The sequence below is a fragment of the Xiphophorus hellerii genome, chromosome 2 (genome assembly GCF_003331165.1).
Source record: "Xiphophorus hellerii strain 12219 chromosome 2, Xiphophorus_hellerii-4.1, whole genome shotgun sequence".
Lineage (NCBI taxonomy): Eukaryota > Metazoa > Chordata > Actinopteri > Cyprinodontiformes > Poeciliidae > Xiphophorus > Xiphophorus hellerii.
In genome coordinates, this window is record NC_045673.1 from 28,590,910 (window position 1) to 28,735,088 (window position 144,179).

Here is a 144,179-nt window from a genome sequence, read left to right on the forward strand (position 1 = left end):
CTGAGAATCGATTTATGGTAAAAAAAAAAAATATATATATATATATATATATAATAAAACAGTTATGCCTTGTGCATGAATTTAAATCTGTGCACAATCTTGACTCCATAATCGATACACTCCTTGTGAAGCTTTCCGATCCTCTTGAATGAATTTTGCTCAACTTTCCTCTCAAGGCTGTGGTTATCCCTGTTGCTGCTGCACATTTCTCCATTACACTTCTTCCTTCCACTCAACTTTCTTGCTCAGTAAACCTTTGCAGGTGTTTTGAGTTAACCTGCTGATTAGGATGCGATATCATGAGTTTTCAATATTTAACTTTTTGACAATTCGCAAATTTTCCGAGACTGAATTTTGGGCTGTCATAACTTGCAGGTCATAATCATCAAAATTACAAGAAATAAAGGGTTGAAGTAAATTTTTATATATGTGAAGTGTATAATGAGTTTGGAACAGACCATTATACACTTGTAGATGGAAAAAAAAAGTACATTTCTGCCAAAAATGTATCTTTAAAAAAAAAAAAATTATATTTCTGAGTTTTCTTTGTTGTGTTTTTTTTTTTTGCAAACTTTCACTTTTCCAACCCAGAAATGGACATATTTTAATCTTATTTTTTTCCAGCAAATTTTTGACTTTGCAAATTTTTTATGCAATGGTCCTGATACGCCGTCATAGATAACATTGTATATTGTATTCTTACAGCTTCACATAGCTAAAGTTAAACTCAACTAAATTATGGACAATAATCATGGTTATCTTGCTAAGAGAGTGGGGCTCTCTAACCTCGATTTAGACAGTATTTCTGTGTACGTAGAACAAGTCTTAGATCTACCTATCCCCAATGGGGGCAAAAGTAAAAGTGGTGGTTTATGATTTTCTTGACTAGTTTTTATGTTTATAGTGACAGCTCTGAAACTTGTAATTACTGTCTGAAACCTCAAAAACCACCGAAAACTGGTGCATGTAAAGTTCACTGAGCTGGGGTAACGAACCAACTGTACACTTTCTGCTTTACTGATCCATGACCCAAAAACCGTCGTTTTGCTCATCACTGATGTCTTTGCTCTGAATTCCCTCAGGTTGAAGTATTTTTGAAACAATATTAGATCGGTTACAGTCAGGATTAGGACTGCGGAGGAGGCTAAGTGGGTTAACGTAAACGCTAAGATTAGGCACTCAAGCTAAAGGTGAGGTTTAGTCACCGGATAATAGAGCTTTACACAAACTATGTATCAAGGTTTTAAAACTAATCTTTGAAACTTAAAAAAAAAACATTTCTGATTTCTGTCTCGTATTCATTCACCGATCCTTATGGAAATTCATACAGCAAATTGTGATATAAGAATAGTCAGCTTTCAACTGTCTCTAGAGTTCATTTTTGACGAAAAAGATTCAGATTGTGATTCTACTCATAAAGGCCGAAATACCAAACTTAGGAGATGCAGCATGTGACAGTAGGAGAGAACTTAAGGACAAGCCACATGTTGCTCCCTCTCTATTCGTTTTCTACGGAACTTGCACGATGAGGCAACAATCATTTCCAATCAATTTGTGAATTTTCAATCTCGTACACGTAGACGTACACACGAACGCCGGCGATGCGCCACAAGAAAGCAGAAAAGTGTTAAACTTTCTTGTGGCGTTGCTGCCGTTGCCATCACATCTCGGGTGTTGGTGAAGGAGACTTTAACTCACCGCTGTCACTCGTCACTCGTCACGCTTCTCCTATGACATTTCAAAAATGTTGGCGCATACAGAGTAAGGCATATTTAACCATTCTTCTTCTCTCTCAAGCTCATCCGGTGGGTGAAGTCTTTTTCTCTCTTCTTTTTAACTTGTCTCACAAGTTTTTTGTAGCATTTCGATCAGAAGATTGATCTAAAGGCTGAAGGTTGATTTCTGGAGAACCTTGCCTGCACTGATTTGACAATATGTTAAAACACAAAATGACAGTTTATTGCTGGAGTCCGCCATATTTGTATTTAAATGAACATATTTGTATTTAAATTACTCAATATTTGAAAGAATCCTTGATGCCGCTTTAACAAGGTTTGGAAGAGGAACCGCGGCATCATAGATCCTCCACTATGCTTAGCCGTTAGCCTTTTCATGCATTCATCCTTTGTGAGACCTTCCTTACTTCAACCTTTACGTCTTCAAAAGGGCTGCCGAAGATTGTTCATCCGTACTATTGGAAGGAGAATAAACTGCTATTAAAATAGGAACAGGGTCTTATCACCTCAAAGCTCAACATGAAGAACTTCCAGTTCAAACGTGGGCGTCGCATCTGCTGGGAAGGTGGATGTTTTTAACACGTTTTTACACAGTTTTCAAGAAACACCTTGATGACGTTCTGTTTCTTGAAGCTCGACGCCAGCTGATGATTGGCTGCTTCCTCTCTTGCAAGGTTTGTTTACCAATTATGTGACCTAGGCTGGATCTATGGTTCAGACAGGTGTCGTCACCAGGAAGTTATTCCTGACAGAATCTGTTTCCATGAGGATCACTCGGCAGGAAGTCCTGCACATTTTCACTCCAGATGGCTTATTTAAAGCCTAAATGTTTTTATTTAAGGACATAACATTATCTTTGAATACAATATCAAAAATTGATGCATTCATCTCTGTGCTACATCAGCAGCATTTTATCTAACCAGTAGGAAAATATATACAGTACGTTTTAAAATTTATGAGAAATATGACGCATAATGTTGTCAACACAACGTCTAGATATATCTACGGGCTGATAGCAGTCAACCCAAACAAACATGTGGTGCAGATAGCGTGGACAATTGTTTTTATCGCATTCCCGAGATTTATCACAATCTGTGAACCGGAAGCAGCAACAAACACAAAACCTAGAGCGCTGAAAACAGCCGCTGCTGCCTGTTCGACACCAGCAGTTGCCGCGACACAGGGAGTGAAACGAGGTCACACACTTTGGGTGCCATATTTAAAAGCCAGGTGACCCGGGCGGGGGTGTGTGTGCCAAGTCTGACAGTCTGGACCGATCTAGGAACAGGGTCGTTTGCAGGGAATAAAAATGAAAGCTTGTTTTGCACAAATCTAACGGGATTACCGAATGCTTACGCGGATTAAGCCGTATCGGCATATGCGAGTGTTCATTAAGAGAAGAGGCTCGCCCGGTCACAATGTTCTGAGCGCGAGGTATTAGAGAAAGTCTGTCAGAGCATTACCTGCCAGGGTTTTATCATCCCTTGGGAACGTGACTTATTCTAGATGCCAGTCAGTCTGAGCTCAAAGTCTTGGATTTTCTTTCCTGTAAGGAAAAAAAAGAAAGGTAAAAATAATATGATTTGTCTGTAAAAAGCAAAAGAAAGTTTGAAAATAAGTATCAAAGAAAGATTATGCAGAAAATTTGTTGGTTATTCTGTGAAAGTATTACAAGTTTTCAACTCTTTTTTTTTTCTTTTAATTTCCTTTAATAATTTGAATGACCTGCTATTGTAAATTGCCTCCCCAACAGGAGAGTGCATTAGAAAGTTTTTCTTAAAAGGGCAGTTTTATGCACTTTACAGAAACATTGGGCCATTTTATAACATAATCAAGTAACTAAGTTCACTTCAATTTTTAAAGAAAATGCTATATTACTTCATAATTTACCACTTTGAAACTGGGCCTCTGTGTCTTTAGCTCTTTCTGAAACTTCGCCTTAAGAAAGTCATGACAACATGGCTCCTCTATTAACCCTTTAACAACATTTTTACTCGTGTTGCACTGAGTAGCTCGAATAATGAGCTCGGCAGATGAACAGTTCCACCAGGTGTTTGCTAATTGCTGCTGGCTAGTCGGAAGGAGTTGAAGGAGAGGTCTGCTCAGTGAGGCGAAAGCTTGGAAACCCGGAAACTGCAGTTCGGAGGAGGAGCTCCATACTGAAGGCGGGGCTAGGCTCAGCCAGGCGTTTCACACAGCTGAATGGTTCCCACAGGAGATTCAATGATTTTTCAAACTTGCGTTAAGAGTCAAGGCAAACTCCGAGTATGTTTTTGATGAGAGAGTAACATTATAACAAGACGTAAATCTCAAAAAAGTTGATTCTACATAATACTGCAACTTTAAACCCTTTAGCAAATCAAGAGAAGCAGTCGAATTTAATTGACCCAACAATCAGAAGGAAAAGACAAAATAAAAGTTGTTTAGTTTCCCTCTGGTTACTTTCTGCAGCTTTACTCCAAAGTACGACGCAATTAGCTAATCCATGGAGTCTGAAGAGCTAAAATCCATCATTTATTTGTTTTATTTGGATCACTCTGATGCTGGAGTCACAAAACAGACAAAACAAAAAACAAAAAAATTCAGACAAAATTTGTCACTTAAAATCTCCACTCATTTAAGAACACAGTGATGAGACTTTACTTGTATTTCCTCTGTGATATATGAAAAACGTTTAAATATTTTAAGATTATTCAACTAAAACTTAGCAAAAAATAAATAAATAAAAAAATCCAAAAGGCAACACGTGTTTAAAACTTCTTGAAACTCTGCTGGATCGCTGTGAATTTAGCTGGAAAGAAACAGCTGCTGGTGTAATTAGTTCCAATTCAGTTCAATAATAATTAATGAACTTAATTAAGTTACTAATTTAAGTTAATTAAGTAATTAAGTATTAAGGTCAGGAACTTGGCCTTTTAGACAGCAGCTCAACTCCATGTTTTTTTTTTTTTTAAAGGAGTTTATTTAGACAGCACCAATTCACAATGTTGTTTGTTCTGCACTATTCAGAAACTATTCCTGAATAGTTTATGTTGTGTTTAGACTGGCAAAGATGTGCTGAGTTTATAAACTGTTCCTGTTCATCCTCATTGCTTTCATTTACTCTATTCAGGTTTGTTGTTCATTTCCTCGTTTAGTAAGTGTTAGGTTTTTCTTAGTGTTACGCTTCTTGTGTATTTGCACGTGTTTTCTTAGATTGTCGTCAGTCCCGCTTCTCCTTTTGGTTTGGAGGAACAAACGGGATCTGGGTGTTTAGGTGGAGCTGGTGGTCAGACAGGTGGAAGGCGGCTAAGAGTCCTAGAACTGTAGACTGTGGAAGGCGGTTCTAGAACTACTTGAGCAGGTGGGGGGAGAAACCCTAGGAGAAGGCAGGAGGAAAATGTTAGCAAAGGTTTTAAAGCACACGGAAAAACCATAGGAGACGTAGAGAAAACTTGAGGTTCCTGTTCTCTGCTTTTATCATTATCGGTGGATGGCTGATCATTTGCAGGTGTGTGGGAGCACACCACTCAGCCCCACCCTTGGAAAAAACCTGAAGTTCCACAAACATGATCTCTGACAGAAGGAATCTAAATTTAATAGCTTGTTTCCGGAATCTGGTTCTTTCCACCATGATCATATCTTATTGAACTATCAAAGGTGACGGACAGAATGTAGACAGTCGAGTAAATTAAGAGCTGGACTTTTTCTTAACAACAGACTGCTGGAGAACCAGCATTAATGCAGAAAGCTCCTAAACCATGTTTAGGGCAACATATACTCTGTTTCTTTTTTTTTTTTCACTTGTTAATGAAGAAAAAAAAAAACATAATCAACAGTATCATATTAGAATGTATTTACCTAAGAAGTTTGAGTAGCTGTTTTTTTTTCTCCTCAGTGAAAAAAGAGTGACTGATAGCACTGTAGCTAATATCTATTATTAGCCAAAATTGCTCTGCTCTTGGTTTTGTTTGACATAAGTTTTTATGTTTTGTTTGTTATGTCAAACAAAACAAAGAAAAGCAAAAAAATGGAGGATTTTTGTGAAAATGTTGAGTTAAGTCCAATAACAAAAGGAAGCAGATCAAACTGGATTAGCCTCAAAGTACAGTAACACTCTTAATCCTCAAAAATTGGAGATGGGATTAGCAACGGACTAGTAGAAACAACAAATAGTTATATAATAGCTTAACTTAAATTATAGTTTAAGTTAAGCTGCACTAAAAGTAAATATTTATTTGATTTAAAGGGACACAATTACAATTTGTTCTGCATAATTGGAGTTTTTTTCTTTTCTTTTGCAAATAAAAGACAACGGCTAATCCACAACACTACTTGGAAGGAATGCTGCCTAATGATATTTTTTTAGTACAAGGTATCCTCAGACACTTTTTTTTATTTCTTTGTCTCGTGTATTCTTCCGTTAGATGAGGTGCATTTCCAGTTAAAATGTGTTTTGTCTGTACAAAGAACAAATGTATGTAGTTTGATATGTAGTATCGGCTCCAGGTGATATCAAACGCTCTGAGCCACTGCCAGAGGGCTGTCAGTGAAGGAATGAGGAATATGCTTTTTCCTTAAGATTAGATTACAAACTGCCTTGATGGCATGTCGAGTTTCTAATCAACACAACTGGATTGAACTGCTACCTGAATCCAATGAAAGAAAAGCATTCTAATGTAACCAGTTGTTGTGTAACCTTATAAGTACAACTGTTGCTGCCCTTTAGCAAGGCCTTTTAACAAAATGCATTTTTATTTAAGTAAGTTTAGTTTGTCGAATCGGAAGCTGGAGTCGGAGGCCAACTTCAGCTCGGGGTTATAGAGTACGTTTGTGCTTGATGTCATAATGGATTACAGTAAAGTCTGTCAAGAAACACACCTACGAGACGACAGATATGACACGCCAACTATTTTTCTTGATAGTGTTTTCTGTAAAGAAACTGTGACCAGTTTAGGTATGCTAGTTAGCCTGTGCAAGGCTTATGCTAACCTATCCAATGTTAATAACAGCCTTTCTGTGCAAATGAACAGCAGACGAAGTAATCTAGTGGGTGTTTAGCCTGGGCATGCTAGTTAGCCAATCCAAGGCTAACACCAGCCTCTCTGCAAGTGAGTACTCTGCTTCTCATTTTTCAGCACCTGCTCCTCAGTTAGCAGTAGCACCTTATCATTAATCACAACAGTATCTGGTTTTGGAATGGATAAAATCTCCTTCGGTGCTCGTGGGAATTAGCCCTGGAGCTGAAACTGCACACTATAACTCCATTCCTGAAGAGCTGCAATCATATAACTAACGCATCCTTGCCACCAAGTTTGGCAAAGGCCTGGTAATGAACCATTTTTTTGATACAGGTGTGTTGAAGCTGGGATGCGTCTAAAAGCTGCAGGACAGCAGCTCATGAGGACCCTTAAAACTACAAGAGGCTTTTCGCAAAGTAAATGGTCAAAGATCCATCTCTAGGTTCAGTCAAAGCTGTTTTGTTGGAAAAGGGAGATGAACAAAGTATCAACACCAGGAATAATATCTGTTTCACAGTTCTTAAAAAATATTTCTAATTGTGCAGTTTTATTTCCACGCTAAAACAAAAAGAGTAAAACAAATGATATGAACGGAATGAAATATTTGATACTGTAAGGATTTGGTTTTCTCTGTGTTGATTTAAGTTTTTCTGTGTGTTTATTTTGGGTTTCTGGGACTTTTGAGACTGTGTAGTCCTTGATTGTTCCCAGGTGTGTCTCGTTCCCTGATTACCCTCTGATCCTTGTCGTACCAGTCTGTCTATTCTGTCTGTTGTCTTCAAGTCGAGTCCAGTTACTACCAGTGTGAGTCGTTGCCTCTGCTCATCTCTGCTGTCTGGATTATTGAGACTTTCATCATTGCCTTCACTCCAACCTGGGTTCATCGCTTTTTTCCTCACCATCTTCACCCCACTTCACGACAGATACCAACAATGCTCAGCCATGTCTGTCATCATCTCCTCTCAGCAGCCTATTTCCCTTTCAGGCTCAAGTGCGTGGAAAAAAAACAAACACTTTTGTCATCTTCATGTATTTTGTGACAGCAGAGCCTGTTTGTGATGGCGCCGGCGCAGCTGGCTGCCGGCAGACGCAGCTCCCGTCGTGTGTGTTTGTCTGTGTATATTTGCTGTAACCGATTAAGGATCCGTGCTTGAAGAACCCATGGATCATCAGTTGGGCTTTCCACAATGGCTGGATGTGGTTCTGCCGATGTTCTCCGCGTTCTTCTGCTACTTTTTATACTCTTGGTTGCAGAGAACCTCGCCGAGCGGAGTAGCGGCATTGTTTGCTCGCGTGAACGGCTGATTGCGCTGTGTGGGCCTCTGCTGCTGCCCAGAGACGGGCCTGTGGTCCCGGAGGAGTTACGGAGGAGACGACGGGGCTGCGGGTCTGGAGTTAAACGGAGGTAGAAGAGGAGACGGTGCAAACCAGCGGTACTGGCGATTATTGTGGGGAACGTGAGGTCTTTGGGAAATAGGACAGACGAACTCACGGCGCTGGTTAGGACCCAGAAGGAGTACTGGGAGTGCAGTATCTTCTGCTTCACGGAAACCTGGCTGCACTCGCTTGTTCCGGAATACAGCGTGGAGCTTCCTGGATTTTCCTTGGTGCGGGGGGCGGGGACTTTTCCAAGAGTCGGAAGAAGAGGGGCAGCGGGATTGCACTTTATGTGAGTGAGAGGTGGTGTAATCCCGGTCATGTTAACGTGAAGGAACAGATTTGTAGCCCGGACATTGAACTTCTGGCTGTGGGAATGCGGCCGTGTTATTTACCGAGGGAGTTTATGTCCGCCATTTTGATCGCTGTTTACATTCCCCCATCAGCTGATGCAGCGGTGGCCTGTGACGTCATCAGCTCTACAGCAGCCAAACTCCAGACTCAACACCCGGACGTTGTTATTGTGTCTTGTCTCTATGCTGTAACTGCGAAGTAATTTCCCTGCTGGGATGAATAAAGTACTTCTATGCTATTCTATTATGTCTGACTCGCCAAGCGAGGTGGTTCCAGCCCCGGATCAGCTGACTTGTACAAAGCCAGGCTGACTTTGCAGATCAAAGAAATTATGCAGTGATGATCAGTTTGTGCAGCCAACCAGTTGTGATGTAAATGTAAACGCCACTCAGCAGTCACTTTCAAGGAGAACATTCAAAAAGGTACGAGTACAAAATGATCTTGCCTGTTTTGTCTGTATGTTGGACCTTTCACAGTAGTTTTATTGAAATTGCTTTTCAGGTGAAATGAAACTGTGCAAGCTGACATTTTGAAAATAAATTAGCTAAATGGAAACATGACAATTTTGAGAAAAAAGGATGGAAAACGCTTGTTTGCCAGTAAAACGGGGGGTTTTTTTTGTTTGCATTTGCATTGACTTATCATGCAAAACTGCAATGGAAACCCTCATTTTGCAACCGGATGTTGCCACTTGCGCAAACCTCTATGAAGAATATGACAGGAAGTAGTTGGAGGACGACGGCGCAGCCTGATTTCTGCTTACTTACTTACAGCATGAAAAACCGTATTCACATGTGGTTTTAATTGCGTTTTTTTTTGTCATGGAAACGATGCAATTGCATTTCATCGAAGGAACATTGAGAAAGTTTTGTGTACATTTGTAATGCAAACCCAGCTATTAATGTTTAACTCAGTAACAGTCACCCTAAAATGCTTTCTGTTGTGTCATCATGACAGTTCATGGGTTAAATAAATTTAAATAAAATAGTTTGTTAATCTTGTCACTTAAAACTGAACTTTAAATAACTTTCCAATTGCAGAAAAGCGTTTGAGATTTAAGGTCCAGGCCTGATGCTGGGGGGGTTTTTTTGTTTTTGTTTTTCATATTTGTGATGCTGTGGAGAAAAGTTATGCTTGGGGAAGTTTCTTGTTTTCCTTTTGTGTCTGGACATGTTCGTGTCATTTCCTGCAGTTCAGCTTTTACTGCAAGGTAAAACTAAAAGTTCTTATCTCTGTAAACTGCTTTTGATAGTCTAGTGACACGCAGGTTGTGACAATAAAAAATATGTGCTGCAATAAATCACCTTTATCCTGTCAAAATCAAAAACCGACCACAACCATACAGGTTTGGACTGAATGAGGTCCTCATTCTTGGATTACATTTGATCAACTTTTTTAAAAAAATATTTCTGAGTGGAGTGTTACTTTAACCCAACAGGAAACATTCTTTACCTTTCAGTGAACTTGCGATATTGTTACAGAATGTGTGAACTGACCTGCCAAAAAATGATATGGTTTAAAAAAAGAAAAAACCCTAAAGGTACTTTTGTTTTTTTTTTCTTCTTCTTCCTCTTGGCAGAGTGACAAAGGGCAAAGAATTTCTGTTGGTGTAAATCTGCAGAACTACTTTGCATGTCTGTAATGAATTTGCCACTCAGTTGTGGTGAGACGTTTTCAATATCTGAAAATTCTGGATTATTGAATATTAAATATATGTATTATCTTAAACATTTTATTTAATCTGTCTACTTTTAATTTGTTTTTTTTTTTCTTATGTTTTAACTTTTTTGTACAAGCACTTTGAATTGTCTCTGACTGAAAGGTGCTACATAAATAAAGTTGCCTTAAATGTGCTTCATTTATTTAGCAAATATGGTCTTTCCCTCTCGTAGCTTCAGATTTGTCTTGCTACCTCTTAACTTTGCCACTGGATCCAGCAAACATCTATTAACTTCTGAACCGAAGCTACAGATTGGAGGGGGGTAGCTCTCTTGTTGATTCTCAACATTAACTGGTAAATGGCTTATTCTTATACAGCATTTGATCAAGTCCATAGGTCCCCGAATTGCTTCACACTACATTCAGTCGTTCACCCACAGTGTGTTCAGAACCAGTAACCCACTGATTGTGAGGTTAACTCCTGCCACCATCAGTTCAGTGTAACATACAAAACACTTTTTCCTTTGTGAAAAGACGAGTCTGATGACTAAAGCCTTTCCTTGGCCTCCATCCCCCAGAATGCCATGCGGTTCTGGATCAAAGTTCAGTTAATCAGTGGATCGACATTCCATCGATTCGCTGATAGAATGTCGATCCACTACATATATAATAGTGTATATAGAATATATACAGAATATAGTAGCAACAGCTTTAGCTATTGATATTGTTTTATCGCCCAGCTCTAGGATGCATTCAGCCTGATCTGCGGTGCAACACACACTGAATCCAGGTCAAAAGTTCAGCATACGTGACCACCTTGTTTCACGTAACATAGAGGACGTAGCTTTAGGATTAGCACTTCTTTTCTCATAACTTCTCCACAAACACCAGATTGGGTGTCATGGCTGCAATGAACACCCAATGACAAAGATTTGTCTAAGATTTCAAGACAGAGAAGGACTATCTGTGTCTGTCGGTCGTCACATTTTCCACGTGGTGTTGAAAAATGTGTGTCAAACGTGTGCGCAACAGTGCTAACAAGTACTTCATCACTACTTGAATGTCTGATAAAAAGGAGCAAGAAATCGGTTGCACACATTATGAATAGGGCCAGTTTGATAAAGCGCAGAAATGGAAGAACTGTTAGAAGAACACATGACTGGCTAAAAACAGATTCAGTTGGTAAACCACACACAAAAAAGAAAGTGAAAAACAGTTCTGTTCTGACAAACAAAAATGAATCTTTTCTCTCCTACACATCAAAAAGTAAGACTTATTTTTATGGCTCAATGCTAATCTTTTACTTTGATGTTGTAGGGAACTTTGGGAGACGGTTCAGTAACAGTTCATTACATTCAATCAGGCCGTCTCACCAGTTTGCTCACTGCCTCCTTTGGTTCATTTAATAGGCACCAAGTTGGATCAAAAACATTTTTAATGTGGCAGCTGCTGCGAGCCGTCACAAACCCTGAATGTGTGTCTTCCAAGAAAAGGACACTGTTCATCCTCATCAACCTGTCATCTGATAGCGTTTTGGTTTTCTGCTCACTGATTTGAATACTAGTTTCTGGCATGTGGTATAATGTGAGATAAAAATTTAAAAAAAAAGCTATGAGATTGTTTCAAAGAACCCATAATCTGCTGTCATTCTATCTGCAATTTGATCAACTATAAAAATGTGCAAATTGAAATAACAAAAATTTACTTGCCTTAATGGAAACACTGCAGTTTCGAAAACACACATTGTTCGAAAAAAAAAAAGAAAAAGGTTTTGCAGCGGATTTGCGACTACATTTTCACAACACACAAGATCAACAGCCGGATGTTACTACTGGTGAAAACGACAAAGAACACGACAGGTAGTGATAGGAGGATGATGGTTTGTTTTTGTCCAGCTGGCTCCACCAGAGCTCTCACAGCATCGGACGGTTCATAAAAAGTTGCATCATTCTAACGTGTTGAATTCTTAGCTCTTCTGTAAAATCATCGACTACAATTTCCACAGAACGCTGCATACGTAGCTCCCATGTAGGCGGGGCCTGTTGCTCCAACATCTGACGAAGACGCCGACGTCTCCTCTGATTGGCTGATAGAGCTCGTTCCACGGCTGAGTTATGAATACATCTCCATGTAAGTGTTTGCATGCATGGTTGCCGTTATTTTTTAATGGCTTGTTGCGTGAACAAGCTCATTCACGTGCGATTTTCATTTTATTTCTTATTTGTCGGAGAAATCGCAACCGTGCAACTGTGCAACTGTGCTTTTTCTCGACATCGTCAGAAAACAGGAAAATATTTGCACACATTTGCAGTGGAGATGCAGTTACTGTCCATGGAGAAAATATGTGGGATAAATTGTGTGCAAATTAAGATTTTCGTTTATACAGGCCCAGAAATTCATGCCACACCACTTGAGGTGGATGGAGAAAACCTCTGAAAGTCTCTCTCTCTGTGAGCTTTAAGGTGTGAGCTGATGTTGTGGCTGTCTGTCTCTGCGTTGGCCGCGAACCATCCAGGTTGTACCCTTCAAGACCACTGCATGACTTTCTAGTACTTTATAAGAGAAATGAAGCATAAAGAATCACTAATTACCAAAGTAGCTTAAATCTGTGTCGTTTTGTCATCTTTGCACTGCTTGTCTCGAAGCAGACAGTAAATAATGTGGCTAATTGCAAAGGCACCCAAAGCAAGAATAATTACTTACGAGCATTTTCCTGGAACAGGACCCATGTCTGATATCTTGCAGCCTGTCTGCCGATGCACAAGCATGTGATTCAGAGGAAAATTGCAGGTAAACCGAAGGCATTCAAGGCATTTTAGTTTACTGGAGTCAGGAGTGATTAGATAAATCAACTTGTAAATATCTGCCAGGGAACACTTTATTAGGCCTGTAAAATAGGAATTAGATTATACTGATTAATGGACTTTCAATATGTCCTTTCCAAAACAAGCCACTGGTCTACTGGTGTAGACGCATTATATAAGCTGTTTTAGTTATCCCTGCACAATTTGTCTGTCCCTGAAAGCGCGTTGACATTCAAATTTACAGATTAACAGCAACCTGTGAATGGACACAAATGCTCTTTTCCACAATAAAAAGAACATGAAACATTTTTCACACTTTCTTTCAACCAGGACTTGTATTCAGCACCATTGAGTCAAAGGTTTCAGTGAAAGTACAGCTGCAAACATTATGGGGTTAGTCTACACCATCTTCCCTGTGTTTGGTGAAGAAAAGCGTCCCCACTACCATGTTTAGAGCGATATGCAGTATTGTTTTGCTGCCACACACGGGATACTGCATGTAGACCAGAAATGACTTCAATCACCTTTCTTCCCCGTTCTGATGCTCGGTTTGAACTGCAGCAGATCATCTTGGCCACGCCTACATGCCTAAATGCATTGAGTTGCTGCCATGCGATTGGCTGATTCGACATTTGTGTTGATGAGCAGTTGGACAGGTGTGCCAAATAAAGTGGCCAGTGAGTGTATATTTATATATCTACATACATAGCCCTTTGTTTGGTCATGGAAAATTCCATAGTTTGACAGAACTTATTAGTCCAGCATTTTGGAGTTAAAAATCTTCTGAAGGGTCTCCATAGACTCAACCACTAATAAATGGTAATATTTAGTATTTTTTTTCTTAGTCCATGGACAATCCTGGTACAAAAAAAAAAAAAAAAATCACTTAAAATTAGCTGTCACGCAAATTCACTTTACTGTGTTTTAACATGCACTGACTGTGGTTATTCTCTCATGACGACATGGAAATGCTCTGTTAATAAGACTTTCTACCCAATAGATGGTTTTGTGGAAATAGAACAGTTAAAGCTGCACTTAATTTTTTAAATGATCAAAAAGAAAGTTCTTATTATTATTATTGATTTATGTGTTTATTATTATTCTAGTCATCTAGTCATCTGCATGTGTTTTATTAGGACATTTATCATACAGTGGCAGAAGACATAAAATTAGAAAGTCATCAATTGTGTTTAAAGTCTGGCTTTGTTCTCTTTGGCTGCATCACTTGAAGAAAGTGCTTCCAGCCTGGATTACCTACTTGAGACAATTTTATCGCTTCAAGAAAAACAGCTTACTCACATGTGACAGCCGTACAGCTGATTCATCAGAACTCAGTTACACTTTTTATTTATTTATTTAATTTAGCAAATATGTCAGATTACCATATTGCTATAAACAAGACAAATCCAAGATGACAGGCTTAAAATGGTTAAGATCCCAACAACTGAATAAACAGCGAGAATAGCCAGCGATGTGTGTTTCTCCCACTCGGTGATCCGTCTGATCAGCAACCGGTCAAGGATCAAGTACTGAGATAGGCAGCTTGGAGCCGATGATCCCCTTCTGGAACCTGCCCAGCTCTAGTGCACTGAGTTCGTTACTCATGGAAAATAGAAAGTGATCTAATCCCGGCGTCTGCCTCTTCACTAATGGCAGCTTCAGTAAATCACACACACACCAAAAGATGGCAAACGCCGCTCCTGTGTTATAAAAACCAGACATGTCATTAAAAGGAATTTAAATATTACAGAGCCCCCTAGGGGACATGGAGGACTTTTTTTTTTTCTTTTTCGTTACCTCGCAAACGTATTGCGTACAGTCGCAATAGGGTTGAATACTTTAAGCCTTTCTTATAGTGGCCATCGTACTCTCGGCTGTTATATAAGATTTTCGTAAGGTTTTTCTATGTATGTTAATAACTTGTTTCTGAAACTCCTCATCCAGTAAGTCATTGCAACATGGCTCCTCTATTAACCTTTTAATGTTTTCACCAGTATTTCACTGAGAACTAGCTCATATAAGGAGCTCAGCAAATATACGGTCCCACCAGGTGTTTGCTAATTGCTGCTGGCTAGTCTGAAGGAGCTGAATGGGGGAATAACCAGGGAGGGCTTCTCTGTAGGGTGGAAGCTTAAAAGCTTGGAATCTTGGAAGCTGCAGTCTTCAGGAGGAGCTGCGCCTCGAAGGCGGAGCTAGGTCCACCCAGGCATTTTTCACAGCTCAAGGGTTGCCACTGGAGACTAAAAGATTTCTCAAACATGCATGATCGAATCAAAGCAACACTCCAGGTGTGATTTTGATGAGGGAATAACATAGTAATGTGATGTAAACTCCAAATACTGCCCCTTTAAGCCAGCTTTTCCTAACTGTCACCCTGTGTTGACCTCAGATAGACGCTTGGGCTTAAAGCCAGTGAAGGAAAATACACTTCTGAATCAGATTTCTATACAAAATTGGGCACAGACTATTAATAATTGTTTGGACCATTGCAAGCTGGAGCAATTAGATCAATTCTGAAAAGCATTGATCAAGTGAATACCATTTCCACTCCACTTGTAAAGTTTTAGTTGAATAAAGTTTGATATCCGTGTTGAAGTTTTGGTTTTTGACGGTTAAAAATCAAGTAGTTAAACATTTGTTTTCATGCTTTTATTTTGAAGAGGGTGAAGATTGTTTACAAAGCAGTTTTATTTCCTCTCCTCACGTTCTCTCTCTCAGGAACAAAAGGAAACGCAGACAATGGAGAACAAGATATAAACACCGTATTTAAGGTGATAGTAGAATATGTAAATTATCATCTCAAAATTAAAGTGGTGCTCAAGTGTTGGATTCTTTCAAGGGTGGATATAATTTAACTTGAAGTTGGCTTGAACTTCATCACGATGCTGGTGTTGTGCTTTAGCGTTAGCATGACTGTTTATGATTAGCATTTTAGGGTTTGCACAACAAACCTCTTAGCTAGCAGTGAATATCCAATTAGTTTTTTTTCTGGCAAAGAATAAGGGATTTAATTACAGGAAAACACCAAAAACCTTATTTGACTAATGAAACAAAAGCTATCGACAAGTAATTCAACTCATTGGAAAAAGTCAGGACACCTATCCACGTATAGTTAGTTAAACAATCTTGGCTAAAACAACTTGAGACACTGAGACACATCTTCTAGTGATTGACCAATGTCTGACCCCTGTCTAAGGAAAACTTGGCCCACTCCCCACTTTCAGTTGTGAGATGTTTGAAGTCTTTCTTTTATGTACAGCCTGTCTCAGCTCACCGCACAGCGCCTTATCGTGAACAATGGATTTAACTTGGGAAAGGACTTTTCATTTTTTCTTATTTTTGTATAAGATTTCTGTGACTCTGTGTAGTAAAGAGACCTTGGGAATTGATTCCCATCTTTGGGAAGCTGTCGCTCCAGGATATCTCTGTCAGCAATAAAATCTGTTACGTGACCTCTCACTCCGACTTTAATTGCTCAATATGTGGAGGCTTTGCCAACACGGACTGAAAGGCTTTGTCCGCTTCCTCTGCTGCCAACCCAAAGTAGAACATCATTCTACAAATACCATTCTTCTGTGGTAAACTTTGAACTAGTGCTGTCTTTTTCTCTTTTTTTTAAGAGAACTACAGTTTCCGTCTTGCACGAACCATTTGAAAGCTACGTTTGTGCAGTCCCTTGCCGATTGTGCAAATAATCTCTTTCAGATCTCCAGTAGCAGCAGACTGCTGTAGATATGACGATTACATTTGAGGGTTGGAGACTTCTTTCACAATAATCTGTAAGCTGCAACAACTTACTTTGGTCTCACGCCATGCTGTTCAAGCTGCGCAAACTCTGTGACTGCGCATGCTGTCCACGGAGTCAAGCGTACTGATTGCGCGCATTTCTGGTGACAAATTACTTTATTTCCCCTTCTTCCGAATGGATACTAGCAAGTATGATGAGCTAATTAGGAACCTAAAACTGTTTCTGCTCCGCCAGGGCAGCCACCCAACACCAGGTAGTAGCTGCTGCACGTCGTCCCTGCAGTTCTCAACCTTATCAGCTCTGTGTCGCATACAAAACAGATGGATGTGAGCACCGTTTCCCACCAACCAGGTTACTGTGAGACACAAGGAAGCGGTCATAAAAATGTACCTTTGCGCGGATGTTTCCGGTGGACGTCCACATTGAGTTCACCTCGAGTGAAGAGCACCATAGTATGTGGGTGACAGACGTTTTTTACAGTGGATTCATCTTTCAGTTGTAAGCACCTGATGTATTATGTCTCTTTGTAACTTTAGCCATTTTAACTGGAACTAAGTATGGGAGCATCCTGATTTATTGCTCACCGGAGCAATAAATAAAGGTCTTTCTGTTGGGTTTTTATTGTTCAGTTATATGGACTGAATGTTGAAAACATTCAGTCATCAGGTCTTTACATGATGACTGTACTTCATCATGTAAAGACTTCATCCAGCCTGTACTGTATGAAAGAATGTGGCCAGTGGTTCTAGTCTGTGTTCACCATAATGCCCCAGCCCTTCTGACGTCCACCTCTGGTGCTGTTGATTGATTTTTTGTTCTTTTTAGTCTCTGCACACACAGTAGCTCAGCTTGTCTCTGCCCACTTCCACCTTCGATCTAAACACTAAGACGTCTTTTAACCTCTTTCAGCATTTTGGGCTTGTCGTTCGCTTTCATGGAAATGACTTTGAAATCAGTAGCGTCCTTTATGAATTTGGAAAATGGACCAGGTTACTCAGTCTGTTTGCTCCTTGAGATTGCTAGTGTCATCATTTATGACAAAGTCCCTTCAAACATTGCACTTCTTTCTTGTTTAAAGCAGTTTCCAGGAGCTGAAGCAACGCCGGCTGCCCACCAGATGGCTGTTCTTGCTTTCTGGTTTTACTTCCTGACATTTTTCAACGCAGCAAACACACTGGTGTGCTCTGAATGGCCAGGGTTGGGGGCAGTAAATGGCCTGGTGTTCCTCACTGATGCTGTAGGAAACATTCTCCGGATAATCGTCTAAACTTTGGGACAGTCAGCTGTGGAGGACTGACCTCAGGCTGACATGGGATCCAGTAAAGATTAGTTCTCTGTTAGGACATCAATGTGTTAAATCGCAAAGTCAAATTTATTTGATGTCATATTTGATAGAGCAACTGAAGGTAACATAATTACTTGACTGTGCTGTAAAAAGATACCATGTGGCTGGAAAATACATAATACTGTCCCTTTAACACCTGCTACAGTTAGGTAAAACTGTTCCAGACCCAATACTTTCACTGCTTTGCCCTGAGAGAAATGGTGTACTTTTATAAGCTACTTTGCCACATGAGTAATATTTCATTGTTGTTTTAGTAAATACTGAAAACAGGTTAATTTGAACATGTTACAGTTCAATGCAATCGCAAAGAAATCCAAGGTTTGTTGCGTAAAAAAGTGTAAAAGTGGAAATTGATGTTGGTGCTTTAACTAGGCTACGATATTCAGCCATTATCCAGGTGTTCAGCTTTAATGTTCTGCTGAAAGCCTTCCTGATGTTGCGTTAAAGTATGCATGTAAATGCGCTTGTAAAAAAGGAAACATCTGGTGGAGTTTATTGAACAGAAAAGTTGTTCAAGAGACGGTGTTCTTTTGCTGCTGCAACATTTATGTCACTTTTAAAGTTACTTTTTGCTGATGATGCAGCTGTGTCCGACTGCCCGGTTATTGGAAACCCGTCAGCTCTCTCAAGGTCCACCAAGAGAGCAGTGAAGTGTTGGATTTCTGACATGATGTCATTTGATCAATGGCGTTGGAGATGATACATTCCTGTGTTTCTCCAGGACCTTCAAGTTGTTTGAAAATGATCCTGGTAGTTTCACTGCAATAGTGAGGTGAGGGGTTTTTTTTCTTTCTTTTTTTCTATTTATTTTTTTTATTAAAAAGACTTTCTACAGGTCAACTAATAACTTCCTAAAACCTCAGCTCAAAGAAACAAAAAAATATGCATATGTAAAGTATAAATTCCCTACAGCTACAGTTCTGTACGGTGGCTCATTAGGGCCATAACAAATAGAAGAAAAAGGAGTAAATTTTCACCAAAGAATTCAGAAATGTTCTGGGAAAAAAACAAGGAAATGTCTGAGCTCCAATAGTCAAAAATTAGCTTGGAAAAAAAAACTCTGAAATTTTGAGATTCATTTCAGAAAAATTCTAGAAAAAAAAAAAAGAGGAAATTTCTGAGGTTTATGTCAAACATTTGCTAGAAAAAAAAAAATCTCATTTGGATCTCAGGAATTTTCTAGAAAAAAACATGTACATTGTACAAATAATAAAAAAAACAACTTCTGAAGCTCAGGCATTTGCATGATTTCTTTCAGCAAATTCTGGAAATTAGCCCCAAAATTTCAGTTTTTTTTGCTGGAAATTTACTTTTACTTTTTCTTTCTATCTACAATGGCCCTAATACACCTCCCTAGATATGATGGATATACTGTATATACCTGTGCATACCTGTACCTGTACTGTATATACTGTATATATATACTATATATATACTGTATATACAGTATATATGTAATGTTGAAACCTGGCAGAAGAATCATTTTCAGATCTGTGTCAGCGTTTATGCACCTTGGCCAGCATACAGGAGCTGCTGTTAGTTGTGCCTTTTAATCCTCACTGAGGTGTTTTTGCAACCAAGGCTTTACAAATGAAAATAGGCAACATCTGTGCACTATGAGTTGGGCATGAGGATAGACAATAGACAAATTGGCATCTATTCATCATGCTTTTAGATGAACAGAAAAGCTGTCAGTATATCAGCAGGTAGGATATGGATGTTTATTTTCTATTCACCTGAGCTTTGGCCTTGAGGTGAAAGTTTGAGTAAAATTTCTCTGTTTGAGAGCAGAACTTCCGCAAAACAACATGAGAAAAACTTCTCAGTGATCAAATTCAATCATCATGCTGGTCTGCGAACATCTCTATCAGCCAGACATCTGTGGGACAGGTCGAAGGTCGAAGATTTAGGATTTTGTCAAATTTGTATTTCGCTCTAATCACATCCTTGCAGTCACATAAATTGGTAGGCACGCAGGAAAGTGCAGGGTCCAAATCTGGCATGTGATCTGCTTTTCAATGTTATCTATCAGATCAGTTAATAATGAGATAATGCACTCTAAACATTCCTTCTCCACAATTTTCCACTCCTTTATTTGGGGCAGCATGTGAGCACTTTCCTCAGCGCCTGAGCCAAAGAGGACAGTGTCCTCAGTGGAAGGGAGATACTCTCCTTACTGATTCTTTGCCTTTCAAAAAAATTTTTAAAAATCCAGATGAGTTAAAACCTTCTTAAATGTTGCAGTGGTTGTACTTGTGCTGCACCAAAATGCAGCAAAATTTGGCAGCGCAGCACATTGTGAGGATTTTTTAAGAGCCACGCAAGCAACCGAGCAAAGAGGAGCAAAAATAATCCAGTGACTTTTAATCAAAAACAGACTTGGGTGCGTCCTGCCATTCATTTTGGCTAAATATGTCAAATGCTTTTTGAAAAAAAAAAGAGTTAACCATAGCTGGGTTTTGTTGCTGAAAAGTACAACGGCATATTAAGGTAGATGAGTGAATTTTCTAGAAAAATAAATTGGGGAAATTTCAGGAGTTTAGAAAGTCGATCATTTCCGACTTTTGAAAATCTTCGGAGTTTCAATCTATAATTTCTACAAATGTGCATTGACGCAGTTGTAGAAAAACAATATCCAGATCCCCCCTACTGTTTGGTGTGTTTTCTTAAAATATTAGATTTTTAGTTTTTTTTTATGCTGACAAGAAAAAGCAATAATTTCACAATAAACCTTTTTTGTGGCTTTTATTATATATATATATATATATATATTTTTTTTTTTTTTTTTTTTGAAAATACTTTTACTCACAAAAAGATCCTGAAAGCCAGAAAATCCCTCAGATCACTCTTCATTTAGGCCCTTTTTTTGAAACAGTTGCCAAGCTAAGATCTGGTTAACTGTTTTGAGTTCAGTAAGCACACATGCTCGGGTGGTTCAGTCAAAGTCCAGAGCTAAACCTAATGGAGAACCTGTAGCAACAGCTGAAGATCTCTCTTCCCAGTCTCTTTCCACTGAGCATAAAAATTCTTAGGTTTTTATTTTATTTCATTTGAGAAAGATTGGATAACCTAGCATCCCTTTCTTTCCACTTCATAAATCTGCCCTACTTTTTGCTGGCCTGTCACGAGAAAATTCATCAAAGATTGTTGCTCTGTGACAAAATGGGAAATGTTCTGAGGGGTATAAATTTTTTTGGAAGCCACTGTAAAAGCAAGTCCCAGCTGAAGCTGTTGAAAACGTTGAGCTGGGAATGCCTGAGGTCCGTTTAACGGATTTCACAGTCCTGAGGAAAGAGAACATCTTTCTAATTTAAACAAAACAAAAAAATAAGAAGGAGGCTAAGACACACTGAACACACAAGTTGACTGAAAACGTAAGATTTTTTTGTTGTTGTTATTATTACTACTAATCTCAGTATTTTTACTGCCTTGTCAAAATGATGTGAGCATCGTAAAGTGCAAAATCTGGATAGAGAGGACGTTTGATTTAGCAAAACGTTCCATGTGTTTTCCGTGAGAACAGAACCATTGAGACCATAAAGTCTCAAATGGAAATAAAAAAAAGATATTTCATTCATTTTTTTATTGATAGGAAAAACGTTCCTAAACATGATGGGGTGTTCCACCAAATGTACGGGATCCTTCACTTCCAAATGTATTTCTGGCTGCGAACCAAAGCAAATCAACTCACTGTTACGAGACACTTGGAGGTTTTGATGTTTAAAATACATCAGTGTCTGTTTCTTTTAAATTATTTGATCAGTATTTCAGCATCAGCAAAATTTACATGGGCTAAAATGTTGCACACCGACACAAACTGAGTTGTACTGGATCGCTTTAACTCGACTGGATTTATTTTTCTCTCTTTTGTTGGAATTTTCTAACTCCACACAAATTAACTTTGTCCTGCATTAACTCTGCCTGTTCTTATGGAGGAGGATAAAATTAGCTAATTTTCTTAGTTAATTACTCAGCATAGGGCTTCAGATAAACTGTTTTAATGATTCTTTTTCTTTTTTCCTGAAATTGCATAAAAGTAAATTAAGCAGTTTTGAAAGTGTCAGTGTTTGGCCAAGTTCTGCTTAATATTCTGTTAGTTTTCTTTCTAGTTTTGTACATTTACAAAAGCTTTAAATACTATCTGATGGGGAGTTTATGGCTCCTAGTCTGCAGGAAGTCTGTGTGTGTCTAAATGTTTCATCAGATTTACTGGCCCGCCAGGTTCTGCCAAGACCCTCCACAGATGTTCGCATGTGGTTCAGATTGTTGGGACCCTGACTGTGTGCTGACAGCACCGATAAAATTCCCATTGACTGAGATGATAAGTAGAAAAAGTAAAGTAAAAAAACACCACGGATGAAACTTTTTTTTTTTTTTAAATGGCTAGTCGGGAGATCTGTAATTATCAAGATTTTGATCATTTATTTCAGTCTGTAGAGACTCACAGAGAAAAAGCGGCAGAAAGTTTTATTGGCCCAAAGTTCTTTGGCGATCAGACGCCAGCAGAAGATGTGTGTGCTGAGAATCGCTGAGAGCTTGAATGATTGGCTCGGAGCGAAGCTCAGGGTAGTCTTCTCCCAGGCCCGGACACTGGTGGTGGAGCAGAGCCTGGAAGGAGCCTGGGAGGATGAGGGTGGAGACGGGGAGGAGGTGGGTCGAAGCGCAGCTGCAAAGCAGGTGGATCTGTGGTTGGTTGGCCTGTTGAAGGAGCTCTTGCGTGGTGATTGGCTGAGGCGAAGCAACGATTCGGTGCTGGTTGGCTGAGGCGGAGGAATGGTAATTGGATGATGCTGATAGGCTGAAGAGAGTCTCACAGCTTGAATTCACAGCTTTGTGCTTCATTTGTCAAAAGCTGTGGGGGCCGAAAACTGCATTTATTCTGCTGGGAAATTACTTTTGTTTTTTATTAAGGCTGATTATTTCTTGTCTTAGTAGATATTGACAAACCACAACAATAATGTAGTTACTAGTTACAATTACTCAGTTACAGTTACTTGTGTAATTTTTTTTTGGGGGGGGAAACAAAATCAGTCTTTGGAGTAGTTTTAGCTCACCACACTTTTAACTTTTTCTTGAGTAATATTGTTTCTAGATACTCTACACTGCAAAAAACTTCAGGGAAATATAAACATATTTATTAAAAAAAAGCTTGAGAAACAGACCCACACCTACATGTTCAAGTAGCAGTATTATGTGTTTTCCAGGCACATAGTGCTATCTCATAGAACAATCAAGTAACTGATAAATTAACTTGTTATAAAAATGCCATATAGATCAAATATGACTTAAAAACAAAGTTGACTTTGTAATGTAACGCCTTGAAATTGGGCCTCTGTCTCTTTTAAAAGTTCCTGCTCTTTATGAAATTCCTCATCCAGGAAGTCATCGCAACATGGCTCCTCTGTTAACCCTTTAACATTTTTACCAGCGTTGTACTGAGAAGCGGCTCCTAATGAGATCAGCTGATGCTCAGTCCCACCAGGTGTTTGTCGATTGCTGCTGGCTAGAATCAAGTCAACACTGCAGGTTTGTTTTATTTGATGAGGAAATAATGTCACACTGTGAGGTAAAACTCAAAAATGTTGGTTTTAGGTAATTTTGCCCATTTAAGCGAGTATAAGTTTTGGTATAATTTTACCTGTGTGTTTAGAACCTAGCTGTAAGCTAACTTCCTTGATGTCATTTCTGTAGCAGCTGCTGAGGGGAGCGGCCTTGAGGCTTCACCTGAGCAGTACAATACGGTGCACTTTGCTCTGTATGTTATCTGATTTACTTTGGCAGAGACACAGAGGTGTTACAACAATAATAGAAGCTAACTCGGATATTGTTTAACTCTCTCATCCATGACAAAAGCAAACTGTCTGAGAGACTTTTTTGTTTGTTTTTGTTACTGTGGCACGCAGAGGGAGTTCATATTTATTTCTTACTTGGGGGAAGTCATTGAATTTCTTTCTTGGTCAAAAAATGTTTTTGCTGCCCCAGTTTTAAACTGAGGGGAGACAATATGGTGACTGTTCTCTTAGCAGACCAAATGTCTTTTTTTGTGTGTGTGTGTATTTTAAGGAAGGAATTGATGTCAACTTTTAAAATTTCACATGATAAGCATTTGAATTTAATCCATCCATTTATTTTCTGTACACCTTTGTCTCTAGTGGGGTCAGGAGGTGCTGGTGTCCATCTCCAGTGAATGTTTCGGGCGAGAGGCGGGGTCACCCCTGACAGGTCGCCAGTCTGTCACAGGCTTTAATTTAATAAAATACCACATTTGTAATACGCTAAATATTCTTTTGATTGGCCAAACCAAGTATTGGTGCACAGAAATAGACATTTCCCCTCACAAAACCCTTTTATGTAATACTGTAATGTAATAGTCACATTCTTAAGCTGAAAATTAAATGACCTTAAGGCTGGAAATATTTCACTCTCTCTGTTATGAATCTAAACTGTCATAAGTTGGAAAAAGTAGTGAACTCATGATAGTTGTGATATTTTGAGCTTTATTTTTGTTGTGTCCTCTTCTGACCTTTTCATGTCAGAGTTTCAGTTGTTTTGAACTTTTTAATCCTCGCTCCTGCTGCGAGTATTGACATGCTTCTGCAGTTAGCTATTTTCCTGCATCTACTTCCTCGTTGATAAAGATCAACAAACGATTATCTTGCTTGAGTGAGAAGTTATTTTGTAACAGAAGAGAGAGCGACAGAGATCTGATGTCGCGTCCTGAGTTGTAAAAAGCTCCTAAACAACTAAAGATGAAAAATATAGATATGTATCTGATATATGTATCTGCCTCAAATCTGGGACAAACTTCCAGAAAACTGCAAAACAGCCAAAACACAGAGCTCCTAAAAAAAATCAAGATTTGAAACCCTACTTGTTTAGAGTTGCTTTTGAGCCATAATAAATGAAACACTGAACAACATATTTGATGTGTATTGATGATTCTGGCATTTTGATTTTGATGACTCATCAAAACGTAACGTTTGTGACTAGATTTCTCAATTGGTGGTTTTCTTTTTATAATTTTGCATTGTTGTGTTTTTATGACGTAAATCACTTTAAACTGCATTGTTTCTTAAATGTGACATACTAGCAAAGTTGATTGATTGACTGATTGATTGATTGATTGATTGACTGATTGATTGATTGATTCTACACGTGAACTGAGGAAACCAGGGATCGAACTATAAACGTAATTCATGGTGAAGTATTCACCGTGTTCAGCTGGATCTACGGTTCCAGTGATTTCTGTTTTTAATACTTTATGTGTTCATATTACCAATAACTCGGGTCCAGGGCTGTGTGATGTAGGCGGAGCTTTAAGCTGCACGAGACCCAACGCTAACAAATTGACTTTTAAGTCGAAGCTAAATGCATTACAGCATGGACGTTGTTATTCACAGCAGACAAAAGCAATCTGTTAGTTTGCAATCCCAGCTCAGCCTTTAAACCCATAAAATCTGTACAAAGGGGTTGAACTTAACCCTTTTGACCTCTGCATTAAAACGGATCTAAACTGAAAGGTTCATGAACTCCTGGTTCGTGACCTTAAACATGTTGGTCCAAGTGGTCGAAGAACTCCTTGTCGTACCTCCAGCAACAGTTAGTTTAGAGATAATCTCTCTGTTGAGCTCGTCTGAAAGGTTGGAAGGCAACTCTAGGCACTTTGAAGAGCGGCTGGATGAGCTGTGCCACTTATTCATCTACAGGTTAGTATTATTTTCAGAGAAGGAGCCCCAGTGTGAAAAAAACCTCCCAGCAAAATGTACTGGGACTGCGACAGAAACATTTAATACATTTAAATATGCGCTCTGATAAAAAAATATGTTGGCATCTACAAAATGTTCAGCACAGAAACTCAAAAACATATTGAACATTTCCACATTTTATGTTTTTAAATATAATTATTAGTCAAATATTGTTTAGTTTTAGATTAGCTTTTATTAGTTATTGGATGGAGTGATCAGTTTTAGTTTTTTCATACTTTTGTTCATTTGTAGGGGCAGAATAATCCATAACTGTCGTCATCCATAATCACAATAGTATTGTGTAGTGATTACATCAATTGGGTAATAATTATCCAACTGAAGTACTTGTTTTGGTACTAAAAGTGGGTAAAACAGAGACGAATCTGTGAACACTTCAGCACATTTTGTATGTATTTGTATTTTACTGCCATTATCTTAAATTTGGCTTTTCCATTAGATCTTATTTTACTATTATTTTCAAAAATGTCTCTCTCTTTTTGAAGTTGATGTTGATTCTTAAAAGCTTAGCCAGAGATTTTCATTGCGAATTATCTCGTGACCTCAGCGGTCATGTACAAAACCGCGGTTGCTTTATGCTTTATTTCTAAATGCAACATTGTTTTCAACCTTGTCTCTAGCCAGATAACCTCTAAATCAATTCATAAATAAAGGAAACCAGTGAAAGCATGCCGGGATGTAAACCAAAGCCCGGGGTTCTGGCAGTTGATGAGTTGCATGCACGTTTTGCTCCTAAAAAGGTGAGCTTGATTTATCCGCCTGCAGCATCCACAGCACTAATAATAGTTTAGAACAATCTGTTTATGTTTGCTGTAGCTTCATAATAAATTGACCACAAAGAGCCCTGTGTGTGATCATTATGGGCCATTTCAGAACAGAATAAATGGAAACGTTGATATTCTCTGCTAAGCCGGCTGCATTATTCCAAAAATGTTACCAGCTTTTCAAAGTAAATCTTCTTTATAGATTTAGAACAGGCTTTCCTAAAAATCTTCAAACTCCTCCAGCTCAGACTAAGGTAAAGATATCATATATTATGTAGGTGAGGTGTGGATAATAAAACATATCAAATGTGTTTTTACAAAGACATATTCATTCAGGGACTTTAAAAAATACTACCAGGTGTCTTGTTAAAGCTTATATATATTTCTTTGGGGTGCATTTTATGCTTTGTCAAGTTTCCAAATATATTAAACCACATGAGTCTGGCCCACTGCAGACTCCAAATTACATTTACATTTTCCTCCAGTTTTTCACAAATTTGCAAAATTCACACAAAATCAACAGATCCCCACAAATTTTTTTTTTCTGATTTTACTGACATTTTTTTCTCAAAATTGGCCCAAAGCCTTGGGTTTAAGTGACTGCTGCCTTCGCCTTACCTGATGTCAAGTTATAGTCTGTGACCGATACGTCGATTAATTAAGTTACATTTAACGTCACACATTAGCGCAAATATTCTAGAAATTCCTTACAAATATTTCTAAATTAGCACCACAGAATCTGTGATTTTGATTGCAAAAAAAAAAAAAAGCAACACAAAAACAATCACAAATTGGAGTGATTGGATGGAGTGATCAGTGTGAAAAGTACATTTTTTTAATCAGTTATTTATTTATTTATTTAATTTAAGAAACACTTATTGACACTTATACCTCAGGCTGTGGCTGGACAGTAAACTGGATTGGTCAAAACACACTAGCCACCTGTATGGGAAAGTGCAGAGCAGGATGTACTTCCTGAGGAGACTGCGGTCCTTTAACATCTGCAGCAAACTGCTCTGGATGTTCTACCAGTCTGTGATTGCCAGTGTCCTCTTCTACATCGTGGTGTGCTGGGGAGGCAGCATATCCAAGAAGGACACGTCCAGACTGGACAAACTGACCAGGCGTGCCGGCTCTGTGGTCGGCATGAAGCTGGACTCTCTGGTGACGGTGGCAGAGGCGAGGACACTGAACAAACTGCTGGACATCATGAACGATAGCAGCCACCCTCTACACGTCGTCATCAGCAGCCAGAGGAGCCGGTTCAGTAACAGACTGCTGCTTCCCAAGTGCCGGACCAATAGATTTAAGAACTCTTTTGTCCCCCATGCCTTCAGACTGTACAATTCCTCATTGGGGGGGGGGGGGAGGTGACACAGGACAGAGGGTGGAAGGAGTAGTGACCCCTTGTATTTTTCTCCATACTTATCAGGTCAAACCACATAGTGCAATACGATATTACTGGTCAATCTATCCGCCAAATTCTTATATTTTTTTTGTGTTGTATTTATATTTACTTATATTCTTATATTCTATATTCTTATTCCTTGTTTCTTGCATAATTTAAGGTTTTTCTTGCATAATTTAAGGTTTTGGTTACTCACATTTGGTGTGTACCTTAGTATTTAATTTGTATTTTTGTATTCTTTTGCACTTTTGCTTACTGTGTGTTATCTTTGTTTTTTGCCTGGGAGCTGCTGGTAACTTCAATTTCCTGAGGGAGTCTTCCCAAAGGATCAATAAAGTACAAGTCTAAGTCTAAGTCTGAATATGTTAGCAATTTAATGGGTTTTATCAATATGTTTTGACACAACCGGCCCTTTAAGAAGATTCGGATATCTGATCCGGCCCAAAATGAAAATGAGTTTGACGGGGCAGTTAGGAGACACAGCCAATCAGCACCAAGGAAAATGAATGGGATTGGCTGCTTTGCAAACATCTACTATTGCCATGCCATAATCAAGTTTTTACTTGATTATGCTATGAAGTGCTATTGTGGCACTAAAGTAGTCTGGAAGCGCATAGCACTGCCCCTTTAAATTATGAGGTCTGATCATTTTTTAACAGGTTTCAACTTTTAAAACTTGGTGTTCCACAGCAAGAAACTAAACAAAAGATTTGAAGTGATTGTACTATGTGTTAAAAATGAATATTACTGCGTGGGAAAAGTTAATCACGGTGCATACGTTGTGTCCCATGATGCAGTGCTGGTCAGAAATAGCCTCAGACAGTGTTGGATACTTTGGGCTCCAGGGGAAGTTATTAGGAAATCTTGAACAAATGTTGTTTTTTTGTGTGCAATCATCTCTACAGAGACTGCGGGTCTTGAAGGAGGAATATTTGTGCATTTATTTCTTTATTAAATTTCTTTCTTTTTTTTGTAGTTAAAAAATATTGTGTTAGCAGAAAATCAATCTCCAAATCCATTGTGAAGCCCATAAGAAAGGGTGTCAGTTTCTTTTTTTAGATCCAGTCCTCTGGATCAGTTTTCAACTACATATAGAAGTTTGGATGTTGCACATGAGGCAACACTTTAGTGTAATAAGTGGAGTCCATCTTTTCTGTGGTATCTGCAGCCCTTGTAGTGATTTCTGCCTTATTTTTGATCGTCGTCTTTTGATTTTCATCATTATTTCATTAATGCAAAGATTAACCGTTGAGATTGGATTTGTTTATGGTGGGCATCTCAAGGGCCTGCTACATGAATTTTTTTAAATTATTTTTTAGTAGCTTCAAAAAGAAGAAAATCATCGTGTGATGTTACGCTGCACTTTGAGACAAGACAGAGGCTAAATATTGGATCATTCTTTAAATTTGTTTGCCTCAAAAAAAGGTGAAATTCAACCTGTATGCATGTTTGACCCAATGCTGTTCTTTCCAAAGAGAAAACAAAACAAGAAAAGGAGCTTTGGGATGAAGTATTTGAACTTTAAAAAACTGAAAAGACATAAAATATCCAAGAAATCGGAACGCCAGTAAGCCAAGTTCAAACTCTAATTATTCTGCTAAAAGCAAAGATTCTAAAAGTGTTTGGGAAGGCAAAAATAAAAAAAAATCAAACGTGCTTCATCATGCACCTAGCTGAAGAATGGGCTGCATGGTTGAGTTGCCACAAAGGAACCGTTTTATAATACGCCGAACAGTTCAGAGGAGACGAACATCAACAGCTCTGAACAGTGGTGAACTTCATGAATAACTCCATCAAATGCCGTGATGAAAACTAATTCAACTGTGAAATATGAAGTTGGATCATTAACATTTTGCTGATTTGTGAGTTAGATGGGCCAAGATGAACGTAATCAGATAACAGTGGTGGAGAATCAGGAGAACCAGCCTGGCTCTGATACCATTTGGGTTTAAAAAAGAGCAAACACAATTGTTTGATAGAGAGTAATATAGGACACCTTCTGTCAAATTTTAATCGGAGTTTGATTGATGAGTGATTAATGACCCGTGACTAATTGATTTTAATTTCCGGTCACATGATGCCCCTCCCCCTATCCGGTCACATGATTCCCCTCCCCCCATCCGGTCACATGACCCCCCATCCGGTCTCATGACCTCAGCATGCTTAACACGTGTTACACTATATTCCCGCTAATTTCAATTCAACCAATAGGAACAGAGACAGGCTCCGAGTTTTATGAGTAATACAATTAAAGTATAAAAGAACAATAAGTGTTAAATAATCAAGAATAATATACGATATAATATATTTAAATAGAATGTTGTAATTAACTCCGGTTTTGCTCACCAACCCGTCCGTGTTTGTGCGTGTGTCCGGGCTGAATACTGGACAGAGATGTCCCTCAGGATGTCTCAACGCCATACATTGTTTAAGGTGAACTCCTTCTGGCCTCTATGAGTTTGAATTAGCCAATAGAAGCAGAGACAAGAGGGTTCAGTGTTAGAAAACCAATAGTAACATACAATATAGTATATTCAAATAGATTTGGCTGTTGTAACTACCTCCGTTTTTTTTTTAAACGGAAGGTCTTTCTGATATACTGCCTGAAGCGGGACAGGCCCCAGCCATCAGGAAGACCCTCATGACCTCAGGTCATCATGCGTGACACGTGTGGCTCTCTATATTTCCGATCATCTCAATTGGGTCTCTATCGGGGGGGTTGATTGATATGGTGTAAAGGCCTGCACAGGATTCATTCTCGTGACTGTTTGGGTGGGGGAGGCCCTACAATATAGTATATTGAAATAGATTTGGGTGTTGTAATCACCTCCGGTTTTTTAAACAGAAGGTCTTTCTGATATACTGCCTGAAGCGGGACAGGCCCCAGCCATCAGGAAGACCCTCATGACTTCCGGTCATCATGCGTGACACGTGTGGCTCTCTATATTTCCGATCATCTCAATTGGGTCTCTATCGGAGGCTGATTGATATGGTGTAAACGCCAGCACAGGATTCATTCTCGTGACTTTTTGGTGGGTGGGGGGTGGGAGGCCCCATGACAGTGCTGCTCACCAAGCCATTCGAGTGTGTGTGTGTGTGTGCGTGTGTGGGTGTGTGTGTGTGTGTGTGTGTAGGACATAAGGACTGAGGGTCAGCAGTGACCCCCTCCCCTGCCCTCTTACTCAGGATGCATACGTGTGTATATGTGTGTGTGTTTGTGTCCATTCATCTGCTTGGACAGAAACCTCTTTAAAAGGAGTCGGCATCTCAAAGAAGAATCACAGCTCTCCAGAACGTCAAGTGACTTCCGGTATACAACAGAATTTCTAGACCTGTAAACTTGTTAATTTTCTTTAAAGAAGTATCATTTTGAATCATGTCTGACTTTACAGGAAGATCTGCAAGTACAAGTTCCCAGGTTCTGTCAGGGTTGTTTGATCGTAAGTAAATTCAATTCTTAAATTCTCTTTCTCTAATCATATACTGCACATTTATACATATATATACAGAAATGCATCATGCTTAATAATGATTTTCTTATTTTTAGGTGCAGTCTCAGAAGATCCTAACATCATCTTAGAATCGGAATTTATAAGCGGTAAGTTTGTGTTCACCATACCTTTTTTTTTCTTTTTAATCAGAGTTGTAAAATAATTTTAAATATTATTTGCTTACAGATCTTGCAAATACTCAGGAGACACACCAGGATCCTACGAACGGTAATTTAGTATCTCTGTAACCGGAGTTCTAAAAGCGAGAAATAAATAAATACTAATAACCATTTACTATGTATCTATCTTCTTACAGATGTCCAGGACAGCCGCAGAAAAAGCCGCTTGTCGCTGAATAAGAAAAGAAATGACTCTGAACCTATCAGAACATCATCTCACTCGGTGAATGCAGCTGTGACACAATCCGGTTCTGCTAATACAGGAATACAGAGTAAGTTTTTTTTCTTTTAAATAATAGCCTATTTGAACCAATCAGGAAACTGATTTTTTTTTTTTCGTTTTCATTTACGTATTTATTTTTTCATTCCATAGGTAATGAGGACGCTGTAATTGTCATTTCATCCGAGGAAGAGGGTGAGTTTATTAGTGACTTGCCTTCCCGCCAGACACCTAACTTCTACCCAGTTTCCAGTATTACCCCAAAAGTTGAACCAGAATCGGAACCAGAATGGGAACCAGAACCACTATACGAAAGGCCTCACGTGGGTAAGTCTTATTGTAGATAATAAAGACATATAGAAACAAATGTTTCCTATTTTTCAATTAAAAGAAACACACATATCATGACCCTAATAAAGTTTTTTTTTGTTTCTTTATAACACCTCAGAATAGGAAATATGGGTGTCAATAGTTTTGTTTGAAAACTTTAGTTCAGGCCAGAGACACAAAGAGAAATAGAGACAGCAGAGAGAGAGAGAGAGAGGAGGGGTCATCACGGTGTGTGGGTGTGTGTATGTGTGTGTGTGTTTGTGTGTGTGTGTGTGTATAAAGACATATAGAAACAAATGTTTCCTATTTTTCAATTAAAAGAAACACACATATCATGACCCTAATAAAGTTTTTTTTGTTTCTTTATAACACCTCAGAATAGGAAATATGGGTGTCAATAGTTTTGTTTGAAAACTTTAGTTCAGGCCAGAGACACATAGAGAAATAGAGACAGCAGAGAGAGAGAGAGAGAGAGGAGGGGTCATCACGGTGTGTGGGTGTGTGTAGGGGTGTGTGCGTGTGGGGGTGTGTGTGTGTGTGTGTGTGTGATTTCTCCATACTGTAGTATAACTCGAAATCAGTTTGTTCTTTTTTAAATGCTTTTTCAGTAAAGTATTGTTTAGAATTAAAGCAGCCTTACCTAACTGATTGTAATCACATTAAATATATTTCACAGCTTTCAACGCTCGTGAAATAAGAAAGAGGCTCACTGCAGAAAATCTACAAGCGAGAGTTGTTTTGCTGGACGGATTGATTGCAGGTACATTATTTGAATTTATCTAGCAAAATCACATCTCATAACTGTTAGAAGTTTATTCTCAATTATTTATTCCCAATTATTTATTACAGAATCTTTTCTACTTCTGGAGAGACGTCCATCACGAAGACCGCGACAAGCTCTGGCTCGCAACCAAGAAAAAGTTAAAATCCTGCTACAAGCCATCAGAACAGTGCTGCAAAATGTTTCCTCCGATGCAAAGGTGATTGTGAAATAATTCATGTATGATTTGTCTCTTATAACTCAGTAAAGAATGGAAGACCAACAAGCTAGAGTTGAATTATCTCAATCAGATTATTCTCAACAAATAGCTAACAATATCCAAACTCTGCAAACACTTGCATTAGCATTGAATACTGGGGGAAATGACTTTTCACAGAGTCCTGCTCTTAGCCCTGCTAGATCATCAATCTCGGATACTTTAAATGCATCTGAACTCTCAGACTATTTCAGACAAATTAATGATGCAGTCCGCGGTTTAAATGATTACATATCTCCGCAAAACTCACCGGCTGCCTCATCTGCGTTAGATGAAACTTTTCAAAATACAGAATCTCAATCAGATTATTCACAACAAATTATTAATTCCATCCAGATTCTACAAACAATCGCTACAGCTTTGAATACTGGGGAAAATAACTTCACGCAGAGCCCTGCTCTTAGCCCTGCTAGATCACCAATCTCGGATACTTTAAACGCATCTGAAGTCTCAGACTATTTCAGACAAATTAACGATGCCGTCCGCGGTTTAAATAACTGTATATCTCCACAAAACTCAGCTGTTAACTCACCCGCTGCCTCATCTGTGATGAATGAAAGTTTTCAAAATACAGAAACTGAGTTACCATCTGAAGCAGTTTCTGAATCAGATGATGATAATGATAAAGGACAACAACATGGAGGTAATATAAATCCAGATCAGAGGGTTGAACGCTATCGTTTCAATACCATTGAATTAAGAAGATCGTTATCAATCCCGCCTCCAACTCATGCCGTGCCCGATATTGCAGAATTCTACACAGCAGTTATGAATGTTTTAATTGATTTGGCTGATACAGCAAGTTCTTTAGCTGTGCGTAATGATGTCCTGCAATTAGAATTTGTGGGGGGTGATATTTCCCGTCATATAACAGTTTCTGTTAATGATAATGATGCAATCCTGCCTGCATTTGAGGAATTTTTAGATGAACTGGTTCAATCTAACGCAGAGCTGCCTTCAGAAAGTAACTTAGAGCTGGTTCTGCAGATAGTCAAGAATCCCACAGGAGGTTCAAAACGCAAGGCTGAAAGAACATTGGAATGTGAAATAATTAATAAGAAGAGGCGTCACCTGTATATTGTACAAAATACCGGTAACCAACTGTGTTTTGGAATCAGTCTGGCACACGTCGCTCATCCTGAATTTACAGATAAACAAGCTTTTGAACAGGGGAGAAAGTGGCAGCATCAAGCAGGTCTATCTGATCAGACACCAGTTACATTCAGCGACATTGCTAAGTTTGAAAACATTCTACAAAGAAAAATTGTAGTGTTTCATCGAACCTCAAAAGATAGGTCTTTCTCTAAATTTGAAACAGATTTCCAAAATCGATCAAATCCTTGCTTTCTCCTCCTCCATAATAATCACTTCTATGGCATTAAGAATCTTGCAGGTTTTACCGGATCGAAATATATTTGCAAATTCTGTTACAGCGGTCATAATAATTCTAACACCCATCATTGCCAAGGCTACTGTGGTGTCTGCTGTAGTTATAGCTGCACAAATCTTCAATATATTCCAGTACAATGCAATGATTGTAACAGAATCTGTCGAAACTCTACATGTTTTGATAGACACAGAGAACCTCGCAACAGACCTCGTGCTGAAATGCTTGTGAGTGATTGTGACATGATCAAATTTTGTTCTACGTGTAAAAGGTTGTATCACGTTCCCATGACCAAGGAGAAAACTTTACACATATGTGAATCAAAATGTATAATCTGTGGTGAAAAAAATCTACCTCCTGGTACAGATGTAACTCTTAACGATCATCAATGCTACATTCAAACCAGTGCTACTGATGACAAACTTCATGATAATCTTGTGTTTTACGATTTTGAATCCTTTTTTGATCAGAGCGGTGCACATAAACCCTTTCTAGTCTGTTCAAAAACCGTGAAAGGTGTTGAATGGCATGCTTATGGTCTGGATTGTGTACAGCAATTTCTTCTGCATTTTAGAAGACCTTTCTATAGAAAGTACGTTTTTATCGCTCACAACTCACGCGGGTATGATAGTTATCTAATCCTTAATGCTATGGTGCAATTAGGAATAAAACCTCATCTAATCATGCAGGGCGGGAAAGTTCTCTGTTTTATAGATCCTGATTACAAGTTGAAATTTATCGATAGCCTGTCATTTCTGACTATGAAACTGAGTGCCATTCCGAAAGCCTTAGGAGTCGCTGATTCTTCAAAGGGATATTTTCCACACAATTTTTCTGCTGAAGACCATCTCAAATATGTGGGTGTGTTTCCTCCTTTAGATTCTTACGGCGTTAAACTTATGAATCCTGATGAGCGGCAGAAAATTACTGATTGGTACAGAGAAGCATCCAAAGGCATTTTCGACTTTGAGAAAGAATCCCTGCATTATTGCAAAAATGATGTGGACATTCTTCTTCAAGGCTGTGTTAAATTCAGAGAGGAGTTCTTTAAGGAGACAAATGTGGATCCCTTTAAGAGCATCACAATTGCTTCTGCCTGCATGCAGGTTTTTGTGACCAATTTTCTTCCGGAGAAATCCTTGGCGATCCCATCCGCTGTAGATTACAGGCGTGGGTCCAAAACTTTCTCCAATGCTTCAATTCAGTGGCTAGAGTGGAAGATGGACAGTGAGAACATACAGATTGAACACGCGTTGAACTCTGGCGAACGCAAAATCGGACCCTATTTTGTCGATGGATTCGCAGTAATTTCAGGTTTAGCCACCGTATTCTCTTTCAACGGGTGTCTTTACCATGGCTGCCCTCGGTGTTTCAAGCAGACCGAAACGTGTCCTTTGAGAAAAGTACCGTTTGAACAAATTTATGCAGCTACGGTTGAAAGATCTAAGATTCTGCAAGCCGTTTATAGTGTTCGAGTCGAGACTGTGTGGGAACATGAGTGGGATGAAATGAAAAAGTCTGATCCAGGGGTAATCAGATTCCTGGAAAAATTTGATGCACCAGAACCTTTGACCCCTCGGAACGCTCTGTACGGAGGTCGAACTTGTGCTCTGAAGCTCAGGTACACAGCAAGGCCGGGTGAGTCTGTGCATTATGTGGATTTCACATCTCTCTACCCATATGTAAATGCTACGTATGCATACCCGCTAGGTCACCCCACCCTCATTTACAAAGATTTTGATGAGTCCAAGAACTATTTTGGTTTCATCAGAGCCACAGTTTATCCCCCACGGGGTCTGTTTTTTCCAGTTCTGCCCTACAAGACATCTCGGGGTAAGCTAGTTTTCACTCTTTGCCGCACATGTGCAGAGATTAACAATCAAGCAGAGATCTGCACCCATGAGGATGAGGCTCGATCTCTGACAGGTGTTTGGGTGAGTGTGGAGTTTCAAAAAGCATTGCAATGTGGTTATCGTCTTGGAAAAATCACTGAGGTCTGGCATTTTGAGAGAAGCAGTAGCTCGATTTTTAAAGGCTACATACATACCTTTTTGAAGGGAAAACAGGAAGCCAGCGGTTATCCCCCTGAAGCGGTAGATCATGAGAGCAGGTTGAAATATGTGAGAGATTACGAACTCAATCAAGGCATTCAACTGGATGCAAGGAAAATTGAGGTGAACCCTGCTAAAAGACAAGTAGCTAAACTGTGTCTCAATAGCTTCTGGGGAAAGTTTGCGCAGAGAAATGATCTCTCTCAGACCACCTTTGTGAGTGATCCTGATGAGTATTTCAAATTTTTTTTCTCGGGTAAATACGTGGTGAAGTACTTTCACTTTCTCAGTCCTGAAACCTGTATGATCCAGTGGAATTACAGCAAGCATTGCGTCATTCGTCCTAACAAGGTAAATAATATTTTCATCGCCGCATTTACCACAGCTTATGCTCGTTTAAAACTTTTCAGCTGTCTGGAGCGAGTGCAGGATAAGATTCTCTACATAGACACAGACAGCCTGATCTATGTGGTAAAAGATGGTGAGAGTCCTCTAGAACTGGGAAATTATCTCGGGGATTTAACCGATGAATTAGGAGGTGACACCATTCAGGAATTTGTAGCAGCGGGGCCTAAAAGCTATGCTTACCAAACAAAAAATCAAAAGAAAGTGGTGATCCGTGTGAAAGGTATCACTCAAACGCATGAGTGCTGTGAGAGAGTCAATTTTGATAGCATCAGAGAGCTGGTGGGAGGGTACTTAGAGGGGTCCCGACACGGCGTTATAGAGGCACCTCAGCGCACCATAAAACGTGATAAAAAGGGGTTCGTTTTAAGAAACGTGACATTTCTTAAAAGGTTTCAGGTTGTGTATGACAAACGCAGGCTTTTTCCTGATGGTTCAACTCTACCTTTTGGTTATTAGAGTTTAAGAGACAAGAAAAAAAAATGTCTTATTCCAACGATGTTCAAGAGGTATACTTTGACCCTAGATTCAAAACACCTTTCTCATGTATGATTGTGGGTGCAAGTGGATGTGGAAAATCATACTTTGTAGGGAAAATGTTGCAGAAGCTTGAGCATGTCATGAATGTTGTACCGGACAATATTATTTGGATTTTTACTTCTTTTCAACCATTGTATGCTGAATTGCAAAAACTGAATAAAAATATTAAATTTGTGGAAGGACTGCCTGATTCTTTTGATGATGAAGATTTATTTCCTATGAATCAAAGTCACTTGGTCATTTTGGATGATGTCATTTTCCAGGCTTCTAACCACCCTGAAGTAGCCAAATTGTTCACCCAATATCGACATCATAGAAATATGTCTGTTCTATATCTTACTCAGAATGTATTTCAGCAGGGGAAATACAGCCGTACAATTAGTCTCAACAGTAATTATATGGTGCTCTTTAAGAACCCTAGAGATAAATTACAGGTGGACATACTAGCGCGTCAAGTCTTCCCATCAGCAAAGGCAAGTTTCCTGGAGAGTTTTGAAGATGCAACCAAAGAAGCTCACGGATATTTAATCGTAGATCTTACTCCTAGCTGCCCAGAACGTTACAGGTTAAGGACGGGGATATTACCTGGCGATTGGCCGGTGGTGTATGTACCTAAATCAAAGTAAGTCAGAATGTCTGCACGCATAAAAAGGAATGCTCCGATGCTCAGGGCTCTTTACCAGGCCACTCCTCAGAAGCGTAAAGATATTTTAGCTCATTGCTCACCGGATTTCCTTAAAACTTTATGTGAGATTGCTCTGAACATTCTAAAAGGAAATATTAAACTAACACCTTCTCAACACCAGAAATTGAAAAAGCAGCGAAAAATTATCAGACTGTTGGCCGATAAAAGAACCGGATTAAAGCGTAAACAGCTGGCTCTTAAAAGTCAAGGAGGAGGGTTTATCCTCCCCATCCTAGCTGCTCTTACTCCCCTAATTGGGAACTTAGTGGGCGGAATCCTCAGCAGATAGAACAAAAGCAATGGCTCTTAAAACATCTCAAAAGATGTTTCTCATCTCACCTCATCAGTTTAAACATTTTAACCCCTCAAAGACTTCAATCAGAGAAGCGGCGGAGGAGGATCTGGATTCTCAGATGAGAGCCATTTTGAATGAATCAGGGCTCACTGCATACGAGAAAATTAAGAAATATGATGCTTTGCTACAAAGATATCTATCTTTAATCAAGCAAGGTCAACTAGAAGATCCTCAGTTATCTGTGACTGTGCAGCATACCAAGGATGATCCTGAACCTAGAAGCCGTGAAGATGATTCTATTCATAAACCGACTGAATTAGACGAAACTGCAAATGAAGTTGTGAAAGCGCTTCCTGAAAGAGATCGTAAAAATGCTGAAAACATTTTGAAAAAGCTGTCCAAAAGTAACAGCGGTTGGACATCTAGAGCAGAATTTGTTTATAAAGGAAATGTCGCGAAAGGTTCTCATTTGGTTGATTTACTCAAAAACCTTCTGCTTCCGTTTAAAAGAAAATCCCAAAGCCTCCTGCCTGCAGGATGGACCGATTTCCTTTCCACACTAGATGAATTAAATTTCCCAGTATCTTCTGTAAATAATCCACAAGCTCGTGAACAATATCTGCGTGTCAAGACAGACGGTGTGAAAATCCCTTCCAGAAGAGAAAAAAAGAAGATTATCCTATCCCCTAAATTTGATTTTGGGGATGAGGTCACGGATGTAAAAAGTATGCGTAAAAAGAAATTTATCTTATCCCCTAAATTTGATCTACAGAATAAGATCAAAAACAGACAAAGTACGCGTAAAAGAACAAAACCATCACGTTGGATTGCTTTTACTCCATAAACTCTCTGACTACAATTTTTTTCAATAAAATATTTTATTAAAGAATTTTTCAGGTGTACAGTCTCTTGTTTTAATACAACAATAATATTACAAAATCACGTTAACAATTTGTGACAATCTTTAAACATTTGCATAGAACATGTTCCGTGGTGAAAAGAACAAAACTTTTGGTTTTTTACACAGCGTTGATATTTTTTCACAAAATCTGAAACCATGACATCGTTTTTTTTCACATCCCCGGGGTATGAATCAAGCACTTGTTGCATTGATAAACCACATGCTCTATTACATAAGTAATAAACACAATGATGACCGCAGACAACAGAGAGAGTATCTTGAAGTTGATTATTATGATATATTATTTTTGAAGACCTGTCTTTCAAAAATTTTACGATGCTTGTTGGATAGAAATCAAAGTCTGGCCGAAAGCCATAGGAGTCGAAAAACGTGGCAATCCCGTTCCCTTCCAAAGTAAGAGCTAGCCAGTGTTCTCCGGGCATGTGAGCAGGATGCGTGTTCACAATAAAATATGCGGGTCCTGCGTACTCGTGTGAGAGCAAAGACAGTTCATCGCATGCCCAGACTCCGCAAAATACTTTCCCCAACAGCTGGTGTAGCAGACTCTCAAGTTGATGATTATTCATGATTAATAATAATCCACCAAAACCTCTCTTTTAGAATTGATCTCCAGAATGGAATCGTAGCAAGTATACACAATCAGCGTAGTGGTATGCGGTAATGGGACTCTGAAGCGGATCTCTAACCTCAAGTTTCCGTTAGAAACCGGAGATAAAGCATCTGCGTCCTCTCCCGGGTTGAGATTAAAGACAAACAGTGAGTATCCCTGGTTAAAATCACTTCGGTCTATGCTCAGCGGAAGGTCTTTAAGATGACGGCCTGATGCAGAGAATATGTTGTAAAATTCTCTGACCGATATTCCTTGGTTGAATTGGGGCTGGAAAGCTTTGCCCGGGATCTGTCTGCCCTCCTGACACAGAGCCAAGTACTCAACGTCCATATGTTTAAAATGAAAAGGTGACAGGTCCCTTCTTCCTGTGAAGGCCTCGTGATGAACCATTCCCAGAACTATATACTTTGGTATAGCCCCCAAAAATAGGTTCTCCTGAGTACATATTCTTGAGTTTTCAGGGATAGAATATGTTTTAACATTAACTCTGGAAAGTGGGTACAGCGCATTTCCCCGCATTAAAGCAGAAGCGTGTCCTAAACGGACCGCGGGAGAAACCGATACTTTTTTCACAAAAAGAGAAGCCCCCAAAATTTTCAATCGAAAAGTTGAGTCACGGGCTCCCATCAGACAAAATGCATCGCTGGCTCTTGTTAATTTAATCCTTAAATCCACAGCATTAAGCAGCACCCTCTCACAGAAAAATATATCAGCATGGAGTGCCCCCAACAGGTGTACTTCTCTGGATTCAGCGGTGAAGGAGGCCCTTTTATTTAAACCCTGGTTTGGACCATTATTTACAACTATAGAGTCTATGGCTCCCGCCGTATCTTTGTAAAAAAGACCTGCGCTAAATTGGCTTCTCAGCGTATCTTGAGAGAAATTAAGTAAAGTTTCAATCACTGCCCTGTAAGGGTGGGTGGAACTCGACTGAGATATCAGCCGGTCTCCCAACGTGACGTCGCATTGGGAAAATATTGTGTTAAGAGGATAATTAATTAATCCCACAGCAGCGTCATTAGCCAGGTTGCTACCATCGGCGTTGGTAATCTTGATGCGTAGATGAAGCAGGGTGTCGTTTAAGTCCAGATATTTCTCTCCTCCCGGGATCATAAATTCGATAGGACCGTTGTCCGTAAGAGCCGACAGCGGCAAAATTTCAGTGTAGACCTTATCTTCTATAGATAGCTGGGTCATAGGGGCTGAAAATAAGTCTAACTCGGCTAAAGTGCATTCCGGTGATTTGTGATGCAAAAGAGCCATGTTTTATTGAAATATATCTTTGCTAGGAACAGAGTTCCTCGCTTTAGCCTTCCTTCTCCCGTTTGATTTCTTTCGCTTCAGTGCTCTACGTATTTGTAAGTTACGCGCACGCTCTCCCGGTGGGCGCGTCCTTGCTCTTCTTGACAGAACCATAATTCCTGACCCTTCTTGACCCTCTTTAGAACCAGATATTTTATTCATAGCTTTGCCTAGAACATCCGTGGCAATATTGGCGGCTGCTCTTTTTAAGTGAGGTTTAGCCAGGGCGAAACCTGATTTGACTAGGGGCGACACGAATCTGAATAATCTTGAGAATACCGCCCCTATACCTCTGCCGTACATCACCGGCGCCCCATAGAAACCAGGTAACGCGCCCCCTACCTGGTTATGGTAATAATGTACAAACCGGTGAGGATCATCTCTCAGATTTATCTGACTCATGTTACCCCCGGATTTATACAGTTCTTCTGTTAAGGTAAATACTCTCTTTCACACTGCGAGGGTGAGCCCGTATGAATGATGACCTTATCATCAGCCGTATTTTATACGAATGTTTCTCATCGAAGTTCATACAGTTATTATCTCAGGCTTCCTCGTGACCTCACAGGTCGAAAATGCAATTTCACGATTGCCTTTCCATAGGTGAAATCTATTGGAACGTTCTGGTCTGATTTCAGTTCTATTTGAATAGATTCGATATGTTTCCGTGCCACAGGAAGATAATCGGGGGGATTAAAGGTTTGAGTGATTATATCACCGAATTTACCGTCCACTTTAACCGTACGTAGCAAAGGAGCATAACTATCCCCCACTATTTGCTGTTCGACCACGTCGCTGTAACAATAAATCATGTAAAATCCTGCTTGCATGTCCATTGGTCGAGAAGCTTTTCTATCAAAAGTTAACCATTTTCCAGGTTCCATACCGAGCATGTAAGCAATCGGAGCATGAAAACGTATTTGATATTGTCCTCCTACTTGAAAGAATACTTTATTTACAAACGTGTAAATCGGTTCAAAGTAAATGTCAGATTTTATTGCTCTAAGGACAGTTTCGATTTCTCCAACCAGGTGTGTCGCGTTTTTGTAGTGTCCGTGAGTAATACTTTCCCGAAACACCTTTTTCACTTTTCTATCCCTCCATTCAAAGTAAGCTAATTCTTCCGGGACATTATACCAGGTGTGAGGATAAGAAATCTCTGTCAAGGCAACTTGCCAGGAACCTTCTAAATTAATATGCTGTGCTAAATTCACACGAAAACTTGAAATGGTATTATCCTTAAAAACATTTAAACCCGCGTTTGAGGGTAAAGTAACGTAGAACCCTTCATCCTCTACCGAACGCTCCATGTTGTTGTGTCAGGTGTAAGATTTAATGCAGATGTCTTTTATACATCTTGAAGGTCAGCCAGTCTGATCCAACTGTTAAATTTCTGAGGCCAATTTTTCCACTGCACAAAAACCTGTTTAACCCCCCTTACGGTGCGTCGGCTTAATATCTTTTCCACTTGGTACATTTTATCTTTACACAGTCTCACTTTCTGAAGCTCCTCCTCGTAAAAAGAACCTTGAATAGGTTCGTTATCAAGATCTTTGAGTTTATACACAGGAGGAGATCGAAGTATGGTATCAGTCACTGTAAATACTTCATCCGTAAAACTCTGCTCATATTTTTTATCAAAAACGCCGCGTAATTTAGATAATCGAACCAGATCCCCGGGTTTAAGCTTAGGTTTGGCATTCTTGCGACGTGTGCTCGAGGACGTACCATACAGGTTCTGAAAGATTTGAAAGGCATTTTTTGAATTCACTTCCATAGGGGTAGTTTTAATACTTGCATGGTAGCTGTGGTTGTAGCTTTTCACCAAGTCTTGCACAACATCGACGTAACGACGGGTATTAATAGCGGTGAAATATCTCCACATTCTTGTTTTTAACGTACGATTAAACCTTTCAATCACTGAGGCTTTTGTTTCGCTTGCTGTGGCAAAATGCTCAATGCCGTGCTTTTTCATTAAAGCTTTAAATTTTTTGTTAAAAAATTCTTTACCCGCATCTGTTTGCAATTTTTTAGGAGTCTGACTATCTTTGAAAATGGATGCAAAGGCTTTTACCACTTCATCCGCAGTCTTCCTCTTTAAAATTCGTACGTATGCTCTTTTAGAAAATATGTCAATGACTGTTAATAAGTAATTATAACCATCATTTTCCTCAGCCAAAGCTTGCATGTCGCAAAGGTCTGCTTGAAACTGTTTTAAAGGCCTTGTGACAAAAACTCTGTTTCTTGGGAAATTTATGCGTGCAGGTTTATGCAAAGTATAAGTGTCTTGTTCCGATAAAAAACCTTGTACTTTTTCCACCTTAACCTTCTTTCCAGTTTCATCCTCCAGACCTCTTTTCAGTCTCTCTATTCCTCCTAAACTACCGGGATGTGACGGAGTGTAATATACCGTCTTCATTAACCTTTTCTCAGCCATCCTTCTGTCAGCTGTTTTGGTGAGCGGTTGTTAAATAATGAGAAAACAAGATCATGGTACAAAGGATTTATTCTTCCTTTAATAGTAAGAAATCACAAACAGTACAATTACTTACTAGACATTACAATTAAATGTTTTAACAATAATACGTGTATAAAGATATATTTAATGCTAGTCAATCAGTCATAAAACACAAGTAAAGGATAATGAATAAAATAGTTAAACATGCTAAATAAGATGAAAAAAAGGATAATACTTAAACTAAATCTATAGAACTAGAAAAATACAAGTCAGAACAGAAGAGAGATTACTTTTCATTCTGAGTGTAACACTCTGAAACAGAACGAAGCTGGTTGAGTTTTTCATCAGTGGACATGCTTTGATACATGTCGTTAATTGCAGTCTGGATTCCGAATGCCGATTTCAGTTCGTGTAAAACTGTTTCTGCAATCATCTTCACTTTTGCATCCTCAACCTGTATGTGGCGCTGCTTCAGCAGTTTCTGGACAGCCGGAATGAATCGTGGAGTCAGGAGTCGCTGTGTGATGCGATGAAAGTGGAGTTGGTAATATTCTTCCTCCGGTATTTCCAGGCACTGATGCTGTCGTTGGCTTGGGTGATCTGTTTTGCACCCGTAGCAGGTTTCCTTGACATACTTGGCACAAATTAAACTGAATAGATGCAGTAAGGCTGTTTTTACACCACCAATCAGCGTGCTCGGTATCCATCCATCAATTTCATCTTCTTGTTGAATTGGAGAAGGTGGAGGTTCAGAGTAGCCGGTTGCAGGCTCTCCAGAATCCTCTGCTGTCGGTGCTGGAGGTTGGGGGTAGCTGGTAGCAGGTTCCTCAGAGTCCTCTGTTGCTGCTGCTGTCGGAGGGATACCCTCTTCAGCTAGAGTACTCGGTATCAGAAATTCTGTAGGAGAGAGTGCCGGAGATGATGCTGATGAGGAAGAGTATAAAACAGGAGAAGGCGGATAATATGGACCCATGTTGTAGCTTCCAGGAGACGGAGGAGTGAAGAGGCTCTCTGTAGAATAACTGGGCTCACCCCAGTTTGATCCCCATAGTCCATAGCTCCTTACTTCTTCCATTCTAAAGGTCTGGTGTCAGAAGTCCCCGCAGCGCTCTCATTATATAGGACAGAGGGGCGGGTCCTCAGAAGAGGGTCGGGCCAGAAGAGGATGGCAGGACAGGAAATGTCAGAGTTTTCTTCACTGCTAAAATATCGAGCCAGCAGCGAGATTGTCGGAACAGTTCTGAAATCCGATCCTCGACTTCTGTCATTTTCTCAGACCAGGCCTCAAATGGGAGAGCCAGCATGGTTCTGAATACACCACAGTCCACATTGAAAGCCTCCAACACAAACAGATCTGGGGAATTCGGGCTCTCGCCCCTCCGTCTGCTCGCCCTTAAGGACCAGCGCCCAGATTCAGTAGTTTTCGTTTTCCACACTGCGCTGAAAAGAATTTGTCCCTTTCCAATTTCAGTATCGGTCGGGAAACACTGTCTTCTGGTTTTCTTTGCAGATCGAGGGTCAGCCTCATCTTCTCTTGTATTTAGCTCTAAGGCCAATTCCATATCTTCATTGGCGCGAGGAATTGCGAGCCTTAGCACTGCCCAGTCGTTATAGGTGAGGCTGCATGTATTTGATATCGGTGAAAGCTCCTCATCCTTATCCAGCTGGTACAGGTAAAGCTCTCCGATCTCATAACGGAAAACATAACCCCATGACCCCCATAGACCATGAGGTTTTAAAGACCAGTCTGCCTTGAGGGATCCAAGTACCGGGCTCTGCACACGACACAGATAAAATGTCGATTTCTTTGGGGCATCCGCTCTAAGCCTGGAGTTGTCATAGATAGATATTGGGGTCTCGCATAGAAGAGACGTTCCGCCTGTCGCTATTTCTCTTTTATCCACAGTTTCTGAGGCAGATGCATCAGGCGATGAAGGTGGGCTTGCAGGTTTATCCAGCACTGGGCCCAAATCCGGTTTCACTGCTATTGGGATCTCATATACGATATCAGGTTCTTCTTCTTGTTCAGCAAGCAAGTATTTGCTCGTTAACGGTGTTGACTTCATCATCTTAGCGAATGTCTCCGGGCTAGGTAACTTCGAATCCGTATCAGCTGATGCAGAGGAGGTAGGTCCATTTTTCTCAGCAGCAGGATGAACTCGTTTAGTTCCATTCATTGTAAAGTTCTTGAACAACTCTTACAAGTAGAGTGCTTGATTTTTCCAGCATTACTTATAGCAGAAACACTAAAGGCCGAACCCCCCTGTCTCTGCTTCTATTGGCTAATTCAAACTCATAGAGGCCAGAAGGAGTTCACCTTAAACAATGTATGGCATTGAGACATCCTGAGGGACATGTGCGTCCAGTATTCTGCCCGGACACACGCACAAACACGGACGGGTTGGTGAGCAAAACCGGAGTTAATTACAACATTCTATTTAAATATATTATATCGTATATTATTCTTGATTATTTAAGACTTATTGTTCTTTTATACTTTAATTGTATTACTCATAAAACTCGGTATATTGTATGTTACTATTGGTTTTCTAACACTGAACCCTCTTGTCTCTGCTTCTATTGGCTAATTCAAACTCATAGAGGCCAGAAGGAGTTCACCTTAAACAATGTATGGCGTTGAGACATCCTGAGGGACATCTCTGTCCAGTATTCAGCCCGGACACACGCACAAACACGGACGGGTTGGTGAGCAAAACCGGAGTTAATTACAACATTCTATTTAAATATATTATATCGTATATTATTCTTGATTATTTAACACTTATTGTTCTTTTATACTTTAATTGTATTACTCATAAAACTCGGAGCCTGTCTCTGTTCCTATTGGTTGAATTGAAATTAGCGGGAATATAGTGTAACACGTGTTAAGCATGCTGAGGTCATGAGACCGGATGGGGGGTCATGTGACCGGATGGGGGGAGGGGAATCATGTGACCGGATAGGGGGAGGGGCATCATGTGACCGGAAATTAAAATCAATTAGTCACGGGTCATTAATCACTCATCAATCAAACTCCGATTAAAATTTGACAGAAGGTGTCCTATATTACTCTCTTTTGATTATAAATGGCTGCAGCTAACTTCTAACTGTGACAAGAAAAAACGAACAAAACATGTTGTTCATATTCTCTAAAAAATGTAAAATCAACCATCTGAAATTCTGTCACATTAGAAAAACTTTTGATCGCAACTGTAAGCCTAACTAGGTGATTTACTCAAAAGGCTTATTTTGTATTTAACATGAGTTCACACATACATCATTTGCATACATTTTTTGAGTAACTGAACATAGGTTGTGTATTTTGCAATCAGGAACTCAAAATGCCACATTTTCACATCCTTTTCATGTTACTACTACAGACTATGTTGTGTTTAATTGAGGTTTTATGTGTTTGACTAGCAAAGTAGAAAATTATATGTAGGTTTCAGAAATGTTTGCAGATAAATAATGATGAAAAGAAATGTGGTGTGCATTTGTATTCACGCCCAACCCGCACAAAATGAATACTTTATAGATTGTAAAGCGCATACTTTTAGATATAGCCTCATATTACTGCTAGCAAACAGCATTACGCTGGAACCATCATGTTTACAGAGAGAGGCTGTGTGTGAGGATAAGGGGAGGTCTAAGGTTTTGTTACACATAGAACGAGGCTTGGAGGCCAAAAAATGTCGTTAACATTGCAAGCTGAGAATGATATTATGTCCAGCTTCCCTCAACAATTCTTTTTTTCTTTTCAATCTTCCATGAAGGTCATATTAGTTAACCAATGATAGATTCCCTGCTGCAGCTCCTCCAGAGTCAGCCTGGGCCTTTTGCGTTTCTGTTTACAGCTATAGGCTAAATGGTTGCAATGGGTTTTATTTGCATTAAAAACAATTAAGATAATGAATCATTTTTTTCTACTTCATACTTATCTTACCTATGATGTATTCTCCATAATTACACTTTGTATAGCACCACCAAAATGCCTAGGAAAAAGAATGGAAAAAGTCCAATAAAAGCTCCCATGTTTTTTTCAGCCACCATTCTTTTTTTTCTTTTTTTTATACATGGCAAAATACAACCACAACACAAAAAATGAGAGGAAATAATAGTAATAATAAAATAAAATTTAAAAAAAAATCACAACAACTACAATGACCAGCCTACAGAACTGAAAGGTCACCAGGGGAGGGGGACAGCAATACAACACACACAAAATACAAAAAAATTACAGACAGATTTCAGGTGAACAGGTTACAATGTATGTAGAGATCCATGAAGAGTCAAACAGGAGAGAGTTTCTTTACATAGTTACCAAGTCCTGCAAAACTGTACAGCGCCAAACCTCAATTACCACCCCGAATAATTCATTAATGATACTCAACTTGCTTTAGCATTCCTATAAGTTAACCATTTCGACCAATATTTTTGAATTTTCTTTTCCTGGAGTCTTATGGAGAAGGTAAGCATTTCCATTTCACGTATTTCTTCTACAGTGGCTGAGCAGTCACACAATGTCGGTGGGCTTCCACTAAGCCACTTTCTTGTGATTGATTTCTTTCCTGCTATCAGTAGTATTTTCAGAAGGTACTTATCTTGAGTGTTGAGTTCAGTTGGTAAATTACTTAAATATATAATTTTAAAATTGTGCTCTATTTCAAAACCAAGAATTACTCTCATCTCTTTGGCTACCTTTAGCCAATAGGAATAAATCAATGGGCAGTCCCAGAAAATATGAAAGTGGTCAGCCATCATATTGTTACATCGTCTCCAACAAAACCCAGATTCAGCTCTGCCGGTCTGAGAAAATGTTCTGTTGGGGGTTATAAAAAACCTAACAATATTCTTCCATGAAAATTCCCTCCAGTGTCCTGAGCTGGTGGTGGTGGAGATCGTTTGGCAAATGTTGAGCCACTCATCCTCCGTCAGCGTTATTTTAGCCTCCTTTTCCCATGTATTTTTAATATATAATGTAGATGTTTTTTTTATTATTTTCTAAGCACTCATATAGTCTGGACAGCCTCTTCTTATAAGATTTACCTTTATAAGCATCAATAAAGATATTAATGAGGTCCTGATCATTTTTTTCCAATATTTTAATGTTTTTATTAAAGTGGTGCCTGAGCTGCAGGTATCTGAAAAAGTCTTGTTTGTCAAGGTCAAATTTTTCCTGCAGTTGTTGGAAACTTTCCAGATCAGTTCCAGAAGAAATCACGCAGTATGATGTCATGCCTTTTCTGGTTAGTTGATTGAATTTTGAGTCAAATTGTGCTGGAACAAAATCCCTATCATGTTCAATCCATCTTAATAATCTAGTTTTCCTCTCTAAAAGTGGGTTTCGGAACTCTCTAAACCAGATGTTGAGAGGGACTTTTGTGGAAACACTCAACTCATCTGCATATATAGTCTTGAGGTGTTTATCCCCCAGCAGAGCTTGCAGGGGGATGTCAATTTGACTTAATTCTAGTTCTTTTCATTTTGCTCCATAACCCTCTTCACACCAGTAAACCGCGAATTGCAGTTGTGCTGCTCTGTAATAATTTTCCAAACATGGGAGCGACATTCCTCCTTTATCTCTTGGTAATTGTAACGTTTCATAGCGTACCCTTGGTTTCTTATGCTACGTGACCGGGCCACCGTCAAAAAACACTCGGAGCTTCGCTGGCTGCGGGGTTTGGAAACGGAGACCTTTTTCTTTCAGAAGTTTTCTGATAGGGGCGTAAGCTTTCCTCTTCTTTTGGGTCTTGTCCTGGCCGAAATAAACCCGCTGCTGGTTGAGGTGTACCTCTCTTTTCTTCCACGCGGCGCGAAGCACCAAATCCCTGGTTCTCAATGCCAGGAAGGCGATCACCACCACGGAGCAGGGGCCTCGCGTTCTGCGGCGGTTTGGGACCCAGAGCCCGGTGGCAGCGTTGTATAGCTAGATCCGTATCCTGGACTGACAGCTCAGCCTTAATGAAACCGTCCATAAACTCCAACAAATTGTCTCCCTCTGTGTCCTCCAGAATCCCGTACACACGGATGTTGTTTCTACGCAAGCGTGCTTCTAAATCAGTCAGTTTGGCTTGAATTTTATCTTGGTTGCTTATAGTTTGAGACAGCACCTCTTGCCACCATTCATTTTGTATTACTTTCTGTTTGGGGTTCACACCTCAGTGCCATATATCTCATCATGTCTGTTAGCAAACAAGTTTTTTGTTTTTTAATCCTCTGTGTTTTCCTCGGTCAGTGCTGAAACCATGTCTCAATGTTTGGGTTTTTGCCCAACCGGCCGTTTATCACTGTTGTCCTTTCGGTTGGCAATAAATGATTAGAGATTTAATCCGTCTGTATGAGGTTCTTCTGTGCTAGTTTTGGGTTCTAACACTATTGTTAAGATGGGGATCTCAAAAGTTCACAAACCCCTGTTTAAATACCAACGGTGTAGAGACCATTGTCAATAACTTTAAAATGTTTTACACAAATAAGTCTGTGTTAAATAAGGGGCAGTATTGTGTGTTTTTCAGGCACATGGTGCCATTTTATTGCATATTAACTTAATTTGTTCTAAAAATTCTATATATATCAAAATATGACTTAGAATAAATTTGACTTCATAATTTAACGCCTTACAATTGGACCTCTGTTTCTTTAAAAACTCCTGCTCTTTCTGAAACTCCACCTTCAGAAAGTCATTACAACATGGCTCCTCTATTAACCCTTCAACATTTTTGCCAGCCTTGGACCGAGAGGTGGCTCCTATAATGAGTTCAGCAGGTTTTCAGTTCCACCAGGTGTTTGCTAATTGCTATTGGCTAGTCTGAAGGATCTGAGTGGGGGAATCGAAGGGGAGGAGCGTGGAGGAGCTGCACCTTGAAGGTACCCACAGGCATTTTGCAAAGCTCAGTGGTTGCCACGGGAGACTAAAGGATTTCTCAAATATCCATGAACGTTTAAGGTTCCATCACTCTCTTATTGATGAGGGAATAACATTATAACATGACTTACAGATGTAAAAAGTCGATTTTACATAACACCCCCCCTTTTAATGATTTAACCCATAAAACAAACTTATGATGTCAACTGGAATATTTTTTCTAAATCATGTCTCGGTACCATTTTAGCAGTCAGTCTTCACTGGTTGGAGTCTGTCTGTGTCCTACAGGATCATTTTACAATGTTTGCTAACATTGCCTTGCAAGAAAACAAAAAAAATCTCAAAATCTTACAGAATGTGAGGGCATCACTTGTTTGCATCCTTCTTTGTGTGACCCAAAATAATGTCTGTTAAATTTATATTCATCTTATGTTTGGGTGATTTCAAAACTTCTATTTCTGCATTCTGAGATTGCTCTTGAACTCCAGGTTCCAAGCAGACACCTACTGGTTTAGAGCCAACATTAAGCAGTAGTTGGAACTGTTTAAGATTTAATCTACTTTGATGAAAAAGTGGAGTTGTTGTTACAAACACACTAGTTTGGACCAAACGTGGATCAAAAGTCCCAGTTTGCTTTTGTCAGATTATAAGATTATAAGTCTCAATTTTCTTTTTGCAAATTTTAGCAAGAGCTGGAGGTTTTCTTTGGAATCCTACTTCTGAAACCAGTCACAAATGGAAAGCAGGAGATTGTTGTTACATGCAAGACACAACCAGAAGTTCGCTGTGGAATAGTTTTAGTTTTCTTGCCCTGACTGATACCTTTGTATAATGAGATCTTTGAAGCCACTGTAATCCCTCTGAAGGCTTTCAGTTTAGCTAAAGGATGCAAATAAGCAAATGTCAAGAACACCCTGCTAGGATGGGTTAATCAGATTTACTTTACTTTCGGGTTAATCAGATTCATTAGCACCTACAGCAGGTGTGAACTCAAGAAGACTGAATGCTGAAACTGAATAAAGAAGTGTAGCTTTCAACACTGTAATCATTTTGTGGTGATTGTAAATGACACCAGGTTCCTGAAAGGTTTTAGTTTATTTTTCATCCAATGCACTTGAATTTTATAGGAGACATGTCACAGTAAATTGTGTGGAACTATTTATAAAAAATTAAATGATCTGTGATGTGATTTGAGGGCTCACTGTATGTGGGGCACACCTAGACAGAATTTTTCACAGTTCCAAGCTAGAAGAAAATCATTTCATGTGATGCAGCATGATTATTTATATTGCACTTTAGCTTGAAGGGTGGGAAATTTACAGCGTACAACTGACAACATAATCCTGTTGCTCTGTTGTCCATAATCCAGTTTTGAAGAAAATTGAAACGTTTAAAAAAAAAATTCAATTGGCCTTAACTGAATATTATTGTTAATTTCTGAAGCACCAGTATACAGTTCTTTACTTCAGACTGTGACCTGGACTCAAGAAACGTAAAGTGGACGACAAAGACAGCAACAGGACTCATCACATAGATATCTTGTCACTAATGTCACTTTTATAGAGAAGTCAGAATCAGAAAGAACTTTGCTTGCATGATACGTTAACATTAACTTTTTTAAAAAAAGGTTTTATTGGCTCTAGTGGCCTTTATTTGATAGTGAATTGACAGGAAGGTGGGTAATGAGAGAAGGGGAAGACGTGGCAAAAGTAACCAGGCCGGGAATCGATCCTGCGACAGCCGCGTCGAGGACTAAGGCCGCCATATGTGGGCTGTGATTAACCCCACCATAGCACCCCCATTAACATTAACTTTTAGCAGCTATCATTTTCCACCCGGACCACAGATCTCCACAACCTCAAAAACTTTGTCCGCCATCTGGGACAATCTGGCAAAAACCAACGTCTGCACAGATGCTCTGGTCTCATTTTCCTGTAATTTTATGTCACCTAACTCCATTCCTTCCCTCTGGTCCTTTCACGATCCCCACTTTCTTATTCCGTCATCACAGTACATAACATGTAAATCTGCCCAATCTCCATCTACTTCTCCAGACCTCACAGCCAATCACAAATCAACACTAGCTCTGCTCAGCATTCGCTCACTTTACAACCTCATTCTCAGCTTTATTCAGGACAGAACATTACAACAACTTTCATTTCCATTCCTGACATTCCTTCATTTGAAAACATTGATTTTAAATTCTCTGGTCCCACTCCTCTTGTCAATGCTGTTCTCCACACTCACTCATGGACACACCCTGGATCTTGTATGCTTCTCCGGCCTCAGCTTCAATATCTCAGACCACCTTGCAATCAATGTGGATATCAACATTCCCAAAGATAAACTAACTTTCAGAAACCTCAGATCCATCTCCCCCTCTGTTTTTAAGGCCTATCTCGCCTCCAAAATGCCCCCTTGCTTTCCACTCTCACCTAATAACCCATGTGACCTTGTGACCTATTATAACCACATAATCTCTTCTAGTCTTGATCAGCTGGCTCCCATCAAAACCAAAAACAGTCACTTTTAGGCACCCTGCTCCCTGGTACACCCCTGATCTCCATCAGATGAAGTCTATGGAATGACTTTGAAAGAAAACTGATTCAACTGTCCATCACCAATACAAAGATGCTCTTAACTCAGATCAGTCCACCCACTACTCAAACCTCATACAGGCTCTTTTCTCCACAACAAATAAACTCCATCTAAAAACACCTCCAACTCCGTTACAGTTAATAAGTGCTGTGCCTTTCTGACATTTTTCCAAAACAAAATAGGCACCATTTCCAGTTATGTGACTACCTCCACCATCCTCTTCCAATTGTTTCCTCTCCTTGCAGGACTCAGCCCCTATCTCAGTTCTCTCCTGTGTCCACCTGTTCTCTGGATCCTATCCGACTATGTAAAGTACTCTCTCCCAGCCATTTTCCCACTCATCATTGATGCTACCAGCTCTTTCAGCTCTGGCTCAGTCCCTTAAACTCTCAAACTGGCTTCTGTCACCCCCATCCTCAAACAACCTGAAGGCATCCCCCGGGGGTTTGGTGCTTGGTTCTCTACCCTTCATCCTCCACTGCTATGCTGACGATGTCCAGCTCTACATTTTCACCAAAACCCATCACCACTGAAACTCACTCTATAAAATTATCAATAAACTCAAACTTCTTCAAACTCAACTGTGAAAGATCAGACATTATTATCATTGATCCCAAATCCCTCACCAGTACCACATGGGACTTCAGTCTCACCTTTGACAACACACATCCACAACCTCAGAGTTATCTTTGACAGCACCCTTTCCTTCAAAAACCTCGGCAACTGCATCGCAAGAACTGCCTTCTTCCACATTAAAACGTGTTACTTGGGGTGCTGTGGTGGTGCAGGGGCAAAGCACAACCCACTTATGGAGGCCTTAGTCCTTGTGGCAGTAATTGCAGGTTTGATTCCCAGCCTGGCAACATTTGCCGCATGTCTTCCCCCTCTCTCATTACCCTATTTCCTGTCAAACTACTTTTAAGTAATGGCCACTAGAGCCAATAAAACTTTTTTTTTTAAGGTGTTGCTTATCTCCACACTTCACTCCCTTTCACACTCGCTAAAATGTTCTTTCATACCTAAATCCCCACAAAACTTGATAACTGTAGCCACATTCTTTATTGTTCATCATCCAAAGTCCTCAATAAACTCTGAAGCCCGCCTGCTCACCCACACCAAATCCCATGACAATTCGCTAGACGCTCCATTGGCTCACTGTCCCACAAAACCTTCCATAACCAGGCCTTTTTCTGCCTCACTCCTCTGATGCCAGCCTCTTGTCTCCATCACTTGGAACCATTCACCGGACCTAAGTATGGAGCCTTCTCCATTCCTATTCCCACCTTCTGGAACTCTCTCCTCAAATACATCCTTGAGTGTACATACCTATTGGCATTCAAATCACATCTCAAAACACGCCTTCTTGCAACTTCCTTCAATAGCGTCATTTCCACTAACCATAAAATTGCACAAATTGAAATTAGAAAATTAAATTTGCTTAATGGAAGCACACCATTTTCAAAAAGACGCAAGTTTTTTGATAAGTTTTTATTCTGGGACAAGGTGGTTTTTCAGCTGTATCAAAATAACTGTATTTCTCAAAGCTGCAATGGAAACACTTTTTTTCGCATAACATGAGTCACGTGATCAACAGTTGGATCTTACTACTGGTGAAAACCACACAGAAGACGATAGGAAGTGGTAGGAGGATGATGGGTTTTTCATTTTTTAATTTTCAGACAATGACCAGCTGGCTCCACCAGAGCTCTCGCAGCGAGACCGAGTTCAGAAAAAGCTGCGTTTCATTCCAACGTGTCGAATCCACAGCTCTTCTGTAAAATCACCAACGTACAATTTCCGCAAAACGGAAAACGTAACCACTCCCAAATAGACGGGGCTTGTTACTCTGATGCCTGAATAAGATGCCTACGTCTCCTCTGATTGGCTGACAGACGATGAGCGCTAGATCCATGGCTGAATTATGAATGTAAATGTTTACATCCATCCCTGCTATCATTTTTAAGGACTCATCACTTCAATAAGCTTATTCACGTGATTTTGACTTAATTTCTTATTTAATGGAAGCACAGCAATTTTGACATTAACAGAAAACTGACAAAAATGCAGCTAATGTGTGATTAATGTCCTGGTTTATTCTTATCCTGTGTTTTTTTTTAAAGTGTCATATACGTATGTAAGTGTTCTACTTTTAAAATCTTGTTTAATATTCTGATTTAGACAATTTTGTTGGATTAATGTAGAGTTTTTTGGAAAGCACTATGCAAATGAAAATGAAATTTATTACTGTCATTTTGATTATTACCTAGTTATGGATTTGAACAGGTCCTACAAGTATGTCTGGCCTCTGCAACTTTCTTTGAGGAAATCTTTCAACTAGAAAATGCTCAGAGTGTCCCAGCCAACTATTTCATCAGTTTTTCTTGTCTCTCTTCATTCTTTGTGTGTTATACTCCTTGTGACAGCTACTCTGGCTTCATGCCTTCAGTTGCCAATAAACAATTTCCGTCACAGCAGTGACCGTTGTTGCTTCAACGTGAACCTTTTTTACACCAGGCAGGCCAGATCAGGTTGAATTTGGGGAGCTGACGTTCTCCAAGAGTTTCTAGATCTCAGAAACACAGACGGCGAGTTGAACCTCCTGCCATTCTGAGCGCTGCGTGGTTTATTTTTGTTAAGTTAATCCTGCTGCTCCTCTGCCATTGGCCGCAAGAGTGGTTACTGTAAACTTCCTGTTGACAAGAGAAAGTAGGTTACAGTCTGCACAATTATAGGCATTTAATTGCGAGGCATCTGTCTGTATGTTGTTTAACCTTACTGCCAGTCATAATTTCAACAAAGACATAAGATATGTCAGCGACGGCATCTTTCCCTCATCCATTTCTGAGGATACATATTCAGATCCTTTGAACTTTGTCACTTTTCGTCACATTACAGCCGCAAAACTTAAAATTAGGAAAACTAGAGAACGGTGGTGGGGATCAGTGCAGTCGGAGAAGGACAGCCGAAGGATCCAGGGGTCAGAGGTGACCATCTGTAGTCTTCAGCAGCATGTTGTGCAAATGTTTCCACTCCAGCACAGGTGATTCCACTGCCTAAATTACAGCCTCGTCCTTTCACTTCACTACGTTTTATGGACTGCAATTTAAAATCCCAGGAAAAGTCATTAAAGCTTGTAACTAAAACGTCATAAAATGTAGGAAAAGTTCAAGGAGAACGAATCCTTCTGCTCACCCCAGTACGAATAATACACAGTTCCTTAATGTGCTGGAAAACACATGACCATGCATACAGTAGAGGTAAACAAATACTAGATTTTCTTTGTTGACTGATGTTTAAAAACGAGGAAAACTGCCAATATTCTGAGCTGATTTCTTATTTATTTATTTTATGAACCCCATGGTTTCTTTAATCTATCTAACTTTTAGTCTGGGAACCTAAGGGACTTTCTGCAGGAATTCAAATCTGTCTTTTTTCTGACACAAGCTGGCGTCCGTTTATCTTTCTGGGGAAACATTTCAGGTGAAGCCTGTTTAACTGCCCCGCCTCCCGTCCAGCTTCCAAAGAAGAGTTTCCTCAGTACACATGGTGACTCATTTGAAGAATCTCTGCCAGATTGTTCACTACGGCTAATTCAAGGCCCGCCAATAATCCTGCAGCACACCAAAGCTGGCTGTCCATCCACTGGGGCCAGCCTGCAGCAGATCCCAATGGATGCCAGTTTGATGGTGTTAGTATTTTTACAATTTACGCACACCAATACAGTACTGCTATCATCTGAATATGCTCTAAGTAGCAACATGGTCAGTGTTTAAACAGGATAAATATTATGCAGTTTAAGTTGTGCATTCATAGCAGAATCTTTGTATATGTTTTTAAGTTTGAGCAAGAAACGACGAAAGCTGTTCGTATCCTAGCAACCCAAAAGAACAAAAGACAAACTAGCAACAAAAGACAGAAACAAGTCATGCTCTCCTTATATATTACCTTTACCTTTAAGTGTAAAGGTAAAGGTAGAAATGCTGCAACCGTCTGCAGATGAAGAGTGTGATGAAGTCTAAGTCACAAAAGCTTTTTTTTTAAACCATAGATAAGATAAGATTAGATATAGTTTATTGGAAATTCTTTGAGAGCAGAGGTGCAGCGCCTGCAAGATACAGACGTAATCAGATAAAGACACAAACGTTCAGTTGAAATCACAGAAATACAGTTCAGTCTGTTTCCAACAATTTAAAACGGCAGTAGATAAACAATTGAGTTAATATACAAGATGAAACAACTTGAAGTGAAAACGTCTCTGACAGAAGTAATCCAGTCGCTACACAGAATATGGGACAGGCAAATCAAGATATTTTTTCTTTGAATGTTTAATTACCACAACGTCACAGACAGACAGACCACAAGGGAAGAGGTTGAGAACTCAACCTGATTATTTTCGTCAAGGTTTTCATAATCGGGTTTGGATCCTCAACCTCTTCCATTGTGGTCCGTCTACGACGTCACGGTAATAAAACAGGCAAAGAAAAAAGATCTTGATGGACCCGTCCCATATTCTGTTTGGTGGCGATGATTTACTACCGTCAGGAAAATGATACAGAGTAATTTGTGACATATTTCCAGTTACATGTTGAGTATAATTTACATGACTACTATTATTTATAACATGATTTTGCTTAAATCTAGTAAGGAATTCAGGATTACAGAGCTTGGAGCGTGCATTAAAATGATATGGGCCGACTGCTCTCTTACCTAATGATAGTGTAATCATAAACAGTAGATGAATTCTGATATGATTAGATTCATGTCCGGTCTGTCTTCCTTCTGTTCACTAAGCTAAACAAACAGTGGAGATATTAGTGAAACTAACAATCCCCACAATAAGGACATCATTAATAGGAATTCATTGTAACAACAAATCAGAATGGTCACCATAAGAAATTTATCACAATAAATGATAAATAATAAATGATAAATGATAAGCGATATTATAAATGCCCACTCTTAAGACTTTATCTATGGCACTTGGTTCCAGGTGGGATTATTTGCATGCGGGTCACCAGCTAACGCATTCTCCATCATTGAGAGAAAAACTGTAATGAAAATGCAGCATTTGGTGTAAAATTCATGTTGGTGAAACAGGAAATGACAATGCCAGTTTGTATTTTGAAGCTCTCCAAACCAAACGAGGCTCCTGATGATGGGAAAGGAGGCTGCAGCACATATTTGGAATGGCCAAGTTGTGGCAACAAAGAGGCTTCCCTAGCAACCTGTGAAAACCAATGCCAAGTGGTTAATGTAGTGAATGAATTTGTTTATTCAGCTCTTTTAGGGCATATTAATGAGACGAGCCTTTCTGCTTGGCCTCAGTGGAAGGAAGAGAGACTAGTATGACAACCATTACTAACCAAGAATGACAAAAATCTATCCAGGAAGTAGTTATATAATGGAGCATTTGGCTGAACATGTGCTTATACTTTGCTGAGTAAGAAACAAATAAGTTTGTCATTACATGGGAGTCAAGCTGAGCGTTCATTACTGTGTCTCTAGAAAAGTCATCCAGAAAAAGAAACCAACATTTATGAACAGAAGAAAAAAAAGTAACCACACTTGTATTTATAGGGAGATTCCTTTGTCCTTATCATTTAGATCAATTATCTCCTAGGAACCACAAGGAAACAAAACACCATTAAAAGAGAGAGTTACCTTCGTTCATTCTTTTCTTCCTCTTCTCTTGACCACAGTACAATGAGGCTGTCGTGAAAACTGTACACTTTTGAGTGGATTCAGCTGAGCCAAAAGCAGCATGAATGTTAGTGCCTAAATGTCCAAGTAGTTAGCATTCGGGGACACAGAGAGGGACTTTTAGACCTTTATTGTTAGGATCTATGTGAGTGTTTGTGTGTTTCGCATGCGAGTGTGTGATCTCTCCTGAGCAGGATCGCTGTTTGGCGGTCCTTCCCACCCGGTGCACCTTTCACACCTGACTGCAACTAAGGCAGTTGTTTGGCGTAGCTTCTTAAGGAGCTGTCAGACAACCATTTAGCACCTGATGCTTAACCGTCACTGGTGGAGTTTAACCGCCTCCAGCGCTTCCTCTAAGTGATTTTCTGTTTTGATGCTCTTCTCGTACCACGGCTCGCCTCATGTTCTGGGTTGGATTCCCAGTGGTTCCTCGTCCGTTTCTGGTTCCAGTTCTCCTCAAGATTCACCTACCTCTGGATCCCTGCTAGATACCCAGAGCTCCGCAGTCATCTTCCTCTGCCCCCCCCGTTCTCCAAGTGTAGCCTGCAGAGGGAAGAAGGGAAGAAAGGAAACATATACTGCCCAATCCTCACATAGGACGTATCTGCCCCTCCATGAGGGAAAATTCTCTCCAACCTGTAAGATCAATCTTTACAATTGATTCCACTGCACTGTCTTCATCATTGTTCATCCACTATTCTCCATGCATATACTGCAAACTTTACCAATAGCGCTGGTCAACTATCCAGGCAGAATTATTCCAGATGTTGTGTATTTTCCAGGGATATAATGCATTCTTATCGCATAATCAAGTAACCTTCAGTTGTAATAAAAAATTTAGCATATATCAAATTTATCTTAAAAAAATTTTGACTTTGTAATGTAATGCCTTGAAATTGGGCCTCTGTCTCTTTAAGAAACTCCTGCTCTTTATGAAACTCTGCTTTCAGGAAGTCATCACAACATGGCTCCTCTATTAACCCTTTAACAACGTTTTTACCAGCGTTTCAGTGAGCAGTAGCTAAGTCAGCAGATTAGCAGTTCCTAGAGGTGTTTGCTAACTGCTGCTGGCTAGTCTGAAGGAGCTGAGTGGGGGCTGCTCTGTGAGTCAGAAGCTTGGCAACTGCAGCTTCGTCCTCAAAGGCGGAGCTAGGTCCACCAAGGAGTTCTGCACCTCTGAATGGTTGCCACAAGTGATTGAAGGATTTTTCAAACATGCATGAAAGAATCAAATCAACACTCCGGGTACATTGTTGATGAGGGAATAACATTATAACATGATGTAAAACTCAAAAAAGTCGATTTAACGTTATACCGCCTCTTTAAATGCATAATTATGGTACAACTTGCAAAGTGAAATTTCACCAAATTTTATTAATATTCAAATAAACCACTGAATGGCCCAGTTTCCCGCAATATCAACCCGTATGTTGAGTGTAACCCTGTGGATGGAGCTGTAGTAGCAGAAACTGGGATGCTGTTTACGGTTTTCCAAAAGGTTTCCAGTGAAACATTTTGAGAAGTTTTCTTTCTTGGCCAAAGTCCTGGAAAAGGTAGTCTGCACCCAACTTAGATCATTTTTGCAGGTAAATGACATTTATGACACTTTTCAATCTGGGTATCGTGAGTTTCACTCCGCTGAAACAGCCCTGTTGAAGGTGTTTAGTGATATTATGATGGCAGCTGACACCGGTAAATGTTCTGTGCTGGTTTTGTTGGATCTGTCATCGGCGTTTGATACAGTGGACCATGGCATCCTGATAAACAGGCTCCAACATTTGGTTGGAATGTCGGGTTGCGTTTTGAAATGGTTCACCTCTTACCTGGTTGGCAGAACTTTTAGTGTGTCAGTGGGAAATGCAGTGTCTGATTCTGCAGAGCTTTTGTGGGGTGTGCCGCAGGGATCGGTCTTGGGACCTGTTCTGTTCCTGCTGTACCTACTTCCTCTGAGCAGGGTCATCCAGAAGTTCAGTGATGTGTCCTATCATCTGTACGCCGATGATCTGCAACTGTACTGCTCTTTCAAGCCAAGTGAGCCACATAAACTTTGCACTCTCACTAGTTGTTTGGCCGAAGTGACAAAATGGCTCACTGAAAACAGCCTGTTATTGAACTCCAACAAGACCGAGACCTTGATTGTTGCTCCTGACAGTGCTGTGCCTGGAATTAAGCAGCACCTCGGAAACTTGAGCTGCACAGTTAAAAGCAACCTGCGTAACCTGGGTGTTTTCATGGATGGAGCGATGTCTATGGAGCGGCACATAAATCAGCTTGTTAGGAACTGCTTTTTCCAAATTCGGAACATTTCTAAACTTCGTAAGATGGTGACTTATGGTGAGCTTGAGATGATTGTTCATGCTTTTGTCTCATCGAGATTGGATTATTGTAACAGTCTGTTCACATGTCTTAACAAGAGGGAGTTTGCGCGTCTGCAGGTTGTACAAAACTCTGCTGCACGCCTGCTCACTCGCACCCACAGGAGGGAACATATTACACCCATCCTCAAAAGTTTGCACTGGCTGCCTGTATCTTACAGGATGCACTACAAAATCCTGGTACTGACTTTTAGAGCTCTTCATGGACAGGCGCCAGACTATATTAAGAACCTCATCCAGCCTTATGTTTCGACTAGGAGCCTCAGGTCGTCCAATCTGAACTTGCTGACGGTTCCTCGGACCCTTTTTAAGACTCGAGGAGACAGATCTTTTAAAGCTGTGGCGCCTCGCCTCTGGAATGAGCTACCTTGTACCATTCGATCTCTGGATTGTATAGACACTTTTAGGAAACAACTTAAGACCCACTTTTTTAAACTTGCTTTTTAGCTTAATACTGTGTTTTATTGTTTTGTATGTTGCTTTTAATTTATTTTATTTTTTACACTTTGTGCAGCACTTTGTGACCCTGGTCTGTGAAAAGCGCTATAGAAATAAAGTTTACTTACTTACTTACTTAAGAACCGTTGTGTGTTTAGGTTATAGGTGGAGTGAGCCACTTTAACCTGACTCGGCAAACTTCAAGCACTCACAATGACATAATTCTGAAGAACATTTACAGAGTTATCAGCAGCTTCTTCCAATAGGGAGCAGAGATAGCTATCTTTGCAATAACAGTATATTGACAAAACTGATTATTGTCAATAGAGGTGCTGACGCTGAAGTAGTAGTTTGTTGAAACCAGACGTTTTGGGTCGCCAGCGTCTAACCCACCATTAGTGGTTTTGCACTTTAAGGCACTTCCACTTTGGCTTCGCTTTTCAAACGGGAAGTTTAAATGCAGGTCTTGCTTTATGGCAACTCTTTAGCAAAACAGGGCCTGCACTTTTGGGTTTCTTGCTTCTGTGGTTTTAATTGCCTGTTTTGACTCGCTTCTGAGAGTTCAAAAAGTCACAAAAACAAGTCTGTTTTAGTCCAAAAAAGAAAATGCTCTGTTTGCACAAACATTTTATGTTGGGTAAATTTAATTCAGGAATTCTTAATGGATGTTAGGAAAGACTATGAACCAAAAAGCAAAATATAAATAGATTTTTAGTGGGGTAATTTTTCATTTTTAATGTATTCTCTAGAGAATACATTTTTAATGTATTCTCTGAGAATAGATCTTCCCTCTATTCTCAGGGAAGATCAGTTGAAGTCTAAAGAAGCGGTTACATGTTTTACAGTCATCTGAAGTCAATTGAAATGGCTCAACTTTGAGCTTCATCAATAAAGTATTAAGCAAAGACTGCCAACATTTGTGTCAATGTGATTTATGTATTTGTGTATACATAATTTAGTAAAATGCTAAAAACAAAATTCCACACTGTGGTAATGTGGTATTTGTGTGTGGAATTTTGAGGAAAGAAACTGATTTAGTACAATTTTTAGTAAGGCAAATAACATAACAAAATGTGGAAAGAGTGAAGCTCTGTGAATACTTTCCGGACGCACTATAACTGTTTTTTTATTTTTGTGTTTTTTATGTGAAACATCTGTGCACTGATGTTTGACAAACCTAAGGAGAGTTTAGCAGCTGAGTGGTCGCTGTATGGTATTTCCTCTATGAGTAAATCAAGGGGACGCCATACCAAAAAGGAAATAAATTATTGTCTTAAAATAAGAGAGTCATTTTTGTACTTCAGATATGTCTCCTTTTTAATCAACATTATGTCCGCTTCATGTCATTTATTGATTTTACGTGCAGTTAAAGATGGTTAGTGGTATCTCTCCGATGGACAGAATATTTGTGCCATTATGTGTTTTACAGCATAGTCCTGATTTCCTGAGTCGGTGTTGCTGCAGGATTGTCTGAATGTGACTTCTGACTGTAATTGTTATTGTATTTGTATTTTTGTATTGAATTCATTGCAGTTCATGTAATTGGCATAAATTCGGCAAAAACCAAGATAATATTCATAGCACAAAAAGATAATGTGAACTATTGTTTCCTGTGTGTATTTAAATCCACTGGTTGTTTGGTTGTTTTTGTTTTTTTTTTTGACATTTTCAAAGTGTCTGCTTAAGAATACTAATAGCTAAATAGTTATCATACATTTTAATGTAGCGATGGTTGCACAAAATTGGTTACCCAGGGCTCCAGAATGGCTAAAATCACTGAGCAATGTCAACATAATAAAAAAAGTAATATGACATGTCCAACAAAATTATTTTACTTAAGGTTTTGTGTCCTGGTTCTACCTAAAATGGTTTCAATTTGCAAAATAATATTTTTTATTGTCATTTTTAGTCATGCCTCAGTGGCATAAGGACTAAGTCAATGATTTATTTCAAATGTATTATTGTCATTGAGTTTGGAATGATTTTCTCTATGTACCACGATGCAACCACTGTCTTAAAAAACCCTGATATTCTGCCTGGTCGGGTCTGAGGTGAATGTGATTTGAGGTGAATATAGTTCAGAACAAGAAATATACCTCTGAGGAACCTCCGTTCCTCAAAGCTGCACCGTACGGAGTCAACGTGAATTCAAAACCGCTCCCTTCTGCTCGCTTTTGTGTGTAAATTGCCAAGTAGTGGATTTGTTTTTGTTCTGGTATTTGGATGTGAAATGAAGGGGAGATAAAATGAAACAAAGTGGTTTCAGGTAAAGATTGCTTTTAAACATACAATATTTGTATGTTGGCAACCGTGACATTTTTTTTTTTTTTTTTTTACAGAAAGTATCTCAGATGTAAGATATTTAATTCTCTTCCTGGTAGATTTTCTGGTGTTTTACACCATGTATGCGTATAACAAGGTACATTTGCCACTGAAGAGAAAACATAACATTCTTACGCGTCGCAGGGAGTTGTTTTCTCAGGGGAGTTGTAAAGCTACTTACTAAAACCGCAGTTTGCCACGTTAAAAGATTCATTTGGAATTTTTTTTAAAGTTTAAATGAAACGTGTTTTAACCAAAGATCTCCCTTTAGTTGTGAAAAAAAATTTGCTTGTGCAGCTGGACATATTATAATTTAGGCATTTATTGCTAAGTTTCTTTGCTATTATTTTCTTGAGTTTCTTTTAGCGTTCATGTCAGTCATTCTATCTGCTCAGACATCTTCACACGTCAATGTCTTCTGCTATTTTGATCAACTGTGTTCTCTGCTTATAGTGACACCCCGTCCCCTTTACAGAAGAAGAAATCTTTGCCCACTTTTTGTCATTGTTCACAAGTCTCAGAGCGATGGACTTTGTGTGGGTTTTAAACAAAACCCACACTTGATCTGCACAATTGACAGTGCAGGTCAGAGGTCAAACACCACCAATGAAATCAAAGGAATTGTCTGTAAATGTCTGAGACGGGATTGTCTTGAGGAACAAATCTGGGGGAAAGAGCCAGAAACATTTCTGATGCTTCAAGGACCCAGTGAGCTGAGCGGCTTCCATCATCGGTCACTGGAAGAAGTTTGGACTCTTTGCTAGAGCTGGCCGGCCGTCTAAACTGGTTCCGATTTCCCCTGGCCATCAACATTTCTGCTGAATACATGGTGCCTGCAAGTCTAATGCTCACATATAACAAGAGAGCTAAAGTTAAAACGGTTTGACTGATTCAGGGTTAAAATAGTGTTGGTTTTCAAACTTTGCCAGTGCTTTACTTCCCCTTTACTCTCTTTAGGTAGTCATTAAAGTTTTTTGGTTTTTTTTTTTTTCCATCTGATGTCTCTACCTAAAACATTGCCTCAGAGAAACCTGCTGGGTCATAACCAGCTGTTCAATCCCAAGAAAAATACAGTGAATGTCAGCGTTGGGGAACATTCTACGATGAAAATAACAGAAATAGGATTTTTCCTAGAGTCTAATTTCATCTGAAGCTTGCGGTTAAGGAAGGCCAGAATGCGCCTTGATCTGTCAAACGTCGTTATTTTTAGGGCAACCCAAGAAAGGCCTCCGACTTTTCTGCCTCACATTCATTCAAAAACATACACAGACTAAAACATATGTGTGTACATTATATATCCATTGTGTTTATCTGCTTTGTCAACATGGCCACGTAGCTGGAGTGAATTGAAACAGTCTCCTGATTTTCCAGACATTCCACAGGAGACTCGCAGCGTAAGTACAGGAAATCCAGCAACTTGCAAAATCTGGGCTACATTGATCCATGAGGCCGCAGCGTTGCACAGAGAGATTTGTAGAACAAGCACATAATGAAATTATGGCGCCCAGACAGCCGCTGTACGTGAGCGGCAGGCGAAGGAGCTTTGTTTCACAATTAAGACAGCAGTCATTCAGGAAAGAAGTAAGTGCTAATCCGATTTCCTCCCTGCAGCAAAACCAATAATAAAAAAAAAAATGTCTGTCATGCTCTGAAAAGGTATTTGTCACTTACATATTGCTTTTATTTTACACAAACTGTTTCAGATGATCAAATACTCTTAATATCACATATAGATAACCAGTAAAAAAACACTTTTTTTCTTTTTTGCTGGTAAAGACGACTTTACTTATTGAGGGATAAAGCTTTGCAAGCCAACCTGACCTATGTGAAAAAGTAATTACCCCTTGAGTCTAATATTAGTGGCAGGAATAACTGCCTTCAGGCTTTTCCAACAGTTACCTATTAGTCTGTTACCTCACTGCTGAGGAATGTTTTAGCCCCCCGTACTGGACATGAAGGTTTTAATTCAGCCAGACGCTCCAAAGCTTTCTGATTGAATTTAAGAACTGACTTTGACTTCAAAACCATTCAAACCTCTTTTTAGTGATTGATTTATTGATGCTATTCATGGGTGGACTCGCTGTTGTGATTTGGATCATGTTTTGTGCTAAACTCACAGAATGTTGGCCCAACATTAGCTGTGTTTCCATTGACCTTATAACTGACACACAGAATTGGCAATTTAGAACTTTTTTCTTTTAAATTACAAAAGAAAGTTTGGTGCTAGGATGACGATGACGTACATATCAAAATTGGTTTATTTCGCAAAACTGCAATGGAATCTCTTTTTTTTGCGTGGTAACTGGATGTTGCCACTTGTGCAAACCATGAAAAAGAAGACAACGACAGGAAGTACTTGTTGGGTGAAGATGCGGCATGGTTATTAATGATTTATCACGTGAGAAAACGTACTCACGTGTGATCTTAATTGCTTTTCTTATTTCATAGAAACACCCCAAATGCAGAATTATGTTTTTCAGATATTAGCAGGACATTGACAAAGTTTTGCACGCATTAATCTCAAATTGAGCAATTACATGGTAACTGGAAACGCAGCTACTGTGATTCATCTGTTCACGAATTCTGGTAACATCTTATTTGCATAAGACTGACATTACACTATCATATACATGACATAACACCCATCATGACGATGAAGGAGTTGTCATGACTGTCTATGACTGTTGTCATAAGTTTCATTTGGTAAATAATGACACTTTTAATGCAGATTTTCATTAAAAATCCATTAAAATTGTCAACTTTGTATTAAAAGTGTCATTATTTACCAAATGACACTTCATGGCAATGGTCAAGAAATGGTCATTTCTTATATAAGAAAGGCTTATATAAATATATAAGCCTTTCTTATATATATATAAGAAATATATATATTTCTTATATATAAGAAATATATAACTCCAAGTCCACATAGGCTCCTTTACTTCAATCACCCAAAAAGAAAAACTCACCTTCTTATGTTATGTCATTTTCATAACAGCTGTTATGTCATGTTTATGACACTGTCATAAACATGACAGTCTTATGCACACTCCGTCAAATAAAGTCAATCCATCCATCCATCAATTTTTTAACACCCTTGTCCCCTAGTGGGGTCAGCAGGGCTGCTGGTGTCTATCTCCAGCAAACGTTTCAGGCGAGAGGCGGGGTCACCCTGGACAGGTCGCCAGTCTGTCGCAGGGCAACACAGAGACAGGCAGGACACACAACCATTCACACACACACTCACTCACACCTAGGGAGAATTTAGAGGGACCAATTAACCTGACTGTCATGTTTTTGGACAGTGGGAGGAAGCCGGAGTACCCGGCTTCCTCCCACGCATGCACAGGGAGAACATGCAAACTCCATGCAGAAAGAATCGAACCCAGGACCTTCTTGCTGCAAGGCAACAGCTCTACCAACTGTGCCACTGTGCAGCCTGTCAAATAAAGTGTCAATCAAATTCCTCTCGGATTTGTCTTTACTTATTTATGATCTTCTTGCTTACTTCATCTTGCAAAGACTCCATATAGATGATTTTATAGGGTATTATTATATTATATTATATTATATTATATTATATTATATTATATTATATTATATTATATTATATTATATTTTCATACAAGACTGCATTGGGTAAAATGAATTTTTTCCCCCCTTAATTAATGAAATCACCATTCTTTTTTTGCTTTTCATATTTGGTCATGTTAGCATTGTCTGAATCATCTGTGTGGTTGATGATTTGCAAAAACAGCATAAATCTGTAAGGAGGTAAATACTGTAGACCACGGGTATTCGAAAGACTATAAAATCATCAGTAACACCTCGACTTAATGCAACAGGCTAATCCGGTGCTCTGAGGAGCTCTGAACATGAGCACAGGGGGAGATGTGTGCTGGATATGTTCAGTTATTCATTACAAATTCCTACCAGCTCTAAATAAATCTCTTCAGGCATTTCAATTTAGCTGGAGCAAAAATCTGTTTTGCAGCTTGACTTTTGTTTGAGATGACATGAAATGGGCTTTGCCTGAACAATGAAAACAAATTAAGTCAATACTGCAGCAGAAGATCAAACCTGAGAGCAGATTGTCATTATTTCAGGTATTTCCAACATTTGACATCATTGATTACACAGTAATGGCTTCGTCCAGATTGGCCGCCTGTGTCCAACCCTTTTAAAGCTTGTTATTGTTGTTGTTATTATTGGTAGTAGAAGAGTTTTCATTGTAACCCTTGGATTCACTTTGGTCCATCAGTGTCGATCCCACAAATAGTTTCAATAGGAGTAAGTTGGTTACTAAGGACACCAACCCTCTGCGGTTTTGCTATTTGGCTGCAGAAGTGGCCGAGTGAACAGAGCATCACCTGCTAATGTTGTTAAACTCCCAGTGCTACACTGTAAAAAATCACAACCACAAGAAGGGATGACATTATGGGACAAACACCTGAAAACTACAGCAATTTATATATATTTTTTTGGTAGAATCTGTATAAAAATCTATAAATGTCATAGATAATGTATTGTAGCTAATAAACAATTATTATTTTAAATACACGGACATGTTGTGTGAGAATCTGAAATTGTTCCTTCCCTCCAGAGAACGTCTGCAGGAGCTAAAACATGTCATCTGGAGAAGTCACCCTTCAAACCTGAGATAACTGGAGCTGCTTACCCTTCAGGTGGGGGCCAAGACACCTGTTCACAGGTGGAGTAGTTCTATTGACAGCTATAGGAACTATTTGCTTCAAGAGGCTGCTCATCGCACATTGAAGAGTGTTTCAGAACAAGAATTAAATTAAACTGGTCCAAATGTCCTGGAAGAGCCACAAAGTACCGAGCATCCTGCTGGTTGTGAACTGAAAGGTGCTGGAATTACTGTGGCTGTGTACAGTGAAGCAAACTGCACATAATCATAGATCGTGTTTGTACCAATGAAGGAGGAACCAACTGATTTACTTTGACACCCTGGGGCGTGCTGTGGTGGCGCAGGGGGTTAGCACGCCCCACGTTTGGAGGCCTTAGTCCTCGACGCGGACGTCGCGGGTTCGACTCCCGGTCCCGACGACCTTTGCCGCATGTCTTCCCCCTCTCCTCACCCTCCTTCCTGTCTGCCTACTGTCTAAAAAATACGAGCCACTAGTGCCGCAAAAACTCTTCGGAGAAAAAAAAAAATTCTACTTTGACACCCTAAAAGCTAGATCATGGGCGTGCCATGGTGGCGTAGGGGTTAGAGCAACCCACATTTGGAGGCCTTGAGTCCTCGACGCGGCCGTCGTGGGTTCGACTCCCGGACCCGACGACATTTGCCGCATGTCTTCCCCCCTCTCCTTCCCCGTTTCCTGTCAGCCTACTATCACATAAGGGACACTAGAGCCCACAAAAAGACCCCCTGGAGGGGTAAAAAAAAAAAAAAGCTAGATCATGATTTGCTGCTTCCCACATACAGTACAGACCAAACGTTTGGACACACTTTCTCATTGAATTCAATGAGAAAGTGTGTCCAAACGTTTGGTCTGTACTGTACATGGGTCAAATTCTCCGAAGTTGAATAAACTTTTTGTAGCCGTTAATGAGCTTCTGGCATAATTCTGGCTGGATGTTTGGCCGCTGTGCTTGTCAAAACTGGCAGAGTTGGTTACAATGGGATTGTCCAAAGATTGTCAGGAAGGCCAAGGCCAAGGGATTGGGAAGGTTGTTACGGAATAAACATGTTATCCAGCATGGTCTAGTCCAAGAAACATTTTGAGGTGTGTTATTCTGAAAGTGACAGTTTGGGTCAGCTTCCAGACCTTGGCAAAGTGGTTGACCGTCCAGATAAGTTGCACTGACATGTAAAGGTTTCAACTCATGATCTTGGAATCTGCAGTGATTTGGAAGGATTAGATATTCCCAATATATGTGAATCTGAAAATCTCCAAAGGTCTTCACTGACGTCTTTGGACTTCAGTCAAATGAGTACCCAACATGTATTTTCTATGTTGGAAAAGCAAAACTATCAGCTTATTAATGTGACATTCAATGAATTTACCCTGGTTAAGAGAAAATCGTGAACTTTTGAACCACTTTTTCAAAGATTTAGGCGAGTATGTGTACACTGACCAGTCGTCACTGGCCAGTTCCAGTGAAAGCTAGGACTTGCCATACTTACTGCAATATTAAACAAATATCTGTTAGCAACCGCTACATAGTAAAAGAAAGTAAGTCTAGCTTGAAACAAAATTCAACTTTGCCTGCAACTTTGCTGCTAGGACACCTGAATGGTCAAATGTAGTCATGTGCGTTTCGACGACATCCATAAATCACAGCACCATCTAGTGCCATGGCATGGCAACTGCAGCAAGTTGAAGGCATCTTGGCAATCCCATCTAAACAATCACACAGTGCCATCTAAATGTAGGACTTTTCCTCAATCAACATCCAAAAGTATCGCCAGTTTCCAGACACTAAGACTAGAACAAGAACAGTCTTGTGTAGATAAAGCCTGATGCATCACTGACTGTGGAAACTTCACGCTGAACCTCAAACAATTTGGATTCTGTGCCTCTCCACGATTCTTTTATGCCCTAGTATTTTGCTTTCCCAATGAAACGCAAAATTTGCTCCAATCTGAGCAGACGACATCGAGTTCTTTTCTTAGCCCTCCTCGGCTCAAGATGCTTTTGACATCTCTGGTTCAGGAGTGAAGGATGTGACAGTTGCAGCTCATGTCCAGGAACGTGGGTGTGTGTGTGTGTGTGTGTGTGTGTGGGGGGGCGTGGGCGTGTGGGTGTGTGTGTGTGGGGGTGTGTGTGTGTGTGTGGGGGTGTGTGGGTGTGTGGGCGTGTGTGTGGGTGTGTGTGTGTGGGTACGTGGGTGGGTGTGTGTGTGTGTGTGGGCGTGGGTGTGTGTGTGTGTGACGTACAGACATGACAAAACTAAGAGGTTTTGGCGCCAGGATATCAAACTTGGTTTATTTCAGAAAGCGGCAATGGAAACATGCTTGTTGTCTCACATGAGTCACGTAATATTTTTTAATGACTTATTGCATAAATAAACTAATACATGTGTGACTTTAATTGCATTTATTCTTGAATATAAACACCATAATTGTGAAATGGTGTCGACACAGTTTCATGATGGAAGCACAGCTATTGTTTCTTGTGCGCCATTCTGTGCAACATTTTTTCCTTCCTCTCAACTCTTCTTTAAAATGCTTTGCTTAGGGGACAGCGTTCTTCTAAACAGACAGCTTCCTTCGTAATGGCCACTTGTGACTTAATCTGCCTGTAAAAGTTATTAATGACTCACCTGGACAACTGTCAGCAGTTTTCCTCAGGCCGTAAACATGCTCTCAAAAACATTTTTATTTTAAACAGCTGTCCTTTTTATTCTTTGGCATTTAATGGAGGCCTGAAACCGTAACTCTTTTGTTGTGATGTCCTTATTTTTATTTTATCCACTTATTATTATTATTATTATTACTCTTATCATATGTGGCATGAACATTGGGATTCAGAGTATTACAAAAATATTAAAACCTCTAAAATATCTAGCACTACTCCAAAAAGAGCAGGGCGTAATAGAAAATGTTGCACATCATTTACAAAAAAAAATTAATAAAAAATAAAAGTGACTGGAGGTATGCCTCTACATTAGAGGAAGAAGTCAGTTCAACATCAGTTTGGTTGGTGGACTGATACTGGAGACTTCGAGGTATTTTGAGCCCTTATACTTTTGGACGGATATATATATATATATATATATATATATATATATATATATATATATATATATATATATATATATATATATATATATAATGTATTATTATTTTTCTCTTTCCACCATCTCATTTGGTGCAGTTTTTAAACCTGTTTTTAAAAGTGCTTTGTAAATAAATTTGACAATAACTCTTTTTTTTTTTATCAGCCTAAACGTAGAAAGTCAATGCTGCGCTCTCAATACCTCGAGGTTTTGTAGAAATAAAAACTTTGACGCGCATAAATCCGTGTGTAGCAACAAAGTTTCACACACTGAGCTGCACCTTGTGTTTGTGGGGAAACTCTTTGAACTTAAAGGTAACTGTTACCAGCATGGGAGCCTCACAGTTGGCTATTTGAGTCACACGAAGTTTCTGGATGCTTTAGGCCGTGATTTGTATGAAAGCCTGTGACACACAGTTTGACTCATTAATCCTCGGAATCATTCATTGCGCACCATTCACGCTAATCGCGGCCCATCTGGCTTGCCCGACCTCCGGTCCTCGATGACTTCAGCGTCGTTGTTTACTCGCACCTGTAAAAATGAATTTTGACATCGGCAGAAACCCATCTGCGTTGAGCAACCCTGTTTCTCCGTCTGCCATCTGTTTGCCACTGGCAGCCGGGAGAAGTGAAGGCGGCCCCGTCGTAGGGCGGCTCTTGCTGATTTTACGCATCATAAAGGCTGAACTCCCTCCCTCTTCTGTGCTGTTGCGCGCTGCTCCTCTCAGTATCTAGATCTATGTTGTAGCCTAGAACGAGCGGGCTGTGTGTGCTTCACATTGCACGAGCATACGGGGTGCAAAGATTGAATTAGATTTTATTATTATTATTTCGCCGTGGTCACTTTCCTCGGGGCTTTTTTTCTCCTCTGTTTGGATACCTCTGACTTAGGCATTGGATATGTGCACAAAGGATGATGAAAACCCCTTTCCTCATCGTAGAAGTAAAATAAAATAGGCTTTCGCGCACACTGGATTTACCTCTTGCCGTTCCATATGAAGAAGTCAAAAGTAAGTTGATTTGTACTTTTGTTTTGTTTTGTTTTTTTCATATGGGGGGAGTGTGTGTGGTTGCAAGAAGCTGCATGGAGGAAATAAGCAATTCACGTAGCGGCGGATATAAACGGCATACGATCCGGATGCAAGAATGCCGTTCTCCGTTGAACACGTTTCCTTTCCCCTCACCGGATTCTGAAACAGTTCACTTCAATCAGAGTGAGCTGACTGGCTCGCTGAGTGGACGGGATAAAGCCGAGGAAGGGATCAAACCGCCTTGGTTGACTTTAACAGAAGTCTTATTAGGCTACTGGGCTGTCATGTGGAGGCAAAGTGGCAAACCTCGTTTATTTACTTGGTTTTTCCTCTAAGCATGCAGACTAAACTCTCTTCCCCTTTTCACTTGTAGACCGGAATGATCCCTGTCAGTTTATTTGCGCCAGTCGGAAACATCTAAGTACTATTTGCGCCCCGGGTCGCCACCCGTCCCAAGAGTCCTGCTCCTGAATTCACACGTCTGAAACGTAATACGTTGAGGCGTGTTTTGTTTGTTTGTTTGTTTGTTTGTTTTTTCCAGTGCAAATTGATTCGTCACCTATCCCGCTCCCTAGGTTCAAAACACAGGGACGCGAAGACCTGAAACTAATACGCGTCTTTTCTCTCCTCCCGGGGTTGGTGCGCAGCGGCGCCTCCGGTTTTCCCTCAACCCGCTTCTGTTACCCCGGGGGGGGGGGGGAGTTACGGGTTGACAGGCAACAGAAGCGGTGACACCTTCATGTTTGTGGCTGGACTCAAACATGCGCAAGCTTCGTATTTATTATTATTATTATTATTATTATTATTATTATTATTATGTCAAAGGCATTTTAAGAAAAGTAATAAATATGATCACTTTTTTCAAGTGCAGGCAAAGAAGATAAATCGCCCTGTTTAATGCAATTTGTATCTGTTTTCACGTTTTAGATCTATTAAAATTTTTTTTAAAAATGCGTAAACTTTCGATCGTCAGCGCCTCGTGTTTACTGGAGTAATGCAGTTGAAATATTCCCACTGGAAGTCAAACTAAAACCAGACTTTCGGCAGCCAGGCCGCGCGCACTAAATCCCATTAATCAGATTTTCTTATTTTCTTTTCTTCTTCTTTTTGTTTGTTTGAAAAAAAAAAAACAAAAAAAAAACAACCTATTTTAAAGGACGTCGAGCTCGTTGCTGCAGGCAGAGAGGAGCGTACTGTGTGAGTGCAGAAAGGGGATGAGGGAAAGTGTTGTGAAGGAATCCCTGCTGCCGGTGTTACGTTCCAGCTCTCACTTTATGATTTGCGTTGCGGGTCAGGCGTTATCTGTGTGAGTGCGGACGGACGGACACCTTTCATCCGGAATTTATGCGCCCATGAAGGGCCGCGGAACCACGACCCGCCTGGAGAAACAATCAATCAATCTCCATCAACCTTAGTATACAGTATACACATTTACTAGACTTATATGTCAAGTCTCTCATGAAATGATGCCCGGACTCCTACTGTTCTCAGGTCTGTGGATGGTAATCTAAGTCCAAATCCAAGTCGAGTTATTTATGTGCTTTCGGCGGCCCGCGTTGCCACAGGTGCCCGGGACGGGACCACTTCACACCTTCACAGAACATTTGGCACCAGTAGGGAGCGCCAGTTTCCTGAAGCCTGCGGCCAGACTGGGATTTTTTATTATTTATTTATTTTTTTTATGTTTTTGGGTTGTGAACGGCTTGCAAAGACATATCACGTCTGTAGGGCCCGGAGCCGCCAGCAAAAGGTTTTCAGACAGATGGGTGGCCGGATTTTAAAAGATAAAATAAAATAAGATAAATCTCTCTCAGGAGTTTAATTATGTTGATGGGGGTGGAGGCATGGTGTGAATGAGAGGTCATGAATACGGCGCATATGAATGCTACAATTTTAAAATAGTAAAAAGTCTTAAAACCGTGTTTTGATGAAGTTGCAGACGTGCATTTCTCCTCATCCACTTTTTTTTTCTGAAAAAAAAGAAAACCATCCTGTGTCTTAATGCAATATTTTCTTTTTAAAAATAAGCCAAATCACTTTCACTGTTTTGACTTTTGAGGAGAAAATCAAATTACTAAAGCATGCATGGACCACTGTGCTGCTTGCTTCTCTAGCGTCTGACATATTTCCTTCCCTTTCTTAGATTTTTATTTTATTTTTTTTAAAAAAGAGCTGCATTCTTGGTGTATCAAAACAGACTTGACACATATTCAAACTATCTACGTAAGTTTCAGGATTTGGAAAGTCTAGGGTAAATGATGTTCCTCAGTTTACATAGGACACCTGAAATTGTGAACCAGAATGAAATAGTAATCACTGTTCAGTGCTTTAAGTGATGCAGGCTGTTCAGCTTCACCCCTCAGCGTGCTGAGGCTGCTTTGTTTTTATGTCAGTCTTCGTTTCCCCCATCAGTACGTGTTCTACAGCCCCTCGCCAACCACACTGAGGAAAAAAATAAACAAAACCGTACATCCTCATCGAACGCTCCTCTCCCGCGCAGGGCAACTCCTACGGCCGTGAAAACTCAAAACGTCCCGTTTGGGTGAATCCAGCCCACCTTTACTGTCCTCCAGCTCATGTTCTGTCGTCAGATCAACTGACATATTTTCAGACGAGGGGTCTAGATAACGTCGGCTTGATGCTGAGAAGAATAACATCTCACAAAAGGAAACCCTAACAGTAATTATCCTTAACTTATCACTGCGTTATGTGTTTAAGGAGCTTTTACTTTATTGCTTTTTTTTCTTTTTGCTCACATTAACACCATGTGGTTTGATTTTACTGAAAGTGGCTCCATGACTCTTTGAATTTGTCTGGTGTGGATTTGTCTGAGAACTGACGTCGTTTTGTTCTTTGTCATTTCTGCCCAATAAAACTATTGATCTATTTACAGATCATCCATGTTTCTGTCCCATATTTGTTTGACATTGGGGCCAGTATCACTTAACTAATATATTAACATTTTCTATATACATTTTTTTTTTTTTTACCCCTCCAGGGGGTCTTTTTGTGGGCTCTAGTGTCCCTTATGTGATAGTAGGCTGACAGGAAACAGGGAAGGAGAGGGGGGAAGACATGCGGCAAATGTCGTCGGGTCCGGGAGTCGAACCCGCGACGGCCGCGTCGAGGACTCAAGGCCTCCAAATACGGGTCGCGCTAACCGCTAACGCCACCACGGCACGCCCTTCTATATACATTTTTGTTACCATAAATCTTAACAGAAATGTCTAAGTTGTTGCTGTTGAAAAGTAAATATTTTCTCCATCAGAAAAAAAACCACATTGTGGCATAAAACAAAGGGCCTTTCTGTTTGAATCCTTTCAAAGAACACGGTATAAATAAGATCTGAAACGTGTATCTATATCTTTCTATTATGGATGTGCATCTTCAGTTTCAGTTACGGCACGCCTTTAGACTCATGCCACCATTATCAGTGTTTTCGACAGGGACACCAGCTTTTGCATGGATCATAACAAAATGGGCTTACATATGAAATCAGTCAATTGTAGGTGTATGGATACTAGGAAACATTACCTAGCAGACAATAGGGATGGGTTAGAAACTTACACTTGTATTCAGATTCATTAAAAATGTTTTTGTGGATCAAATGTTTGACGTGCTCAGGCTATGTCGCTCATAGGTGGTAGAAATTGGATTGGCAGAGTGAGTTTACATACAAACAGAGTTTCTCAAAACTGTTTTTTTTTTTTAGCAAAAAAAAACAACAACAGTAAAGCACAATAAAAATGTGTTTTGACGGTTTTCAATATCAGCCATTAGAATGACTAAAATTCAACTCAAGCATGATAGCATGCATATGTATTGTTCAATCATGGTTACATTCCAACAACTTTAACTACTTTGTTTCAGTGTCAAATTCAACCAAATCATTTTGGTTTTTAATTTAAAACTGTGGTTCAAACAACTGTTATTGAAATGTGTCTAATAGAGAATGGTAATGATAATAAAAAAATAAAAATCTTCATTTAGGTTGTATTTTTTTATGTCCTACCTGGGCATTTGGATTCCTTTTTGTGTGCTTTACTGGGTAATTGTGAGATTGTTGCGAATTTTTTCATAAAAATGGTCAAAAACAATGAGTTTATGTCGGTGCTACTCCTGTCTGCAGGTGACAGTAGCTCTTACTTTTACTAGACTGCTGACTCAGTCCGTGATCGATGTGGCGAGTAAGAAAAAGTTTAATGTCATACACAAATCTGTATCATTCTGTTCTCCACGAGAGTGGAGAGGAGCATTATGTTTTACACTTTGCTATATGGTACCTTTGGTATGGGTTATTGGGGGGAAAAAACATTGTAAAATCCCTTGCAGATATTGCTAATGTAGTGCCACAAAATCTGTGATTTTGTTTGCAAAGAAATCAGAAAACAATTACGAAACCCTGGAGGGACTGTCTGGGCTTTAAGAAGCTTCAAAACGGCTTTGGTTTGGCGAGAGGCAAAAGAAAGTTCTGGAAATTACTTGATATTTCTCCAACATGTGTCTGGTTAGAAAGAGTGGTTTGCTTTTTTCCTCCTTAACAGAAAACCAAATTCAGCTGTTTGCGAAGTCAACGGTTGAAAAACTAAAGTTATCACTCTTCCTAAAGCAGCGCTATGAGAGTACGAGCAGCTGACGTGTAAAGCAGCTGACTGCAAGCTCTGCACTAGCAGATATCCTGACTTCTGAACAAGCTAATATTGCTTATTAGACGTATAGTATCACACAACAGTGATTCAAAAGCACAAATGGCCAGACTCTTAAAAAACTGCAAATCGTCAAACTCTGCTGCAAACGCAATCCGGGGTTCAGTTTACCTCTTTATTGTTGCTGCCCCCTGGCCTGCTAAGAAAAAAAAAACACTTAACATCAGGATCTTTGAAGAAAACATCACTCTTATACTGCGCAGCGGGAAATGTACATGCTTGCTTTGGACGTGCAGATCAAAAGGGCCAGGGAGGGAAGAGAAGGAGAAACATGGAGCGCTGCGTCATTGGATCCATGCGGCCACACCTTTCCGGAAGCACGCAGACGGCTGGGCACCGCAGCAAATGCAGCAATGATGTGCTCGAGTCACACCTACTGCTAATCATATGCGAGCGAATTTGCTACGTCGCTAATCAGATTAGCATAACGGCATGAAATGGCACAGCGGGAGCTGGAGGGTCTCGGTGCCGTGGGTTTAAAAGTCTAGTCCCTTCAACTGGATCCCCATGACTTTAAGCGTGTCCCATCCGAGTCACACTCCTTCCTTCCCCATTCCTGGTTAATTATCTCAGTGAACATCAGAGATGATTTATGGTCCTGGAGCCAAGTCTGGAGCCAATAAATGACCCCAGAACACTGGCAATTCCTGTTGTTCTCTTGTTGTGAAGCAACAATAAAATAGGTCATGCTAGGGAGGAGTGTTAATTTATCAGATTTTTCTCACTACTCCCGTCTCTAAACCAGCTAAAATATAATCCTCATGTTTTTTGTTTTGTGTTTTTTTTTTTCGCCCTGTGGTTAATTAGATCCATCTCCGCCACTCGATCGAGTGTCATATGTCCTCCTACTGGAATCAAAACCTTAAGACTGGTTTTATAGTGCTGGAAAAACAACAGTTTGATTTTGAGGAGACTTTTGATTTCAGACAGCGAAACAACCAGAGACTTCTGCCTACACATCTGTAACTCCCATGGCTCTGTGTGAAATACTCAAGCTATGATAACCTTGAATACAAATGGTTTTAAGGTGTTTATGCAAAAATGTACAAGAAAAGTCTAAAATAATCTGATAGGTTTTATTCAAAACAGAACAGCAGCAATCATTAGAGTTGGAACAAATTTTTATGTGAGAGTTCTTTAGTTATATGTTTTATAATATGTAGAATTAAGCAAAAATGCTGACTAAAAATACAATGCACTAAATATGAAGTACATTTAGAGTACAGTATTTCACCTCTTTTGTTTAGCTCTATAAAAAGCAACAAAAAAAAAAAAAAAACAACCCTGGAGGTGAACCAAGAGCCTGCAGCCAGCTGGTTAATTGACATACCACTCAGTTTGCCAACTTCAGTCTGAAAACAGCATTACCTCAACAGGAATGATGGCTGGTGCTCCTTTCGTTTGTTGCAACCAGAAATATCTGTAACCATGTGCAAGAGGCAAAAGTATTTGAGACTTCCTCCAGTCAGTTCACCACAGTGCGCAGAGGTGTGGAAGGGGCAAATCAAAAGCCAAGCCACTTGGACCTCATGGGTAAGAAGGCCCCCCTGTTATTTTCAGCTCTGGTGAACGATCACACTTCAATCAGTGACATTCAGCTGACACTGCAGCCTCTTAGAGGGCGACAATGGGATGATTTGTACTCTGGTTATTCTGAGAAAACTTAGAAGAAAAGAGACAACAAGAAAGGGTCAAGGGATTTCTCACCTGGATATCAATGCAGTTACTAATTGATTCAAAATTAAGCTCTTCACTCAATTCCTTCAAAATAAAGCTTTGTTGTTGTTAATCTCCTACTCATGGTCTGACCCATGACTTATAGTATCCGTTATGTGATTGGCGCCACCCTCTGAATGAGGGTATCATCGTGTACTGTACACGGGTCGAAAATCTGTCCATGTGACCGTCCACAGAGAGTACCAACACATCGTTCAGCGAAGGATACAGATGATAAAATCAGCGACGATGTAGTGGAGTGGACAACAGAGTAGACTGAAGGGTAAGGCTCAGGCCTTACTCTGTCGCACATGCAACTGTACTCTGGCATTTTGTCGGGCATCTCATTTAAAGAACTCCAAACCTTTGGGAGATTGAAAATGTTAGTGTTTGTGGAACCCTAAGTTTTGAAAAACCTTGGTACACCTTGGTACTGGTAACTGAAACATGCCTCGCATAGTTATCGCAAAACTGGAAATTGCCAAGCCAGATCATTGACCTTCTACTAGGACTGTAGAAGAGTGACTGGACACGACAGGCTGCTTACAAACCTTAACACATCAATGCCACGCTAATGACCAGTCAATGCAAAAATGAATCCAATGGGGTGCTCCTGCAGAGCTGAGTTGCCATAAGATCTGATTGGTTGTCTCTCTCATCAGTCTCTTACCGGCATTGGCTGATCATTTGATCACTGATCAAGTATCAAGCTTGTTTCGACTCCATTACTCTAAGAAGAAGAGCAACACTGTAAAGCATGTTGAGTTAAAAGTCCTGCAGAAGTTTGATTGACTGAATCTTTTTCATTCTCATCCTCATCCAGTGTCTGGTTGTTTCAACGTCCTTTTCAATGTGTAACATAATTTTGAGCCAAAAAAACTGAAAATGAGAAAAATAAAATAATGAAATGTAAGGACGGCAAATAATTTTTTTCTAGATGTTGGGGAAGAGAAAGCCCACTGTCTTTGATGACACTAATAAACAGATGCAAGGAAAAAGTCAGACATTTATGCTGTTTGCCAGCGATATCTGCGTGGTGTGAAGCTTTGTTGGGTTCTCTCCTGTCTGAAATGTAAAACCAGCGTGATCGCCTCTTGAACTCATGTACCAAAGTGTATCAGATGACCTGATGGGTGTTTTCCTTTCACATGTGAGACGAAGGAACATGGTGTAGGGCTACATGTTAAAGTACTACTCTACTCACTTAAAGCTGTAGATTACTTGTTTAACAATATTGGAAACTTACTATTACTAGATTTGAGTTATCGTCTTGGCAACAGGCACAGTCCTTTATGATCTGTGTGGATGGAAAGATTAGTGCCGGAAATCAGGGCAGTTATGGAGATTCAGAGCAGCACCAGACCCCAGATGACAGATCTGTTGTTAGAGTGAGAGTGGGAGGTTGATGGAAGGTCTGGGAGACGATTTTGAAGTCGTTGCCATTATTTTCTCAGGGCCAGCAACAATTTGACTTAAACAATTTAAAAACATTATTGCTTTGGAACACTCGGAAAGAAAAACTCTGCAGAGTGTAGTTTCTCAGACAAGATGTTCTGGCTTCGTTCTGTTTTCTGTCACAGCGAGTGAAATATGTCTGGGTTGGGGGTGATGATCTACAAGTCACTGTGAGAACTGCTGGCTTTTCACGCTGTTTTCTAATGTCTAATAGACTCAAATGGTTACGGATTGCTTTTGATTAATGAACAACAACTGTTGCTGCGCTAAAAGCGAATGCAGACTCTGTCATTATTAACAGAAGTGGTGATTTGTTTCCTCAACTTGTTAAGGAACAAAAGACACACTGATGCAAAGTGCAGAAAACATTGAAGTGTGTTTTTTTGTTTTTTTTTTATCCTGTTTTGATTGTTTACAGTTGGGGACATCAGATTCTTCAGAGCAGCTGTCTTCACAGGGCATTGAGTTTAACCCAGTTACAGATTTTTATACAATGCTTGGCCTTTAGCCCAGGGCACTACTGTGTTAGTGGGTGGTCAAAAGAAAGAAAAAAAATAATATTTGACAGTTCCTCCTCAAACAAGTTCTCTGTTACTTATTAGTACATCTAGTCAACAAGGAGTGCGCCGCTTTCCATTTCAAGCGAGTGCAAAATGTGCAATTGCGGTGTTTCCATTAAATGAAGGCAATTAAAGTAATTTAAAAATCACACCACGTCATCGTCCTTCAACTACTTCCTGTAGTCTAATTCTCTGTAGTAAGAGCCAGTAACAGCTAGTTGTTGGTCATTTGGCTCATAAAGTGTTTCCTTTGCAATTTTGCTAATTATAACTATTTCAATATGGTCAAAAAAAAAAAATACCTCAACACAACTTTTCAGCAGAAAACAAGTTTCCATTAAGCTAATTTACGTTCAAAATGTCAACTTGAGCAGTTATATGGTGGATGAAAACACAGCTGGTTGGAACGTGTTATTGTTATACATCATTGTTGTCTAATGATGTTATGTTATTTCACTTCGACTTAATGAGCGTTGTTACTGTTACTTCAAGTTAAATCTAAAACATCAGCCTGATGAAGCCTAAACTGAATTACTTTAAACTGAACAATTACAGCTTTGTAAAATCTTTACTCCATTTGAACATTTTTAAAAAATATTTTTTCAATGCTTTTCTCTTTTTTTTTGGGTGCAAAAAAAAATGTGCAAATATCTGAACTGAGTCTAAACTGCCGCAAATTGTAAACACAATTTGGATTTGGGAAACGACTGACATTTCAACTTTTTTTTATTGCATGGATCAAATTAGAAATGCAAAAATCTCACTGCGCTGTGCAAAAGGAGGTTTTCGTGAAACCAGCGGCCTTATCCATTTTGAGACATCCTGACAAATTCCGAAGCCGTGTCTAGTGAATAAAATTTGGAATCTGGACATAAAGAATAAAGAAAACCTCATGACTGACAAAACTGATGCTAACATCCCCATCGAGACCAAAGTCTATCTACTTCAAACATCGTTTTATGAATTAGTAGGGAAGCTTTGGGGGGATTTAGACTATGGGAAAGCGCATTACTGAGTGATGCTGATGATAGCTGCGGAAAGGAATGCATGATTTATCTCCTTGTTTCTCAAACGCTGAATAATCTTATTCAAACCAGACAGAGTGTGTACTGTGCTGGTCAGTTCAGGGATTCTATCAGGGGAATCAGCTCTGTGAAACTGACAAGCTGCCTTAAGTGATGTGATTACCAGAAGCCTGGTGCGTGTCAGGCGCGAAGGACGGCTAAGACATTTTTACAAGCTAGGACTCATCCTGCGTACGTGCTCTCCATCTCTGTGAAGTCCGAGTGTGCGTCTGACTCTGAGCAGGCTGCCGGAGGCTGCAGTCCCCCCATGATCAGTTTTGCCTTCGAGACTGGAAAGGCAAAAGGCCACTGGAGCCACAAGTCAGAATTTGTTAGCTGTTGCATGAAAGTCATTTCTGCTTTTAAATGAGCCTTAGGCAGTTGCTATTATCTCTTTTTACGGATGCGTTCTTCTGCCTATTAAAAGTCTGGATGCTGTGTGTCATCATCTACGCTTGTCTCAATCTAAAGTTGTCTTGATGTGAAAAGGTACAGGTATGGTTTGGCTTCTGCGTTTTTATAAATGAAATTTTAAAAAGTAATGAATCCGAAACCGTTTAGTGTGGAACACCTCAATATAAATTTGAATTGTCCAGGTATTTTATAATTGAACAGGTTTGACTGAATGCCTTTCAGATTCCTTAAAAAGCAGAGAAATAGTCATTTAAAGCTACAGCATGTAACTTTTATATAAAAAATATATTTTTTACATACTTGGTGAGACTATGTCGTTACAGTATGGTGTGAGACAGATGATCTGGGGGGAAAAAATTTTAGAAACTATTTAGAAACAACCAATCAGATCCAGGAGGCGGGTCTTAGCGCTGTCAATCACTCTGGCATGCACCTTCTCATCCACTCAGGTCCCTCCACTTTTCACAGATTATCTGTGACAGTTTTGTCAAATATGTAACAAAGATGCATACTGTAGCTTTAAATATTAGTGGCGCCCTGGGTAAAAAGCCATGCAAAAAAAAAAAAAGAAAAATTAAAAATGCTACTGATTTGTGGGGCTCAGGAAACTTTTCTAAATAACACGCATGGTTTTTATTTGTCAGGTTGACACTGCTTTGAGCCTGACATGCAGCATTGCAAACTAAACCTGCTCTCTGTGGTTTCAGTGCCTGTCAATTGCAATTTATTTCTGGATTTATGAATCAGCATCACTTCCAAGCATCTTTCAGCAGCAGAGAAACTTTTTGCCGAAATGTACGTGAAAGAAAATATCGCCTGAAGTTTGCCGACGACAGCTTTGTAACTTCAGGCCCAAATTAACAGCCTTAGGCTTCATTCACAGGAGACTGTTGGCCAAGGCCAAAAAACCCCCCCCAAAAAACAAAACAGTCTTCTTCTCATTATCATAAGACAACAGGATTAAAAATCAAAACATTACATATTTACCTCTGCAACAACAGCAGATTTAATACATCTTAAACTAATGACAAGTGCATCTCATTTACTTTATGTGACAACATTTTTTTGCTCTCGCAATTTTCTGCCAGTTGAACCGATGGAGGCATAAAGGAATCTGTTTTGTCTGCTGGTTGGAACAAGCTGGAATTGTAACACCGGGGCCAGCTTGAAGGATTTAAAACACCACTAATTAGAAAAAAAAAACCCAGATGCAATTCCAACTTTTTATGCAGTCAGATGTTAGGTGCGAAAATATTTATTCAATATTTACGCTTTTCTTTTCACGTCACACGAGTCGTGTGATCAACAACCAGACGTCACGACAAAGAAGACGACAGGAAGTGGTCGAGGACGATGGCGCCTCTTTTAATGACTTATCGCGTGACCAAGCTTATTCGGGCGAGATTTTTAATTGCGCTTCTTGGAAACACAAAAATTGAAAAATGCTTTTGTTTTTTTTGACAGCGGAATGTCAAAGAAGTTTTGCTCACATTTGTAGTGGAAAGTAAGACCAGTTCTCCAAGTCTCGACTTGCTAAAGATGGCGTAAACCAGAAACCAAAACGGTCCACCCCGTTTCTCATTCTGTGTGTGCTGCTCTCCCTGTGTGTGTCTTAACACAATTTAGCAGCAAGCCGTTGAATGAGTCAGGATGTAGATTCTTTGCCTCCACTTTACTTTGGTGACCCAAGTACACGTGTAACATGGAGTAAACTGTGACACATAAATAAAAAAACAATAGCTGCGTTGAATTCATTAGCATTAGAAAAAAGTTAAACAAAGAAAATTATAAAACTATGCCCAAAACGAATCAACATGAACCCAGAAGCGCTGTGCAGCTATCAAATTCCACGTTTGCTTCACGCATCCTTAACGAATACGATATTAAATGAAATCTACTCAAGAATATAGAATGAAAACTTACAGACGGTGATGCTGTTGGCACAAAAGAAAAGCTGATGCACCTCTTCGCTAAAACTAAACGAAGCGGCTGATTTCCTGTCCCGTCCCTGACATGACCTTCAAAAGAAAAGACTCAATGTACTGTCACAAAATTAACACTAAAAAACTATTTTGCAACTAATTAAAGGGCAGAACACTGTGGGTGACACTTTCTCTTTCTTGCCCCCCTTAAGCCCATTGCAGTTAGACATGTGTTGTTCACTAGTGCTGCTTTTTTTCCTCTCTGAGTCAACAGAGTGGGCCACATGACAATAAATTAGGTTTCAACTATGCTAATATTGAAAAAAAAAACCCTGCAGATTGTGATCATAAACCAGCCGTGCGAGTCTGAGGATGAATCAGATGGTGTCAACGGTTTTCAGTTGCTATTTCGCTCCCCAAAGGGAACGTACCTTGGTGTCGAAAGGGGAAATCTTAATGATCTCTCAGGTTAGACAAGAAAGGATTTCAGCTGAGCCGTCAGGTGAGAACTTGTCAAGGTGAAATCTTGGCAGGCGATCTGTGCGGGAGGGAATCTGATGGCGAGCAGTTTCACAACTCTCTCTCTTCCTCGTTGGCCAAGACAAATTCCCACTGCGGCAGTTCAGTGCATATTAACCAGATCGGTCCTGTCCCCCTGTTTGTTGATACAGTAACTCTTGCGCCTATGTAAAGGGACTGTAAGAGGATCATAAAACACTAAGACACGTTTCCGTTCCAAGGAAAACAAGGCAGAGAGCGTGCTATCATCAAAAAGTTCATCGTAATCCTCCCACTGTCATGTTTTGTTCCCTCAGCCTTGAGATGAGATTTCCTGCTGGAAGCCAGCGGGACAATAGCATCGCAGTCACGGCGTCCGTAGTTCAAGTCAACATGTACATCGAACATGCAGCCATTTATTTCAGTGAAATTATGGATGGCCTTACACAAAGGCTAGATCGTGAATCCAGATTTGTGTCACACAGTGTATATGAAAAATGGCTTCTCTGTAGCAGAAATAAAAAAAATAACATAAGATAAAGAAGGAACTAAAGTTCTACCTCAACTGGGGAAATCTCAGATACAGGATATATCTGTTCTTCAGCATGTCAACCTGTAAACATGCTCGGATTTCTTTTAAAAGGAAAAAAAAAATTAATAGCAGAGCGTCGTTCTGAATCAGGCTGTGAAAGATAACAAACAAAAAAATAAATAAATACATGTACGCTGGCTACACGGAACACATTTGGATTTTCTTTTCCACTTTGTTTTCTTAGTTGTGTTTCCATCATAAAACCAAGAATAGATGGAGGTTCAGCTTTCATCAGACACTTGAGAGGTCTTTTTTTTTTTTTTGTCCCGTTTTTCTCGGCAACATGTGCTTTGAATTTTCAAGCAGTAAAACAAACAAAAAAAAAGCTTCTTGTTTTCCGAATATGCTTAGAGACGGCCTAGAGAGAGGCTACATGCCAAGGCTACATTAGAATATGTCAAATCTGACATGTATTCTATAATTTTGTTTTCTTTTGTACACTGATTTAATCAGCAGGAGCTAAAGTTCCTCATTGCACATCCAATAACTCATAACTGTGACTCTTTGTGTTTATATACTGCTGCCTTTTTAATGGCTGAATTAAAGAATTTATGCCACATGTCTTACGTTTGAATATGAGCTTTTATGTATGTTCTGCACTCTACAAATATAGTCCTTATGGAAAAAGGACTTAAAGAAAGTCATTGTTAATGCTGTAGAATATTACATTTATAAAATCAAATGTTTCTTACGTATTTTTGAATGAGGCACACAATCCGTGAAAAGATCAACCTCCTACCAGTGCGTCTATTGGTGACCAGCTACAACCAATCAGAGCCAGGAGGCAGGTCTTGGCACTGTCAGTCATCCTCGTGTATTCGCTGCTAAATGTGCTAATGGTGGAGAAACAACGTACCGTTACATGAAAACCATTTATCTGCTGTTATTAGTTGCTGTGCTAACTAGGCTTGCATTCACTACTGCTAACTACAGTGCAGCAGAGAGAATTGGGGAAAGGAAATACAAGGGGATGAGCAGCACCACACGGAGAGTGACTGACAGCGCTAAGACCCTCCTCTGATTGGCTTTTCTAGTTCACACTGGGCGAAAGTAGAGGGGCTCTGTTTTCTTCACAGATTATAAACTGTCATAACATGATGGAAGTTTCAACAAATAGAAAACAATATTTTTTTCTCTATAAAAGTTACATGCTGCAGCTTTAAAAGAAATACTTCAAAAGCCCCATGCAGTGTTTGCCTTAGGGTCTTGCTGTCAGATGAAACCAAAATGAAACTTTTTGGGCTTCATTCACAATGCTAACATGCACACCACCCTGAACATGTGCTGGGAGCCTGGTGCTGACTCGCGTTTCCTCTGCTGCCATAGAGAATCTGGTAAAAGACGCTAAAGATAAGATCATCTGAAGACCTGAGAAGGGGCGGAGCCTCAACTTCCAGCAAGATAACGTCTCTGCACGCAGAGACAATAGAATGATTTTTGATAAAATCGTGTGTTAGAAAGTCCAAGTTCTGAATCCAATTAAGTATGTGGCAAGACTACAAAAAAAAAAAAAAGAACTGCTGTTCACGGATTCTCTCCAACCCATCTGCAACAAAAGAACCGGCACAAACTGCAGTCAGAGCTTTCAATGCTGCAAGGCAGTAAATGGAACTGCTAGCTGCAGTACCTATTTAAAGGTACTGGTCCCTGTGCTGTTAAAGATATTTCTTCAGAAGTTGTTTAAAAGCGTTATTTCCGTACAAGGCAGGTTTTGTGAGCTCCACAGAAGTTCCAGGCTTCTGAATCGTTTTTTTTTTGTGTGTCTTTTCCTGTTCTCTTAGCAGCACTCAAATGTGTCCTTTTGGCACTAAAAACACTAATCACTAATCTACACCAGATCTCTGACACACGGACATCATTAAACTAAATGGACATGTTTAGTACATACTGATCCTTGGAATAATTTGTTCAACACACAGCAGTCTATCTCCTAGCTACTCGTGATGAAACTTTGTCTTGTTACGCACCGTTCCGTTATCCACTACAGTTTACGCTGAGCTACAAACGCAGCAAAGCAAATTATTTTCACGTTAGATTAGATGAGCCATATCTCTAAACGACGCCTCATTAGCTGGAGTTATGTGTGGACAGCTTGCGCGTTGTTGCCGTGGTGAATTGATTGATCTCAGCAGCCTCGTTGTGTTCCTGTGGTGGTAATAAATTTTTGCAGCAGGGCGGAGAGCGCAGGGCGGGTTCCGGGATGCCAGCGGAAGGAATTTGTCTAATCAGTTTTTTTGTGTTTTTTTTTTGTTTGTTTGTTTGTATTTTTCAGTCATATTGACTCATGCGTGTGTTGTTCCTCAGCGGAGGAGAGCAGGCGGTAACTCTCTCCGTGTTAGGTTTGAACCCTGCGCACACTTTTTAATTTCTTTATTAGTCCATGTTTGTGATACATGATCCATTTTAGAAGTCAACATCTTCCATGGCAGCCACAACGGTCATATTATCTCATTTTTATCTGATCAAAAATTAGATCAAACTTGGATCAATCAGATCAAACTTCCCCGCATCCGAGGAGGGGGAAGTTTTATTGCTTCCCCTTCGATTCACAGCTTGTTAACTTTGTCGTGAAAGTTCCTTGACTACATGGTGGCTGTTAATCATTAGTGTGGAGAGCAAGAACTCTGCCAAAAAAGATGTGATTGGTATCTGAGCTTGGACTTGATTTTATACCTTTTTTTTGGTTCAGTCAAACTGATTAGGTAGTAAATATTTGTGTCACATTATTACAGATAATGCGTTCCTCCAATTACCCTTTCATACTGGTATTTCCTTCCTGTTCAATGACCAGTAAAGTATGCTCACCTAGCAATGCATTCAACAGGGTAGAATGTGCAACTTTATCACCAGATGAACCGGGCTGACTCTTGGGACATGTGAAAAAAGTCCACCACATTAGCACAACATCTCCCAGGGTTACATGCGCACCATTGACAGAGCTCATGCGTCGCAGCAATGATTCACTAATCACATTATTTGATGTAACCTAGGGACTCACTGATCCAACTTTTACCACTTCCAACACCAGTATAGGCTGATACCGGGCCGATGCAGAGAAACAGAACTGAGTCGACTTAAATTGTTTCTTTTCTTAAACACAGATATAAATGTACTGAATTGCAGCATTCTATTTTTCGGTGTGCGCTTAAACACACCGACAGCTTCACAAGCATGGTGAAACACATGAAAACAACACAACATGCGAAAACAACTCATTTGTTCAGTCAGTGCAATTCAGAGTAGGATAGCCAATGTGAAATAAATAATAAAGAAACTGAAACTGACAAAAAACAATAAGTTGACTACGTTGGTCAAACGTAAAGAAAAAACTGCAACAAATCTTCTTACAAATGGTTGAAAAGGTGAAATTAGGAATTTTAAAGATAATGTAAAATGAATAATAAACACAATTGGCATTGTGTTTATTATTCCCTGTGGACGCCTGGGTTCTCTCTGGGTACTCCATCTTCCCCCCCAACGACTTACTCATTTATGGGATTACACGTCAGTGGGAAATTATGGGATTTGCCAAAGTATAGGTGCCCAAGCTTTACTTGATTTTTGTCAAGCTTATAGAAGTACAACAATAGCGCCTGGTGTTTGTTGATGCATTAAAGATTAGTTTTGATGCATTCAGTGAATAGATGAAACAAGAAGGTTTTTTCTGACTTAAGTCTATCAGTCTCTAACTTTTGAAAAGTACTTTATTTACCTCCCGAGGATATGACAAGATAACATGACTAGTCCTGTTTAGGTTGCCCCTGACATGCCTCAGGTCTCTGTCCTATCACCTAGCTGCTGATTGTGTTAATGTGGCTCCTCTAAGTGCACCTCATGCAGACAGCATTAGGACCAAAGTGAATTTTCTTGGCTGCTAACTCAATTTCTACACAAACTAAGTGATCTAGAGTCGCTAGGGTTTATTTTTTTTTCTATTATTTTCTTTGACATGCTTTTGCAGTCTCTAGCATTCAAATAGAGCCTGCATGCTTTTGCTGTTTAACCGCTGAAAGGATGTGTTAGATAAGACGTTTGGTTCCTTTGTGCGGTTTATTCAGTAACACGTTAAATATTGACTGTGATTCTGACAGATTCTGACAGTATTTTCCAAGGGAATCAACTTCTTAAGCATGTTATGTCAGAGAGAGGCAAGATGAAAGAAAAACATCACCTCCACTCAGAATCCCAGCTGCCCGGTGTCATAGCCAGGATCGGCTCCGGGACAGCTGGACAACAATGGCAGCTTGGTTTTTCTCTCGGCACTAATCCTCATTATGAAACATGGGAAGTGAGGCCTCGCAGCAAAATTCTCAATATTGATGTGAGCAGAAGATTAAGATAAAAAACATCCCTCTCTCTGACAAAGCAGTGGACTAAAGCCATGTGAGGGCCTGCGCCTCACATTTATCAGATTATGCGGAGAGGGCCGTGAGGCCGGCGGTCTGGAGAGCCTCGTTCAGCTCAATGGCACCTCAACTTCAAAGTGGCGGTGAAAAACGAGATGAGGACCCTTGTCCTCCGCTTCGGAGATGTCGGGCTTCGCGCGGCAACGCCTCCACAACTCTAATTCGTCTCGCGATGATGGACGGGCGTTCTCACGGAGGGGTACGTCTGGATCGGACAATATGTTGTTTGTGTGACAACAGGAGTTGCTGAATTGGCTTTATCCTCTTAAAGGGAACATCTTGGGCCAGTGTGAGCGTTCTGTTTGGGGATATAGGCGTGTTTTTGATATCGCAATATGAGTAACAGGATGTTGGGGAGATACCGGCAAAGCCAGTGACGACAAGTCAAAGCGATTTTCTCACCAAAGCCCCGCCTGTAGCTTGATGTGTTTGGCATGGGCTTTGTTTGCAGGCCACGAGTGTCTTTTGGAGCTTTCAGAAGGAAACGCTGTTTGTTTTAGATGGTTATAATTTAACCAAGATGTTTTCCCATCTCCTTCCTTGTTGAGGCAAGCTAGAGCTCACAGTAAGACAAGGTTTTCTCAGTGTGCTGTCAGCACAGTAGACTGCATCGAGACATTACAAACTATCCAATTTAGCTGCAGTGGGAGACAAACGGCTGATATTTTATCCAAACAACTCCAATTTCATAGTCACAGCAAGAACGGGGGAGATTAGATGTTGCAGTTGTTTGTCCTTTCAGAAGAACGTCCTTTAAACTCACGAAAGCAAAGTTGTGAGACTTTCGAGAAATGTCTTGCATATTTCAAAAATATTCACAGGCCGTTAACTTCACAGACATGCTTAGAAAACATAACATCACATATGTCCCTTAGGGGTTCCAACGCCGTCTGTAAAGTGTGGAATCAATTTTCAGAGATTAGAAGTCTGACAAAAAAAAAAATCTGGTATGGCAAACATGTTTGACTTTCCCCACTTTTCACAAAGTCTCAGTATTATTATGCAAAATTGACTTTTTTGAACTTTACGTCATGCTCTAATGTTATTCCCGCCACATCAACCTACCTGGAATTTTGCTTTGATTCTTTCAAGGATGTTTGAGAAATCCTTTAATCTCCCGTGGCAACCATTCAGCCTGTGCAAAACGCCTGGATGGATCTAGCTTCGCCTTCGAGGACGAGGCTCCTCCACGGAGCTGAAGTTTCCAAGCTTCTGCCTTACAGGGCAGCGATTCCCTGTTTTACTCCTCCACTCAGCTCCTTCAGACTAGCCAGCAGCAATAATCGACCACCGGGCAGAACTGCACATGTGCTCCTCGTACAAACGACTTCTCACTGCAACGCTGGTGAACACTTTATTAAAGGGTTAATAGAGAAGAAATGTTGTGATGACTTCCTGAAGGCAACGTTTCAGAAAGAGCAGGAGTTTCTTAAAGAGACAGAGGCCCAATTTCAAGGCATTAGATAAGAAAGTAAAAATATTTGATGTATGTAGCATTTTTCTTAAACAACCAAAGATTTAATTAAATCTGGACATGAGGCAAACGGCTCAACAGTTACATTTGGCTTGTCCTTCAAGAAATCTGAGTTGAGAAAAACGATTTGTGACAAATAGTCATGAGAATACTTTTGTTGTTTTGACCTGGTAAATCTCATTAAGTAGCCAAATATTACAGTTTTTTCTGTCTGAACGAGCAGGACTAGGATGAATTAGGATTAAGAAATCCTAAATTAACATCCAATTTCAAAGCATTAAAATAATGTCAAAATTCCTTTATGTCCTATTTTATATGGGCAACATTTTTATAACACTGCTAATGTCACCACTACTCTCTAAGATTAGGATTTTAAGATTGAGCTTTTCTTCGAGTGTAGATGAAAGACCCTGCATTAATACTCAGAAATAATTTTAACATCAGCAAAGAAAATAAAGCTAGCAAGGATGAAAAAGTGTAAATATTTGAATATCCGATAACTCACTCCGGCTTTATCAGGTTTTCGTTAAAGATATCAATATAATCGTCAGCGGCAGGCATTAAGTTTTTTGATAAGTAGATTTTATACTCAAATGATCAGGATGCTTTAAAATGTTCATATAAACTATTGGAATAAATCTTGAATTTGCAGGAACCCTGATTTGTGTTCTTGGTTTTGCTTTGTTTTGTTTTGATTGTTAAGAACAAAGTACTTCAAAGCAATAGCAGAAGTTGAATGTTTGGTAGTTTTATGGCCACCGAACTCCACATAGGAGGAGGTTTTATGGCTTCTTTTTATGTTTCTGTACCATGCGCAGTGAAAATGTATATTTTCTTTTAAATGTTGAGCTTTGCACAGAATCTAAGTCATGTATACGCCATGTTTTCCTGAGCAACTCCAAGCCCTGCATTGCTTGGCTGCGGCCCATCGTAAGCAAAGTTGCCCTTTGAACTGCTCTAACATCTAACAGACATTAGCTTTATCTGTTAGCATAATGTGGCTTTTATGTTGCTGTAACAACTTCTGTCCCCAGCAGATTAAAAACAGTGACGGTGGTACATTTTCATACACTCATCATGGGCATTGATGCTAGCAGATATGGAGACTTTTAATTTTTCAGGGTAATGTGATTACAACAGCAATGGTTTGAAAAATAAATTTTGGGGCTCAGATTGGAATTTATTGTGGATTTTCTTTGATGCTCACAAGTTTTGAGTTCAGGCTCAAATACATGCAGCCCCACCAATGTATGGCTAAAGGTTCCTCTGTGTTTTAGCCATAACACATTGAGGGTTTTGATTTTGCATCACATTTGACTCTTATTCTCTGCATAATTGCAATTCATTTAAATTAGTTGGTTTATCTGTTCCCAACATTTTCAAAATGGTTGAAATCAACGCTTTGGAAAGATCATGTTGTTCTGTTGGAACACCTGGTTGTGTTTATATTTCAACCATTCAACTGTTCATTTTAGGTGAAGCTGAGTGGAATGTGTGGAACAGTAATATTGATTCAAAGCATATATATGCTTTGAATCCACACATGGGGATATATATATATACTGTATATATATATATATATATATATATATACAGTATATACACTGTATATATATAACACTTTATTTGACGGGTTGTGAATAATTCTGTCATGACAACGTCATAAACATGACATAACAGCTGTCATGAACATGAGTAAGTCTTCATGAATATTTATGACTGTTGTCATAAAGTGTCATTCGGTACATCATGACACTTTTAATACAAAGTTGACATTATTCAAAATGTCTTTGTTATGACAACTTGACATTAACCAAGAAATCATGATCTGACATAAATTTGTTATAAAAGTATTACTGATTAAACTTTAGCTTTAATAACATAAAGCTACATAATTTTTAAAGTTTATTATATATATATATATATACATACAGTATATATATACAGTATATGCTTCTCCATGATGCCATTTACAACCGTTCTTAGGAGCGCAGCAGATGCGCAGTTACAGCAAGTGTTTGCTCATTGCTGCTGCCGCTAGTCTAGAGGAGCACTCTGCGGGGAGGGACTTCGGCCGGGGACAAAAGCTCCAAGGCAACGCTTTGGGTAAATAGGCGGAGCTTCGCATGAGCAGCCGTTATGGCACCCCTGAATGGTTGCCATGGAAGATTCAAGGATTTCTCAAGCGTGCATGAATGAGTCAAAGCAACACTCTGTGTGTATGATGATGAGAGAATGACATTACAGCTTCATGCACAGCTCAAAAAAGTCAGATTTGCATAATATTATGTAGCATAAGATTTGCATGGAACATAATAACTCTGGTATTAATGATTACATTGGAAAGATCAGCAGAAACCCTCAATGTTGGTGTTTTACTCAGAGTTAATTAGTTTTTATTTGGGTTTTTGTTTGATTTTTTTATATATATACTGGATAAATACTTGAGAAGCAAGAACTCTGGAAGTTTGAAGTGCAACAAAAACATGTGGCTGAATTGTCAAGACATCAGCATAATTGCAGCAAGATGTTCTTCTCTGTAACTTAGCAATAAAGGCTAAGCTCAAGATGTACATATGAATATTATTATGTTTTCTCCCTCTGGGATTAATAAAGCATCATTCACTTGTGGTAAATTTGAATATATACCTTATTAAACATCTGTCCTTCATGACTCCAATGACTTCTGTCATCAGTTTCCTTTATCCGGAATCATTGACATCTGTTATATTTTGGACGAACACACACAAAAAAAAATGGTATAAATAAATATGCAACACTGTCAATCCAGTGTCATTTAATAAAACTGAATAAGATATGGATTTCAAATGTTCCATCAAAGTAAAGGATGCAATGCAGCCCTTTTGCCACGCAGACACTCGAACATTCAGACCCCAAATGTTTTGGGATAACATTTGGGGTCTGATATGCTCAGTGAGCTGCTTTCAAATTTGAGCAACCTCTCTGTTGCCATGGTAACTGTTGGGAAAGTTATAGATGTGACTACGTAAATGTTAGAAGTGCTGCTATTAATGTCTTGGCAGCGTTATGGCCACCGAACCACACATAGGAGGAGGTTTTATGGCTTCTTTTTATGTTTCTGTACCATGCGCAGTGAAAATGTATATTTTCTTTTAAATGTTGAGCTTTGCACAGAATCTAAGTCATGTATACGCCATGTTTTCCTGAGCAACACCAAGCCCTGCATTGCTTGGCTGCGGCCCATCGTAAGCAAAGTTGCCCTTTGAACTGCTCTAACATCTAACAGACATTAGCTTTATCTGTTAGCATAATGTGGCTTTTATGTTGCTGTAACAACTTCTGTCCCCAGCAGATTAAAAACAGTGACGGTGGTACATTTTCATACACTCATGGGTGTGAGTTTTAGCTGACTTTGAGGCTTTTAAAATTTTAACTCAACGGCAATGATTTAAAAACACAAAATTTGGGGCTCAGATAGGAGTTTAGTGGGGACTTTTTGTTTAATACCCACACAAATAAAGCTTTGATTTTCGGCTGAATATTATTTTTAATGCATACTGGTAGTAAAGTTATAGATATGAACTACATAAATGTTAGAAAAGCGCCCAAAGAAAAGGAGACATTATGGTCGCACAGCATCTAGGCTAACCTGCATTGCACAACACAAAAATAATCCAGAATCTATGTTCCTCTATTGACAAAAAAAAAGAAAATCAAGTGAAATTTTATTAAAAAACAAATCTGTAGCAGTATGAATGGAGTAATTGATGTAGATACTATAAAATGTAAATCCAGTCGTTTTAGTCCTCTTGGTCTCAACATGGGAGAGGTGAATATATACACTGCTGGTTATGGGAAAGCATGGCTGTTTTCACAGAGAGTGAACTTACTGATTCTTCTTGTTGTGGTCAAATTGCTCTGATTGTCAGACTTCATCTCCAACACTAAACGGTATTAGAAATAGTGCCAAATGGAACCAAAATGATGCCACTGTCTTTGTTGGCACAATAGCGATATGAATATATATATATATAAGTACTTTTTAGAAAGTCAAATAGTGGAAGTCAAACAGTTACAGGCTGGAGCTGAGTGTTGAGTTTAAACAGTAGAAGTCAGATCCGGTTTCTTTTATTTGCTTTATCCCAACTCCTGTCTTTGAGTGCACAGCAAATAAAACAATTTTTTTATGCATTGCATTGAAGTTTTACTTTGAAAGAGACCCTGTCGGCTGCTGCAACTCACAGTGCTTCATGCTCTGCCTAATGTATGAAGCAGGAAAAGCAGTGAACTAAATTACAGCATTGTTTTGTCAAAACATTCCACTGGAGCGCCATTTAGACTACTAAAGCATTATCAACAGGTCATATCAAAATAGAGAATAAGCAAGAATTGACTCATTATTGATTTGTCATTTAATTTAACTAGTAATCTTTCTCTCATTAGCAAGCAAGAATGTGCAGTAAGTTAAAGCATGTACTATGCTACGGTCTTTTAACTGTTCATACCAAACAGCTAACCCTGTCTGGGGCTTCATAACTACAATCACAGTGACACCTCACCAACTGAACACTGTATTAAAGGGGAAGTATTAGGTAAAATCTGATTTTTTTTTAGCTTTACATGATGCTGTAATGTTATTCCCTCATCAAAAACACAACATGTGGTGTTGCTTTCATTCTTTCGTGCATGTTTTAGAGACTCCTTTATCTCCATGGCAACCATTCAGCTGTGCAAAACGCCTGGTTGCTCCCCCTCTGAGCTTCGGTTTCCAAGCTTCGGCCTCACAGAGCAGCTCTCTCTGCAACTGCCCCTCTCCGCTCCTTCAGACTAGCCAGCAGCAATTAGCAAGCACCTGGTGGGACTGTGCATCTACTGAGCTCATTATAGGAGCTACTTGTCAGTGAAACGCTGGTAAAAACGTTGCTACAGGGCTAATCGAGGAGCCATATTGTGATGACTTCCTGAACACGACGTTTCAGAAAGAGCAGGAGTTTTATAAAGAGACAGAGGGCCAATTTCAAGGCGTTAAATTACAAAGTAAAAATATTTGACATATGTAAAAAAATGTTTACAACTGTTGGTAACATAGTAAGGAAAACACCTAATACTGCCCATATAAAGGAACTTATAGCACATTTTACATAATGAATATAATGTTAAAAGATATTAGTCAAATAGAGAACTTAAATTTCAGGCTTAAGGCTAAATTTGAATCCCCAACCTTTAGCAACGCAGTGTTACAGACAGATATGATTTCACTTAGATGTGAGGCATAAGGTTCAACTGTTGCCTTTGGCTTAATTGCCAAAGAATTTGAGATTTTGAGTTGAGAAAAATGACTTAAGGCAAATAGTTATATTACTTTAGCTTCTTATCCTGATAAATCTCATTATGTAGCAGGATGTTACAGATGTACTTAGAGATAAAGTTTTTTTCCGTCAAACTAAATTTCAAGAGTGCGCTGTCATGAATATGACCAGTGAGCAAATGTAGGGTATTACTGATGAAATGTGCTGTTATCCTGCTGTCATTTCACTTACACTGAGCTTTCAGGCATACACACGTCAGTGATTTTAATGAAGTATCATGTGTCGTAACGGAGACACTCTATCAGCAAACGTTTCTTCCTAAATGGCCCGGATCAGTGTCAGGAACAAAAACAATATATAAATCCTGATTGTCGCAGCGGTGGGTCTGATGTTTATACAGAGTCGGGGAAAATCCAAGAACACGAACACTGTTGTAGCAGTATGTATCAACAAAGTGTTAAATCCTGTCAAGAGGCTGTCAGCGACTCACGGACAGGAATGGATTTTCCCCGAGGACAGATCGACCTCAAAGCAAAGAAACAAATAATTACACTTTATCCCAAATCTGGGAACCCTGCCACTGGGGAATCCTTTCTTCTTCTTTTTTTTTCTGCTCCAAGATTTATACCCCATTTACTATATAATCCGATTTTGACAGCAGAAGAACATGTTACATGTTCTAATGTTTATACCATTGATGTAGGAGAGCATTGGCTAATGCCCTTTCCAGACTCTCACTAAGTGGGATCATCAAAACATTTACTTTCCTTCTGTTTCACTCGAACTATCAGTAGTGCTTTACAGACAGATACGTTCTTTTTGGAAAGCGCGAGCCTGCGCTGAATAGTTACAAAACATAATCCAGTGCTCTGCTCCTCAGGGGCCTAATTTTCAGCTCACCAAATTTTTACGAACATGTGTTTCTGGACAGCCACTTCATGACTTGTCAGCACCGGGAGGTGTGAGGAGAATTGAACCTCGGGCTTGTAGTCAGCACAGCTCCTTTAATGCGACTGTTTGTTTCTTTTTCCTCCAGCCTGCTGCTGCGTTCGCACTGCTGGGAATCTGTCTCTTAAAACCCCGAGGAGCGGCGGCGGCCGATGCCGCTGTCATTCCTCACCTTTCATGTCAGATCCCGCTGCGAAGCCAGGTGATTTTGCTCAGGCTTTATTTGCTCTTGCAAAAAAAAAAAAAGCCACGGGGATCACCATTAGCTTAAGAAGAATAATAAGAGATTCTCTGCTAACAACTCACATCTGACCTTCTTCCAGCGGTTTGAGCCTCAGGCTAACTGAGCCGATTGACTCGATTTGTGAAACACACGCCACTGATATTTTGTAGATGTTGGAAGATCTATTCAGCTTGTCTTCGGATGGGTGATTGTGGTTCCAGTTGTACGATCAAATTGCTTCAAAACAGTTGCGCAATGTGATTTTAAGCGGTGTGTAGTCCTGTGAAGAAGTGTTGGCGTGCTAACAAATGTCTTCTGCTTTTGCCTTGGTTTTCGTCACGCTCACTGTACATGTTTCAGATCAATAACATGTTTTAGTGTTGGGCAAAGGAAACATGAGTACAAATAAAATTCAACTTTCAAACAAACAATTGATTCAATCAATAAATCAAGTTTATTTGTATGGCACATTTCAGCTTTACATTATGACAATATAAATCCACTGTACAGTCACCATTTGTTAAACCAGTAGCAGATTTTACATGAATTTTGTCAAATGCAATCATCAAAACACATCAAATATGTTTGTCAGTGTTCTAGTTATTAGAGGTCTCAAGCTGCTCTTGAGACCCCTAATTCAGCTTAACAAGTTTGTTTTGTAGTCTTGATTTAAAGGAAGTCAGTGTTTCAGCTATTTTGCAGTTCTCTGAAAGTTTCCTTAAAGGGAAAAAAATAATAATAATTGCTTTCCTTAAACCCAGTAGTTGTGCCAATCTGTTCCTCGGGTTTTGGCAGTAAATGCCATATACCCTTCCCGAAAATTGTGGAACAACTCTGGTTCCCTTTGTTTCGCAGAACAGTTTGAAAGCAGTTCCACTGGTGGGTTTTTTTGAGCAGTAATTGTTTACTCCCATAATTTCTCCGAGTTTATTTTCCAGCTGTTTGGAATGAGCGTCTGCGCCCTTTGAAGTCAATTTTTTTTAAACAACCGTTGCAAATAAAATGCTCCTGCGTTAGCTACTCATTCCAGTGTGGTGTGGCAGTGGCAGTCAGCCTCGGTGCTTTTTCTAAAACAAAGAGAAAATAGCCAGAAATGAGGTTTTATTAGGACAAAACAATTTTGTGCATTCAGTCAGTTTGGAAATTATGTTTTTTCCCAGGGGTTGTTGTTTTGATCATTATCTTTTTCTTTATGGTCATAATGTGGACATGGCACACCCACTCACAAATGGCAGCTTTGCATAACTCAGACTGGAGGAGGAGGTTGATCATGTTTGGTCAAGTGACAGTTGTGGCGACGCAGCGAAGGATTATGGGATGTTTATCTGAAGCAAAGAAGCAGTGGTTGTCAAAAGAGTACTGAAATATAAATAAAATATTTCAATATGAATGTAAATGTTGGTTATTTGCCATAACATCAATATATATTGGATATTTATATCAGCTCAAATTGTCATGTGGTTAAAATGATTTAGTTTCAAGCGATCTATTAAACACAGTAAGTTAAGACACATAACAGCAAAGGATATCAATGGTCGCACCAACAACAATTTTAAACCATCCTCATATTTTGTCTGATATCATAAGCAAAATGAGTGTTTAATCAAACTTTAATCTTGTTGTAATTGTTTGAGTCTCTTATTTTGAAGTAAGGAAGGAAGTAGTTCTTGTGTTTCCCTGTGTCGACAGACTTATTATAAAAACTGTCCATTGTCCGTACTGGCAGCACAGTTTCCTATATTACTTTATTCTTTCGCCTGTGAAAACATAAAGCGGTCTCATTTCCAGTGCTTTTATTTTTTTTGGCGTAAGAAGAACGAAATGCACCGACTACTGATTCTATAAAATCTTTGCTCCATTTTTGGAAAATACATGAATGAAGATTTAAAGTCTATTTTCCAAATCACCTGTAAAATCTCATCCCTCAATGTAGAAAAACGATCCGTCATAAGGGGAGTCGGGATAATGAGTATCGGTTTAAGAGGGACAGGAAAAATGTGGAATTGGTTATTTACATGGAACGTGTTCAGAAAGGGAAACATCTAAACAATGTAGGACATTGCAGCACTGGAGTCCCTCAAACCTGGATTGCCTGTGAAGCAGTTGCCAGTGTCCTAGTCGGTTAGAACAGTGAGTGAAGAGGCAGCGTCTCATAGGTGTACTAGTTAACTTTACTAGCACTTGAAGGACCTTGATGTGGGTCTCAGTGTGTGTTTGCATGTAGCAAGCTGCTTTTCTTGGGTTACTTCCCAGTAAGTGTGGCATGTTTTTGACATATCTGTGTAGAGGGACACCACATATATAAATGAAGCAAACGTTTCCAACATCGGAATAATGGGATTTCCGTCATCTTAAGCCAGGGGTCTCAAACTCCAGTCCTCAAGGGCCTGTGTCCTGCAACTTTTAGATGTGCCTCTGCTGCACCACACCTGAATGGAATAATTAGGTCATTAGCAAGGCTGTGGAGAACTGATCGACAGAAGGAGGAGGTAATTAAACCATATCATTCCAGTGTTTTGTACCTGTGGCAGCATCTAAAAACTGCAGGACACCGGCCCTGGAGCACTGAAGTTTGACACCTGTGTCTTAAGCAGACTCCCAGTAGAACCCTCACTGAACTCTCTCTGATAGCATTGCTGTCTCATGAGGTGTTTTTTTTTAATCTGGAGACATTACACTGTCAAATACGTCATTAATTCTGGAGCACAAAAACGTCTCCAGTGTTTGGTTTATAAGAGACTGAGTCGTTTTGTTGTAGCTGAAGGTTCGGTGTCAATCGATGAAAAAAATCAGTCATGGTTCCAAAAAAACCAGGACATAAGACGCCTCACTGAGAACATACCATTCTGTCAGCATATACAAAAGAATATGTTGTTTGAATTTCATGTACTGAATTTTTTTCTATAAAGTGCCTTGTGAATTGATGCTGTCAAATAAATTGAAATTAATTTAAGTTAAGTTGACTTCAACAGCAGGCATAAGTAACATTGGTTGGATTCAATCTGTGTTTTTCCCAGGTCTGCTTAATGTTGTCTTGCAATATATATTTTTTACTTATGTCATCAAATTCTTCCACTCTTATTTGCTAATGAAATGCCTTTAGTAAGTGATGTTGGATAATAGTTCAGTTTGGCCTGAACAATGCCTGGTCTCCCTGTGCACCAAACTCTGTACAATCAACTTGGCGGTGAACTTTTTTTTTTTCACCATAAAGAGCAAAATGACTTCGCCCATTTGTTTCCCAGGCTTCCCACCCATAACACTCACATCCACTCATCTCCGTCGGTTGATTTGAATGGATAAGCTGGAGCTGAGGTGAAAGCCTCTGCACCCCATCTGCCTTTCACATGATGCCTTTCCTTCAGCCTTTCCTGCTCTTGATGGAGCATTGTTTCTTTCCTTTCCTGTTTTGGTTGGGCCTGACAAACATATAGAAAGAGCTGGCAATCTGGGAGCCGCAGTTTGCGTGTAACATTCTAAAGCTTTTGTTCTCTTGGTTCTAGATTTTCCTAGTGGGAACCAAAGAGACAGCATGATCAGAAAATCTTTATGCAAATAAAGATAAACGGCGCTGCGCCTGTTGAAGCCTGGTTCTGTGGATAAGTCAGCAATGAACTCTTAATTCCACTCTCTTTAGAACACCTTAAAGCTGTATTTGCCATGGAGCTGGTTGCCATTCAAGGTTGCCGAACTATCTCGGGCAAGGCGGTGACTGGCCCTGATCTATATTAAGAGGACAACTGCAGGTCCGTTGCATAATATTGTCGAATTGGCGCTGACATCAGAAAAGAGGTCAGCCAACGGCGGCTTTCTGCTGGTGAGGCCTTAAAGTATCAGCCGGTCGGCCTGTTTACATTACCTGGCCTTGCTAACGGGGAGTTCGCTCCTTCAAACATATTCAAAGCCTTTCCTTCCACAAAACAATATCAAATCCTAAAAATATAGCTCTGTTTAAATATATCCGTGCTATCTGTAGTCTTTTGTCGCTCTGTGCCTCCCATGCATTGTCATTCAGAACGTCAGCCTACAACCAAAGCAGAAATCTCACAATGAGAACGTCATTGATTGTTAAAGGCTCCACAGGATGGCTTTAAATAGACCCTGTGTAAGATTTATTTTTTTTGTTTCTTTTTGTCGTCTGAGGAATCCATAAGCAGCTAGTCGAGAATAATTTCTTACATGTCAGTCAAGGTAACAAGCAAAAGCAGGTCAAGTAAAATGACAGATTGTGTTAGAAGTGAACAAAGATTTTCCAATTCAATCGAAGTTATACCGAATAAATTTACACTTCTGAGTTGTTGTTGTTGGGTTTTTTTTAGTGTTGTATTGTTTTGTTTTGTTTTAAATTGTCACAATTTCCCTAATTCACTCCTGCGGTCAATTTGGACGTGTTATTTCTGTTATCTAATCCCAAAGAGGAAGCCAGTAGATATTTGAGCGATTTCAAATATGACACTTGTTTTCGTGATGAGATGAAGGACTCATCCTCTGACCCTGGTTACACAGAGGAAAACCTGCTGATACGTTTGTTTGGTTAAAAAAAAAATAGTGCAAAAGTTTGGGGGGAACGAGGAGTTAGCTAATGTTGTGTTGATTAGAACAAAGTAATATTTTTAATAGAATTTTTTAAATTATTTATTTATTGTGGAAGCACTAAACTAATGATGCAACTAATGATTGTTAATAAAGATAATTATATTTTAGTACACAGGTGCACCCTAATTTCAAATGAAAAAATTGTTTGCGTTTTCAAAAAAATAAAAAAAAGTCTCTGAAACACCGACGTCATCACAGTGTGTGACAGATGGAAGAAATGATAAAAAAAAAATTAACAAAGGTCCTCAAGAATAACCTGCAGATGTTGCTCAATTATTAACTACTATCTGGTCATAATGACACTGGATGTGGTTCAACTGATTGCCAATTGTTATCTCTCTTGATTCAGAGTTGGATAGACGTCTGTGTCCATTTCCTGCTGTTCATGACGCTTGGGGTACATTCAGCTGCAACTGGAAAAGTGGTCAATGATATTGACAGAAGAGTCCCTGATTTGGTAAGATTTGGAAATTAAGCCGTTTAGGCAACATTTTTAATGATGAATTAGATACTGTTGGTGTTTTCGGTACATAAAATCACACTAAACATGTCCTGCTTTAGATCAGTCAAGACATTATGTCCATTTAGTAAATACCAGAATAACGAAGAATAGAAGTTTAAGTAGATTTCCTTGGTGTTAGGTAGAATGGTCTGTAGTTATTGCCTCAGACTCTTCATAATAGTTTGTTGGAATTCTTTTTGGCAGAACTAGTACAACTGAGTCATTCTGTAGTCTGCCCTACTGGCTACTGCAAAGCATTAACGTTGTTGCTTCGCTTTCTATCTGATTTAGAAGACCAGGTTGTACATTTTCTTTTTGGGAGAGACATTGGTGCCCAAGTTTTAATTTTCTGGCAGAAATCTGGAAATGTTGCTTTAATATTTCCATGTAAAGCTTCTTCCTTCATGATGCTCTTCGTTTTGTTAAACATCTTTTGCTTGTCCAACATTGTCTGACGAGGAAGCAGTGTGTTTGGTAATCCTAACTAACCCTAAAACAGGAAATGTTTAGTTTTATTTTATGCCAGTCAGCGGAAAATAAGTGTGTATGTAAACCTTTGGATTCCGGATGTCTTCAATAAAGCACAAAAATGTTTTTACTTTTGCTACTTTTGTTTCAACAGAGACAAAATATTCCAAAAGATTACAAAATCCCCATCAAGTTCATTCCCAAAGAAACGGTAAGTCGTCTTCCTCTCTCCCTGTGTTAATTTTTAATAAATAGAAAATTACTGACAATATGGATTATCAATCAATCAATCAATCAATCAATCAATCAAGTTCAATTGTACAGCACATTTCAGCAACAAGGCAGTTCAAAGTGCTTTGAATCATAAATACACAAAAGTGAAAAGTAAAAAATGTTTAAAAAGTCAACTGAGGAACCAGGAACAAACTTTACATTATGATGAGTGTCGTCATTAAAATCATCAATTTACATCAAATATATTGATAAATGTTCCATTTATTACAGTTCAAAAGTAACAGGTGGATTTTTAAGATGAAAGAAACTCAGTGTTTCGGCTGTTTCGCAGTTTTCCAGATGTTTATTCCAGATTTGTGGTGCATAGAAGCACTTTGGTTCTGGTTCTGGGGATGCAGAGCAGAACCAGAAGATCTGAGCTTTCTGGAAAGTTGATACAATGACAATCTTTGTTGTAGCAATGTACGTAACACTTTATTGGACGGGTTGTGAATAATTCTGTCATGACACCGTCATAAACATGACATAACAGCTGTCATGAACATGAGTAAGTCTTCATGAATATTTATGACTGTTGTCATAAAGTATCATTCGGTAAATCATGACACTTTTAATACAAAGTTGACATTATTCAAAATGTCTTATGACAACTTGACATTAACCAAGAAATCATGATCTGACATAAATTTGTTCTAAAAGTATTACTGATTAAACTTTAAAAAATTATGTAGCTTTATGTTATTAAAGCTAAAGTTTAATAACCCAGGTCATACTGTTATGCCTGAATGTGTCCATTTCTTTCATGATTTCTTTAAGTGATACCAGCTGTCCTGAGATGACTTTTATCACTAAAACTGTTTCAAATTTTTCACAGACTTTCTGTTTTTTTTGTTGTTGTTTTTTCTGCTGTTTCTCCATCCAGGGCGACATGTGTTGGGCAAAGTTAAACCTTTACTACTTGGAGGAGAGCTTGAAGGATTTATCTGAAAAGTTTGGAAACATTTCATCTAATAAGCTCAACATACAAATACTCATCCAATTCATTGAAGAGAAGCGGATAGGAATCAGTAATATGGCAAGTTCCCAAAATTCATTATAATGGCTTTGCTGGTGATCTAGAAGACTTTATAGTAGCGTGTGATTGTGTCTGCTTATCACTTATGACTAATTGCTAGTGCCTCCGTTCTCGTCCTTACAGAATCCACAAATGTTAGAGTTTGAGTGCCACTACAGAGTGGATAAGTGGGAAACAGGGAAATACTTTAACTTTGTCGAGGAGGTGTGTAACACCGCAGACAGAGAAAGACCTGAAGAGGAATGTGATCCACCTCCCTGTCCCACCACACCGATACCAACAGAAGAATCCTCTTCAGGTACCGTCGGCTTAATTCTTCTTGTCTTTAGAGGAAAAAAATGTGACTTAGTAAGAACCAATCAACAAATATTCTGCAGGAAAAACTTAGTGAAGTCTTTAAAGTTATGTGTGATGAACTACAGCATGTGGGTTTAGGTTTGGAGGCAGTTCGACTAACATACAGAACGTTGAACTTTATTTATGATTTGCTGAGAAAGACAGAAAGAAGCAAAGGAAGAAAGAAAGATTTACATTTTCAAAAACATGTTTATTCACTCAGTAGTGATCTATATAACATATTCATGACAACGCATTCATAAATGAAAGTTCAGAATTATGAACAATTCTAAAATTAACAGAACAACTTCGTAGTACCAGATATTTTGAAAAACATCCAGCTCAGTCATTTTGAACTAATATTGCACTAGTCACACTCCTGAAAAGCTGTGCACAATCAGCAATTCGTTCAAAATTAAGTTTATATTTTCTACTCAAATAAAACGCCAACTGTGGTTGACCAAGAAAAAAATTCAACAACTGTCAGGTTTTTTTTTTACTTCTTCTTTCTTTTGTCACATGAAAAACCACAAATGAAAGCTGTTCTGTGAAACGTTCTCCGAGTCCCTGAGTGGTGTAAATAAATCCACTGTCCTAAAAACCAGAAAGAAAGAAGCTGCCTTTCTAGTGAGCATGAACAGAAGTTTCAGTTTGCTTTCCCAAAAGTGAGATTTTCATAGCCATATGACATGTTTCTGCTGGATTTTGTGGAATACGTGTAAACTACAATGCTTGAATCGAACTGCTTGTTTGCGAACCTCAGAGGGTTATCTTGATTCAGACTGTTGCCGAATTTAAACTCTCTCCTACGTGACCAATGCTTTAGTGTGTGGCTGATCCTCTTCAATAGCTGAATGGTGGCCTAAATTCTTGTACAACAAAGAGCAGACTGTTTTCTTTTTGGCCTGAGGGGGTCCCAGCACATGTAAATCCTTTATCCTATGGACTTGAGAAAAAAACAGAGAAGAAGATCTCATGTACAGACATAAGTTTCAAAAGTTCTCAAAAGTTTTTTTGTTTTTTTTAAATCTATCTACAATGGCTCTAGTACGCCGCTGTACACTTCCTTACTGCAGACTATGAGCAGATCATAACAATTTCATTTAAATCTGAAATGGTCAGAGACTAGCATGCATTCAGTTCCAAGACAAGAAGGTGCAACATATTAGAGGTCAAGACAAAACAAAACACATTTTTCACAATATTGTGGGAAAAACTACAAATCCAAAAATTTTTTAGAGAAAGGAATCGTGTGAAAGTTGCAAAATACCCCGGTTCATATCGACTTCTCCATCTGTTTTGGTTTTTATATTTGTTTAATTGCGAGACAGTCCTAAGGGAATATATCCTTTATCAGGTTAGACCACCCAAAAATTTCAATTGACTACTTCAACATATTTTCACTCAAGTGAAATAAAAAGTAGCCATCCTATTAGTTACTCAGGTTTAATTAAGTAGGAGCAGAAAATAATATTTGGTGAAAATGCTACTGAAGTACTGAGTAGCTGACCAAATTACCTGATTTAATATTTTAAAATAATGTCAGCTTATAAACTTATATATCAGCAAATTCTGATACTAAAATGAAGGAAAAAGAAGTTACTCAAATAAATGTTACTACTAGAAACTAGTTACTACATGCATAAAGCTTGAGCAACTTATTAAATTGAATGGTATGAAACTACAGCTGTTAACTCATTAATGGGCTTTATCGCCACCTATTGTTTGGGTGGGTTCATACAAGAAACTGTGTGAATTTCTTTTTTTTTTTACACGCCTTTGGGTTGTAAAGACCAACAACCCACCCAAAACGGACCCCTTTTGGGTCCTGGCCCGCCAATTGAGAGAACCTGCCGTACAAAATGCTTTGCCTTCATATCAAAAACGGTTCACAACAAATTGACAATGTGTACACACTGGCTGAAAATCTTTGAGATCTCGCCGGAACCACTGAAGGAAACGCTCCGTTTCCACCGTCTCTGAAGCTAATCTCCAAATCCTGACCAGCAGCAAACCATGCTCCTGCTCTGCTTCCTGATTGTGAAACTGCTGCCACCTGGTATGGACCATTGTGAGCGAGCTGTATTTAGGGCAGATCTCTTGTGGCTTTTTAGGAGAAGCTTTTAATCTGCTACCATTATTTCCACACAAGAACTCAGCAAGATAAAAAACTCAGGACTGGCCTCAGTGCTCAGAATGCCCATTGAGACACGGCTGAGTCACAGGACTAAGGGAAGATGTCCCAAGGTAGCGCGGTGTTTAAAAGGAAGAAAAGGGCTGAAACCTGATTGTATACGTGTTGATTACAGAGCAATCTTCCAATCTTTCCAAAGCACTTTTCTTTTTTTTTTTTTTGCCGCCAGATCAGATGTTTTTGTGTGTTGTTTGGGAAGGGAAGGAGGGGTAAAAAGAGTACCTCTGAAGTGACTATTTAGCGCCTAACAATGAATGTTTTCATCATCAGACAGCTATGCTTCACTCCATCGGTCTTTTGTCTTCAGTTTTTGTCACTGTCTCCTAACTCCCTTTTTTTATCTTCTTGTTTTCAGTTCAGTCCACGTCAGGCCATGACATGTCATACAATATCGCTACTAAAGACATAACACGCTCATCAGGTAAAGTCTCTTATCAACCTTTTGATAGACCAACTTTTTCTTCATGAACTTACTCTTGGCCCATGATTTTGTCCAACTGTAGGAACAAAAATGACTCAAGGGGTTTCAAGGTTTTATCTCAGAAAACAGCCCAGATTGGGATTAAGTGCTTTTGGGATAGTTTGGTAGGGCATTTAGGTTAGCTTTTAGCTTTTAGAAAGATGCTCAACGTTCCTCAGTGGTTGGGTATATGATCCATATTTTAGTAACAACTGTGTTACGCAAAATTTTTTCAGGTTTTTTTTTTTCACATCATCAGCAGCAATTCTCCTATTCAAACATCTCCTCCACACATTCCAGTCATGCTTGCAGACTGAGTTTATTAAGACTCTTTTAATGGTGAGCATTTGCTCTGTATTGGGAGGGATTTTGCTCACATATCAGAATGTAACCACTGTGAGGGAGTTGATTTGACATGTATTTGTTGTGTAAATATTGCCTCGTTTTCTTCACACAATCTCCCTTTAGCCTTTCTTCTGGCTGTGGGTGAATAGAAAGTCTGTGGTAGCTAAGTTCAGTTAAAGTTGTTTCCGTGGCACTTGGAGGGATTTTGTAATGTCACAAAGCTATGGCTGGTTTCTGTGGTCATGGGAAAATGTAAGAATCTGGAAGAGATAAAGATTTGAGAGAGATATTGTCAATTTGAGAAAACCTAAGAAACTAGTCAAGTCCCATTGGTAGTGAATTTATCTTCGTCACTGCAGACAAAGCATTTGCATAACATAGCATGAGATTAAGCAACATAATCGTTGGGTTACTGCTATAACTTTTGATTGTCACTTAGTTTAAAATCAAATGCAGTGTTGTCTTTATATTCTATAAACTGCATGGCATCTTTTTCACCTACATACAAAAAATGCATAGCAGTCTGGATTAGCAAGAGATCAAATTAAATTTGGTTTCATGACTATGGAACCTCTGGAGATGATGATGCAAAGAAGGAGTCTTCATAAAATCAAGGAAAATTATAGACAACCCTGACCTATCCTCTTCATGAGACTGTCTTGGGAAGGCAGAGTATCTTCAGTCAGAGGCTTCTTCAGATTTACTGCAATACAGAGGGCTACGAGAGACCTTTGATGCCAGCAGCCATCACCATGTACAATAACTCTTTAAAGAATTAATGAGTTACAACAACATTTAACTTCCCTTTGGGGTTAATAAAGTACTTTTGAATTTGAGTATCAGATGCCTTGATCTATGCCTTATAATAAAACCCAAGGCAGAAATGCAATAGTGTGTTGGATGAATAGCATGATACATAAATGCACAGTTTCAACTATGTTTGTCTGTAGGGAGTTTTGTTACATCCTACATTTTTGCTCAGAAAAGATGTTTGTGGAAACCTGTTAAAAAAAAACACAAAATAAACAAGATAAATTAATGTTGTTTATAAGAAGTTAAATGAAAACCAAAGACTCGTCTTTACCTCTATTGTCAGGTGAACTGTACATGTTGGACTACTGAAAATATCCCTTAGTCATCCACGAGTGTTTTAGTTGAACATCAACAAAAAACCTCTGTTGCTTACAATAAAGCTTACAGCGGTAGTTAGCTTGAAAAATCTGCTCTACCAGGCCGCAAGGACGAGACGAAAACCGATGACGAAACGACATGAGAAAACAACAGCGCCTCAGTTAACACCTTCGTAGGCCAAGGTGTTAACTTGGCCTACGAAGTTAACACCTTGGCCAAACAAGAAAGTACCATTCAGGTTCCAGCTACTTACTTACGTAAGTTAATGGATCTGCTGCAGACTGGTTGGTTCCAGATACCACCGGATGTCTAACGGTGGTTCTACATCAACAGTTTGAGCTGATTTTTGCTGGAACAGAAGGAACTTTTTGACAATTTCACACAGGGCGATTGTACAATAAAAACACAATCACTACTTGATTTCTTTTACCTACTGTATGTCAAATCCAGTATTGGCTAGAGGCAAAAGGTTTAACAATGCTTTAAAGAATTACGACCTGTTATTAGGAATTTTATGAGTTTTCTTTTTTCTTTTTTTTCTGTTTTTCCATCCCAGCTTCTTCGCCAAGTCCCCTTCGCCAGGTGGTGGAGAAAAGCCTTTTCTCCTTACTGTTTGTCCCACTGCTGGCCCTAATCTTCCTGCTTGTGTGGAAGGTGAGCTAACGTTTAACCCCTGACACGAGGTCATAAAACTTCACGAGTTGTTCCAGAGACAATATCTGTTTCTCAGAGGGTTTTATGGTGATGTCGGAAGATACTCACTTCTTTTTTCCACAGCATTTATTATAACCGTCGGCAGCCTTTCAACTTTCTGCCGACACTGAAGAGTCTAGTGAGCGTTTGGCACATTATTATTATTATAATTCTTTTAACCCTTTGCAGGTCAGGTCAAGAAGGAACGTAGAGCATCCTCGGTCAAATCGTGGAGAAGAAGAAGGCTTTACAGAACCACATCTGATGGCACCTCAGCAGGACGGTGAAACGTCAGAAAAGTAAGCTGCTTCTGTTGCCTGCTTCTCGTCGTTTTCCACAGCTTGTGCATCTTGCAAATGGATGCAATTAGCAACATAATTGTTATTTGTGTTCTTTTTGTATTTTGCCTAATCTCTTGTCATCAATGATGTGAGGTCTAGACTCAGTTATTCTAACTTCTGAGGATAGAAAAATCTGCAGTGAACAAGAAAGAAGTGGAAACACAAACCACAAAGTCATATAACTTGATAAGTAGCAGGTGTGCTCTTAAATGAGCGACACGCAGTGTAAAAACTGTGAAGTGGTAGTGTTTTTGAAAGAATTGGGACTTTGTCCAAAGGCAGGGTTACTATACAGTTACACTGTGAAAGGTCATGGAATTTCAAATCATAAAAACAACAATTCATCTGGAACGCAGTGCCTCAGCTGTTTGAGCTTTGAAAATTTGTATTGAGTCAAGTAAGGTGGGGAAGTCACCTTTACTCGACTTCCCCACCTGAATCCCCACAGTAAGCGTAATATACTGTCAGTATAAAATGGTATGATATGTCAGAGGTATGTAGGGTACCAAAACTGAGTAGTTTTTATATTGTGTTTTCTTCCATTTAATTAAATAATACACTAGTTTTAGAATTTCCTATTCATTTTAAACAGAAAAACAGTATGTCAATAACATTAAAAATGCAAATGCTTGACCTGTCAGGTTGAACTACAGTCTTCAATAAACTCATATCTTGCTTCTGCCGTCAATGTTTAATCCAGCAGGAAAACACTTTTGCCGAAGCGGGAAGCTAGCGTTAGCTTGTCTGAACTTTGTTTTTATATGACTTGTTCATATAAAAACAAAACTTTTTCAAACAAAACTTTCAGAAAGACACTTAACACTCGATTTTGGATGTTGTAGAACTAAATAGGATGGAGCTGCACTAAGGGAAGCGCTCCATAGCGGCTCCTACAGACTAGTGCCAGCAGCAATTAGCAAACAACTGGTGGGAATGCATGACTGCTGAGCTTATTATGCAAACTGCAGCACCGCTAAGAACCGTTGGAAGCGACATGGAGGAACTCTGTTGTGGTGGCGTGTTGGAAAGGGTTGGAGGTTTTCAAAGAGACTGAGGCCTATTTCAAGGCATCAGATTCAGCCATGATGTGAAGTCAACATTTTTAAAACTTATTTTTGGTATATACAGCATTTTCATACCATCTGAAGGTAACATAGTTATTAGGTTAGATCCCCTAAAGGAGAAATCTCAGGTGAGGACCATATTTGTGGTTACTTTTCAAGTCTTAAATGAATTAAAAGATGAATTAAATCTTGAGTTAGCAGCAGTGTAAAGAAGGATGAAATCAAATGTCTTAAAAGACACGTTGAGTATATTAAGGTAGAATAGAATAGACTCTCTGTATTCTTAACCAACCACCATTCCTACCAGGCGTTTCTCTCCATTTAACAGAAGCATATGTTAAACCCCAATTTTTGTCACTTCAATTACAAAACAAATATTCCTACTAGATTTCACACTATGGTAATGGTCTGATGGAAAACTGTTACTGGTTTTAAAACAAAAACCTTTTTAAATTAGTGATAAATGCCAATCCCTGTTTCTGGCCCACTCTGCTGCTCACTTTGTACCTCTTAAATACAGCTCTGGAAAAAAATAAGAGACCACTTAAACTGACTGGTTCTCTGATTTTACTTTTTATATTTATATGTTTGAGCAAAGTGAACATTGTTCTTTTATTATGTGAACTACTGACAGCACGTCTCCAAAATTACAAACATTTAGTACTTATTAACAGAAAAAGAGAGATGGTCTAAATAACGAAAAGAACACAGCGCTTGCTTTGAGACTTCAAATGATGCAAAGAAAACAAGTTCACATTCGTTTAGAAAGAACAATATTAATGTTTTAACTCAGGAAGAGTTCAGAAACCAATATTTGGTGGAACAACTCTGAGGCTTTCAATGAGGCTCAGTGCAGTGGACGCTTTATTTTTTTTCCAGAGCTGTACAACAATCTCTTCTTTTCCTTACCCTCAATACTAGCACCAGTTAAGTAGTACTACTCTTTGAAACAATGTAATTAATGATAAATTGCAAACATTCAAACACCAGACTCGTTTGCTCAGTCTGTGGGTTCAAAATTGTGGCAGATTTCCTTTCTCACACCGTGCTGTGCATGGCATGGCCATGTGCATGGCATGGTATGCAAGCCAAACTCTTCCAGCAGGGAAATGAAAACAGTGTCATTTGAAATTCAAGGCTGCGGCTTCTCCAGTAAATCTGCCATGGACAGTCACAAGGAAGCATCGCTCGCAGACCGCAAGCGAATGTGAATCACTTGAGACCAGCGCGTGACGCACAGAACGGTGAAATTAGAATATGTCTAATTTTCAAAGAGGAAATGGGCCGCGTTTAGATGATGTTAGCAATTTATCCATTTACATTGTGGCACATTAAAGTCTTCTTTGTTGTTTTACGTACAGTGGTCACACCGCTTTCACACGATGAGGGTTAAAGCATTCAATGGAGCAGTGGACACTCTGCCCACTGCCATCACCATCTGCAGAAACACTTTAATGAAAGTTGCGTAAGCTGAATACAGTGGAGCAAATGATTTTTAAACGGACTTTCACGCACAGTGCCTGGCTAACGCATGCACAATCTCTTAAGCGTCTTCACGTTTTCAACCTCAGTCCTCACTGCTTTTAATGGGATTTCATGTGATAAACTGACAAAGCACCACACCTCTGTGACGTGGAAGCAAAATGATGCAGTGTGGTGTTTACTTTATAAATAAAAATCAGAAAAAAATGGTACTTGACATGACTTTTAACGCAATCTTTTCAAAACTGCTCCAGCTCATCTATGTGGCCTGTGCAAAGTGTCTCTAAGTAGCAATCTTCAAGTCTCCAAATTCTCAGTTAGACTTTAACTTGTTTGTTCTAACACAATGAATATTCGTTGAGCTGGTCATTCTGTTGTTGCTCAAAACGTTTATCTAGTGTTGTCCTGTATAAGGCAAACCTTCTCCAAAGTCTCAAGTCGTTTCCAGCCTCCATTGGTTCCGTTCATCTTTTTATGAGGTTTTTTTGTTGTTTGTTTTCTGTGCTTTTTTTCGTAGTTTTTACAGTGGCTTTCTTTTGATTCTTCCATAAAGTTAACATTTTTTGGGTGCCAATCAAATTCTACTTGCTAATCTGGTGACTTATGAGGACAATTCGCTTGATGATTTTTATCAGAGTAAAAGAGGCTGAACACGCCACTGATTTTTACGCCTGAAGATCTTTTAAAAGTCACGTGCAGTTTTTGTTTTATTTTCTGTTTCACGACTGCGCATGAATTTGTGTTGCTTACTCACCAACAACAACAAAAAAAATCCAATAACATTCATGAAGGTTTGTGGTTCTAACACGACAAAATGTCAGAGATTTAACAGCGATTTGATTTGCCTGGACGCCGTCTAACATTCGCCCTGCTGTCCTTTTTCCAGAAATGCGCTGAACCTCCCCGCAGAAGTGTAAAGCTCTGCAAATTAGAGTGCGCCAGCAAATTTGGTGAGTTTTTATATTTATTTAAACGTTTTGTCCTACATTAAAGCTCGGAAAAGGAAAGAAATTGACCTCCTGTACTTCTCTAATGCCTTTCTCCACATTCTCCCCAGGGCTGTGCTCTTCTCTCTCTCTTTTTTTTTTCTTTCATCTGTTGGTGTTCAAAGGTGAAAGACAAACACGAACCTGCACAAAACAGTGAGACTGCAGAGGTTGAGAGGCCTGTTTTGACTGCGCTCCAGATTAACGGTGGCAAACGTTGACTGCGAGTTTTGTCAGGCTCAATCAAACCTGACGCTGTTTTTTGTTTTGTTTTGCTTTTTTTATAAGACAATTCATCCCTGTGCTTTTTGAAAAGGACTAAAGATTTTAGCCGATAACCTTTACCCATCCAAGCCCTAGACGCTCCCGGCTCCAAGCTATCTCTGCATCTTCGACCCTGTGGTTAAAACTTTGCATATTTATCGACTTCTTTTTTTTCCCCTCCAGGTTGCCATGTTTGCTTGTTTTTTTTATTTTTTCCCTACTTCTTTTTTTTCCCGCCTTCTTTTCAGTCGTCAAAGAACAAAGACAGTGTGACTGATGCCGGCAATATCTTGTTTGAACTGGGGCATGAATTTCTACCTCTGGTAACGCTTCATGTTAACCACATCCTCAACAGCTCCCCCACTTTTCTTTTCTTTTTTTTTTTTATCCTAAAAAGTGTCTGAGGTTCTCCAAAGAATAGCAGTGCTGAGTGTGGTTGGCCCCAAAGTTTAGTCACAGTAGTCTGGCTTGTGTATGTTCCCAAGAAGAAGAAGAAGAAGAAGGGGGGAGTGGAAGGTATGATGTATTTATTTATTGGTGGTTGGCACTCAGTGGCTACTCTTCCACAGATGAAAGATTTTGTTTAAGGGCACCTTTTACTCATGGGTCACATTTAAAAAGTAAAAAAAAATAAATCTCTGTACCAACATATTGTAAAGCTGAACACATTATCCTCTTGAGCAAATTATGCTGTCTATTTCAATGTAGTTGGAATATATATATATATATATATATATATATATATATATATATATATATATATATACAGTACAGACCAAAAGTTTGGACACACAGTTGTGTCCAAACTTTTGGTCTGTACTGTATATATATACATATACATACTGTATATACATACATATGTGTATATATATATATATATATATATGTATATATATATATGACTTGAGCCACTTTGAATGTGTGAATTATTACATGGCGATAAAACATGTATTAAAAGTATGCTGCTTTGACTAACCCCCCATGTACGCTGTTCAGAACTGCTAATCCACAAACTGGGATGGGTCCACATTGTTTTCAGATTGTAAAGTTTAGTCACACAGTCAGAAGCTGCGGTTTCCATTCCGAATGTGCGCAAATCTTTGTGGCTATTCTGCTGATGTTGGGGGAAAAATAAAACACACACACACACACACAAATTTCGCAATTGCTGTGTTTCCGTCAAGTAAGGAATTAAATGAGAATCGTACGGGAATAAATTTGCACGATAAGTCATTAAAAGCCCTGGTCAAACAGTTACATGAGATGCATTCAGAATTCAGGCACGGCGCTAGCGCTCAACATGAATCGGCCAATCAGAGGAGACGTGGGCATCTGATTCAGGCGTTAGAGTGACATGCCCCGCCCACTCGGAGCGGCTACGTTTGCAGCATTTTGGAGAAATTGTAGTTGGTGATTTTACAGAAAAGTTATGGAATGAAACTCAACTTTTTATGAACTATGACGCTATGAGAGCTCTGATGGAATCAGCCGGACATTGTCTGATAAAGTAGCAGTAATATCCGCCTGTTCCCATTGCAGTTTTTGTGAAATACATCTATTTGGAAACGGCCCAAAAAAAAAAAATCATCTCATCCTAGAGCAAAAAACATTTGATCTTAATTGGAGCATTTCCATTCGGCTAATTTATTTTCCTATTTTCAATTTGCGTAATCTTATGGCGAATGGAAATGCAGGTAATGAAGGAACAGGATTCAAATCCAGTGACGGCAGCAGCTGTCGTTCCTTAGTAAACATTAGTTAGTTTTGGCCTTTTATTTCTTTACACATCCTGCTTATGCTTTGCAAGGCAGGATGTGTACCAGGGAGACCTTCGATGGCCATTTTCATCTGAATGAGAAAAAAGTAAAAGAGGTTAAAAAAAAAAAATCTAAAGTCCTCTTTTAAAATTCATAATCCGTAAACCAGCAGATTAAATCTTTAAATGTTTGGTATAATTTCTCCTTATCATCTGTATTACTGATGAAGCTCAGCACAAAATACAGCCTGAGGTATGTGGGCAGACCGACGGTGCTGTTTAGGCGTCAATTATCAGGTTTCCTTTTAGAAAGCAGATTGTGGGGGAACATATGATCACATATTGGTGTTATTGGTGCCATTAGTTAGGAAAAAGAAGGCATATCCAAGCCATTTGCTGGATTTGCAGGAAGTAAGCACTATTGTTCCCAGATTTTCCAGGAAAATGTCTAACAACGTTTTAGTCACACCACCCTGTCTGAAATGGATAGTTAAAAAAGTTTTAAAGAGAAGTTATAAAGAGGTTATGAGCAGTTAATATCTTACCTGCAATAGAAAACTGTCTTCATCTATGATAGATGCAGATCACTTAGATCTGACCTCAAAAAGAGTCGAGCGGTTTACGCGAGTTTAAGGAACCTTTAGGCTCTTGTCTCATTTGAAAAATGTAAGGCATTCACAGTAAAAGTTACTGGCATAAAAGTGGAGTTAAATGCTTTTTGCAATAAATCACTGCCAGTTTTATTCTAATCAACAAAAAAAAGTAATAGTTAACTCCTAACTAGTCCAGGCTCCTACTGGACTAGTCGGCATAAATTTCTTTTCTGGTTTACAGTAAATGTAACAGGAGAGTTAACCGCTTCTAACATAAAATAACTCCTCCAACCTAAACACGCCACGCAATACCTACAGAAACAAACTTTTTTTTTTTTTTTGTATTTTTACTTGTCATTTTCAACGAACAAACTATAATGTAATACTGGAAGTAATAACCTTCAGCTTCACCTAAACTGTCTAAAACTGCAGAAGGAAATGTGTCGTTTTTCAAATGCTTTTTGCAATGAAACCTGTTTACCGTTGCCCTTGATGAGCTCAATAACGCGGAGAAAGTTGGTAGTAGACTACATGCAAGGGGGGTTTCCATGTTTTACTTGGCTACCTGTTCTGTAAGAATCTGTAAAGATTCTTCGTGTTACGCCACATTTGCTACGTTTATTTGAACAACGTCGTGTGATGTTGCAGCGATCCCTTTTTGTGGCAAAGCATGTGGCAACAGTGGAGTGCAACCGCTCTCGTGTGACAGGAATCTCCCCCAGCTGTCCGGGTGAAGTGATGGGCGACGAGTTGGCTGCAGCTTTCTCTGTGAAGCAGTTCTGCTTTGGCATCTCAAACAAACTCGCCGTAACCGTTATCCGACCCTGGAGACTTTCTGCTCTGACCAGCAGAAGCGTTGTTGCTTGAATAATAAACCCTTGGAGATCCTGCCAGGCTTCAAAAGATAAAATTAATGGTGAACACTAAGCTTATCCCAGAGAAATGACGTGCAAACTAAAATTTCCTTTTTTTTTTTTTTTTGCCTTAAAACACTGTCCACGGTAGTGCACTGTGACCTCATACCTATATTAAATAGCTGCAAAAGTTTTGAGGTCTTCACGGTTAACCTGTGTGCCCACAGTTATCTGAAATTAACAGGCACGCTTCTGCACTTCCTGTCTCCATGAGCAAGGAGCTTCCCTCTGCGGTCGGCATCGGACGATAAAACTACTTCAGATCCGACGAAACGTGATGGTTATGAAAGAAAAAGAAAAAAGAGGATGGACCTAACAAGAACCACGTAGGTCAGTAAGAAAACAGAGCGGAACGTGATTACAATGCAAGTAGGAAGTTAGGAATGAGAACAGGACACGCTGGTTGTGACCTTTGCAGTTAGACAACCGGCTGAGGGGATGCTAGAATCTGCTGCTGGTTCTAGTGGATATTTCACATCATCATCATCATCATATTTGTGGTCTTATATTGTTCTATTTCCACTCTTGTTTGCGTGCCTTGTTTGATTAGCGTATTGGACTTGTGCGTTTGTAAAAAAAAAAATTAAAAAAAAGACTCTGCAGCCTATCTGTGCATTCCTGTAGTAGCGGAAACATCGTCCGAGGTCAGTCACCTCTGTTACGAGAGAGGTCAGTCAGCTCGACCTGGAGCCATTCATAAATTGGTACTTGTGTTTGTTTTTTCTTCTTTTCTTTTTTTTCTGGCAAAGTAGTTCTTTTACATCAGCAGAAGGAATCTACAGTGGTTGTGACATTTCTTTCCGCGTCAGCTTGTTTAACCTTCGCAAACGTTAGTAGCCATTTCAGCCGGCAACTGCTTGTTTCCTGTGTAATTGGAGCTATATACTGGGAATTTTTCTTATAGAAGACAAGAGTATATTGTGCGAGTTCGATTGTGTGTCTTACAGAAGAAAAGGTATACCACATTGGTGTTCGTATGTTTCTGATGAGCTCGTATTAGCTGGAACTTCCTCGGTGTGGTAAAAAGTATTGTTTATTGTGTTAAACTGCAAGATAACAACATTACAACAAAAAAAATGAATAAGTAAATAAAAATGCAGTTTTAATTAAAAAAAAAAAAAAATGGAGTGGTAACACGTTTATCTGTGCCATAATCGTTATGGCTATGTCTTTGTCTCACAATATACTGATATTTCACGAAGGAATGTCAGAAACTAGCGGTGAAGGACTGAGATTTTTATATATTTAAAGATGGATTTGTAAACAATATTGGAGTAATATATCTATGACAGTTTAGACCAGTGACTTTCTCCTCCGTACTTTTCTACATCACTAAATAAACATTAAGTCATCTGTCATGCCATGCAGTTTCTGTGACTATTTCCAGAGATGCAGGCTAGTCTGGCCACAAACTAACAACAAGGCATCCAGTTGCTTTTTTTTTTTTTTTAATATGTAGGCTACATGAACTTAAGAGCTGTAACGGGTCTAAGCTGTGAACGAGTAAAAAAAAAAGAAAAAAAAAAGAATAACACGGTCACCCATTTTCCTGTCTACGTCGAAGCCAGAGACTGTTGGTGTGTCTGATGCAAAGCGAAGCAGTTGACGTGCATTAGTCGAGAGCATGACTGCCCTTAAACACTGCTCCCTTGTGTGTTGTTCTGTTTGGCAATAAGAGAGGAGACCTGCATCCTGAACAGTGCTTTTGGGCACGAGCGATCCAATTCAACCCATCGCAGTGGGCGAACCAAGCGGCTCTGGGCAGGAAATAAGTCTGGGTGCCAAAAAAAGAGCAAATGTAATTATAGCCCGGCTGATATTCGGGGCATAAAACAAACAAACAAAAAAGAAAAAGAAAAAAAAGCACAAAAAGCACAAAGTAAATGACAAAAAAAAACATTAAAATGTCTACTGTATTCTGTATTTTTGTATAAATGTAAACAAGCATATATGAATTATGAATAAAGTACATGTATCCAAATGATATTTACTGGTTGGTGTCTGTTTTTTTTTTTTGCTTGTTTGTTTTTTAATCTTCGCTTTTGAATACGGTTTAGGTGGGTTGTTTAATTTTGGGCTGGTTTTCACAACATTTGGCAGATTTTTGGAGAGATTTCAGAGGAAAATTCTTTTAAAATGGTTGTCATTGTGACAAAACGTTTAATAAAATGCTCTTATTCATTCATTCATTTTCTCTTCACCCTTTGTCCCTAATGGGGTCGGGAGGGTTTGCCGGTGTCTATCTCCAGCTATGTTCCGGGCGAGAGGCGGGGTCACCCTGGACAGGTCGCCAGTCTGTCACAGGGCAACACAGAGACATACAGGACAAACAACCATACACACACACACACTCACACCTAGGGAGAATTTAGAGAGAGAGACCAATTAACCTGACAGTCATGTTTTTGGACTGTGGGAGGAAGCCGGAGTACCAGGAGAGAACCCACGCATGCACAGGGAGAACATGCAAACTCCATGCAGAAAGACCCCTGCCGGGAATCGAACCCAGGACCTATATATATATATACTGTATATATATATATATCAACTTTTCCAGAGTTGATCGAACTCTGGAAAAGAATTAAAAGACGACATAAAGTGATCAGTTTTTCTGATTTTACTCTCTATAGATATATATTTGAGCAAAATGAACATTGTTCTTTTATTGTATGAACTACTGACAACATGTCTCCAAACAAAAATGTTGTATTTATTAGCAGAAAATGAGAAATGGTTAAAATAACAAAAAAAGACAGTGCTTTCAGATCTCAAATAATGCAAAGAAAAGAAGTTCACATTCATTTAGAAACAGCAACACTAATGTTTTAACTCAGAAAGAGTTCAGAAACCAATATTTGGTGGAATAACCAAGAGGTTTTCAACGGGTTCAGTGCAGTGATCTCTTCATTTTTTTCCAGAGCTGTCCATATGTACATGTATAAAAAACCCAACGTGCTGATGGGGTTTTGAGCTGGAAACTGTCAAGTATTTACAAAAACAGCATGCTTACCTGCTGTCCAGCTCATGTATGCTAATATGCCACATTATCTAATTGAAAAGTACGGCATAGTTAACACAATACTTTTTAAAATATATATTATTTTGATTGGCATTTACATTTTAGCATCAGATGATTGCTCTAAATACGCTCAGCACATTCTTTTTGAATATGCATTTAAGCTAGTTTAAATTAATAGTTTAAATAAAACCTTTAAAGTCAGTGTTTAATTAGTAACAAGAGACTTCAAAATAGTTCAGTCTACCTCACACTGTAAAATAAGTCACTGTAGAATTTACAGTAACTTGCTGGCAGCAGGGTTGCCAGCAAGTTACTGTAATTTTTACAGTAAAGAAATTACAGTAACTTTACAGTAGTCTTACTTTAATTCTATTATAGTTTGACTGTGATTTTATTACAGTTTTTCCTGTAATTTTTATTGCTATATTACTGTAATTTGATCAGTGTTACTGTAATTTCTTTTAAATAGCACAGTAATTATATAACATGGTTACTGTGATTTCATCACATTTTTGTCATAATAAAATTACAGTAGTCCTGTAGTAGAATTACAAAAAGTTCTCATTTTACCATAGTTCATGAAACTGCATACTTTGCTAGCTTTTAAAAGTTTAAGTGTGAACTTGCAACTTCATTTACCAAACTCTCAAAAAATGTTTTATTTTTCTAATTAAAAAAATATACACGTATATTTTAAAATCACTTGATTTTATTGTCAATTTAAATCTGACAAACTGAAGCAAAACAAAATATAGTATTTTGCAACAGCAATATTTGCTTGTTACACAGAAGTCAAAGTATTGCAACCAAAGTGAAAAACACTCGGATCTAAAAACATAACTGATACATTTACAATCATGGTAATATGACATTGAATACAATTAATTAAATAATCTTTACTAAAACAAAAGTACCCAAATGTCAAAGTTTCCAAACTGCATTTATGTCAGTTAAAGACAGACAGGATGAAAAGGAAAGATTTAGTGGACAGACACTCTCTCTGACCTTCCTTCATTGTAGCTGTCCTCCTGTCTGTCTATTAGAAATGGACAGGACAGATACAGAGAGACAGGTAGAGAAAAAGACAGACAGGGAGAGAGATGGAGTGAGAGAACTGATTGTGTGTAAATGTGTAATTTTACCATTTTAAAAGTTCCACTGGTTCATGAAGGAGGAGAATGGAGACATGTGGGTTCACTGCTGTGTTTTTCATAAGTCGTCCTGTTGGTTTTGATGTCACTTTTCCGTTTGAAGCTTTTGTTCTTCTTTCTGGGTTGAGGCCTATGAATCGCCTAGAAACAGATGGGAGACGGTTTAAAATTACCCTTTTGCTTTTAAGTACATATTACATTTTTAGATTAGATGCCTGTGAACTACCAAATATGTTTTGTAAAGGCATTACTGAAATGGTTCTCATAGTTCTCACCTATGAAACAATACTCTAGGTGGCAAAAGGAGCTGCTGGACCCGCTTGTGCCCTTGATGCTGTTTCTTGAAAAATAACAATGTTCAGTGATATTAGTTTTAATTTTAACTTAATACTCAGGTACAGAGAAACATTTCCATAGACAGATACATTCTGATGTCTCTATCCATATATTATGTTTGCAGACAGAGACACCTTCTGTGCCTCTGTCTGTAGACCTAAGGATGGAAATACAATAAGATGGCAATATCTCACTATGTCTTCCATCCATTAGTCTATGGACAGAAGGATGGAAGTTACAGTGAGACACAGACAATTGGAGTATCTGGGGCGGTGAGAGGTGAGGGGTCGGTCTTGTCACCTCCCATAAGATGCCGCCCTGGGCGGTTGCCTGTGTTGCCCATAGCAGAAATCTGGTACTGGCTGATTAATCACAATGCCTAACTTTGTAAGCTTGAAATATAAATATGCTCACAGCTGGCAAACCCCTCTTGCTGCACGCCAACAATTTAAAATCCAAGCAATTATCTTGCATTTGTAATCTCCCATACTCAACAGCAACTAAGAGAAATTTACTCCACTACACATGCATACAAGTGGTAGCAAACTTGTTCAGGAGCCAACTGATAGATAAGATCTATTTTATTAGATCTATTTTAATTTCTACTTCTTGGATGCCCCACCCTTTTATGATACCATGAAGCCCATATCAAACATGCACATTCTGAAAAAATGTTTTGTTGTCTCAAACCAACCTTGTCTGAAGATTCTTAGTTTTCCAGGTTTTTATATTCAGGAAGGTTTATATAAACTCAGTTTGTTTTAAACGTTGGTTTAGAAATGTTCCTCTACATTCATTTCCTGTGATGAAGTGACACTATATTGTCCTCATCCAGCCAGTGAAGACGGGTGTAATTCGTGCACGCACGTGAAATTGCGGGCTAGTAAACTAGATGTGCACAACGTTGGCTAAAGTCCCAACACAAGAAAGTTGAAACTGTTCAACTCTTGTTGCTGTCTGCTGTCGCGGAAAAAGTATTTCGCTGTTCGTAGCTCCCCGTGTGTAAGGCGCTGCTGTGAACTAGATAACCCTCCGCGGGAGAGAGGCTCTGATGTCAAAATAGATGGTTCGATTGATCTGCGTTATGTAATATTAACGCATTAAAATGTTCTGGTTAATCGCGTGCGCTAACGCGTTAACGTTGACAGCAGTGGCGATTCTAGACCAGTTTTAGGGGTGCTTTAGCCTAAAATCCTATTCAGCACCCTTGAATAGGATTGCCACCCATCCCGTAAAAAAGCGGAGTCGTCCTATATTTGGCCATTAAATGTGTGTCTCGTATTTAACCGATAACTGTCCGATAGACACGCATATCATACACACATCAACACTAAGTTTAACAATAATGACCAAAATAAAACACAGGAAATATTAAGGTCAGCTAAATTGTCGTGGCGGGAGCTAAAAGGACCCCTGAACTCTGCGGATCGACGCTGCCGTTACGGTTGCCTAGAGACGGACACTACGCAGCCGCGGTGAGCTGCGATCAACCCGCGTCTTTTCAAAACGTCCTCTATCCGACTTCCCTGTTCTTAGAAGCGAAAACTATTTCAAAAATACAGACGTGAGTGAAAAGACGCGCATTATAAGCGGAACAATTTCAGAGACGATGGATACTGTGGACATCGAAAGACAAAGAAAAAAGTGTCCGTCGTGGCGCAGTGTTCTGCTGTATCTCAGAATGGATTCAGGAGAGGAACCGCAGACCCGTCAGAACCTAAAGAACCAGAAATCAGCGTCTCGTCATCCTCAGTAATCTCATGAGGCTGATATGGTACAGAACATTTAGCTATGATTGATTAAGTTTATTATTGTGATTTTAACTGACTATTGTGGTTTGATTCTTTGCTGAGGATGTTGAGTTTGGATGATATTTAATAAATGAAGGCATGGGGGACAAAAGAGTTCTTAAATCTATTGGTCCGGCACTTGGGAAGCAGCAGTCTGTTACTGAACCGGCTCCTCTGGCTGCTGATGACGACGTGTAGAGGGTGGCTGCTATCGTTCATGATGTCCAGCAGTTTGTTCAGTGTCCTCACCTCTGCCACCGTCACCAGAGAGTCCAGCTTCATGCCGACCACAGAGCCGGCACGCCTGGTCAGTTTGTCCAGTCTGGACGTGTCCTTCTTGGATATGCTGCCTCCCCAGCACACCACGATGTAGAAGAGGACACTGGCAATCACAGACTGGTAGAACATCCAGAGCAGTTTGCTGCAGATGTTAAAGGACCGCAGTCTCCTCAGGAAGTACATCCTGCTCTGCACTTTCCCATACAGGTGGCTAGTGTGTTTTGACCAATCCAGTTTACTGTCCAGCCACAGCCCAAGATATTTGTAGGAGTCCACGACCTCAACCTCAGTTCCCTCTAATGCGACTGGTCTCGGCTTTGGTCTGGACCTCCCAAAGTCTATAACCAGCTCCTTCGTCTTAGCAGTGTTGAGTTCCAGGTGGTTTGTGTGGCACCAGAGAGCAAAGTGGTCACTTAATGTATTATTTCACTAATATTTTATTAATGTGGTTTACCAGTTTGGATAATTTGACTTCCTATCAACAGTGATGTCAGTCACTGCCTCCAAGCATTGCATGGCAGGCGCCTATTGTTCTACACCCAATAGAACGCCTCTTTATTTATTATTCTTCCGCGGCCATTAATGCGGCTCATACCGCTGAGCCCACCCACAAAAGTGGTATCAAAACGTGCGGCCCGATGGCGGGAGGGGAGCTATTACTTGTAGTGGTATTCGGAGTTATGATGGCGACTTAAAAAGCGAAAAACAAGCAAAATTTCCAACTACCGAAACGCAGAGTGTAACTGACACCAACTGCCTCTCCGTTAGAGTGTGAAATGAAGAGAATTTTTGACCCCAAAACAATTTTGAAATCGCCGTCACGCCCACAAATATCGGCATCAAACTCTGTCATGACATTGATACGCATGCCTGCTCTGGTAAAATGTTTTCGAAAATTAGATTTGAATCGCGGGACTATCAGAGACCAAATAGCCCTCTAATACGCTTCAAACGGTTTTCGAATATGTATCACGGTTCCCGAACGGAAAGGAGTTGTTCAGACTGCTTTTTCCAGTCAAACTGGCTGGCTCAAACAGATAGAATGGACCTTACCAAGTTCCGCCCACAACCGACCCACGTGACCTGCAAGTCTCACAAACAAAGCCTCGCAGCGCGTTGTTTCTATGTAAACATGACTGGATTAGTGCATCATTTCTACCGGATTTTCACAATATATCAGCTACTAAATGGACAGAGGAACTAACAAGTTACTGTCATCATCTGAGAGCAGGTTACTGGTTTCTCAGTCACAAACTGGTCGCAAACCTGAGGCCAGCAGGTGTCAGTCAGTTATGGTAGATCTAAAATTTGGTTTGATGACGTCAATATGAGAAGCTACAGACTGATGGGAGGAACCAAAGAGCTCTGTAAAGGTAAAGGCAAATCTTCATGCACACGGAGAAGATGCAAACCTGCCATACTAAAATCAGGAGGAGCGTGACAGAGGAACATTGTGAATTAAAATATGGGGCAACAAGCTTTTTTAGTATGACGTCTGCGTTGACTTGCACTCATTGCAGCAAGACGTCTTCTCTCTTCATTGCAAACGTTCCAACCTGGTAATATTGGCTGTCTTGGTACCTTTGGATACTCGTGACGTTTGCTAAAATCGTCCCCTCGGACCGATCTTTTTTCCCGGGTCCGGTCTTTTAATGCCACTTCAGCAGAAGTTGAAGGAGACAGTTTGGGCTCAACTGTCTCCTTTTCAGAGCAAACGTTCAGCAGCCGCAGACGTTTGCTCTGAACAGGAGACAGTAAACTCAACTGTTTGCTCTTCAGAGAGACTCGATGATTCATTCTCTTCTACAGAGCACTCCTCTGAAATCTCAACGCAAATTTCTTCTGCATTTTCTCTGGCCAGAGAATCCATGGAATTCTTCTCTGGTTTTCCAGCTGGAGAATTGAAAAGATAATCATCAAACGCGTCAGAGACGGTGTACTCGTTCTGATGGTTCAAGTTTTTCTCACAGAAACCTTCTCCAGCTGGAGACGGTTTGAATAGATATTCATCGAACTCATCATACTCTGTGCTCTCGTCCTGGTAGCTTCTGGTGTCAAATTCAATACCTGGAAGCAGCTGGTTGAAAACTTTCCTCACTCCAGTGGTGATCATATATCCAGTGGCAAAAGTCAGGGGGAAAAAAAAGGTAGCTAAGACTTCTTCCATATTAAGATCGTTGAAAAACACCGTGCGAGACCAAGAGCTGCTTGTAAAATACCTGATGTTTTGAGATGGAAGCATTTATAACCCTAGATGTTCTTTGATCTATGACATACAGTAGATCTATAATAGGGATTAAAACAGGAATTTTAATAGTTAAATATTAAGTTTAGATTGACAACGGCATATTAAAACCATTAATTAAGTAGGGTTTTTCATCATTCTGTCAGGCTTAAAATTTTTAATCATGACTTAAAAATATCTTTAAAAAAAAATTAAATGTATCTTACAGGCATTTGCTGCTGCTGTTGTAAAATGTGACAAGAAATGTTGCCTGCTTGGAGAAGAGCTACAAAGAAATAATTTTGGTTGAATAATTTTATAACTCTGTTACTACAGAGGAGGGCTGAGTTGGCAGCTAAGAAACTACAATGATGGAGGAACTGTGACTGACTACAGAAGGAGGCTGAATGTTGGAACTACAGACACGGCAGAATGTTTTGGGCATTATAGAACTGATTTAACCCAACCACTGTTACACATGGGATTAGTGTTGCCATTTAAAATGAAGCTTACTGAAAATTTCAAAATAAAAGCCTCAATATTCCTCTCAGGTTAGTGCACCGCCATAGGCTGTACAATAATATTAGCCTGTATTATCTTTACCTCTCAGGTTAGTGCGCTGCCTTGCGCAGCAAGACAATGCATTAGCATTAGCACGAATATTAGCATTTCACTTCCTTCCACTATGATCCTTTTCCCTAACATAAGCATTTTAGCTATTTCTTATACATTAGCTATGTTTAGTATACTACATTCACATTCACTTCCTCAATGGAGGAAGTGAATGTAAGACAACATGCTAGTGATACCCCACATGCTACTCACAGCATGCATGCTAACATTAGCATTTTGGCTAATTTCAACTGATACACTTACAGTACTTTAACATACTCAATGGTGGAAGTGTAACATGTAACCCACAAGAAAGGTTAATTTAAATTCACCTGATAATAATAAATGGCAGATAAATTAATTTCCTTCAATGACTAATACCAAATCTATACAGTTACAAAGAAAGATGGGCCGGATCAGAAGATTCTAAATTCTAGGGAGCCTGGGTGTGAGTAACAACAGAAAGTGTTTATAAGAAAGAATAGAATTTAATATAATAACAATTGTGGATCCAAATTTATAAACAAATCAAAATTGCAAGCTTTTTAAAGAGAAAATAAAATAAATAACAGTCTTTTCCAATGTGTCTGTCAATTCAATGTTTCACAGTTAGTGACCAGTCGGGTCACTGTCTACCGGTTCTCTTGATTCTCTGGGCTGGGGCTCGCCATCCAAGTTCAGATGAGGATGATCATCGGGTCTCTGGTCACCACAGGCCAGAAATTCGCACCATAACATGGCAAAAATAAAAACCTGACCTTGAACAAGGCCAAAGTAAAACATCTTAGAATATAAAATGAAATGACAATATCAATAAAGCTTAAGCTATAGTTAAAGAGATCTTGCATACTTTCTCAAGTTTTTTTTCATCATGTTGTACAACAATATCCAAGTCTTTAGAATACAATGTTACCAACACATCAGCAAACTAAAGAAATTAGTTTATATGTGGTAAAGGAAAATAATAATAATATATTTAAATCCAAAGGTGCCAATGAAGAACATCTACAACATTAGAAGTTCCCTGCAATGCCAACGGAAAAGCACTTAACTGAAATAGCACCGTTGAAATACCAGAACATGTACTACTAATAAAAAAACAAGTACAACTACACAGAGAAAGGGAAAAAAAATACAACACCCACAATAATAATAATACAAAATCGTACAATAAAAAATTATTTTTAATAAATTTGATCAGATATTACGTATTTTAGCCAATTTTCAACAAATTTACCGAGCCAACTGCCAAGCGCGTGCGGTCACCCACCGACGCTACCAACGGCTTTCTCCGGACTTCAGTCGCTCACAAGGGAAACCCTCCGAGATCTAATAAAAACGGATTTACTATTTTGAATTATATAATTTGCGAATTTATATTAATATTGTTTTTCTTACCGATTTCCAGATTCATCAAATTTCGACAAGCTCTTCACGGAAACAACAGTCAGCTGTGAGCTCTCAAGCGTGTCTGACGGGTTCTGAGCAAAACCTCAGCACTGCAGCTGAAAGGGGCGGGACAATCAACCTCATTGGCTGACGTGAAATCAGACTGTACCAGCCATTGGTTATTTAATCCGTTACTAACAGTAATCATCTAAAGGAATATTTCACAGTTTTTAAAGATTAATAGCACTTTTAACCTATATCTATGAACATATTTATCAACTTATTTTTCAACTTTGCTACTTTTTAACTCTTAAGTTTTACTTGTGTTTTTAACACTGGGTTACACAAGTCCATGTTAGTCAACATTCTTGTGATTCTCCACATGCTACTGTGTAATTTTTTAGCTTAGCTTAGCATTGATGCTAATTTTTAGCATCAGAACGCTGTGTCTAAACCGGCCAGCACACTTTGGCCGGCCCCGGTTAAATTTCTTAAGGAATTTTCTAGTTATCTTTTGTAATTTAATTTTATTTCCTTCTACGCGTCTTGGGGCGTGACCGACGTTTCTGTGCGACAATCAGCAGCAGCTACAGAAATGTAAAAAATGGAGGGAAACGCGCATTTTGTTGCTGGAAAAACAGAAACTAATTTGAGTTTCGGTAGCCAAGTCTGATTATTATAAGCGGCTTTGAGCTTGCAGATTTAATGAGTCGCGGGCCACGGTTTTTGGGCTAGGAAATACGCAGACATAAACGCCAGGATTTGTCTGACATCCAGTTAGTTTTAGTCAGACTCTCCCTGTCCATCATTTCCCGGATGAGCCGTCCAGCTGTGTCTTTGTTAATGTCAAGGTAATATGACGTCGAGCTTCGCGTTGCGCTACAACAAGCTGCAAACATCGACACTAATCTGAACAGCGCCATAAACAACAGCCATGAATGAACGTGTCCGTAAAATTGCGCAACTAAACGCCATTGTAATTATTAATAATAAGATAAGTGTCACAAATCTGTGCAGCCATCTGAGTTGTGGAGCCGCAGGAGGAGCTCTGTGCGCTGCTGGAGGCTGGGCGGAGGGTGGGGGGTTGGGGAGTGGAGGGCCCTATTTATAGCTTTCCAGACAACAGTGGAACACACACTAATATGCACAAATTACTCAAGTTTTTTTTTGTACTGTTGTAACCATTAAACAATCTCCCTTTCAGTTCAACCTTTTAAGGGGAGACACATTGTTGATGTAACCATTATGAAATAACTTGCAATTAAGTATTGGTAAAGGTCAATATAATTTTCACAGGTGGCGAAGCGTTGTTGTTAGCAGCTGCTGAAAGTAAGTAAAAAAGTTACTTTTAATGTAACTTAGTTACTTTCCAAATCAAGAAGTCAGTAATCTAACTAAGTTATTTTTTTCAAGGAGTAGTAATCGGTAATCCGATTAAAGTTACTTTTTCAAAGTAACTATGCCATCACTGCCTATCAATGAAGAAAAAACATGCTAAGCAAAAATGCACCAAACTTGCAGCCCAGGAACAGTTGTAGACGGGGGACCAAGAGGGTTTCTGAAGAAATTATACTAAATAAATGTCTTTTTTAAATATTCAATGGTAGATATTTTTTAAATCTTCACAATTTTATTTTAACAATGAATTAAAAATTATGATACTGCACTTAAAAGTTTTAGCTGCTGTATCGAGATAGGGTCACACTTTCCATCTGCTAGATCAGGATCTGCAACCTGAATCTCTGGAGACACAAGCGTCTCTTTGGTTCACAATATTAAATGATGAAATATTGCTCTGTTTTTGTTCAATTCTTTTTTTTTAAGTGTCTCCATAAAAAACACTGACTACACGGGCCCCTGTGGTAAATTTGGTCTAGAACCAGCCTCTAAAGAAAACAGTAAAGACCATCATATACTGTATATATATATATATATATATATATATATTAAATCAGCTATAAGGGGTCAGACTTGTATCATCAGCACCTTTATTCAGATGGCAATTTGCAATGCAAAATATTATGCTTAGTGATTTTCTGCAATGGGCAATCTAAATGGCAATGAAGTAATTAATTTAGAATTATTTTATATTTATGAATGAAATTGTGTACAGTATTGACTTTATTTATTTGAAGAGTATTTTGTAGTTCTTTGTACAAAATTGTGTATGTGTACAAAATATTTGGATAAATAATGGGTTAGTCTGATCCTGGTCCTTAGCCTTGTCAATTACTCTTGCTGCTCTTTTTTTAAGTTTGTTTAGTGACTGTTGTGTTGTTTTGTAATTAATTTCCCAAACCTCTCTGGAGTCACTTAAATAATGTAAAACTAAAGAACAGCGCAGAATGTTAGGCTGTTTCTTTGTGAACAGAAAGGTGTTTGGTACTGAAACTATGATTGTCTCGCTTCATGAACTGTGAACTGAAATAATAAAATCCTGACTCATAATGTTCACTTTTCCATAGATGGACAAACATTCTTGTAAAAATGGCCAACAGCCACATAAAGTTCAGATACAAATAAGGGTAATACAATTTCTAAGTATGATTTTCAAATAAAGTTCAGGTTAAGTACTCATTTTCACTACTCATTAACCTGAACTTCTACCTTGATAATAAACTGGTTTTAGGTTTATTAATCCTATGAATTTAGTAAAATGTTCTTCAAATCACTGGAAATGCATAGTTTTGAGTAGATTTTATTGTAATTTCTGGGAGAGCATGCCACACTAGCACTGTGAAACTCCACAGCTGCTTGTCTCTCATTACTGTTAGCAGATGTTGGCAGGCATGAGATTCTAGTTTTGAGATTACTGTTTCAAACTGAGTTTATTCACCTCTGGGAAAAATGTAGTTTCTCTGATTTTACTCTTTAGAGGTATATGTTAAATGAACATTGTTCTTTTATTCTATGAATTACTGACATGTCTCTTAATTTTGTTTGTGTATGTATGTTAATAAGCAGTTAGATTTAGAAAACTGCACCAATGAATATCTTTTCATGGGTCTTAGCCCTGCTGGGGGCTAAGCACCCCTAAAAGTCAGATCCTAGAATCGCCCCTGGTTGACAGTCATATGTGTGAGAGAAAATTTTAAAAAAACAGTTGAGGCATCCTGCCCTCAAACAACTTCCGCAAAAAGACCAGAATATAGCCATCTGCGTATTCTAGGTGAGCACTTGTATTAGCTGAGAAATAACCGAAGTTAGCTTTAGCAAACAAGCGAGAGTTGCTCAATATAACCACATAAATATATTTTCGTACACAAACACAAAACTGCAATATAATGTTTTTTAAAAAGTACTTACCTGGTGAAAGTCATTGTTGGCCCCACCCTCCAGCCTGTGAACGTTCGCCTCCAGCCGGTAAAAATCCCACAATGCAACTGTACATTAAAATTTTACAGTACAGGTGTACATTTCCGCATGCGACCCAGCGGTCCAATCACGTCCAATATACTTTCCATTCGCATTTCAGATCACAATAAAAAGCTGTATTTTCAAAACCCAGCCACCTTACTGTATTTTCATGTTTTAGTTTTTACAGCCATTTGTTACAGTGCAGTTCTTAAGTGCCCTGCAGAGAAAAACAAATATCTATAGTTTAATGTGTAACTAAAACCACCTTGAAGTTTTCCCAGGCGCAAAACAGTTGTCGTGTGATCTCCTGATCTCTTGTCATAGTCTTCTCATAACTGCCGCTGGAGTTTTCCTGCACGCAAACCGATTGTCTTGCGTGGTCTCGTGTGATTTCCCATGATCTCGGGTGATCTCCCGTGTTCTCGCTCGTCGTCTTCAGCACCAGATCAGTCTGACTATAATGAATCATGTTCAATTTACATGATTACATGATTCAATTTCAAAAACGTTAAGTTGTTGAATTTCTTGCTTATCCAACATAATTTTATCACGTTTTCATTTGAAACATGAAATTATTGTGTTAAAAGTACATGATGTTCTTTTGTTCATGTAATAACCCCCGAAGTTCAAAAATGGCAGCGTTAAAGTAAGTAAGTAATGGCAAGGAGGAAACGGAGCCAGAGTTGTGTGAAAAATACAAGACTAACATGTGGAGGCCGTTAAAGGAGATTTATGGCCAGATTTGCACGCAGTCTGGGTGAAAGTAAAAGGGTAAGGTGGAAGAACAAGTGCAGGCTGGGGAGCAGCAGGTGATAAAATGGAAGCGCAAAACAGCAGAGGGAGGATTTGGGATTTTGCATTTCACTGTTTCCAGGGCAGTCCCCTGTATTCTGCCTTCATTTGTTCATCACCCTACAACTATTTTCTCATCCCCCTGCAACTTTTTGTGGCTGCCACGAATCTGCAGAAATGTACATAAAGTGACAAGAAAAGAAGTTTATTATTTAAACAAGATTTCTCTTCATTTATTTGTTTTTTTTGTTGTTGTTGTTACTTTACCATCAACTGACTGAAAAGCCATAATTGGATCTTTTCTCTATATCCAGGTCTAGACAATGTACCTAAATTGCTTTACATATATTATCTGTGAGTAAGACAGAGTACAGAATGTGGGTTTTTTAAGACAGAAAGTTTTTTGAATCATTTATAATGAATTAAAATGATAATACTTTAATAATTTAAGAAGAGTAATGGATTCAAACACTGAATTTTGAATTTTAACTTGGAAAGTTTGAGGAGTTCCAACGGCCCCAACACAGTTATATTCTAAATATATTTGCACACACGTTCCCATCATATTCCAACTCAAAAATGAGATGATATGCACTGTTATTGGCTTGCTCAGCCACAACAAATACCACATACCACTTTTACTGCTGCTAAAATAAACCCTTTAATTAAGGGTTACTTAATAAACCTTAAATAAAATTTGTATTTAACCTTTTAAAATGTCACATTTTACAATGTTTATTTTCAATTAAGTAAAAAACCCAATAATTGTCAATTAATTACATCTCTTCTCTTTATGTGGTACTTAGATATTTCAAAAGTGTGTTTGGTGCTGAGAGATGGCTGATTGTTAAAATATACAGTGAACTTGACTGACTTGTATTGTTGACTAAGGCAAACAGTAATTACCTCGGCTGAAACCATTTTCCACCCTCCCTTTGGCCCGTCGCCACCTCTTCATGGACCAAGCTTTAGGTGTTTTCCTCAGAAGGTATGAGGAAATAAATGTCACATTTTAAAGACCATTCAGAGTGAAAACAAGGAAATGCAGCTGACAAAATAAACAGCAGAGAAGACAGCACGAAAAGTGAAAAAGCGACAGGCGTGACGGCATTTAAAGCCAAACCCATACATACTGCACAAGATAAACGCAAAAGTCCTCTTTTTTGCAAAATAAGATTATGGGAGACTGATCCGAGTCAGAGCAGGATGGGTTCAGGAGCTGATGCGGATGATTGGACCCCCAGGACCCGCATGAGCTGAGCATGAGGCAAAAATCCTTCTCGACTGGAGACACCTCCATGCAGGAAGCGAACCAAATCCCCAAACAGTCGCAGTGAAAGTTCTTCGTAAACATGGCCTCCAGGTCTCCCTGCTGACACCAGCTTCCATCAACTCCCTTGTTTCTACTTTGTGACCAGGAGCTTCTGCTCTCCCATCCTTCCCCCATAGACAGCTCCCAGCTGCACACAGTCATGAAACCAAAAAAGAGTGTTTAGTACCCAGACCCTGTTTTTCTTTGTTTGTTTTTTTTGTGTTTTGTTTTTGTGACTGTACGCCAGCTGAACTTGGACCACAGCACGCTGGCTCCCGGTGAGAATGCACTTGATGGATCAGTCCCTTATGCACTCATGAATGCGACTTGGACACGTTTTCAAAACGGGGCTTGTTTTTTATTTGTGAAAAATGTGTTTTCGGTTGTGCTTTGTCTCAGGCAAAGACGAATGGGATACGAATGTTTCTCCATCGGCTCTGGTTCAGATGATGGCGTTGGGAAGTAATTGAAAGCAAACAACTCCGTCGGACAAACAGCAGTTCAAGTGGAGACCCTCTGGAAATGGGGTTTAACCGAGTCGCGTCCAAGAACAACAATGCATGCAAATGTAGCATTGGTAGCAATAGCTTGAAGGCTTTCGCTGCCAAACCTGCTAGCTAGCAGAGAGCTAGCAGATACAGCAGGACCTGAAGTATCAGCATGGAAGTGTTACGTTTAATAAGTAATGGCTTATTATTAAAGCTTTGTAGGTGTGTGTTTTAACGAAATCAAATCCATCCATATGAATGTGTGATAAAAGATTTCTGTACTTTCGAGAAAATTCAAGTAAAACACAAATTGAAATTAAGTGAACATTTTAATGTGAACTCAGAGGCTCTTTACACATACTTTACAACACTTTTTGTAAATAAATAAATAAAATAAAACATTAATTTATCAAATATATCCACATAGAAATGTTTCAACATGGATTTGAATATGGGACCATGTTGCTGCCAAGATGTCCGGGCTGAAATGATTTTTTTTTTTTATGTTGAAGGTCAAGGGAAAAAAATCCCATTTCATTATTGGGGGGGACAATAAACAGGGGAAAAAAAATTTGACAGCAATTTTGGGGTAGGTCGGCAAAGTTACGGTGAAATGTAACGTAAAATGTGGTTTAAAAAGTGTTTAATATGTTCAAGCTGCAGGACTGAAAATGACTAGTAAGTGGTAATGCACATTAAACGTGTTTCTCTCAGTAAAACAAACTGTTGAGACCCGTAGAAGTCAGACCGTTGAAATATGGATTTGGTTCAGTGCCACTGACCTAATCTCTGGTACACCTTTGCAAAAATTTAAGAGAAATTGAGAATCTAGTAGTAGGTAGAAATAATGAAGATCTAGGAAATATCATAACTTAAACTTAACGTTCAATGTTGTTTAAATACAAAAGCTTCTTTTATGATTTTTTGGGTGGGAGGCAATTCTAGACATTTCCAAAGCTTGGGGGGAACCGGACCCCCCAGAGTCCCTTGGGATTTCCACCCATGGTTGAGGTTATTGTCTGATTTCATCCCACAAAATGAATTCTGTTTAATATCTACATCAATATTGGCGTAGTTGTGTATTATGGTGCGAACAGGTGACCTCTAACCCATTCAAATGTTGAGTAGCTGCATGGAACAGTCAATTCGTGGATGTGATTTAACTTACCTCAGCTGAACCAAAACAAACTGAAGTCAGTTTTTTAAAGAGGAATGATCTAGAGCACAGGTCTCAAACTCCAGTCCTCGAGAGCCGCTGTCCTGCAGTTTTTAGATGTGCCACAGGTACAAAACACTGGAATGAAATTACCTCCTCCTTGTGTAGATAAGTTCTCCAGAGCCGTGCTAATGACCTAATTATTCTATTCAGATGTGGTGCAGCAGAGGCACATCTAAAAGTTGCAGGACACGGGCCCTTGAGGACGGGAGTTCGACACCCCTGATCTAGAGTCAGCTTGAATTATTACAGCTGGAAACTACAGATCAAGCCTGACGTCTGGATGTAGTGATGAACTTTGACATGAACCTTGAGAGACACATGAAGACAGTTACAAAGTTGGCCTTTTATCACCTAAAGAACATTTTCAATTAATGTCCCAGCAAGATCTGGAGAAATTTATCCATGTTTTTATCTTTAGTTGGATCAATTACTGCAACAGAGTCCTCACAGGTCTGCCTAAACAAAATCAATCCTCCAGCTATGGCTGAGCCAGAGCTCTGCTGCTGGAGTTCTGACTAAAACCAGGACGATAGAGCACATCACCCAGATCTAAAGTGCCTTCCACTGACAGAATAGTCTGTAAAATACTGTTAGTTTACAAACCACTGAACAGCTAAGCACCAGAAAAGAGCTATCGTCAATGTATCAGCCACTCAGGTCAAACCAAACAGGGAAAAGCAGCATTCAGATTCTACACTCCACCAATCTGGAACAAACTTCCAGAAAACTGCCAAGCAGCCGAAACCCTGGCTAAAAAACGCATTTGTTTGGAGCTGACTGTGACTAATAAGAACTGGAACGCTGACTGATTTTAGTCTGGACTTACAACCTTGTATTGCTTCTCTTTGTGTTTCCACTGTAATGTCATCTTGTTTATAGAGTTATGTTTTTATATAGAAAATCACTTTCAACTGCCATACAAATAAACGTGACTTGACTTGAAGTTTTATTAAAGGCAGGCTCAGACTTGCCATTAAAAATCATTCATTGCTTCAACTCAACAGTTCGAATCTGCCAGGTTTTCAGGAACATCATAATTACAATGTTTTTGAAAGCAGATCGATTTTCCCGCCACACCTCATTTCCTCATGCGTTGACATTTGCACGTTGACGTCCCTGCAGATCACATCACATTTATTTTTATCACCCATTGTTTTGTTTTTGTTACATCAACAAGAACAATCCATACAACAAAACATAGAGTCAAATTTAGACGCTTGTATTGCAGAGGATTAAGACTTAACTTCTTTAATTGTTTTAATTTTTTTGATACATAACTTTAAGTGACAGATGGAAGCATTACGATTTCATGACGTTCAAGTTCCAGAAGTACAATTGCTTTACTTGAGTTATTTGTAAATGTTTTTTTTTTTGTAAATTTATGTGTATTGTGACTGTGTGTTGAAACCGAGTGGTTTTTTGGTTGTTTTGTTGATCCATCTCTCTATTCCATGTTTTGATCTCAACAGCACAAACCTAGTTAAAAAAGGTTAATATCATTATTATAAGAAGACTTTTAGCTTTATTTATTTTTTTTAGCTGTAAAGTGAGCCTAAGGTAACAGCTCACGTTCAGAAAGCAAATCATTTCATCCACCCGATGAAAATGATTCCGTCTTGACCTTTCTATGTAGCGTTCCTGTCGAGAACCTCGGCGGCGTGTGTCAGCGCGAGTCAAGCAAGGTGTTTGGCAAGTTGCACGGTTAAAACGTTTCCCACACTGGCATCGCGTAAATCACACATGGCTTCCTTGCCGGGATTATTCTTCGAGCCTCTCCAGGCGAGTTGATGAGCAAGGCAGGAGTCTGCTGCCGTAGCGCATACATTAGCAACAAAACCGTCCCATCCCGAATGCACGACAAAGCTGTGTGTCATCATGAACTTATTGTGACTGTTCCCTCACACTCTTTGTGTGTGTGTGCGTGCGTGTGCATGTGTGTGGGAATCAGCACAGGAACCTTCACAGTTCAGGGACTCTAAGGTTACTAATAGCTTACACCAATAGACTTGTGATCCACATCTTACCCTTTATGGTGCTCTTCCCTGCGGCCAGAGCAAAATGGCTTCCCCCCACCCCTGGGGTGGGGAGTGCGGGCCTGGCCAGCCCCGTCCCGGGAGGACGTAACAGGAGGCTTATCGGAGTGCCGGGCTGTGCTGTAATACTCGTGTGAGAGGTCTTTCAGGCCGCCTCCCAATATTGATTTTTCTGGGCAGGAGAGAAATTGAGAAGCCCACCCCTTCCACCCACCCCACTCCATCCCTCCGCCGCCTCAGCAGCCCTGGAACTGTGGAGGAGGAGGAGACAGGTAGAGAGATAGACGGCTAGGCTGGGAGGGGAGTAAGACAGAGACAGAGGAGGCCAGCACTCGCTTCCACAGCTACTCCTTACCCAGAGGAAGATGACTGCAATCTCCACTGGTACATTCCTTTTTAAGAACACTTTGTTTGGAATTTTTTTATCATAACAATATTACAATTATTAACCAACAAGACAAAATCAGCTCCAGATCCAGCTGGACATCAATCAAGTAACAAGACATACCTAAAATGCTTTTACAATGATATGACACAACAAGAAAAGAACAAAAAGGCCTAAATATGGTTGCCACTTTCTGCGTCCAACATGTTATTTTCTCTGGAGTTGCTCAGCTGCTGATCCCACAAAGCCCTATTTTAATTGCAAGGGAGGAATCTGATTTCCATTTTGTTACCATACATTTCTTAGCAATTGCCAAAAGGTCTTCTGTTAGTTTCTTAGCATAATTTGTTTCTAGACTGGAGTTAGTCAGATTCCCTTATAAACAAATTTCAGGGTCCGCAGATATATTTCACACATCAACGCTCAGGTTACAGTGCTGTTATGAACTTATGTGCACCTTCACAGGTTTCTATGTTTTACCTTTTTTTTAAGCGTCAGATGCATTTTAATATGAGTCAAGAATAATTACAGTAAACAGAAAAAGGAATTTAGTTTTCTAATGATGAAAGGGCAATTTATACCAACCTGGAGCAGGAGTTTATAACTCCCTCCGCCTGGTAAATCAGTCATTTAAAGCTGCAAGTATGCAACTTTTACCAAAAATATGTTGTTGTTTTTTTCCACATATTTGTTAAAATTGTCACAGTGTCGATGCAATATAGAGTGAGAAAGACAATCTGTGAAAAGATTGCCTTCTCCCAGTGCTCTCAGTTCTAAACACACCAGTCAGTCAGAAGCGACCAATCAGAGCCAGGGGGCGGACCTTAGTTCTGTCTTTCATCCTCATGCTCACACTGCAACCACCTTGTTTTCTGCTGGTTCATCACAACACAGCCTGCAACAAATGCTAAAGCTAGTTAGCATAGCCACAGATTATGGTGGATAAACAGTTTTCCTGTAACAGTAAGTTCTTTTTCCACCATGAGCAATGTAAAAGAGCTTGATTGACGGCGCTAAGACCCGCCTCCTGTCTCTGATTGGTTGTTTTTGTCCAGAAGCAGTGCATTTTTGCAGATGGGAGGAAGTGGAGCAGATTCTTTTTATTTTCACACATTATCTGCCTCATACTACATGTTACTACTACATGTTACTACATGGTGACAATTTGAATAAACATGGAAAAAAAACATATTTTTGTAAAAGTTGCTGTTTGGAACCAAGAAATCACTTTGACAAACGTTGGATGATGTATTGCAGTTAAGAGTGAGAAAATCGGGTAAAGTAGAAGAGATCTGTTTATATTACAAAACTGCATTTTAGAATTAGAATTATTATAATAATTCATATTCATATAATAATTTATGTATTTTATTATCCCTTTAAAAATATATTTTTTAAAAATCAAAAAACATGGCAGCAGTTTTAAAAGTTTAAACCCCCTAACACTGACCTTTTGCTGGCTTGGCCTCTTTATTTTTGACACAAATACACAGAGCACCAAACATTTACTGCATACAAGGAATCAGTTCCCTTCTTAGCAAGTACAGTTGTGTTCGAAAATAGCAGTGCCTCAACAGCAGCAAGAAAATCACTGGTTTTATTAACATTTCAAACTCTATACCCCAGATAAGTTTCTGGGGGGTAAAATAAAGGTATAGAAAACCAACAAACCCAACAGGACAGCCATGCATACTGTGGATTCTGTGAAATTGAATGATTAACTGAAAAGGGTGTGTTCAAAAAAATAGCAGTGGTGAGTCCAATTAGAGAGGGCATCAATTAGGGAGGGTATTCTGGGAAAAAAGGGTGTTAACAGGTGATCCGTATTTAAGGATCAAGACAACTGGCATGCTGGCTGTGCATTTCTCCTGAAAAAACAATGAAAATGGGTCGTTCCAGACACTGTTCTGAAGATGAGCGTTTCCTAATAAAAAAATTGATTAAAGAAGGGAAAACATACAAAGAGGTGCAGAAAATCATTGGCTGTTCAGCTAAAATGATCTCAAATGCCCTGAAATGGGAGCAAAAAACTGAAAAACGAGGAAGAAAAAGAAAGACAACCCCTCGAATGGACAGAAGAATAGCCAAACTGGCGAAGACTCAGCCAATGATGGGATCCAAGAGGATCAAGCAAGACCTTCAGTTGACAGTGAGTACTGTGACAATCAGAAGACGTCTTACTGAGGTTAACCTTCCAGCAAGAAGCCCCCGCAAAGTCCCACTGCTGAGAAAAAGACATGTGCAGAAGCGTTTACTATTTGCCAAAGAGCACATTGACTGGCCTGAAAAGAAATGGCATAATATCTTGTGGACAGATGAAAGCAAGATTGTTCTTTTTGGGTCTAAGGGTCACAGGCAGTATGTCAGACGCCCTGCAAACACAGAATTCAAGCCACAGTACTCACTGAAGACCATTAAGCATGGTGGTGCAAGCATCATGATATGGGGATGTTTTTCATACTATGGTGTTGGTCCGATTCACCGCATACAAGGGATCATGGATCAGTTCCAGTACATCAGGATCCTGGAAGAGGTCATGCTGCCATATGCTGAGGAGGAAATGCCTTTGAGGTGGACCTTTCAACAGGATAATGACCCCAAACACACCAGCAAGCGAGCAAAAGCATGGTTCCAGATGAACAAGATTCAACTGATGGAGTGGCCAGCACAATCCCCGGACCTTAATCCCATCGAAAACTTGTGGGCTGACATTAAAAGTGCAGTGCATGAGGCAAAACCAAGAAACGCTGAGGAATTGTGGAATACAGTGCAATTATCCTGGGCTGCAATACCTGTGGAACGATGCCAGAAGTTGGTTGACTCCATGCACCACAGATGTGTAGCAGTCATCGGAAACCGTGGTTTTGCAACAAAATATTAGTTTAGGATACTCAGCTAGGTTCACTTATCAAGAATTTCTTTGTTTGTACAGTACATTTTTGAGTTTCCAAGGAAAGATGGCAACACTGCTATTCTTTTGAACATGCCATTTCTTACTTTATTTGAAATATTATTATTATCATTTAAGTTTTGATGACTTTGCGCAATTGTTTTGCTTTGGAATAGAATGTACTGTGTCCCCAATGTATCTGTGTTCATTAAAGTACAATTTCTTTGAAGAATTTTGACATTTACTCATTTTTCTAAAGGCACTGCTATTATTTCGAACACAACTGTATGTGGACTGATTGACAAAAAAGATAAGCAGCGAGAATAAAGACCAAAGGAAAGATTTGTAAAAAGAGTTTGGAGGCTAACATTGTGTTCACAAACACAAACATTCATATAAGAAAACATTCCTTATTGTCTATGTCTATATCAGTTTGATGATTTGTGGACTTTCCGTTGTTGTTAAAAAAAAAAAAAGGAGCACTCTGACAAAGCGCTGGATTAAGTTTAGAAAGGAAATATTTAAATGACAGTTTTGGAATAAACTGTCAAGATGAAGCATATCTACTGCAACAGTTTGTTGAACAATGAAAATTAAGCAGATTAAGAGGTTTTCTGTGCAAAGTCTATAAGTAAAGTGAGACAATAATCATTAGAGTGATCCAAACACATTTATTTTAAAAAATAAATGTCTTGTATTTGTAGTCTGGTAAACTGTGAAAAAGTCCAGAACTTATATGAGGAACTGTAAACAACTAGACACTTCAACACCACAGTTCACCTCGCTTGATTCAACATAGAACGGAGGGTTTGTACATATCCGCTTTCGCTAAACTATAAACTAAAATTCAGCAAATCGTCAAGTCATAAAATTAGAAAAGATATTCACATATTCAACTGAATTCAGTTCATTGAAATCAGATGTACAGCAAATGTTTCAAGGTGCCTTACAAATAACAAAAACATACAACTTGTACACGGAAATGTACAGCCCACTAAATCCAATCACAAAAACATTCAAAGTTGAGTTTGAAATTGACACTGATGTTGACGCCAATAGGTTGATGCTGTACACACTGCATGCTGCTTGACCTTCCCCTTACTACAAAAAATTAAAGAAAAGCTGGACAGAACAGAGATTAATGGAGTCCAAGAGAAAGTTGCACAACTTACTCAATGGTGAGCTCTGATCTGTCTGGAATTGACCAAATTTAATAGGCCTGTGAAAAGAAAGCGCTACATATCGGACTCTCCAGAAGAGAAAGGACGCACTGAGGCGCATCTGACAGCAACAATCAATCATCCCAATACTCTCCGGTCTGTCTAAAAGTTATTGATGGTGGACTGAGTCAAATGCCTTGGAGAGATCTACAAATAGAGCAGCACAGTGTTGTTTTTCTGTCCAAGGCAGCAATGATATTGTTGGTTACATATGTAGCCGCTGACAGTGGAGCTCAGTTTTATCAATGCGGAATTTCAACTGCTGGCAAGTTAGTCAGAATCCAAACACATCAACATCTAGACCTCAGCATCCCAGAGGAAACGGTCACATGGAGAGAGCAGAACGAACGGCAGAGATGACCCTTCAAAATAAAGGGCCCCAACTAGCTCAGTGTGCTACGGATCGACTCCATGTTTGACCACAGGAGTCAGGTCCAGATGAACTTCTCAGTGTTTATCTTGACGTTTAAGGACATCTCTTTTCTTAAAAAAAAAATTCAGTCTTATATCCCAGCTGTTTCTTTGGATTTAAAAAAAAAAACATAATTATGGCTCTAATGGCACACTCAGAACAGGCTTTTTATTTCATTTTATACATTGCTTGTCAGAGTTTTGGCCACCAGCAACCATTTTGGCGAGTGCCTCCACATTGCAGTCGGTTGTCATGACGTTTTCCTTGGACATTTCTTTCATGGGCCGCTGATTCTGGTGGATTAACTTCCATTCCTAGTTAGGCTACACTGAATCAGTAGGTGTGTGGTGTCTGTGATGTTCACCAAGTTTTACTACTGAAGTAGTCCACATGGGCAAGGAAATCTGTAATAAGACTGTCCACATTCACAAAACACAATTACGATTGTCACTGATTGTCAAAAATAACACAATCTAGAGACAACCTGTTGATATGTGTAAGAAATCAGCCACAGGATTTGATTATAGGAAAAGCAAGACAGACAGCACATATGCATTAGTGACCATAAGCAAGTAGATTTCTAATATTCAATTCTGAAATGCACGTTTGTTTGCTTTTTTACATCTCAGTTGTAATAAGTTACACGCGAGAGCAAAGTAGAAAATAGCAGGTGGGATGGAAGAAAGGAACTGAGCTTTGTGTCAGATGGGCTTTTCAGCCAGATGGAGGGATGAGTAATGCCATTCACCATCCTTCGTTGTCCCGCAGTTTGTTGAACGATGTTGAAACAAATGCTTTGCTTTGTGAGCTGGCATAGGCTGATATGATCTGCCACGAGAACGAGATGCAAACTGGTATGTAACATAAAAACATGATTCACGCCTCTCCCTCTTTGTCTCCGGAGATTCTGTATGTAGGTTGCAGAGTCCGTACCTTTCTTTGTCTTGATTCCTGATTACTGTTAGGGACTAGCTGTTCTGACAAACATCTCACCATGTCCCAGCAATTAGCATGCCATGTTTCACACCTTTAAATGGCTGAACAATAAACTCACTGACATACAGAGCCTGGCAAATGTAATTAAACCCCTTGGACTTTTTCACATTTTTCTTCTGGGGTACATTTCTACCTCCGCAATACGTCTTAGAAACTGAAATATTTTGCCAATTCCTCTTTGCAAAGTAGCTTCATATCTGACTGGATACAGAATATATTGATTGCAACATTAAAGTCCTACCTCAGAGTTACAGGAGTAAACTTTGACTGGGCCACTCTTAACATGAACATGCTTTGCTCCCATGCCTTGGTGAGGGATGGGGGATTTAAAGTTATCAAAATGGTAAGTCTTAGAGCATGTTGACAGAGTTGGCCAGACTCCAAGTTTGGCATCTTGCCAAAAGACACGACAATGTTACGTCTCAAATATGAAAATTCACTGGATTAATCCATATCTGGTTCACCAAAAATCTCAATGGTTGAATCATGACATCACTTAAGCCACGCCCCCTGAGAACAAGAAATGTAATGTTTTTACTTTGAAATGTCCACATTGATCCCTATGACCTAATTAACATTAAAGTTACAAGAACCTCATATTGAAGCAGAAAGACTTTCAATATTTAAG

The 144,179-nt window shown here is 39.3% G+C and overlaps 1 protein-coding gene and 2 long non-coding RNA genes across 4 annotated transcripts; 2 read left to right on the forward strand and 1 right to left on the reverse strand.

The window, feature by feature from the left end:
- Window positions 1–7,793: 7,793 nt before the first annotated feature.
- On the reverse strand, window positions 7,794–8,330 carry LOC116708134 (uncharacterized). The gene is made up of 2 exons (XR_004336613.1): window positions 8,229–8,330; window positions 7,794–8,125 (listed from the first exon to the last, which is right to left on the reverse strand). It is a non-coding gene; the product is annotated as an uncharacterized LOC116708134 (long non-coding RNA).
- A 39,542-nt stretch (window positions 8,331–47,872) lies between these two features.
- Window positions 47,873–67,130, forward strand: LOC116708126 (uncharacterized). The gene is made up of 3 exons (XR_004336610.1): window positions 47,873–47,883; window positions 58,878–58,885; window positions 67,072–67,130. It is a non-coding gene; the product is annotated as an uncharacterized LOC116708126 (long non-coding RNA).
- A 5,475-nt stretch (window positions 67,131–72,605) lies between these two features.
- On the forward strand, window positions 72,606–115,044 carry kitlga (kit ligand a). Of its 2 annotated transcripts, XM_032545888.1 has the most exons (11): window positions 98,501–98,505; window positions 102,413–102,417; window positions 103,159–103,266; window positions 103,934–103,990; window positions 104,936–105,088; window positions 105,212–105,386; window positions 107,974–108,039; window positions 110,111–110,208; window positions 110,437–110,546; window positions 114,021–114,084; window positions 114,192–115,044. In XM_032545888.1, the coding sequence occupies exons 3-10, from the start codon at window positions 103,195–103,197 to the stop codon at window positions 114,049–114,051; spliced, it is 762 nt and encodes a 253-aa protein (XP_032401779.1). In that variant the 5' UTR covers window positions 98,501–98,505; window positions 102,413–102,417; window positions 103,159–103,194; the 3' UTR covers window positions 114,052–114,084; window positions 114,192–115,044. The 2 variants fall into 2 exon arrangements, with proteins under 2 accessions (XP_032401772.1, XP_032401779.1); XM_032545881.1 differs by lacking the exons at window positions 98,501–98,505; window positions 102,413–102,417 and adding an exon at window positions 72,606–72,923.
- Window positions 115,045–144,179: the final 29,135 nt, after the last annotated feature.

Coding starts and splice junctions, on each gene's coding strand:
- kitlga (XM_032545881.1), top strand. Junction 103,991..104,935: donor AGTTCATTCCCAAAGAAACG/GTAAGTCGTCTT, acceptor TTCTCCATCCAG/GGCGACATGTGTTGGGCAAA. Junction 105,089..105,211: donor GGATAGGAATCAGTAATATG/GCAAGTTCCCAA, acceptor TCGTCCTTACAG/AATCCACAAATGTTAGAGTT.